Source organism: Gossypium arboreum, chromosome 1, assembly GCF_025698485.1.
Source record: "Gossypium arboreum isolate Shixiya-1 chromosome 1, ASM2569848v2, whole genome shotgun sequence".
Lineage (NCBI taxonomy): Eukaryota > Viridiplantae > Streptophyta > Magnoliopsida > Malvales > Malvaceae > Gossypium > Gossypium arboreum.
In genome coordinates this window covers 77,880,042-78,024,220 of record NC_069070.1, presented here as the reverse complement: position 1 = coordinate 78,024,220, position 144,179 = coordinate 77,880,042, and the positions used below count along the sequence as shown (strand labels likewise).

General features: G+C 34.7%; 4 protein-coding genes and 1 non-coding gene across 6 annotated transcripts; 2 read left to right on the top strand and 3 right to left on the bottom strand.

Moving 5' to 3' along the window:
* Nucleotides 1–41,765: 41,765 nt before the first annotated feature.
* Nucleotides 41,766–41,872, bottom strand: LOC128282073 (small nucleolar RNA R71). Its single transcript, XR_008272358.1, has one exon. It is a non-coding gene; the product is annotated as a small nucleolar RNA R71 (small nucleolar RNA).
* A 49,367-nt stretch (nt 41,873–91,239) lies between these two features.
* LOC108479893 (protein ASPARTIC PROTEASE IN GUARD CELL 1-like) lies at nt 91,240–98,809 on the top strand. Of its 2 annotated transcripts, XR_008283617.1 has the most exons (13): nt 91,240–91,660; nt 91,746–91,866; nt 92,208–92,635; nt 92,734–92,890; nt 93,802–93,884; nt 93,975–94,071; nt 94,264–94,333; nt 94,552–94,758; nt 96,393–96,517; nt 97,146–97,247; nt 97,356–97,453; nt 98,128–98,413; nt 98,619–98,809. XR_008283617.1 is itself a non-coding variant. In XM_053029185.1 (12 exons), exons 1-12 carry the CDS (start codon nt 91,413–91,415, stop codon nt 98,297–98,299), a joined length of 1,908 nt encoding a protein of 635 aa, XP_052885145.1. In that variant the 5' UTR covers nt 91,241–91,412; the 3' UTR covers nt 98,300–98,809. The 2 variants fall into 2 exon arrangements, 1 of the variants encoding a protein (XP_052885145.1); XM_053029185.1 differs by having other exon boundaries at nt 91,241–91,660; nt 98,128–98,809.
* A 10,498-nt stretch (nt 98,810–109,307) lies between these two features.
* LOC108479788 (uncharacterized) lies at nt 109,308–111,478 on the top strand. The gene is made up of 3 exons (XM_017782576.2): nt 109,308–109,958; nt 110,277–110,624; nt 110,712–111,478. The coding sequence occupies exons 1-3, from the start codon at nt 109,563–109,565 to the stop codon at nt 111,294–111,296; spliced, it is 1,329 nt and encodes a 442-aa protein (XP_017638065.1). The 5' UTR covers nt 109,308–109,562; the 3' UTR covers nt 111,297–111,478.
* A 489-nt stretch (nt 111,479–111,967) lies between these two features.
* Nucleotides 111,968–116,817, bottom strand: LOC108479787 (transcription initiation factor TFIID subunit 4b-like). The gene is made up of 13 exons (XM_053029184.1): nt 116,525–116,817; nt 116,291–116,396; nt 115,488–116,011; nt 115,273–115,368; nt 114,229–115,170; nt 113,646–113,770; nt 113,451–113,538; nt 113,204–113,339; nt 113,019–113,074; nt 112,889–112,945; nt 112,675–112,797; nt 112,451–112,516; nt 111,968–112,375 (listed from the first exon to the last, which is right to left on the bottom strand). Exons 1-13 carry the CDS (start codon nt 116,561–116,563, stop codon nt 112,073–112,075), a joined length of 2,661 nt encoding a protein of 886 aa, XP_052885144.1. The 5' UTR covers nt 116,564–116,817; the 3' UTR covers nt 111,968–112,072.
* Nucleotides 116,818–118,399: 1,582 nt separating this feature from the next.
* Nucleotides 118,400–119,680, bottom strand: LOC108478681 (zinc finger protein ZAT10-like). Its single transcript, XM_017781155.2, has one exon. The coding sequence runs from the start codon at nt 119,585–119,587 to the stop codon at nt 118,907–118,909; it is 681 nt and encodes a 226-aa protein (XP_017636644.1). The 5' UTR covers nt 119,588–119,680; the 3' UTR covers nt 118,400–118,906.
* Nucleotides 119,681–144,179: the final 24,499 nt, after the last annotated feature.

The window sequence follows — 144,179 nt, the reverse complement described above, 5'->3', positions numbered from 1 at the left end:
GAAGTCATTACACTCTTATTTAGGCTGTGTCACAACATCGAAGGAAGTCTTGAAATTCCTCTATTCTACTCTCTATGTTGCGACATCAAATCCTCCGTATTGCAACATGCAACCAGTATCTGTTTAACACGACTTCTAATGGTCTCCTTTACACTCATAAAATCCATTAGCTTACCATTTGGCCTCATTCAACCCCTAAGGTCAATAAAAGACTCAAATTACACATGTTATTGAATTTACTAAACTTTACTAAAACATAATAAAACTTCACTAAAATGCTTATTTTCAAGCCCTTAGAGTGTGAAAACTAGTTTAATCTATTACATCGAATTACAGCAAATTAAACTCCCCCACACTTAAGTTATTGCTTGTCCTCAAGCAACATAACCAAAAACAAGAAATGGAAAAGGTGACCCTTGAGAAAATATGATGCAAACATTGACTTTGGAGCACATGACTAGGCATTTCATCTTTATGAATAATATTGATATGATGCATAATTGGTTTACCACTTTTGACCTCAGACATCTAAGTTTAGTACATTAAAAAGTATACAAATATTAAGGGTCTCACATATAGGAATACATCAACAAATTATACAAGTAGTTTGATTATCCTAGCAGGACACAAAGAGTTGCTTATGCACTTATTTACTAAAATGTCCATTTATGCATAAGGATACCTAGGTCATATAGGACTTTTCAGCTTGTAATGTTTTGAGGCTTAAGACAGGTGTGGAATTGAAACACATTAAGCCTCAAAATGGTTGCAAACACGAAAATAGTTTGGCACATTGTATCGATCCCTATTCTCTCCCCTTAATGACCCTAACCCGCTCATCGCTATATTTCTCCTCTCACCTTCCTTATTTCTCCACATAGGACATCACAGCATAATATAGTAACTATAGCTAGCCTACAAGTTTCTGTGCACTAATGAATGAGTTTTTTTTTTATAACTTTGTCATTTTTTTTCTTTTTCAATACATCTCGCTCACAAATGCTTTTTCTTTTCAAGCACTTTTTATACTTGCTTTGATCTTCTTTTTGAATTTCTCGTTTGTTCTGCACTTTAGGCTTACCTATAATTCCCATATCAAACTGATCTTTCCTATTTCACTTTGTTTTTACAAAGTATGATGTGATGTATCTACTTAGCCCTCAATAAGTATGGTCAATCATTTATAGTCTTGCAATTCCAGACCAAAGAAAGAGGGAAAATACAAATTAATGTTTCTGGCTTGGTTTTTGTAATAAGGTTCATCAAGAAGTGTTTATAGACTCAAAATAGGTACTAAGGGTGGTACAAGTCAACTTTTTGGCTCTGGATATTCCAAACAATGCCTTAGGTCATCCCTAAATATCTTAATATGCACATATTTAATCAACCAAACAAACTCTAATTCAACCATTTATCATTCATACTAGCATGCTCGTTTCCTTGTATTTTCTATATCATTTGGTACAATTGATTGCTTAATGCCTATTTATAGTGTAATGTATAGAAATTAGTAGTCTAATAATAAAAAATTTAAAATCACCAATCATCATGTCAAATTTATTTATAAACAAAAACAACCTATGTACATGCTCTTAACCAATCACTTCTATTTCTACAAGCTCAAGCACCTAATTAACAAGAAAAAATCAAAAGAAAAGCATAATGATTGAAACAAATTAAAAATCAAAACAAATTTCCTATGTTACCTCTCACACACTTTAAAAAACACATTGTCCTCAACGTGTAGCCCTAAAAAGAAAATAAGGAAAGTAGTTACCAGATTGATCGTGATTGTTCCATAGGTTATTGGTGGGTGTTTCATCCTTGTTTATTCCTAGTATGTTTTTGATATACAAGGGAATATATAAAAATAAATATGGACTTTTAATTCAGCAAATTAAGAAAATATAATAAACTAATAATAGAAACTATTTTAATTTTCCTAAATCCATTTATTCCTAAAAAAATTAAATTCCTACTAAATTAACTCGAATATTATTCATTATCTTCTTGGAATCCTCTTTTCCAGCTTTCCTCCCTTTTTTTTTCTGTAGCTTAAATACATCATCCCCTAGCAGTTTCTTTGGAGGATTCATAGTTCTATCTATTTGCTTGATAGGTACTCATGCTCTTTTACACAATTATGTTAAAATGAGGGAAAATTATTCCCTTTCCTAGATTTCTTGTGTACTCAACCATATTCTTATACATCAATGTACCAATACATATTTGCTTCTTTTGGAGTATCCCGTATGATATGATAGTATCGATTGAACTAATCTCGGACATATCTGTTGTAGGCCAAATTCTTGAACAAAAAAATTTCATCCACTTCTTGGCTTTTGGTGTCATTAACTCCTAATTGAATGTTTCAGGTATTGTTGTTCTTGTTCAATTGTCCACATCTCTTTCCCTTCCGTCAAGATTTTTAGTATTTCCTCTGTGTCTACATTTTTTAATTCCTTCAGATCTATTTTATATAGATAGTCACGAAAATAATATGGTACATCATAAAATTGACAAATACTCATCTCAGTTACTAGGACATTGATCCTTCTAACCTTTACAAAAGATCACATCCCATAAAATGGTCTGGTTACTTCCCTTTGTTTTAATGCTAGAGAAAATTCCTGCACTGTAGGAAATATTGTAGGCTCTTCAGACAGTAAGCAAAAATTGGTCCATTCTTTTTCTGTAGCATTCTCCCATACGCCTTTACAATTCCACATTAAAGGATCAAATCCTTTCTCTTGAATAAAAGTATACAATTATAGTTGTTGTAAGTATTTATCCATGTCGCTTTCCTAGAATTCAATATATGGACTTGAAACACTTATACTAAAACTGGCCATTCAGTAATCTAATTTTGCTGGAGTCCCTTGTATAATCTTCTTTGTCCAAAAATTGATATTTCTTTCCAGTAGTGGTAAAGATAAGAGGATGGATACAACCTATTTATGGTTTAGAAGAAAATAATAATATATTCAAGAGTTATAATTTATTTCTACTTACCAAGAAGTGAAAGAATTGGAAACCTAGTATAATTAAACTACAAAAATGTCAGAAGTTAATGTTAGTTCGAAAAGTAGAGTTACGCAGGGGTATCGCGACATCCCTTAATGGTGTTGCAACGTCGAGAGCAGTTTTTCTGTTCTAGATGTTGTCTATTGTCCAGACATTCAATATGGGTGTCATGGCATGCAGGCCAGATTCCATTATGTTCTGATTGTGTTGTGAAATCAACAATTTGGTCACTTTCTTCATTACCACCCTTTTTGTTTGTCCATATCCTCTTGTTTCCTCCTGAATCCCATAGTGTGTTACATTACAAAAATTTTTTATCGACTACCATGTTTGTCATTCCACCAAAATAATATTCTATTCTTTGGCCATTTACAAGAAAAAGCTACCCTCCTTTTCCGCTCAACTCTATTGCCCCATGATGTGTCACTTAGTGTATAGTGTGTGGGCCTGTCCATCACGATTAAGCTTTCTAGGAAATAATTTTAATCTCGAGTTGAATAGAAAAACTTTCTATCAAGGAAAAAATTCACGTTTTCAAATCTTTGCGTCATGTCAAAGTCTACCCCTTTCCTTATACATTTTAGCGTTTTTGACGGCCATAAAATGAAATTCTTCCAATTCTTGTAGTTGGAATAATCATTCTTTATTAGCTAATACTAGATCCAAATTTAATTATTTGATTGCCCAATATGCCTTCTTCTCCAATTCAATTGGTAAGTGATAATTCTTCCCGTAAACTAGCTTGTATAGGGGCATACCTAAAGGAGTCTTATATGTTGTTATGTATGCCCATAATGCATCGTCTAATCTTGCAGCACAATCCTTCTAACTTGGGTTCACTGTTTTCTCTAAGATCTATTTAATTTCATGGTTAAACACTTTTACTGGCCCATTAGCTTGCAAGTGATAGGATGTTGTCAATCGGTGTCTTATGTTGTATTTAGCCATGAGATCCTTATCACTAACCAATGCACAGGGTGTACCAAAACGAGTGAATTTGTTTGTTGTCAAAAATCTCACTACTGATTTTGTATCATTAGTAGGCAAAGCAACAGCCTCAACCCATTTTGAAACATAATCAACAGCTAGAAGAATGTATTAATTTCTGAAAGAACTTGGAAATGGTCCCATGAAATCAATCTTCTAGACGTCAAATACTTCTACCTCGATTATCCCTATTTGTAACATTTCATCCCTTTTTGGTATACTCTCAGTTCGCTAGTACCTATCACATCTTTGTACAACTTCGTAGGCATCTCTATTCATAGTTGGCTAATAAAATCCTGATTGTAGCACTTTATGAGTTATCCTTTTACCACTGAACTGCCCCCCCGAATGGAGATGTGTGGCATCATTGTAAAAAGTTGCGTATCTCTTCCTTCGCTACACACTTTCAGACCAATTGGTCTGCACATTGCCGAAACACATACGGTGTAACACTCCATACCTGTAACCTACACCGAAGCGGAATACGTGCATTACTTAACTCGATCTCATACGCACAAACGTTCCCTAAGTCTCCAAGACTTGGGCCCATCTTAGAACTCTTTCAATTTCTATTTTAAACTTCTTGTTACGAGCCTATGAGCCCCAAATCAACCATTGAAAACTATTCAGGATCAACCCGAATTCTTAAACCATCTCTATAAAATCTTACTTTGAAATAGGGCACACGCCCATGTGGAAGGGCAACACGCCCGTGGGCTATTTCAACATGGTCGTGTTGATGGTCCATGTGGCTCAAACAGCTTAAGCAACACAAGGACGTGCCCGTGTCCTCCACCCGTATGGAATTAATTCTAAATACACACATACAGGGGTTTCCACACGGCCTGGCACACGCCTGTGTCCCTGGCCCGTGTCCTTCATACAGCCATGACACACCCGGATCCTAGTCCGTGTGCAAAAAAATGGACATTCTGTTTCTGCCATCAGCATCCATAAAATGTCACACGGCCAAGGCACATGCCCGTGGGCTAGGCCGTGTTCATCACACGATTGAGATACACAACCGTGTCTCTGCCCATGTGTTTACTATCATGCATACTGACTTGAAAATTTTACGTGCAGGGGACACACGGCCGGACCACACGCCCATGGGGCAGACCGTGTGTCACACACGACCGGACCACACGCCCATGGGGCAGACCGTGTGTCACACACGGCCTAGACGCATGCCCGTGTGTCTACCCGTGTGGACAATATAAGGCTATTTACCAAGCCTATTTGCCATCATTACTTGCACAACCTACATAATAGCAACCACAATCAAGATAAGACTATCCCATGCAACCAAATCAGCCACAATAAACAACATTTCGTTTGTGCATTTTACTCATCCATGAAAATAACATCTTTGCATATAAATCAAAATGAATATTAGCCGTCATTCAAGGCTTAATACAAAATGAAGTGTTCTCAACCCAAGCCAACACATTTGGCCAATTCTCAATGACATAAGCATAGTAAAGTCTAAGCCCTATACATGCCATATTCAAAAATATACATCAAACTATACTGAAAGCTTCGATTGATAGTGTGATCGATATCTCTGACTTCTGTTGATCCTTGAGCTTGATAGGTAGCACTATAAGAAAATGGAAAAGGAGAGGAAGTAAGCATAAAGCTTAGTAAGTTGCACATAAAGAAATATACAACATAACTTTCCCATTCATCAACAAGTATCATAATACACAAGTGGCATATGCAAAACTTACTTATCAATATACAATACATCTCATATAGCATATATTGAGCTCACAGTTCATACATACCATTAGGTACCTATACCACTCACAACATGGTTATACTTTCTTTGTTAACTTTAAATCATACATTCACCATTGAACCATTCGGAACATTATCGGATATTCGTTTAGCCTCAAACATGGTGCAGGTATCGATACCATGTCCCAGACATGGTCTTACACAAGTTCTAGCATATCTATGTCGATGCCATCTCCTATACATGGTCTTACACTAACACATCTCGTAGTCGATGCACGTCCTAAACATGTCTTACATTAGCTTACGTCTCGAGGCCGAAGCATGTCCCAGACATGTCTGACACTAGCACTCGTCTCAATGTCGATGCCATGTCCCAGACATGGTCTTACACTGGCTCTCATAATGTGGCTGATGCATGTCCTAGACATGTCTTACACTAACTCACACAAGTGACCCAAATGTCATGGCATGAATATCCGATTTATTTCCTAAGGTTCAATCGAGAATTCTACAATCTCTATCATCATCATACTTTCTCAATTCTATAATCAAGCAATTCATGCTATATTAATTCAAATAAAATTCAACACATACATAAGCAATGTAGTTTTATTATTTACATACAACTTACCTCGGATTACAAAATGTGGCGACTAGTCAATTTAGTCGATTTGCTTGGCTTTCCCCCAGTCTAGGTTTGGATTCAGTATTTCTTGATCTATAATAGCAAAATGTACTTATTTAAACACTAAATGAAATTAGGAAATCAAAATTTCACTTCTTCAATGAAATGACCATTTTGCCCCTAAACTTTGGCAAAATGACTATTTTACCCCTAGGTTCGAAAATTGTTTTTTATCGAATTTCTTCGTATCTTAAGCTTAGCCGAACCCTTTTTACTCTTATAGCAACTCCAAATTCTTACTATTTCACATATTTAACATCTATTTTACAACTTATGCAAAATGGTCCTTTTTGGTGTTTTCATGCTAGCACCTTTCACAAAAGTTGTTTGTAAGACACCCAAGACTCATTTTCTTCCATAAAATCTCAACAAACATTGCAAATATTTTCATGGAAAAACTCTAAAATCTTATTCATTTTACCAAATAGTACCCTCACTTGAAAGCTTATGCTTCAAGAGTCTGAAAAATGCAAAAATCATCAACAATGGGTATGGGAATCACTTACTCCTAAAATTCTTAAGCTTTGAAACCCCCTTCAATGGCTAATTTTCGGTGGAGAAAAAGATGAAAAAGGGATGATATCATCTTCCCTTTATTTACCCTTATTTTTAGTCAAAAAGTCAAAAATCACTTACCTAACATTGAAAATTTTCAACTCATTGTCCCCTATGGCCAACCACCCTATTTCTAAGGGTCTAATTGCCCTTTAAAGCCTCCAATTTAGGCTCTCTAGCTATTAAACACTTTTAGCTATCAAATTAGGACTTTTTCGCTTTATGCGATTTAGTCATTTTTCGCAATTTAGCTCACAAACGCTAAAATCAGTTTACCAAAATTTTCATGCACTTTTAAAAACATGCTATAATATCAAAATAATAATAAAATAATTTATTTGAATTCAAATTTTTGGTCTCGAGACCATTATTTTGACTAGGCCCTAAATCAGGCTGTTACATTTTTCCCCCTTAAGGATTTTCATTGCCGAAAATCTTACCGGTGAATAAGTTCGGGTACTGTTCTCTCATAGTCTCCTCAGGTTCCCATGTGGCTTTCTCGACTCCATGTCTATGCCACAAAACTTTCACAAGTGCAATACTCTTATTTCTTAACTGTTTGACTTCCCGAGCTAAAATATTGACCGGTTCTTCGCCATTAGTCATGTCTGGAAGAATCTCAACCTCTGTTGGCTTAATCACATGAAAAGGGTTTGATCTATATTGGCGTAGCATGGATACATGAAACACATCGTGAATCTTTTCCAATTCTGGTGGTAAAGCCAATTGATAGCCAACCGACCCTACTCTATTGGTAACCTCATAGGGTCCTATGAAATGAGGACTCAACTTGCCTCTTCTACTAAATCTAACGGGGATACTTTTAAAAACACTCGATCACTGACTTGAAATTTGATCTCCTTCCCGTTTCAAATCCTCGTAAGATTTCTGCCTATCCGAGGTGGTCTTCAAACAGCTGTGAATCACTTTAACTTTTTCTTCGGTCTCTTTGAATAAATCAACCCCCTGAATCTGATCCTCTCTGAGCTCAGTCCAATATAAGGGCGTTCGACACTTTCGCCTATATAAAAGCCTTATAAGGCGCCATTTTCAAGCTTGTCTGATAACTGTTGTTGTAGGCGAATTCAATCAATGGAAAGTACCTTTCCCAACTACCTTAAAATTCTAGAACATAGTACTGTAACATGTCTTCTAAAATCTGAATCACCCTTTCCGACTGACCGTCAGTCTGCAGGTGAAATGCCATGCTAAAACTCAACTTTGTTCCCAATGCCTCTTGTAACTTTTTCCAAAACTTTGAGGTAAATCTCGGGTCCTTATCTGAAACAATCGACAAGGCACCCCGTGTAGTCTTACAGTCTAGGAAACATAAAATTCAGCCAATCTCTCAAGGGAGTAGTCGATATGCACTGGTACAAAATGTGCCGACTTTGTTAGCCTATCCACAATAACTCAAACAACATCCTTTTTCTTCGGGGTTATCGGTAAACCTGTCACAAAATCCATGGTAATTGATACGTGATATTCGTGATAGGTTTTAAATATTTATAATTAATCATTCTTGAAACTAACTATTATCACGATGAAGGCAAGTGTACCTATCGAACAGTAGTATAGCTTTAGCAAGACCAGATTGTCGAACCCAAAGGAACCAAGAGTACTAGTAATTACCTTCTTTTTATTATCTAGCCTAAAAATTAAGGAATTTGGTTATCTAAACTAATTACTAAACTAAGAGTGCACAAAAAGAAAATTTGGGAAAATACTTTTTAGAAAATTCGATTGATTAAGATAATACCTAAGGAAAAATCCACCTAGACTTCACTTGTTATTTGACTCTGAATCAGACGATTTATTCATTTGACTTGATCCGTAGAAATCCCTAAGTTATATTATTATCTCTCTCGAGACTAATAACGTCTAACCCTAGGTTGATTAATTGAAATCTCTTTCTAATTAACACATAGTGTTGCATTAACTCGATAATGGATCCCCTTATTTGGTTTCACCCTAATCCGACAAAATCTTATCACCCTATCTCTAGGCGTGCAATCAAATCCACTTAATTATGACAAATTTACTCTTAGACAGAGTCTATTCCTCCTCTGAATAAGAGCATTAACTTGAATTAATATCCTGGAATATTAAAACAAGAATTAAGAACACATAATTAAGAACAAGTCAAATATTTATCATACAATTCAGATAATAATAACAAGATCCGTCTTAGGTTTCATTCCCCTTAGGTATTTAGGGGGTTTAGTTCATAATTATAGAAGAAAACATCTCAGAAGAATAATGAGTACAAAACATAAAGAAAACCCAAAACCCCTGAATGGAAATTGAAGGGAGATCTTCAGTCTTGATGATGAATCCAGCTTCTAAAATGGACCAATCGGCTTCCCCTGAGTAATTCCTTGCCTTCTACTCTGCGTCTCCTTCCTAAGTGCCTCCTCAGGTGTTTAAATAGGCTTTAGAATGCCTAAGAGCCCTCAAAATTGACCTTTTTCGAATAGGGTTATACTTAGGCTCAGCAGGGACATGCCCGTGTGACACGCCTATGTGCGATTACTCTAGTCCGTGGTCAAGGCTGTTGAATAGGCACGGGCGTGTAGTCTAACCGTGTAAGTCGTGCTTCGATCTTGCCAAAGGGACACGGCTGTGTGAGGAAGTCCAGGCCGTGTTGATTTCCTATGTGGGTCCATTTTCTCCGTTTTCGGCTCGTTTCTCACTCTTTTTACTCTCCTATGCTCACCTAAGTATAAAACATGAAATTAAAGAATTAGGAGCATCGAATTCACCAAATCTAAGGAGAAACCATCCATAAATGTGCTAAGCATGGGATAAAAACATGTATAAATTACGGTTTATTAGTAATCCGATCCCACTTCCACTCTGGAATAATTATAATGATTATAGGCTGTAGTAGACCCGAAGGTACTTGGTGTTTAGCCTTCACTTGCTGAAACACAAGAAACTTGGAAACGAACTCTGAAATATCTATTTTCATCCCCGACCACTAATACATTTTCTTCAGGTCATTGTACATTTTTACACTGCCCGGGTGGATGAACAAACAACCATTATGGGCCTCTCGCAGAATCTTTTTGAATAAGCTTATTGCCCTTGGGTACACAAACTCTATTTTTGAACATTAAACATCCATCAACACCAATACGAAACTGGGATTCATTTTCCATCTCACACTGAGTCATCTTAGCTTGCAACTCCTTATTATCTTTCTGAGCTTCGAAGATCTATTGTAGAAATGTTGGTCTAGCTCTCAACTCTGCTAGGACTGAACCATCGCTAGACATAGCCAACTGAGTATTCATGGCTCTCAAAGTGAACAATGACTTTCTACAAAAAGCGTCGGCTACCACATTCGTCCTTCCTAGATGGTAGTCGATAATCAACTCATAATTCTTTATTAGCTCTAACCATCGTCATTTAGGGATTTTAATTCCTTTTGAGTCATCAAACACTTAAGACTTTTGTGGTCAGTGAATACTCGGCATTTTTCTCGATACAAATGGTGCCTCCAAATCTTCAATGCAAACACAATGGTGACCAACTCCAGATCGTGCGTCAGGTAATTTTTCTCATGTGGCTTTAGCTGTCTTGAGGCCTAGGCTATAACATTGCCTTCTTGCATAAGCATGCACCCCAAACCATTCAAAGAGGCGTCGCTATATATCACAAATTCCTTACCCGACTCCGATTGTACTAACACTGGGGCTTCGGTCAACAAGGCCTTTAATTTCTCAAAACTTTGTTGGCACTTTTCTGACCATTCAAATTTGACATCCTTCTGTAATAGCCTCGTCATTGGAATAGTGATCATAGAGGACCCTTAAACAAACCTTCTATAATATCCAGCCAAACCCAAAAAGCTTCGGACCTCTGTCACATTCTTCGGCAGTTTTCATTCAACAATAGCTGAGATTTTGCTTGGGTCAACTCTAATCCCGTCACCCAACATAATGTGTCCTAGAAATCTAACCTCCTCAAGCCAGAATTCGCTCTTACTGAACTTGCTGTACAATTGCTTGTCTCTCAGGGTCTGTAATACAGTACTTAAATGTTTCGTGTGCCCACTCTCATCACGTGAGTAAATTAGTATGTCGTCGATAAAGACCACTACGAACTTATCCAAATACGACTGAAAAATGTGGTTCATCAAATCCATAAACACCGTCGGGGCATTAGTTAAACCAAAGGGCATGACAGGGAACTCATAATGCCCATATCTTATCTGAAACGCAGTCTTCAATACGTCTTGCTCCTTCACCCTTAACTGGTAGTATCTTGACCTCAGGTCAACCTTGGAAAATAAAGTGGCTCCCTTTAGCTGATCAAACAGGTCATCAATCCTTGGCAAAGGATATTTGTTCTTCACTGTTACCTTGTTGAGTTGTCTATAGTCGATACATAACCTCATCAACCCATCTTTCTTTTTCACAAAAAGCACCAGAGCACCCCACGGGGAAAAACTCGATCTTGCAAAGCCCTTGTCAGTTAACTCTTGTATTTGAGCTTTCAACTCCTTTAACTCCATAGGAGCCATCCTATACGGAGCAATTGAGATGGGTGTCGTGCCCGGTATCTGTAATACCCTTCAACCCTCAACCATCACCGGAACAGGGTTACGGGGCATTACCAGACAAATCAGACAAATTATGGATAATTCTTAATAAATAAATAATTAAACAATTAATTATTTAACAAACATATTATGGTATAATCATAAATTCATATAAATTATGTTTTTATTTCTAATTGACTTCATTCATTAATTTTATTTTTTTTTTATAAAAATTTCGATAGCATTTCTTCTTATTTTTACATAAAACTCCCTGCAAGTTCAAACCAGAAACCAACTAATCCAAGACCAATGGCACAATCAAAAACAATTTAAACCTAAATACACCTAAATCATAACCAATTCATTAACATAGTAATTTAATAACTAAACATTCATAATATTAATCAAAATTAACTAATAACTTCATTCATTTTTCATTCTAACTTAATCCCAAATTATATAATATAATCTTTACTATTTTATCAAACTAATAACAAAATATGGGCCAGACACTAGACTCCTATTAACTGCAAGACGGAAACAACCGCACATGAGTATTCCATACTTAGTGGTATTACCATAATTCAAATTATAATAGCAATAAAGAATTATAATTACCGAACATGTAACTATCCAATTTCTCAAATATTAATTCATTCTTAAACTTCATTAATTAATAATAATAATACAATTTTAACTATTCTTCAATTTCCATCACATATCACATGTAACAATTTCAATCACTACATGAATATTAAATTCATGCCTTTCATTTTTAATCTTCATTTCAATTCATAATACAACTTTCTCATTTCTTTCAATATTTCAATAATATAATCAATCAGTTTATTTTAAATTTCTCATTTTAGATGTTCACCCTATTAATAAATCCGGACTTTGATGGATACATGGATTTCAACCCAAACACACCAGTATGGCACATTGTGCCTAAAACGGTACATAATACTTGATCAGAATATGACACATAAAGTGCCTAAAACGACACACGAGGTGCCTGATACGACACACGAGGTGCCTGAAATACAACACATAAAGTGCCTGATCAGTAAAGCAGGCAAATCCCGTACACTTCCAGATCCTATGGCATGCCAATTATATCTGACTTAGCCTGACTAGTTAATAGGGAATTTCAATTCTCAATTCACTTTCATTTCCAGCCAAGATCATTTTTCAATTACAATTTTCACATTCAAATCAATTTACAATTCAATTTTACATACACATTCACCATTCAATTCAATTCTCATTCAACTCAAATATCAATACTTACCTTATAACTCACTTATTAAATGTAGAATTTATATAAAACATTTAATAAGAAGTAATTTGAATTATAGTAATACAAATCGTGAATTTCTCGTTTTAATCCTCGATAGCTTTCTCCTTCCCTTTGTGCGCCGATGTCTTGGGTTATTTGTTAACTACGAAAATAATAATAATTTATAATCATCAATACAACACAATTCAATTTAATTCATGAGCCTAAACATGCAAATTTAACCATTTTTTTTGTACATATAATTCCACTATTTACTTATATGTTCATTCAAAGCTGTCTACTTGAGTCATTGTTACTAAATCATTTATTTCTTGAGATAAGAAACTCCAATTTAATATCCGCTAATTTTCCCTGAAACTAGACTCACATCTTCTTACCATAAAATTTTTAGAATTTTTGGTTTCGCCAATAAGTACAGTTTATTCTTTAAATTTGTCCCTGTTCTGCTGTCAAACAGTTCTGACCATTCTTCACTAAAAATTAATTATCTCCTTGTACAAGATTTGTACAATGTTTCTGTTTGATTATATTGAAAATAGATTCATAAAGGATTTTAAACATGTAAATTCCAACCCATAATTATTTTTATACCATTTTTAATGATTTTTCAAAGTCAGAACTGGGGAACCCGAATTCATTCTGACCTTGTCTCACAAAACTTATAATATCTCATGATATACAATTTCGTTACTTACACCGTTTCTTCTACGAGAAACTAGACTCAGTAAGCTTTAATTCTATATTTTTTTTATTCTCTAATTCGAGTTCTACAATTTTTGGTGAATTTTCAATGTTAGAACACTACTACTGCCCAAAACTGTTTTGGTGTAAAATGTTAATAACCAAATTTACAACACCAATTCACACTTTATTTCTATTCAAATTTCATTTAAAGTCAATTTTAACTATTAAATTTTCAACATATTTTCCTAATTTCGAATTTTCTTTAATTTAGTTCCTAAAACACAAAACTTATAGCTTACTTTACATTTCAATCCCTTTATCTATTCTAACTTAAATTTCATTCAATTAAACCCCTATTTCATCATTTTATTCAACATGAACTTTGTTTAAAAACCTAAGAACTTCAAAACTACCAACTTAATTCCATCAAACCTTATTTTAATACTTTTAAAACATCAAAATTAAGAGAAAAGGATTTGATTGAGCTTACTAATTAAATTCCAAGCTTCAAAAATCCAATTTCCCATTTTTCTTTTCTTTCTTTCTTTTTCCTACTACCTTCGAAATGCTCTCTGTTTCTTTTCTGTTTTGTTTCTTTGTTTCTTTGTTTCTTTATTTTTCTTTTATGCTTTATTATTTTTAACATATTATAATATTAATATCATATATTAAAATATCTTTTACTTTAATATTAGGTAAATTGATAATTATATAACAAGTGTACATATTTATATTTTTACAAATGTCATTATTTAATTTGTTTTTCATACCAAAAAATCTTGTTTTAATTATTTATCTAATAAATATCTTTTACTTATTAATAATAAATAATAAATATCTACTTAATAAATAATACTTGTATTACAATTGTATTATAAATATTATTACACATGTATTTAATTATAACCATACAATTGTCTACTATTTACTTCATTTAATAATAATAACAATACTAATAATAATAATAATAATATAAAACCATAATGATGGTTTATAATTATATATAATATTTATATAATAATTATATAATATTTATATATAACCTAAATAAAATCTTAGATTTTAATACATATATGCCGCCTCAACTTTTGTAAATGGTTTAATTACCATTTTAATCCTTTTATTTTCTATTACTTTAGAATTAAACTTTTACCCCTTATTCAATTTAGTTCTTTTTACAAATTACTCTAAATTAAGCTAAATTCACCTAATTAAAACCTAATTAGGCACACTACTAAACTCATAAATATTTCTAATAATTATTTTCGAACTTATTTCACTAAGACAGAGGCCCTATAACTCACTTTTTCGGTGCCCGTGAATTTTGGGTCATTATATTTCTCCCCCCTTAATAAATTTCGTCCTCAAAATTTACCTGAGAAAAGATGAGAATATTGTGCTCTCATCGTTTCTTTCGATTCCCAAGTTGCTTCTTCCACTTTATGATTTCTCCATAACACTTTTACTAAAGGAACCCGTTTCTTTCTCAACTCCTTTACTTTTCTAGCTAATATTTGCACTGGCTCTTCTTCATAAGACAGATCCGGTCGAATTTCAATGTCTTTAGTGGAAATGATATGTGAAGGATCTGACCTATATCTCCGAAGCATAGAAACATGAAAAACATCGTGAATCTTCTGTAACTCTGAAGGTAAAGCTAATCGGTAAGCAATCGGTCTAACTCTTTCTACTATTTCATACGGCCCAATAAAACGTGGACTCAATTTACCCTTTCGGCCAAATCTCAAAACTTTCTTCCAATGTGATACTTTGAGGAATACTTTATCACCAACAAAATATTCAATGTTTCGTCGTTTCAAGTTTGCATATGATTTCTGCCTATCAAAGGCTGTTTTCAATCTGTCTTTAACCTTCTTTATCGTTTCTTCTATTTCTTGAATCAATTCTGGCCCAATCATTTTTCTTTCCTTCAATTCTGTCCAACATACTGGTGATCGACACTTTTGACCACATAATGCTTCATACGGAGCCATCTGAATACTAGATTGGAAACTATTGTTATAGACAAATTCGGCTAATGGCAAATAACGTTCCCAAACTGACTCAAAATCAATGATACAAGCCCGAAGCATATCTTCTAATATCTGTATTACCCGTTCGGACTATCCATCTATTTGCCGATGAAAGGCTGTACTAATGTTAAGTCGAGTACCCAATGATTCATGTAGATGCCTCTAAAATCTCAATGTGAACCGAGGGTCTCAATTCGAGATTATTGACACCGGAATACCGTGTAATCTAACAAATTCTCAAATATACACTTCTGTAAGCTTATGCAATGACCAATCTGTTCTGACAGCTATAGCTGATTTTGTAAGCCGATCAATAATTACCCAAATAGCATTCTTTTTGCTCGCCGACAATGGCAATCCCGTAACAAAATCCATTGTGATACGATTCCATTTCCACTCAGGAATGCTAATAGGCTGAAGTAATCCAGTAGGAACTTAATGTTCTGCCTTTACTCGCTGACATGTCAAACATTTACTAACATATTCAACTATGTCCCTTTTTATTCCAGGCCACCAATATAATTCTTGTAAATCACGATACATCTTCATACCTCCGGGGTGTAAGGAAAATGAACTATCGTGAGCTTCTCGAAGAATTAACTCTTTAAGCTCAGAAGTAGCTGGAATACAAATCCGATTTCAGAATCTCAAACAACCATGATCATCAACATTAAAGTTTTCTGTTGTGCCATTCTGTACCATTTCTCTCTTTTTCAAAAACTTATAGTCTTTCAACTGTGCTGATCTGATCTGCTCAAACATTATCGGCTTCACTCTCAACTCGGCTAAAAGACTTCCATCATCACTGATACTAAGTTGTGCAAACATTGCTCTTAATTCAATTATAGCTTTTCTACTTAGTGTGTCAGCTACAACATTAGCTTTTCCCGTATGGTAATCTATAACACAGTCATAATCTTTTAGGAGCTCTATCCATTGTCTTTGTCTCAAGTTTATTTCTTTTTGGGAAAGGAGATATTTCAAACTTTTATGATCGGTATAGATGTAGCATTTCTCACCGTACAATAATATCTCCAAATCTTCAGGGTGAAAATCACAGCTGCTATTTCCAAATCATGAGTCGGATAATTACGTTCGTGTGGCTTCAATTGACGAGATGTATAGGCTATTACTTTTCTATCCTGCATCAGTACACAACCCAAACCATTCAAAGAAGCATCACTATACACTACAAAATCTTTCCCCGACTCTAGTAATGTTAACATCGGCGCCTCTGTCAACATTTGCTTCAAAGTCTCAAAACTCTTCTAGCACTGATCATCCCAAGTAAAAGAAACATTCTTCTGTAATAGTTTAGTCATTGGTAGTGCTATCTTCGAAAATCCATTTATAAATCTTTTATAATACCCAGCTAAACCAAGAAAACTGCGTACCTCTGATACGTTTCTTGGTGGTTTCCACTGTACAATTGCTTCAATCTTCTTTGGATCAACTCGGATTCCATCTGTAGATACTATATGTCCTAGAAATACAACCTCTGACAACCAAAATTCACATTTGCTGAGCTTTCCATACAACTATTTTTCTCGCAAAAATCTGTAGAACTATTCGAAGATGCTGATCATGTTCTGCCTCTATCTTCAAATATACCAATATATCATCAATAAAAACCACCACGAACTGATCTAAATATGGCTGGAAAATGTGGTTCATCAGATCCATGAAAGCAGCTTGGGCGTTGGTCAACCCAAACGGCATCACCAAAAATTCATAATGGCCATAACGAGTACGGAAGGCAGTCTTAGGCACATCACTTTCCTTCACCTTCAGCTGATAATACACGGATCTCAAATCAATTTTAAAAAATACTGAAGCTCCCTTAAGCTGATCAAACAAATCATCTATACGAGGCAACGGATACTAGTTCTTGATCGTCACTTTATTCAACTGTTCACTTTATTCAACTGTCGATAATCAATACATAACCGCATAGAACCATCTTTCTTTTTAACAAACAGTACTGGAGCTCCCCAAGGTGAAATACTCGGTCGGATGAAGCCTCGATCTAGTAAATCTTGCAATTGTACTTTTAACTCTTTCAATTCAGTAGGCGACATTCGGTACGAAGGTATAGAAATTGGTGATGTGCCCGGATAAACCTCAATAGCGAACTCGACTTCCCTATCTGGCGGTAAACCTGATAGTTCTTCTGGAAATACATCTGGAAATTCGCATACAGTCCTAATTTGACTGCACTGACTCCCACCTGAATCAGAATTAATAACGTATGCCAAATATGCTGAACAACCCTGCTGAAGTAATTTACTAGCCTTTATTGCTGAAACAATTCGTGCTGGCCCACTAGTACGAATGCCATTTACTTCAACCCGACCTTCACTCTCTGTCTGAATGCTGAATCTCTTTTTATAGCAGTCTAAAATTACTCCATGTTCAGATAACCAATCCATCCCCAGTATTATATCAAAATCCCCAAATGGCATAATCAATAAGTCAACTGGAAAAGTTTTATTCTGTATAATCAACAGGAATCTTGGACAGACTTGATTCACTAACACTGTTTGCCCCAACGAACTTGACACCTCAATAGACACTCTAGACATTTTGGATTTTAATTTTCTCGACTCAACTAATTTTGAATTAATATAAGAATATGAAGATCCAGGATCAATCAAAGCATAAACAGGCTCAGAATACAGTAAAAATATACCTGTTACCACATCGTGGGCATCGCCTTCTTTACGAGTTTTTACCACATAAGCTCTACCTGGTACTCTAGCTTCAGACTACTGAGTAATAATATCACTGCTCCTTCTACCAACTCCTCCTTTGGCAACCGAACTACCTCTACCTGGACCTCTGCCTCGAGCAGTAGATACTAATCTCTGTAATGTGACAGGAGTATCATTTTTATTCTTCGGACAGTCTTTAACAAAATGCTCCGTCGACCCACGATAGAAACAACCTCTGGTCACTTTCCAGCATTCACCCAAATGTCTCTTTCCGCAATGTCCACATTCTGGAATGTCCACATCTCGAGGTGGACCTCGTATACTACCAGTAGATACCGTCATCTGTTTTCCCTGGCTTCTTCCACCTCTGTCTGATCTAAAACTAAATCTCCAACCACCCTGGGATTCTTTTGGTCTTTTCGGCTGAGGATTCGAACTGGTAGTTCCCGTACGCTTCCCAACTGGTCGAACACTTTCAGTCTTTTTATTGAAGCCCAACACTTGTTCTACCATTTTAGCTCGCTCAATCAAGTCTACCATTTCAGTAATACGTTGAGATAGCAACTATAATTTGATCTCATCTCGTAGACCCTGTAAAAATCTCTTACAATTGTCAGCTTCAGTTGGAATAAACTCTGAAGCATATCTACTGAGTCTCGAGAATTCTCTCTCATAATCTATTACTGTCATGTCACCCTGTTGTAATGTTAAAAACTCTTGTTTCTTGTCTTTGATAAACATTTCTCCGATATATTTCTTTTGAAACTCTTTCTAAAATAGATCCCAAGTTATCTGATTCTCTGGTAAATGTCGAACCACTGATTCCCACCAAAATTAAGCTTCTCCTTGTAGCAATGATACAGCACAAATCAAACACTCTCGGGGGGTACAATCTAATTGTTTTAAAATTCTTTTAGTCGACTCCATCCAATTTTCAGCTGCAGACGGATCGACTCCTTTTAGACCCATAAATTCAGTGGCACCATACTTTCTTAATTCCTTTATCGAGGCCCGTCTTTGAATTGGAACTGAAGTCGTAGCAGGAACAATTTCTGCTATTCTTTGTAATATATCGGCAATTTTTCTATATATGTCAGAATCATCTCTATCATTTCTTCTCTCTGCTCTAGGAGGTTGGTTTCTCATCGGGTTAATACTAAGTGTTACTAATTCAGTTTCATCTAACCCGTAAGATTCTTCTTCTCCAGTATGCATTTCTTCATCAGTATCATTCATTTTTTCATCTGACATATTTAATCTATAAAACAAAACAAATAAATAGGTCAGCATCCAAAAATCCCGACTCAAAAGTGGCATGTACTTCTAGACTCAATTTCGAGCCCGATTTAGTCCGAGAATCGGCTAAACCTGATAGCTCTGATACCAACAAATGTAATACCCTTCAACCCTAAACTGTTGCCGAAATAGGGTTACGGGGCATTACCAGACAAATCAGACAAATTACGGATAATTCTTAATAAATAAATAATTTAACAATTAATTATTTAACAAACATATTATAGTATAATCATAAATTCATATAAATTATGTTTTTATTTCTAATTGACTTCATTCATTAAATTTTTTTATAAAAATTTTGATAGCATTTCTTCTTATTTTTACATAAAACCCCCTGCAAGTTCAAACCAGAAACCAACTAATCCAAGACCAATGGCACAATCAAAAACAATTTAAACCTAAATACACCTAAATCATAACCAATTCATTAACATAGTAATTTAATAACTAAACATTCATAATATTAATCAAAATTAACTAATAACTTCATTCATTTTTCATTCTAACTTAATACCAAATTATATAATATAATCTTTACCATTTTATCAAACTAATAACAAAATATGGTATACCATTCTTACAACCAACATTACAAGCTTATCAATGTAACCTATACAACACCTAATACATGCCACTTCCAATTAAGGAAAGAAAATCATCACCAAAATCTTTTTGCTGAGTCGAGATCGTTCGGATCTTTGGACCGGTCACTAGACTCCTATTAACTCACAAGACGGAAACAACAGCATCTTTGAGTATTCCATACTCAGTGGTATTACCATAATTCAAATTATAATAGCAATAAAGAATTATAATTACCGAACATGTAACTATCCAATTTCTCAAATATTAATTCATTCTTAAACTTCATTAATTAATAATAACAATACAATTTTAACTATTCTTCAATTTCCACCACATATCACATGTAACAGTTTCAATCACTACATGAATATTAAATTCAGGCCTTTCATTTTTAATATTCATTTCAATTCATAATTCAACTTTCTCATTTCTTTCAATATTTCAATAATATAATCAATCAGTTTATTTTAAAATTCTCATTTTAGATGTTCACCCTATTAACAAATCCGGACTTTGACGGATACACGGATTTCAACCCAAACACACTAGTACGGCACATTGTGCCTAAAACGGTACATAGTACCTGATCAGAATATGACACATAAAGTGCCTAAAACGACACACGAGGTGCCTGATACGACACACGAGGTGCCTGAAATACGACACATAAAGTGCCTGATCAGTAAAGCCGGTAAATCCCGTACACTTTCAGATCCTATGGCATGCCAATTATATCCGACTTAGCCCGACTAGTTAATAGGGTATTTCAATTCTTAATTCACTTTCATTTCCAATCCAAGATCATTTTTAAATTACAATTTTCACATTCAAATCAATTTACAATTCAATTTTACATACACATTCACCATTCAATTCAATTCTCATTCAACTCAAATATCAATACTTACCTTATAACTCACTTATTAAATGTAGAATTTATATAGAACATTTAATAAAAAGTAATTTGAATTATAGTAATACAAACCGTGAATTTCTTGTTTTAATCCTCGATAGCTTTCTCCTTCTCTTTGTGCGCCGATGACTTGGGTTCTTTGTTAACTACGAAAATAATAATAATTTATAATTATCAATACAACACAATTCAATTTAATTCATGAGCCTAAACATGCAAATTTAACCTTTTTTTTTGTACATATAATACCACTATTTACTTATATGTTCATTCAAAGTTGTCTACTTGATTCGTTGTTACAAAATCATTTATTTCTTGAGCTAAGAAACTCCAAATTAAGATCCGCTAATTTTCCATGAAACTAGACTCACATATCTTCTTACCATAAAATTTTTAGAATTTTTTGTTTAGCCAATAAGTATATTTTATTCTTTAAATTTGTCCCTATTCTGCTGTCAACCAGTTCCGACCATTCTTCACTAAAAATTAATTATCTCCTCGTAAAAGATTCGGACAATTTTTCTGTTTGATTATCTTAAAAATAGGTTCATTAAGGATTTTAGACATATAAATTCCAACCCATAATTATTTTTATACCATTTTTAATTATTTTTCAAAGTCAGAACAGGGGAACCCGAATTCATTCTGACCTTGTCTCACAAAACTTATAATATCTCATGATATACAATTTCGTTGCTTACACCATTTCTTTTACGAGAAACTAGACTCAGTAAGATTTAATTTCATGTTTTTTTTATTCTCTAATTCGATTTACACCATTTTTGGTGAATTTTCAAATTTAGAACACTACTACTGCCCAAAACTGTTTTAGTGTAAAATGTTAATAACCAAATTTACAGCACCAATTCACACTTTATTTCTATTCAAATTTCATTTAAAGTCAATTTTAACTATTAAATTTTCAACATATTTTCATAATTTCAAATTTTCTTCAATTTAGTCCCTAAAACACAAAACTTATAGCTTACTTTACATTTCAATCCCTTTATCTATTCTAACATACATTTCATTCAATTAAACCCCTATTTCATCATTTTATTCAACATGAACTTTGTTTAAAAACTTAAGAACTTCAAAACTACCAACTTAATTCCATCAAAACCTTGTTTTAATACTTTTAAAACATCAAAATTAAGAGAAAAGGACTTGATTCAGCCTACCAATTAAACTCCAAGTTTCGAAAACCCAATTTCCCATTTTTCTTTTCTTTCTTTCTTTTTCCTGCTACCTTCGAAATGCTCTCTGTTTCTTTTCTGTTTTGTTTCTTTGTTTCTTTGTTTCTTTATTTTTCTTTTATGCTTTATTATTTTATTAACATATTATAATATTAATATCATATATTAAAATATCTTTTACTTTAATATTAAGTAAATTAATAATTATATAACAAGTGTACATATTTATATTATTACAAATGTCATTATTTAATTTGTTTTTCATACCAAAAAATCTTATTTTAATTATTTATCTAATAAATATCTTTTACTTATTAATAATAAATAATAAATATCTACTTAATAAATAATATTTATATTACAATTGTATTATACATATTATTACACATGTATTTAATTATAACCATACAATTATCTACTATTTACTTCATTTAATAATAATAATAACAATACTAATAATAATAATAATATAAAACCATAATGATGGTTTATAATTATATATAATATTTATATAATAATTATATAATATTTATATATAACCTAAATAAAATCTTAGATTTTAATACATATATGCCGCCTCAATTTTTGTAAATGGTTTAATTATCATTTTAATCCTTTTTATTTTCTATTACTTTAGAATTAAACTTTTACCCTTATTCAATTTAGTTCTTTTTATAAATTACTCTAAATTAAGTTAAATTTACCTAATTAAAATCTAATTAGGCACACTACTAAACTCATAAATATTTCTAATAATTATTTTCGAACTTATTTCACTAAGACGGAGGCCCTATAACTCACTTTTCCGGTACCCGTGAATTTTGGGTCATTATAGTATCAATTCGATTCCAAACTCTACTTCCCTCACTAGAGGTAATCCGGGTAATTCTTCCGGAAACACTTCTGTAAACTCACAAACCACTGGTACTGATTCAATATTCAACTTAGACACTTGAGTATTCAACACCAAAGCTAGGTAAGCTTCATATCCTTTTCTCAAATATTTCTCAACAGTTAAAAACGATACCATTACAGGCAAATTATCCGATTCATCTAGTCCAACCCAAAAAACAATTTTCGTCTTCACATTTCAACTCAATAACTTTTTTCCTACAGTCCACTACAACACTATGAGAAGACAACCAATCCATCCCAATGATTACATCAAATTCATTAAATGGCAATAACATCAGCTTAGGCGGAAAACAATGATCTCTAATTGTCAAAGGGCAATTTCTACATACCTGGTCCACTAGCACATGTCTGTCTAAAGGGCTGGACACTTTTACCAAAAACTCAGTGGACTCTACTATCATATTAATATGAGGTATCAATTCTATAAAAATATAAGAGTGGGTAGATCCTAAGTCAATTAAAGCAACAACAGATATTCCATGGATAGAAAATATACCCGTGATCACGTCGGGAGATTCTGCCTCTTCACGGGCACGAATAGTGTAAGTCCTTACAGGCGCTCTGCCCTTAGACCTCACAGCAGCATCTCTTGGCGTGCCTCTGTTAGTAGCCCCGCTTCCAGAGTTCTTTTGTGGTTTACCATTCAATGTAGCACTACTTACCTTCACTTCTTATTTTTTCTCTCTCTCTTCTATTCCGGGACAGTCTCGGATGAAAGGTTCTAATTATCCACACTTAAAATAGCCCATTTCATTTTCCCAACACTCGCCGAAGTGACGTCTACCACATTGCGAACATTCTGGCCTATTTGGCCAAACACTACCGACGCTCGCGACAAAAGTGGTCTGGGCTGTAGAAGTTGTGTTCTGTCGGTTCTTGTTTCTATTCGAAAACCCCATTGAAGCATTTGATCGAGTAGCAAATTCCTTTGATCTCTTAGATGAGGACTGATGTGACCTCCCCATCTGTCTCTTCTTTGAATCTCACGACTCAACAGTCGTTTTCCTCCTCTCTTTCACCAGCTCATCTACCTTGCATGCTCTCTCAACGAGCACTACAAATTCTCTTAGTTTTAGGATGCCAACAAATACTTGGATATCTTCATTAAGACCATCTTCAAACCTCTTACACATAGTGGCTTCCGTAGACATGCACTCCTGCGCATACTTACTGAGCCTCACAAATTCACGCTCATATTCCGTCACCAACATTCGACCTTGCTTTAGCTCTAAAAATTCCTTCCTCTTTTGGTCTATAAATCTCTTGCTAATATACTTTTTTCGGAATTCTTCCTGGAAGAATTCCCAAGTGATCCTCTCTCTCGGTACAACGGACACGAGAGCATTCCACCACTGATAAGCTGAATCCCTTAGGAATGACACTGTACACTTCACGCACTCTTCAGGTGTGCATGACAATTCATCAAATACCCTGATGGTATTTTCTAGCCAAAACTCTGCTTTTTCCGGGTCGTCATCTAAGTTAGCCCGAAATTCCTTGGCCCATTGCTTCCTAATCTTGTCCACCGGAAGCTTCTCTCTCCTAATCAAGTCCGTGCATTGCGGATCTACCATGGTATAATTAGGAATCGGAGGAGGTGGGGGAGGTGGAGTGTTCGGATTCGTACGAACGAACTCCGTATACCAAGTATTCATTATTCAAAGATAGGCTTCTCTAGCTTCTCTGCCTTGGCCCATAGTCACGGCTCACTATCAACTGGCACAATCCCTTCGGTGGGAGCCAGCGCTTTACTCTCTACGTCATCCGTTGTGGCTCTATCAAGATCCATTTACTATATAAAAGTAAAGTTTATAATCATCAGAAGTCGTCACACTATCAATATACAATTATGGCATGTATAGCTAAACTAGTTCGCTTGCTAGGTTAGTCCTAGAACCAACTAAATCATAGCTCTGATACCACTAAATGTAACGCCCTATACCCGTAACCTACGCCAGAGTGGAATATGAGGCATTACTTAACTCGATCTCATACGCATAAATGTTCCCCAAGTCTCCAAGACTTGGGCCCATCTTAGAACTCTTTCAATTTCTACTTTAAACTTCTTATTACGGGCCTACGAGCCCAAATTGACCATTGAAAATTATTCAGGATCAACACAGATTCTTAAATCATCTATATAAAATTTGACTTTGAAACAAGACACACGCCCGTGTAGAAGGGCAGCACGCCCGTGGGCTATTTCAACATGGTCGTGTTGATAGCCGTATAGCTCACACGGCCTAAGTAATACAAGGACACACCCGTGTCCTCCACCCTATGGAATTAATTCTAAATGCACACCTACAGGGGTTTCCACACGGCCTGGCACACGCCTGTGTCCCTGGCTCGTGTCCTTCACACAGCCATGACACGCCTGTGTCTTAGCCTGTGTGCAAAAACATGGACATTCTATTTCTGACATCAGCATCCCCAAATGTCACAAGGCCAAGGCACACGCCTGTGGGCTAGGCTGTGTTCATCACACAGTTGAGACACACGACCGTATCTCTGCCCATGTGTTTAATATCATGCATGTTGACTTGAAAATCTTACGTGCAGGGGACACACGGCCGGACCACACATCCATGGGGCAGACCATGCATCACATACGGCCTAGACGTACGCCTGTGTGTCTACCTGTGTGAACAATATAAGGCTATTTACCAAGCCTATTTACCACCCTTACTTCCACAACCTGCATAATAGCAACCACAATCAAGATAAGACTATCCTATACAACCAAATCAGCCACAATAAACAACATTTTTTTTGTGCATTTTACTCCTCCATGAAAATAACATCTTTGTATATAAATCAAAATGAATATTAGCCATCATTCAAGGCTTAATACAAAATGAAGGGTTCTCAACCCAAGCCAACACATTTGGCCAATTCTCAATGACACAAACATATTAAAGTCTAAGCCCTATACATGTCATATTCAAAAATATACATCAAACTATACCGAAAGCTTCGATTGATAATGTGATCAATATCTCTAACTTCCGTTGATCCTTAAGCTTGATAGGCGGCACTATAAGAAAATGGAAAAGGAGAGGGAGTAAGCATAAAACTTAGTAAGTTGCACATAAATAAATATACAATATAACTTGACCATTCATCAACAAGTATCATAATACACAAGTGGCATATGTAAAACTTACTCATCAATATACAATACATCTCATATAGCATATATTGAGCTCACATTTCATACATACCATATAGGTACCTGTACCACTCATAACACGACTATACTTTCTTTGTTAACTTTAAATCATACATTCACTATTGAACCATTTGGAACATTATCGGATATTCGTTTAGCTTTAAACATGGGGTCAAGTACCGATGCCATGTCCCAGAAATGGTCTTACACAAGTTCTAACATATATGTGTCAATGCCATGTCCCAGACATGGTCTTACACTAACACATCTCGTAGCCGATGCACGTCCCAGACATGTCTTACACTGGCTTACGTCTCGAGGCCGAAGCATGTCCCAGACATGTCTTACACTAGCACTCATCTCTGTGTTGATGCCATGTCCCAGACATGGTTTTACACTGGCTCTCAAAATGTGGCCGATACTTATCCTAAACATGTCTTACACTAGCTCACACAAGTGACCCAAACATCATGGCATGAATATCTAATTTCTTTCCTAAGGTTCAATCAAGAATTCTGTTATCTCTATCGTCATCATACTTTTTCAATTCTACAATCAAGCAATTCATGCTATATTAATTCAAATACAATTCAACACATACATAAGCAATGTAGTTGTATTATTTACATACAACTTACCTCGGATTACAAAATGTGGCGACTAGCCGATTTAGTCGATTTGCTTGGCTTTTCCCCGGTTTAGGTTCAGATTCAGTATTTCTTGATCTATAATAGCAAAATGTACTTATTTAGACACTAAATGAAATTAGGAAATCAAAATTTCACTTCTTCGATGAAATGACCATTTTTCCCCTAGACTTTGGCAAAATGACCATATTACCCCTAGGCTCGAAAATTGATTTTTATCAGATTTCTTCGTATCTTAAGCTTAGTCGAACCCTTTTTACTCTTATAGCAACTCCAAATTCTTACTATTTCACATATTTAACATCTATTTTACAGCTTATGCAAAATGGTCATTTTTTGTGTTTTCATGCTAGCACATTTCACAAAACTTATTTATAAGATACCCAAGACTCATTTTCTTCCATAAAAACTCAACAAACATTGCATATCTTTTTATGGAAAAACCCTAAACTCTTATTCATTTTACAAAATAGTACCCTCACTTGAAAACTTATGCTTCAAGGGAATCATCAACAAAGGGTATGTGAATCACTTACTTTTAGAGATGATAAGTTGCTGAAACTCTTAAGCTTTCAAATGCCCTTCAATGGCTAATTTTTGGTGGAGAAAGAAGATGAAAAAGGGATGATATCATCTTTCCTTTATTTACTCTTATTTTTAGTCAAAAAGTCAAAAATCACTTACCTAACATGGAAAATTTTCAACTCATTGTCCCCTATGGCCGGACACCCTATTTCTAAGGGTATAATTTCTCTTTAAAGGCCCCCAATTTAGGCTCTCTAGCTATTAAACACTTTTAGCTATCAAATTAGGACTTTTGCACTTTATGCGATTTAGTTCTTTTTTGCAATTTAGCTCACAAACGCTAAAATCACTTTACCAAAATTTTCATGCACTCTTAAAAACATGCTATAATATCAAAATAATAATAAAATAATTTCTCTGACTTCGGATTTGTTGTCTCGAGACCACTATTACGATTAGGCCTTAAATCGGGTCGTTACATACGGCTCCTCCCAAATGTAATTTTTAGATTTGTGAACTATCCTCTTCTTCTGTTGCTAGGATACCTGTGGCGAAAAGACACATCTTGCAATATAGTTGACATAATCTGCATACAGGGTGTTATGTGTTTCTTGTCTACCCTGAATAATTGCTTATCTGTGAAAGTCCCTTAATTTCTTTAGTAGTTTCTTCTTTTAAGTTCTTCTCGATTCTGGATAAATAATCTGCAATTTGATTCTCAACCCTTTTCCTATCCATTATCCATAGATCAAATTCTTGACGCAGTAACATCTATCTCATCAGCTTGATTTTTGAATCTTTTTTCTTCATGACATATTTTAATGCAAAGTGATTAGCATAAAATGTAACACCCCGAACCCGAGCCCGTTGCCGGTGTCGGACACGAGGGGTTAACAAGCCAAACCCACTTATAGCACCGACCAATTTGACATTTCCAGGCAAGCTGGAAAACTGCGTCACTGTCGTCTTAAAAGGCATATCTCGAGTTACAAAACTCGGAAACTGATTCCGTAAATTTTCCATGAATTTAGACTCATATATACATCCCTGAATTTATTTCTATACTTTTTGGTCGGGCCAATTGGTACAGTTTATTAGTTAAAGTCACCCATGTTACAGGGGTCGACTACACTGACCTTCGCGCGTTACAACTGGAATATCTCCCTGTACAAGGCTTCAATGCTGATTCCGTTTGTTTCTAATGAAACTAGACTCAAAAAGGAATCTGTACATATAAGGCATGACTTCTAATTCCTTCCGGATAATTTGTGGTAAATTTTCAAAGTCAAGACAGGAGATCCAGAAACCGTTCTGGCCCTGTCTCACGAGAACTTTAATATCTCTTAGTAAACTGATCATATGATCGTTTCGTTACTTTCATATGAAAATAGATCCATCAAGGTTCGTTTACATAATTTATTCACTATTTAATATCATTCCTACTATTTTTAGTGATTTTTCACATTCACGTCACTGCAGCTGGCAGCATCTGTTTTAAGGTAGGCCTTACCTAAATTGTAGTCTCTATGGACCAACTATAGTCTTGTCATACATAGGTCCACTTATGATCATATTTAGCCATTCCAATGGCTGATCATGTGACTAACACCCCATTCCAATCCATAATCACATCATGAAACCATATATAATTACAAACCACAAATTGAATGGTCTAATGCCATACTCCACCTTCTGAGCCATTTTCGCATGGCCGTACACATATACATCACAAAGATACTTGAAAACAACCAAGGGTAGTCCTATACATGCCATATCCAAAATTCAACTAAAGGAGTACCAAAAGGGCTTTGATAGTGTGGTTGACTTCAACCGATGATCCCGAATCCGATCGCTAACAAGCAAAATCTATAAAGCAGAGAGCCAAAGCAGCGGGTAAGCATTTTTATGCTTAGTAAGTCTCAAGTAATGAAATCGGCTTTGACTAAAGCATTACATTCACATAGCCAAATGAATCACTTTATTAATACACATTCACATAATCGTACCTACTTCACACTTCATCAATATATACATTCACAAGATATCAACCCATTTCAAGAGCTGAAAATTCGTTAGTCGATTGAGCGAATATTATTTCAAACGTATCGACTTTTCCATTGCACATGTAAACATACCTTATCCTTTGGGCTTTTCGAGCGTACTAATTGGATTTATTACAGCAACCAACGCTCACCTTCAACCCAAGCTTCTTGAATACAACCGGATATAACCACACGCATACGAATGCCCTCGGGTCTTAGCAGGATATAACGACTTGCACAAATGCCTTGGGTATTAGCCCGGATATAACAACTTGCACAAATGCCTTGGTATTAGCCGGATATAACAACTTGCACAAATGCCTTGGGTATTAGCCGGATATAGTCACTAGCACAATTGCCTTGGTCTTAACCGGATATAATTACTAGCATAAATGTCTTGGGACTTAGCCGGGTATCATTCAATTGCTCATGCACACATAAATCAATAATCATTACACATCCATATTTCATTTTCGTTACTAAGGCTCGAACACAAACATATCACTAGCATAATTGCCTTCGGGACTTAGCCCGTACCATTCAAATACTCATACACACATATATCAATAATCATTACACATCCATATTTCATTTTCAGTTACTAAGGCTCAAACACAAACATATCACTAGCATAATTGCCTTGGGACTTAGCCCGGTACCATTCAAATACTCATACACACATATGTCAATAATCATTACACATCCATATTTCATTTCACATAATTCAAGTAGGGTCATTACTCAAGACTTACCTCGGATGTTGTCGAACGGCTTCAACGGCTATTCGATCACTTTTTCCTTTCCTTTATCCAATTGTGGCCCTCTAAGCTCTTGAGCTAATTCAAACAATTTCAACTTATTAAAGTCTCACTTGCTAGCCTTGGCGAATACACATATCATTGACCCAACATCACATAACTAAGCACTTTAGTCAATTTTCTTTAATTTCGCACACATTCGGCCTTAGCTCACATCAAGGTAGCCGATTACCTAATTCAAGAATAGGCATCATTATGCTTGCCTCTAACCGAATGCATGCACAACAATTCCCCTATTGTGGCGAATATGCATGTCCATGTTAGCCAATTTTATACTTCAAAACCGAAACATCATCACATATAAACATATATCAAAACACAAATTTTTACCTATCATGCAACAAGCAAAAATCGCACTTATGAGCATACCATGGCGAATACATCACACACCATCCCCTTTCAATTTTTGGTCATGGTTAAACATAGAACTCCATGTCTTACTCAAGAATGCTAAGAGAAAATTCAAGAGTAGTCAATCCATCATTACATGCATCATCAACAAGCTTCATATTTAGCATGCAATGGCTTTAACACAATATCAACCTTGGCCAAATACCATTTCCATGGCATAACAAGGATTTGAACCATGGCTAACATGAACATCAAGTTAGCAACTAAAACATGCATGAATCTCATGACACAACCTCATACATACCTTAATCTTGATGCAAGTATAGCCAAATCTCCTTCTAGATCTCTTCTAAACCAAAAATGGAGCAAAAATCCTCCTTTTTCCCTTAGTATTTTCAGCCAAAGAATTGAGAATGGATGAACAAATTTTTCTCCTTTCTTTTCCTCTACTCACGGCAACAAGGGGCATCCATCCATTTTTTTGTCAACCTTTTCTTTAATGCTAACACATTATTTAATTGCTCCCAACATGCCTCACTAACCCAACATGTTGGAAACATGTTTTCCTTTGCCCATCACATCCATCTTGGCGGTCACTATAGAATAATTTGGGCAATTTTGACATGCAAGTCCACCTTTGTGTCAACATGCACAAATAAGCCATTACAAATTAGCCTATCATTTTTTACCATGTTTCACCTTGATCCCTATTTAATAATTTCTCATACATTTGGTAAAATTAGAGAATGAAACTTCCACATATTCATGCACACACATAGTAAGCATAAAATATAACAATTAATTATTTTTATGCCTCGGTTTTGTGGTCCCGAAACCACATTCCGACTAGGGTCGTTTTAGGGTTGTCACAACTCTCCCCCACTTAAGAAATTTTCGTCCCCGAAAATCTTACCGGTAAATAGGGTTGGGTATCGCTCTTTCATAGAGTTCTCGATTTCCCAAGTAGCTTCTTCTATCCCGTGTTTGAGCCATAACACTTTCACTAGCGGAACCCGCTTGTTTCGCAACTCTTTCACTTCACGTGCTAGGATACGAATCGGTTCTTCCTCATAACTCATATTGGCTTAAATTTCAACCTCTGATGGACTAATCACGTGTAACGGATCAGATCTATATCGTCGAAGCATCGAAACATGAAAGACGTCGTGAATCTTTTCGAGTTCAGGGGGCAAAATCAATCGATACGCAATTGGGCCAACTAGTTCGAGATTTCAGTCGCCTAATGAACCTCGGACTCAATTTGCCTTTACGGCCAAATCGAGTATCTTTTCCAAGGCAAAACCTTAAGAAACACTTTATCTCCCACCGATACTCGATGTCTTTTCGTTTCAGATCCGCGTCGACTTCGACGATCGGAGGCTATCTTGACTTTCACTTTCATTCAAAGATCTTTAATCAAATCCACCCGAAAATTTTGCTTTCACCGAGCTCGGTCCAAAACAATGGTGTACGGCATTTACGCCCGTACAAGGCCTCGTAAGGTGCCATCTTAATACTTGATTGAAAACTATTGCTGTAAGCAAATTCAATCAAAGGCAAATACCGTTCCCATGAACCACTGAACTCGAGGATGTAACATCTCAACATATCCTCAAGTATTTGAATTATCCGCTCGGATTGACCATCGGTTTGGGGTGAAAGGCGGTCTGAAATGCAACTTGGTACCCAAAGCTTCTTGCAACTTCTTCCAAAATCGCGAGGTAAATCTCGGATCTCTATCCGACACGATGGAAATAGGTACCCCGTGTAATCTCACAATCTGAGAAACGTACAATTCGGCTTGTTTGTCCATTGAAAAATCCGTACGTACGGGGACAAAGTGAGCCGACTTAGTCAATCTATCTACCGCAACCCAAATCGTATCCTTCTTACTCGCTGACAACGGCAGTCCGGATACAAAGTCCATTGTGACTCGATCCCATTTCCACTCGGGTATCATGATCGGTGAAGTAATCTCAAGGCACTTGATGTTCCGCTTTCACTTGTTGACATATTAAACATCTCGAAACAAAGTCAGAGATGTCTCGTTTCATACCATGCCACCAAAACCGACGTTTCAAGTCGTTGTACATCTTCGTACTCCCCGGGTGGATTGCCATTCGGCTACAATGGGATTCGTTCAGAATTATCGAAATAAGTTCAATTCTTTGGAACACACAGAAGACTTCTGAACCTCAAGCAATCGTCATCATCGATTTGGAACTCCGATTCCTTGTTCAGAACACACTCAGCCAACGCCTTTGTCGTAGATTTAAGTCTCTTTGAGTCATCAAATATTTGAGACTTTTGTGATCCGAATACACATGGCACTTCTCACCAAATAAGTAATGTCGCCATATCTTTAAGGCGAATACGATGGCAGCCAATTCGAGATCATGGGTCGGATAATTTTTCTCATGTGGCTTTAATTGTCTCGACGCATAAGCCACAACTCGCCCCTCTTACATCAATACGCAACCCAACCCAAGTAGGGATGCGTCACTATAAATGACAAACTCTTTGCCTGATTCATGTTGCACTAGAATTGGAGCTTCAGTCAAATAAGTTTTCAGTTGATCGAAGCTTTTCTGACATTTCTCCGTCCATTCGAACTTAACATCCTTTTGGAGTAGCTTCGTAATTGGTGTGGCTATCGTCGAGAAACCTTTTACATATCGTCGGTAATAACCGGCAAGTCCCAAAAAGCCCCGAACCTCAGTAATATTTCTCGGAGGCTTCCTTCAGTTGATCGAACAATTCATCGATACGCGGTAACGGATATTTGTTCTTTATTGTCACTTTATTAAACTGACGATAGTCGATGCACAACCTCATGGTTCCGTCCTTCTTTTCACAAACAACACCGACGCACTTTTAAGGTGAAAAACTTCGGACGAGCAAAACCTCTATCCACCAATTCTTGCAACTGAGCTTTCAACTCCTTTAATTCCGTTGGTGCCATACGATGCGGAGCTATCGAAGTTGGAGTGGTACCAGGTACCAATTCGATGCCAACTCTATTTCCCGTACAGGTGGTAAACCCGGCAATTCTTGAGGAAAACATCCGGTATTCACAAACCAGCGCAGATTCGGGTTTCTTTTCGACTCCTTGTCATCGAGCACATACGCAAGGTATGCTTCGCACCCTTTCTTACATATTTCGGGCCAACATTATCGATATTACGGTGGCAACCCTTTAAGTCCGTAGACTCAACCCGAATTATCTCGTTATTCGCGCACCTCGGATCAATAGTCTTGCTTTTTGCAATTTACAACCGCATCGTGCATGGTCAACCAATCCAAACCAAGAATAACGTCGAATTAATCGAACGGCAAAAGCATCAAGTCCGCGGAAAACAAGAACCTCGTAATACTAGGGGACTTTTCTTACACACTTTGTTGACAAGCACGTAATGACCCAAGGGTTTGACACCGAATTACGAACTCGATGAGACTCAATAGGCAAAGTCTTCTTGGATGTTAAGGTTTCGCATATATAAGAGTGAGTAGAACCGGGGTCAATCAAAGCAATCACATTAGTATCAAAGAGAGTGAAAGTACTTGGTAATAACATCGGTGAGGCAAAGATCCTCACGTCGCGATATGGCATAAGTCCTAGCGAGAGCACGAGCCTCGAGATTTGATGGTGGCATCTCTAGATCCTCTCGACCGCCACTAGCATTGCCCGTGTTTCTAAACGGCCTACCTCGAATTGTGGTAGCGCCGGGTTCCCACTTTGATTTACGTTTTGTTCGGATAAGCTCGGGCAATCTTTAATGAAATGATCGATGATCCGCACTTGTAACAGGCGGTCACAGAATCTACAACTTCCGAATGCCATTTGCCACAATATTGGCACTCCGTTACGTCTCGACGATCATTGCCAACACGGCAATCAAGTGACTCAGCGTGCCCATAGGGGTCGATCGCGGTCTCGTCTAGAAAAGCCGAAGTGTCTCTAGACCGCCATAGCCATCTCTAAATTTCTTTGATGATCGTGGGAAGGGCTTCCCAAAGACCTCTTCTGAAACTCCCTTGCTCCCACTTCACTTTTCTTTTCTCCATCTTGAGCTCCTCGGCTTTGCCGCGCTCGACAAGAGCCACAAACTCTCGGATTTCCAAAATGCCAACATACAACTTTATATCATCATTCAGTCCATCTTCGAAGCGTTTACACATCACAGCTTCTGAAGAAATGCATTCGCGCGCGTACCGGCTAAGCCTCACAAATTTTCGTTTGTAGTCGGTAACCGACATGGAACCTTGTTTAAGTTCAAGAAATTCCTTCCATTTTTGATCCATAAATCTCTGGCTGATATGCTTCTTTCGGAACTCGGTTAGAAAGAACTCCCAAGTTACTTGCTCTCTAGGCACAACAAGTCGAGTACTCCACCAAGAGGGCGTAAATCGAGTAGCAAGGAGATAGTACACTTTAAGCATTCATCGGTGTACAAGATAGCTCATCGAGCACCGGATAGTGTTGTCCAACCAAAATTCAGCTTGCTCGGCATCATCGCCATCCGTAACTTTAAATTCAGTAGCCCCATGATTTGAATTCATCGATGGGGCTTACTTGGCCTTACTTGGTCGGTTCTGGGAGGTATTATAGGTGCGAGGTTGCATTAGTCGGGAATGGAGGTTGTGGAACAGTAGTGTTAGTTCGAATGTATTGGTTGAACCAATCATTCATCACGCTATAAAAGGCTTGCTTAGCCTCATCATTCGGATTGCTAGCAATAGGTTGAGAGTCCGGCGCTGTCCCTTGTCGGGGAGCAGCGCCACACTCTCCACATCATCAGCTATTGCTCGGTTGGGATCGGGATCCATTACAAATAATTAAACACAAATTCAAAATATCAGAAATCACCACACTATCAATTTATCACTATATGGCATGTATAGCTAGACCCAAACGTATCACGGTAGTCCTAGTATCGACTAAACCGTGCTCTGATACCAATAAAATTGTAACACCCCGAAACCGAGCCCGTTGCCGGTGTCGGACACGAGGGGTTAACAAGCCAAACCCACTTATAGCACCGACCAATTTGACATTTCCAGGCAAGCTGGAAAACTGCGTCACTGTCGCCTTAAAAGGCATATCTCGAGTTACAAAACTCGGAAACTGATTCCGTAAATTTTCCCTGAATTTAGACTCATATATACATCCCTGGATTTATTTCTAGAATTTTTGGTCAGGCCAATTGGTACAGTTTATTAGTTAAAGTCACCCATGTTACAGGGGTCGACTACACTGCCTTTGCGTGTTACAACTGGAATATCTCCCTGTACAAGGCTTCAATGCTGATTCCGTTTTTTCTAATGAAACTAGACTCAAAAAGGAATCTGTACATATAAGGCATGACTTCTAATTCCTTCTGGATAATTTTTGGTAAATTTTCAAAGTCAAGACAGGAGATCCAGAAACCGTTCTGGCCCTGTCTCACGAGAACTTTAATATCTCTTAGTAAACTGATCATATGATCATTTAGTTACTTTCATATGAAAATAGATCCATCAAGGTTCATTTACATAATTTATTCACTATTTAATACCATTCCTACTATTTTTAGTGATTTTTCACATTCACGTCACTGCAGCTGGCAGCATCTGTTTTTAAGGTAGGCCTTACCTAAATTGTAGTCTCTATGGACCAACTATAGTCTTGTCATACATAGGTCCACTTATGATCATATTTAGCCATTCCAATGGCTGATCATGTGACTAACACCCCCATTCCAATCCATAATAACATCATGAAACCATATATAATTACAAACCACAAATTCGAATGGTCTAATGCCATACTCCACCTTTACGAGCCATTTTAGCATGGCCGTACACATATACATCACAAAGATACTTGAAAACAACCAAGGGTAGTCCTATACATGCCATATCCAAAATTCAACTAAAGGAGTACCAAAAGGGCTTTGATAGTGTGGTTGACTTCAACTTCGATGATCCCGAATCCGATCGCTAACGAGCAAAATCTATAAAACAGAGAGCCAAAGCAACGGGTAAGCATTTTTATGCTTAGTAAGTCTCAAGTAATGAAATCGGCTTTGACTAAAGCATTACATTCACATAGCCAAATGAATCACTTTATTAATACACATTCACATAATCGTACCTACTTCACACTTCATCAATATATACATTCACAAGATATCAACCCATTTCAAGAGCTGAAAATTCGTTAGTCGATTGAACGAATATTATTTCAAACGTATCGACTTTTCCATTGCACATGTAAACATACCTTATCCTTTGGGCTTTTCGAGCGTACTAATTGGATTTATTACAGCAACCAACGCTCACCTTCAACCCAAGCTTCTTCGGAATACAACCGGATATAACCACACGCACGAATGCCCTCGGGTCTTAGCCCGGATATAACGACTTGCACAAATGCCTTCGGGTATTAGCCCGGATATAACAACTTGCACAAATGCCTTGGTATTAGCCGGATATAACAACTTGCACAAATGCCTTGGTATTAGCCCGATATAGTCACTAGCACAATTGCCTTGGTCTTAACCGGATATAATTACTAGCATAAATGTCTTCGGGACTTAGCCCGGGTATCATTCAATTGCTCATGCACACATAAATCAATAATCATTACACATCCATATTTCATTTTCGTTACTAAGGCTCGAACACAAACATATCACTAGCATAATTGCCTTCGGGACTTAGCCCGGGTACCATTCAAATACTCATACACACATATATCAATAATCATTACACATCCATATTTCATTTTCGTTACTAAGGCTCAAACACAAACATATCACTAGCATAATTGCCTTCGGGACTTAGCCCGGGTACCATTCAAATACTCATACACACATATGTCAATAATCATTACACATCCATATTTCATTTCACATAATTCAAGTAGGGTCATTACTCGAAGACTTACCTCGGATGTTGTCGAACGGCTTCAACGGCTATTCGATCACTTTTTCCTTTCCTTTATCCAATTGTGGCCCTCTAAGCTCTTGAGCTAATTCAAACAATTTCAACTTATTAAAGTCTCACTTGCTAGCCTTGGCCGAATACACATATCATTGACCCAACATCACATAACTAAGCACTTTAGTCAATTTTCTTTAATTTCGCACACATTCATTCCTTAGCTCACATCAAGGTAGCCGATTACCTAATTCAAGAATAGGCATCATTATGCTTGCCTCTAACCGAATGCATGCACAACAATTCCCCTATTGTGGCCGAATATGCATGTCCATGTTGGGGCCAATTTTATACTTCAAAACCGAAACATCATCACATATAAACATATATCAAAACACAAATTTTTACCTATCATGCAACAAGCAAAAATCGCACTTATGAGCATACCATGGCCGAATACATCACACACCATCCCCTTTCAATTTTTGGTCATGGTTAAACATAGAACTCCATGTCTTACTCAAGAATGCTAAGAGAAAATTCAAGAGTAGTCAATCCATCATTACATGCATCATCAACAAGCTTCATATTTAGCATGCAATGGCTTTAACACAATATCAACCTTGGCCAAATACCATTTCCATGGCATAACAAGGATTTGAACCATGGCTAACATGAACATCAAGTTAGCAACTAAAACATGCATGAATCTCATGACACAACCTCATACATACCTTAATCTTGATGCAAGTATAGCCAAATCTCCTTCTAGAAATCTTCTAAACCAAAAATAGAGCAAAAATCCTCCCTTTTTCCCTTAGTATTTTCAGCCAAAGAATTGAGAATGGATGAACAAATTTTTCTCCTTTCTTTTCCTCTACTCACGGCAACAAGGGGCATCCATCCATTTTTTTGTCAACCTTTTCTTTAATGCTAACACATTATTTAATTGCTCCCAACATGCCTCACTAACCCAACATGTTGGAAACATGTTTTCCTTTGCCCATCACATCCATCTTGGCCGGCCACTATAGAATAATTTGGGCAATTTTGACATGCAAGTCCACCTTTGTGTCAACATGCACAAATAAGCCATTACAAATTAGCCTATCATTTTTTTACCATGTTTCACCTTGATTCCTATTTAATAATTTCTCATACATTTGGTAAAATTAGAGAATGAAACTTCCACATATTCATGCACACACATAGTAAGCATAAAATATAACAATTAATTATTTTTATGCCTCGGTTTTGTGGTCCCGAAACCACATTCCGACTAGGGTCGTTTTAGGGCTGTCACAAAACATATATTCTGTTTGCCATTAAATAAGGTCGAAAATTTTCACAAGCAAACACTATCGCCATCATTTGTTTTTTGGTTTTAGTGTAATTGCATTGTGCTAGATTGAGTTTTTTTCTTGCACAATGAATAGCCTCAGATATATTATTCCTCTTTTGTCCCAAAACCGTGCCTACTGCATAGCTGCTAGCATCACACATAATAATAAAAGGTTCTGAACAATTTGGAGTAATGATTATTGGTGTAGATTGGAAACACAAAAAATTACGCATTTATATATACGATTTTTAACTTTAAATCATACAGTTTCGATAAAATTCTTGCCGAAAAATAATTAATTTTTATAAAATAATTAAAGTGCACTTAAAATATGAACATGTCGAATTTTAGTTAATTTTATAATTATTTTTGATGAATTTTGGTTATTTTCGACAAATTTGCACAAAGGGCGAAAAATGTCTCGGCAGACACTGCTAGAAGCACAAAACAGAGAAGCAATTTGAAGTACCGAGGTGAACTAAATTTTAGCCTAACACGGTCCAAAATTATATGTATTAATTCATAATATAATTAAATTTAATTTATATCCAATTTAATTTGGGTTAATAAATTATTATTAATTAATTATGAAAAAGTGGTACAGTTGAACCAAACAAAGTGAACCAAACCGTCCAAGAAATGGACAGCCCAAAACCGTCCCAAGAGCTGATCTAAATCAGCTTATTAGCTTATTATTTAAGCTCGCAAAAAGGCCCTTTAAGACTTGTTCAAGTTGCATTCAAACCCCTCCACAATTGGTGGCTTTGTAGATTTTCCCCCAAGCCAAATTTAGCAAGGTTGAAACCATCAACCTTGCCACATGTGTGGCCGGCCAAGGGATGGCTCTTTAGCTACTACTTTTATCTAATTTAGCAGCCCTCTTAAGCTATAAAAACCCCCTGGCTAATCATTCAACACACCTTAATTCATTCACATCTTTTCTCTCTTCTCTCAACTTTCTCTCTTCTTTGCCATTCTAAATTCTCTTGCTCTCTTGCTGATTTCTCCCCTTAGAAAAGGGGTGTTCATCAGCCATTTTGGAGCAAAATTGAAGTGTTCATAGCAGCTTTGATTGACGAGGACAATAGAGAATGAAGAATGGAGCCAGGTAGTCAAGCCACGAAAAACACCGAATTTTATTCTTGTTCCCTATCTCTTTAATTTTTGTTGTTGTTATGATGAACATATCTATGAATATTTATGTTGTTGGGATGGTTAATTTAATCAATTTAGCTTGAATTTAATTCATGTTAGGTTGATTGCGTTTCGTCTTCTTAAATTGTTAAAATTGTGTTTATGTTGTTATAGACCTAGGTAAGATGCTTGATTAAGTAAAATAATGACTAAGTTATTCTTGCATTACAATTGTTAGGTAACTAATGAATTAATTATTTAAATGGATCGAAATTGTAATTAATGGACACAGTACTTAATCAATGCATGTTTAATCATCTACGGTAGCTGAGGGTTAAATTAGCAACGGTATTTGACGATACAATTGCCTTGCATAACTTGTAAGATTATTGTGATTAAACTGTTTCAAGGTAAGGATACTTTGTTACCTCACAAAGTCTTTTATGTACTTTTTAAATCGAATTAATTGTTTGAATTGACATAGGGATATGTTTAAGAGATTATTTCAATTTAATAAGTATGTATGTGCTATAACATATTTGCCTATTAAGATTTGTTTAATCGATTGAATTGACATAGAGATATGTCCAAGAGATGAATGGATTTTGGTATGTGAATGTGTTCATAAGTTAGCAAATTACTGAGTTGCTGTGAATTTATTCGTAACAATATAAACATGAGTTTAATAATTCTAAGTTAACAAATGTAATTAATCTAACACAATTATGTCATCTTGATTAAAATCATATTTTGAAATCGTGCATTTGAGACTTATTTATTTAGTTTACTTAGTTTAAAATCTTAGTTTTTAATCACCCTCTTCAAACAAAATATTTTTCTTCACCAAAGTGTTCTAAATAGCATTTATAAATAATTCTTTTCACAGTCCCTGTGGGTACAATAACTCGACATTTACTTGTCACTTTATTACGTGTTGCGATTGTGTACACTTGCACATTTTCGTTATTCCAAGTTTTTGGCGTCGTTACCGGGGACTGTTTTAAAAAGTCATTATTTGTGAATTTGTTAGTTTTGCATTTTGGTTTAATTTTCTATTTAAATTTGAACTTAATTAATTTTTTTGTGATTATTTCAAGTGTTTATGAGTATTGACCGAATCATTGCTTTACACCTTGTAGACCCTAAGATTGAACGAACTTTCCAATAGCCAAGATTACAAGCAAATCAGAGAAGGACCAAAGAGATGAACTTCAAAAATCTAAATCAAAGAAATGGAGCAAACCCTGCTCAAAATCCTATCCTTATTGCTGATGATAGGGATAGAGCTTTAAGACAGTATGCTATGCCAGTGTTTAATGATCTTAATCCGGGTATTAAGAGCCACGAAATCGAGGCAGAACAGTTCGAGCTGAAGCCAGTCATGTTCCAGATGCTTCAGATAGTGGGCCAAAATGACTACTAAAGATCCTCACCTACACTTAAGACTACTTATGGAGGTAAGCGATTCTTTCAAGTTATCCAGAGTACCTGAAGATGCATTACAATTGAAGTTGTTCCCATATTCACAAAGGGACAGAGCTCGAGCATGGTTGAACTCCTTGCCACCAAATTCAATTTCCACATGGCAAGAGTTAGCAGAAATATTCCTTATGAAGTATTTCCCGCCTAGCAAGAATGCTAAGTTGAGGAACGAGATCACTGCTTTCCAACAAATGGATGATGAGTCCTTGTATGAGGCATGGGAAAGGTACAAAGAATTATTACGAAAGTGCCCTCATCATGGAATCCTACATTGCAAGTCTTATAATGAGGCTTATGAAATCATTGAGAGGATTGCCAGCAACAAATACCAATGGCCAACTAATCGAGCAGTGTCAGGAAGACGAGTTGCTGGAATACATGAAGTAGATGCTCTTACTTCACTAGCATCTCAGGTACCATCAATATCCTCAATGTTAAAAAATCTTACTACTAATAGGCCTAATAGTTTTGCAGCACAGCCACTAAATCAATTTGAAAGTATAGCCTGTGTTTATTGTGGGGAAGGACATTGTTTCGAAGAATATCCATCGAACCCAGAATCCGTATATTACATAGGTAACCAGAACCAAAATCGAGGAAGGTAAGGACTGCAATCCAGTTTCTATAAACCATCATGGCGAAACCACTCAAATTTTTCCTAGAGTAACCAAGGGGCTGGAACTAGTAACACTTACGCCCAACCTAGATCGACCCAACAACCTAGTTTTCCCCAACAAGTTCAGAAACCATCCCAAGCTAAACTGTCCAATGGCTTAGAAAATTTGTTAAAGGCATACATGGTGAAGAATGATGTCTTAATTCAAAGCCAAGCAGCTACATTAAAAAATTTAGAAAACTAAATGGGCTAGCTTGCAACTGAACTTAGGAACCGACCACAAGGTGCTTTACTTAGTGATACGAAGAATCTAAGGAATCTAGGGAAGGAGCATTTTAAAGCATTGACATTGAGGAGTAGAAAGACATTAGAGCCCAACATCGTCAAATTTCAAAAGGATCCACCTGATGCTTAAGACTCAGAGGAAGATCAACCGAGTGTTGAAATTCCAGATTCACCAGAACCCGAGTCCGCAAAATCTGATCAACTAACAACTTCGTTAAATGCAGAATTACCGCAGAAGATGAATAACAGTTCCAATAAAGAAACCTTCACCACCTTACCCTCAAAGACTTCAGAAGCAGAAGCAGAAAATTCAATTCAAGAAGTTCCTAAATGTACTCAAGCAACTTCATATCAACAACCCGTTGGTTGAAGCACTTGAACAAATGCCAAATTACGTCAAATTCATGAAGGATATCTTGTCTAAAAAATGAAGGCTTGGAGAATTTGAGACATAGCCCTAACAAAGGAATGCAGCACATATCTTTAAGATAAATTACCCCCAAAGTTGAAGGATCCTGGATGTTTTACAATACCTTGTAACATTGGAGCAACATATTGTGGTAAGGCACTATGTGACTTAGGTGAGAGTATCAATTTGATGCCCATGTCAATATTTAGGAATTTAGGGATAGGTGAAGTTAGACCTACTACGGTTACACTTCAATTAGCATATCAATCCTTAGCACATCCAAAAGGAAAAATCGAGAATGTATTGGTACGTGTAGACAAATTTATCTTTCCTGCTGACTTTATGATTCTAGACCTTGAAGCAGACAAAGAGGTGCCAATCATCCTAAGAAGACCATTCTTAGCAACCGGAAGGACCCCTATTGATGTGCAGAAGGGTGAGTGATAAACCGTAATTTATACATATTTTTACCCCATGTTTAACGCATTTTATGGATGATTTTCCATTAGAATTTGTGAATTCGATGCTCTTAATGCTTTAATTTCATGTTTTACACTTAGGAGAGAATAGGAGAGCGAAAGGAACGAGAAACGGGATAAAAATGGAGAAAATGGGCCAAAGTACGAAATCAACATGGGCTAGCCCTCCTCACACGGGCAGCCCACACGGCCGTGTCAATTTGGCAGGCTCGAGCACGGTATGAAGTAATTGCACACGGGCGTGTCACATAGGCGTGTCCCTGCAGAGCCCAAGTTGAGTCCAATTCGGAAAAAGCTAATTTTGAGAGCTTGTAGGCATTCCAAAGCCTATAAATACACCCTAGAGAAGGAAGAAAAGGGGGACGGAGAGGAGGAGAGTAAGGAATTACTCCAAGGAAGCCGATTGATCCATTTCAGAAGCCGGATTCATCATCAAGACTGAAGATCTCTCCTCAATTTCCCTTCAGGAGTTTTGGGTTTTCTTTATGTTTTGTATTCTTTATCATTCTGAGATGTTTTCTTATTTAGTTATGAACTAAATCCCTTAAATACCTAAGGGGAATGAAACCTAAGATGAATCTTGTTATTATTTTCTGAATTGTATGATAAATATTTGACTTGTTCTTAATTATGTGTTCTTAATTCTTGTTTTGATATCACAGGATACCGATTCAAGAGAAGCTCCTATTCAGAGGAGGAATAGACCCTGTTTAAGAGTACATTTGTCATAATTAAGCGGAGTTGATTGCGCGCCTAGACATAAGGTGACAAGATTTTTCCAGATTAGGGTGAAACCTAATAGGGGGATCCATAGATCGAGTTAATGCAACCCTAGAGTGTTAATTAGAGAAAATTCTCGGTTATTCAATCTAGGGATTAGACGTTATTAGTCTTGAATAGGGACTGTAACACCCCGTACCCGAGTCCGTTACCGGAATCGAACACAAGGTGCACACAGACTTAACTATTTTCACAGTCCATTTAGAAATTTCCAGACAAGCTGGTTACTGCATCACTGTCGCCTTAAAAATCATATCTTGAGTTTCTGAGCTCGAAAATTTGTTTTGTAATTTTTCCCTGAAACTAAACTTATATGTCCATCTACAAATTTTTTTCTAGAATTTTTGGTCGAGCCAATTGGTACAGTTTATTAGTTAAAGTCTCCCCTATCCCAGGGTTCGACTACACTGACCTTTGTGTGTTACGAATTGAATATCTCCTTGTACAGGGCTTTAATACTGATTCCGTTTGTTTCTATAGAAACTATACTCAGAGAGGAATCTATACATATATGGTATGACTCCTAATTATCTCTGGTTAATTTACAATGAATTTCCAAAGTCGGAACAGGGGATCCAGAAACCGTTCTGGCCCTGTTTCACAAGAACTTTAATATCTCTTAACATGTAACTCCTATGACCGTTTCGTTTCTTCCACATGAAAGTAGACTCAGAAAGGTTCATTTACATAATTTATTCACTATTTAATACCATTCCTACTATTTTTAGTGATTTTTCACATCCACATCACTGCTGCAGTCAGCATCTGTCTTTAAGGTAGGCTTTACCTATTTCATGATTTCCATGATTCAATTGCCCCTTTTTGCATACATAGCACAAAGTGTGATCATGATTAACCATTCCAATGGCTAATCGTTTGAAAACAATTCCATATCTCATAATGATCGACATACAAACGATTATAGTACTATACTAAAAACGATATAAGCCATTTTCGCATGGCTATCCAAGTTTACACAAACCGAAAGGTACATGACCTTCAACAAAAGGGTAGTCCTATACATGCCATTTCAAAGTTCAACCAAAATTATACCAAAATGGAGGCTTTGATAGTGTGGATGACTTGACTTCAATGATCCCGAATCCGATAGCTAACGAGCAAAATCTATAAAACAGAAACAGAGAAAACGGAGTAAGCAATTTATGCTTAGTAAGTTTGAGCAAGAAATTCCAGCACAACAAAAGCATAGCATTCATAAAGCTAACGGATAATTTCATATGCACAAATTCTCAATATCATACTCATTTCACATTCCAACCGCTATGTTCATACATAAGGGATCACCTTAGTCAAATACCGGAAACTCATTACTCGACTGAGCGAATATTATTCGAAGGGAATCAACTAATTCAAGCTCATATGAACATACCTCATTGTTGGAATTTTTCAAGCGTATTAACTGAAATTTTACAGCAAGATCACTTATTCTCGAATCACGTACCTTCGGAATTTAACCGGATATAATGACTCGCTCAAATGCCTTCGGACGAAGCTTGGTTATAGCGACTTCATACGAATGCCTTCGGACTTAACCCGGTTTAGTAACTTGCACAATGCCTTCGGCTTAGCCCGATTTATTAACTCGCATACGAATGCCTTCGGATCCTAGTCCGGATATAGTCACTTAGCACAAAGCCTTCGGGACTTAGCCCGACATCATTCAATAACCGAGCACAATTATCAATAAATTATGACACATTCAGATTTCATTTTCAATAGCAAAACTCAAACACAAGGCACTTTTTACACTTGCAATTTCGGCTCAATAGCCACACACAAAGAGCATGACTTTAATTTGCTTTAAACATGATCTAATCAATTCAGAATTTAAGCTCTATTACTCAAGAACTTACCTCGGACGTGGTCGAACGATTTCGACGGCTATTCGACGACTTTTTCCTTCCCCTTATCGGATTTAGCTCCCCTTTGCTCTTGAGCTTAATTTAACAAATAAATTGGTTTTATCATTTGAGCATTGAAAGAGGAATTCAAGATACTTAGCCAATATATATACTCATTAGGCATCAAAGTCGCATATGTACGAAATCATGAATCGAACTCAACACATTAGTTAATATTCCTCTTAGCCGAATTTTCTAAGCCAAGAATAGGCATCAATATGCTTGCCTCTAACCGAATGCATGCACACCAATTTCCCTTCATGTGGCGAATATGCATGTCCATGTTGAGGCCAATTATACACTTAATACCACACAAAACAGCATACATTTTACTAACTAACGATTACATATCGTAGCTCAATACACATCTCTCATTTACTTCATAACCAAACATCATCACAAGCAAATATACACTTGAAATAGTATATATGTCATACCAATACATCGTGTGCAAACATATATACATATATATATGCTAGAGCCGAATCTCAAGTTGATTGTAACTAAACATGAACAAAATTTCAATACACAAATCTTACTTTCCATGCAATGAGCATAAATCACACTTATGGATGTACCATGGCGAATACATCACAACACCATAATTTTGGTCATGATTAAACAAAGAACTTAGTATCTCATTCAAAATGCTAAAAGAAAATCTAAGAGTCCTCAATCCCCATCACATGTATCATTATCAAGCTTGATATTTAGCATGCAATGGCATTAACACCACATTTACTTTGGCCGAATTTCATTCCCATGACATAGCAAAGATTTGAACCATGGGCTACCAAGAACATCAAGCTAGCAACTAAAAACATGCATAAATCTCATGGCACAACCTCAAACATACCTTAATCTTGATGCAAGTATAGCCAACCTCTTCCTAATCCTCTTCCAAAACAAACATGAAGCAAAATTCCTTCCTTCCTCTAGTATTTTCGGTCAAGAGAGAATGAAAAGATGGATGAACAATTTTTTTTCTTTTCTCTTCCACAATGCACGGCAATGGGGGGGGTTTCACTCACACACACATTTTTTTTCTTTCTTTATTACCCATACTTATTTGTTTATTGTTTCTCCCTAATGCACCAACAAAACATGTTTCATGACATGTTTAGCCCATGATTCCTTGTCATGGCCGGCCACTACAACTTGGGGGGGGAATTTGACATGCAAGTCCTCCCCTTTGACTACATGCACTATTAGGTCCTTATAGATTAGCCTTTCACTTTTCAAAAGTGTCACACAAGTCCTACTAACTGAATTCACATGCAATCGGCTAAATCGGAACTTGAAATTTTCACACATTCATAATTACATATCCTAGACAAGAAATATTACATTCAAACATTTCGGTGACTCGGTTTAGCGGTCCCGAAATCACTTCCCGACTAGGGTCAATTTTGGGCTATCACAGGGATAATAACATAATTTAGGGATCTCTATGGAACAAGTTAAATGAATAAATCGTCCGATTCGAAGCCAGAATAACAAGTACAGTCTATGTGACAGCCCTAAATTGGCCCTAGTCGGAAAGTGGTTCCGGGACCACAAGACTGAGTCATAAAAATAATTAACCATTATATTTTATGCTTATTATATGTATATAGGCATGTGTGAAAATTTCATGTTTGAATTTTGTTAATTGTAAGTGAATTTTGCTAAATAGGACTTGTGTGAGAAAATTTAGAAATGTGCTAGGCAAATGTTAAAGTGGCCTATTGATGCATGCTAGAAAATGTTGTCCTTGCATGTCAAAATACCCAAAACTTGGGATGGTGGCGGCCATGCTATGGGTAAAAGGTATTATAAACATGTTATGTTAGTGTTTCATGGGAGGAATGATAAAATAAAGAGCATGGTAATAAAATAATGAAAAGGAAAATGATGAAGAAAAAAAAAGAAAAAGTTCTCATGTTGTTCAACTTGGTAGAATAGAAGAAAGAAAAGAAGGGAAAGAGTTTGGAGAAAATCGGCTATGGTGGTTCACTAGACTAAGGTATGTTGATGTTGTTCCATGAGATTCATGCATATTTTTAGTTGTTAGCTTGAGTTCTACCTAGCCCATGGTTTAAATCTTTGCTATGAGATGGAGATGATATTCGGCCATGGGTGTTGTCTTCTTGATTGGTGTTTGATGTTGTGGTGATGAGGCATGAAGATGAGTTAAGTTTCGGCTAAGGTGGACTTGTGTTGATGTTATTTGCATGTTAAGTGTGAAGCTTTGTAATGATACATGTGATGGTGATTAATGACTCTTGGATTTTCTTTTTAGCATTTTTGAGTTAGACATTAAGTTCTTTGTTTAACCCATGACCAAAATTGAAATGGTATGGTGTCTTGATGCATTCGGCCATGGTAGAAAGTAGATGAGAATTGGTAGTAAGGTGAAGAGCAAATGTTAGTATTTGATTACTAGTATATATATGTGTATTAGCCGAGTTTTGAACTTGAAACAAAATGGTATGTAGTCAATACAAGTAACCATATTTGTAGGAAGTATTAAGCATATAATCGGCCTCAACATAGACATGCATATTCGGCCACATGAGGTAGATTGGTGTTGCATGTATTCGGTTAGAGGCAAGCATATTGATGCTTTTATCTTGGCTTAGATAATCGGCTAAAAGAGAGTGTGGGCTAACATTGATTCATGATTTCATATATATGTGACTCTAATGTCTAATGTATATATGGGTTAAGTACCTTGAGTTTCTCTTTTTGATGTTCAAATGATTAAATCAATTTATTTGTTAAATTAAGCTCAAGAGCAAAGGGGAACTAAATCCGATAAAGGGAAGGAAAAAGTGATCGAATAGCTGTCGAAATCGTTCGACAACATCCGAGGTAAGTTTTCGAGTAATGAAACTTAGTTTACAATTTGATTAAGTCATGACGTATAATCATAACAAATATACGGTGATATAATGATTCTACTTGAATTATGTGACACCCCTAATGTGACCCTAGTCGGAAAGTGGTTTCGGGACCACAAAACCGAGTCACAAAAATAATTAGATGTTATATTCTGTGCTTATTGTATGTGGAATTTGTATGTGTGAATATTTCATGTTTGAATTTTGTTAATTGTGAGTGAATTTTATTAAATAGGACTTATGTGAAAGAATTTAGAAATGTGCTAGGCAAATGTAAGTGGCCTATTTATGCATGTTGCAAAATAATTGTACTTGCATGTCAAATTCCCCACTCTAGAGGAAGTGGCTGCCATGATGGTATGGGATACAAAAAACATGCATTTTGTGTTAATATTATAATGACTACATGGTTTTATAATAGGAAATAAGTATTAGAAAAAAAAAAAAAGCCATACATTCCCACCTTGTTCTTGCCGAATGTTGGAGAAAGAAAGAAGAAATATGCTTTGAGAATTTCAGCAAGATAGCAAGCTAAAAATCCAAGGTATGTGCATTGGGTCATAGAGAAAATTGAATCAAAAATTGGTTGATCTTTGTCCTCCATTGTCGTAGCCTAAAGGGAGGGAGAGGAAAGTTTGGTTGCTTTGATTTTTGGCTTAGAAGATGGCTAGAATAAGGTATGTATTTAATGATTCTTGAAAATCTATGCATGTTTGAGATGATTAGTTCAAACTCTACTCATCCCATAGATGTGTTTTGGTTTTGGTTTGATAATGATGTTAGTGATGGTGAGTTTCGGTCATGCATTAACTGAAATTGTAAGTATGATTTATGGTATAATTTGTGTGATGGAATGGTCTTGAGAGTTGGCTTGATTAAATGGGTAAAATGCTAAGTGTTTTAAAGATGATGTAATGGTTATTTGGTTTATGTGAAGTAAATATAGATGATGGTTATAAGCTGTTTTATGATTTGATAATGGTGATTAAATCTTGTAGTTAAGTGTTTAGATATATATATATATATTAATAATGAATTTAGTTGTACTTGCTATGTGAGAAATGTGCAATGCTATAGGTATTTGATTATTAGATATGGTTATTTTAAGTTGATTTGTGATGGTATGATTGCATTGATGAAGTGGTGGGAAGAATTAGCTATTATGCTTGATACTAATGCCGAAAATGAGAATGTTGTACTTGAAAATGTAGGTGAACATGACAAGTGTATTCGCTTAGGGCCTAGAGGATATGAAAAATTGGTATTTATTTTTGATTGTGTGTGTATGACCATGGATAATTGGCTGCACAAATATTATGAATACACAATGTATGATAAGTTTATTAAGTTACAAAACATTATACATGATCGGCTAATGTAAATTATTTGAGTAAAGTATATCTTGATGGTACATTTCGGCTAGTATAAAATGTATATGGATGTCGTATGACTATGTTTAATTTGGGAAGTAAATTGTTTGATCTAGCTCAAGAGCCTAGAGGATCAAAGTTGGATAAGGGAAAGAAAGAGGTGATCGAATAGCCGTCGTAATTGTTCTAAGAACGTCCGAGGTAAGTTTTAAGTGATCAAACGTTGAGTAAATTCAATCAAAATAGGACATAATGAGTTGATTTAATAAAATATGATGTGGTCATGATATGTTTAAAACTCAAATGGTAAGTTCATAAGTGTTTGGACTTGGAAATTTAAGAGCAAATTGTAATAATTTGCTTAGGACAGCAGCAGTAACATGATTTTAGAAAATCACCATAAATTGTTGGTGTGGAATTATAGGCTGAATAAAGTATGTAATCAAAGCTTAATTAGTCTAGTTCCTTATAAAAGAGGCCGTGTGAGCAAAGAAATTTCCTATAAAGAGATATTTAAAGTTGTGCGGGACAGTGTCGGAATGACTCCGAAATTCCCTATTCTGTTTTTGGAAAATCATTATAATTTGTACAAAAATGGTTATGAGATAAGATTTATATGCTTAGACTCCTTAATGAGTCTAGTTTCAAATGGAACCAAATAGAACACATTATGAATTCCGTACAATGAAAAATTTGATTCGTAGTGAAGGGTGGTCAGATTAGTCAAATAGTGAAACAGGGAAAACTTTAAGAAAAATCTGGTATTGATTGGCCAAACCTAAAATTCTGAAAATTTTATGGGTGGAAGATACATGAGTCTACATTCGGGGAAAATTAACGGAAATTGATTTTGAGTTTTGTAGCTCCAGTTATAAACAACTTAGTGACTGTTGTTCAGGAAAACTGCTTGTAGTGAATATGTGATGTTGTTGTAAACTTGATGAAACTATTTGAGTTGCTTATAGGCTATTGCTGAAATTGATGTACAAGAAAAATATGAAATTTGTATGGGATATATATATGTGATAAGGCCTAATGGCTGATGTGATGAATGTGAAAGTGTGTATATATGTGATAAGGCCTAATGGCCGATGTGATGAATGTGAAAGTGTGTATATATGTGATAAGGCCTAATGGCCGATGTGATGAATGTGAAAGTGTATAAATGTGATAAGTCCCGAAGGGCATTTGTGTCAGTACTATATCCGGGTTAAAACCCCGCAGGCTTTATGCGAGAATCTTATCCTGATTAATGTCCGTAGGCTTCGTGCTCGTACTATATCCGAGCTTTAAAGACCCGACGGCTAAATGCTAGGATTCAAGTAAGACTTTGATATTGAGTATCTGCATTAACTTATCATCAAATAAGTATTATGTATTTAAGATGTTCAGGTACGTATCACTTACTCATCGGTGGAGTGATTTCGAGGTGAATTATCAGTATCAAAGAGGTAAGGATTATGATTTGTAAGCTTAAGTATGGATGTGATTATGAACAAGTGGAGAGGATTATTGAAAGATGATAATCGATGAAGCATGTGCTTTGGAAATATTTGACCATCTAGGTCATTATTATTCGAAAGTATATATGTGGCAGCCAAGTGTTGCGTTTAATGACATTATAGATCGAGATGAAGCTTTAGATTAACCGTCGAACAGTTGAAATGAATGACCAATGATAGTGATTGAGAACACTTTGTTTTGCTTAAAACTTACTAAGCATAAATTGCTTACTCCGCTTTCTTTGTTCTCTGCTTTATAGATTTTGCTCGTTAGCTATCGGATTCGGGATCATCGAAGTCAAGTCATCCACACTATCAAAGCCCCCATTTTGGTACAATTTTGGTTGAACTTTGAAATGGCATGTATAGGACTACCCTTTTGTTGTAGGTCATGTACCTTTCGGTTTTGTGTAAACTTGGATAGCCATGCGAAAATGGCTTATATACGTTTTTAGCATAGTACTATAATCGTTTGTATGTTGATCACTATGAGATATGGAATTGTTTTGAAACGATTAGCCATTGGAATGGTTAATCATGATCACACTTTGTGCTATGTATGCAAAAAAAGGGCCAATTGAACCATGGAAATCATGAAATAGGTAAAGCCTACCTTAAAGGCAGATGCTGACGGCAGCAGTGATGTGGATGTGAAAAATCACTAAAAATATTAGGAATGGTATTAAATAGTGAATAAATTATTTAAATGAACCTTGATGAATCTACTTTCATATGGAAGAAACGAAACGGTCATATGAGTTATATGTTAAGAGATATTAAAGTTCTCGTGAAGTAGGGCCAGAACGGTTTCTGGATCCCCTGTCTCGACTTTGGAAATTCATTGTAAATTAACCAGAGATGATTAGGAGTCATGCCATATATTTATAGATTTCTCTCTGAGTCTAGTTTCTATAGAAATAAACGGTATCAGTATTGAAGCCCTGTACAGGGAGATATCCAATTCGTAACGCACGAAGGTCAGTGTAGTCGATCCCTGCAACAGGGGAGACTTTAACTAATAAACTGTACTAATTGGCTAGACCAAAAATTCTAGAAAAGAATATGTTGATGGACTTATGAGTCTAGTTTCAGGGAAAAATTACGAAACTGATTTTCGAGTTTTAAAACTCAAGATATGATTTTTAAGGCGACAGTGATGCAGTAACCAGCTAGTCTGGAAAAATTTTTTTATGGACTGTGAAAACAATTAAGTTAAGTCTGTGTGCACCTTGTGTTCGACTCCGGTAACGGACTCGGGTACGGGGTGTTACAAATTATATGTTGAGTTAATTAGTCTATACGTATGATGGGTAGCCGTATGTGCATAGAGATCATGTCATAAAGCAAACCAAATCATGCTGTTTGTATGTGGCTATTGAGCCGAAAATGGGAATGCTTAATAATTGACTTGTGTTTGAATTCTAGTTATGAAAATGAAATAAAGATGTGTCATGATTTACTGATATGTGCATGAATATTCGGATGATAACCGGCTAAGTCCCAAGGCATTTGTGCTAGTGACTAATTCGTGCTAAGTCCCAAGGCATTTGTGCGAGTTACTAATTCCTGCTAAGTCCCAAGGCATTTGTGCGAGTTACTAATTCGGGCTAAGTCCCAAGGCATTTGTGCGAGTTACTATATCCGGCTAAGTCCCAAGGCATTTGTGCGAACTACTATATCCGGCTAAGTCCCAAGGCATTTGAGCGAGTGGCTATATCCGGTTAAAGCCGAAGGTACTTGGTTTGGGAATGAGCGATCTTGCTGTAATAATTTCAATTAATATGCTCGTAAAATCCCAATGATGAGGTATGTTTCAGATATGCATTGGATTAGTTGATTCCTTTTAAATAGTATTCGCCAATCGATTAATGAGCTTCCGCTTTTGGTTAAGTTGATCTCTTATGTATGAGTATAAGGGTTGGTAATGTGAAGTAGGTATGATTTTGAGAATGTGTGTATATGAAATTATCCGTTTAGTCATATGAATGCTATACTTCAATTGTGCGAATTTCATTGCTCAAAACTTACTAAGCATTAAATGCTTATTCCGTTTCTTTGATTCTTTGTTTTATAGATTTTGGTTCGTCACCATCGGACTCGAGATTGTCAAAGTCAAGTCGTCCACACTATCAAAGCCCTTTTGGTACTCTTTTAGTTGAACTCGCTAATGGCATGTATAGGACGCCCTTGTGTTATTAGTCAAGTACTTTGGCGTTGTATATATTTGGATAGCCATGCGAAAATGGCTTATATATTTTGAGCATAGTGTTATAATCATTTTGTATGTATATGGTTATTGAGAGGTGTGGATATGCTTGGCAATGATTGGCCATTGGAATGGTTAATCATGATCATATTTTGTACTATATATGCTAAAGGGCTAGTTGAATCATGGAAACTATGAAATAGGTAAAGTCTACCTTAAAGGCAGATGCTGACACCAGCAGTGATGTAAATTTGAAAAATCACTAAAAATAGTAGGAATGGAATTAAATAGTGAATAAATTATGTAATCGAACCTTGATGAATCTACTTTCATATGGAAGAAACGAAATGATCATATGAGTCGAATTTTAAGAGATATTTAAGTTTTCGTGGAACAGGGCCAGAGCAATTTCTGGATCCCCTGATCTGACTTTGGAAATTCACTATAAATTAACCAGAGATAATTAGAAGTCATGCCATATATGTATAGATTCCTTCTTGAGTATATTTTCGTTAGAAACAAACGGCATAAGTATTGAAGCCCTGTACAGGAAGATATCTAAGTCGTAATGCATGAAGGTCAGAGTAGTCGAACTCTGTAACAGGGGAGACTTTAACTAATAAACTGTACTAATTGGCTCGACCAAAAATTCTAGAAAAAAATTGTAGATGGACATATGAGTCTAGTTTCAGGAAAAATTTACGGAACTGGTTTTCGAGTTTTGGAACTCGAGATATGATTTTAAGGTGACAAGGACGCAAAGAGCCACTTTGTCGGAAATTTTAAATGAACTGTGTTTTACAATGAAATAAGTCCGTAAATACCTCGTGTTCGACTCGCAAAGATCTCTCCCTGCACGGGTGTTACAGTTTAGGTGGATTTTTCCTTAGGTATTGTCTTCATTCAATCGATTTTTCCAAAAGTAATTCCTCAATTCCATTTTCTGTGTGTTCTTAGTTTAGATAATTAGTTAGTTAAAACAAAAAAAAAACTCTTTATTCTTAGGCTAGATAATAAAAAGACAGTCATTACTAGTACTTTTAGTTCCTTTGGATCCGACAATCTGGTCTTGCTAAAACTATACTATTGTTCGATAGGTACACTTGCCTACATTGCGATAATAGTTAGTTCAAGAACGAGTAATTATAAATATTTAAAACCTATCACGAAACCTCGTGAACAGTAAGCTTACTATGCGTGTTCAGGATGATCAGGTAACATTTAGCATTTTTAAGTCTATGCGATTTCCTAACACAATTGATGATTTTTTGCAGTATCCGATTTAGAGGAGTTAATCATGGAAAAGAAACTCAACTATGTTGAGGACCCATTGAAATGAATTTTGACATCAGATCCTTCAAATGATGAAGAGAAGAATGAATACTTAACTTTTTTAGAAGCTAATCAAAGGGGATTTAATCCACAATCCCGCTTTGAATCTTTAGAGTTAGAGAAAAAGGATTATGCCCAACCAAAAGTGTCAATCGAGGAGCCACCAAAATTAGAACTAAAGGTACTTCCATCACATTTAAAATATGTTTATTTAGGTAACTCTTCTACTCTGTCTGTGATTATTTTAGCATAATTAACTACCGAGCAAGAAGAGAAACTCATCTTAGTGTTCAAACAATTCAAGAAGGCTATCGGATAGACCATAGCTGATATTCGTGGTATTAGTCCATCTGTATGCATGCACAAGATTATTCTGAAAGATGGTGAAAAAGGGATGAGTGATGGACAATGAAGACTAAACCCCATCATGCAGGACGTAGTCAAGAAAGAAATCATCAAGTGGTTAGATGCGGGTATTATTTACCCCATCTTAGATAGTTCATGGGTAAGTCCGGTCCAGTGCATCCCAAAGAAATGAGGTATCATGATCATTGAAAATGAAAATAACAAGTTGATACCGACTAGAACAATTACGGGATGGAAAATTTTCATCGATTACCGAAAACTGAACAAGGCGACTAGGAAAGATCACTTTCCTTTGCCCTTTTTTGACCAGATGCTGGATAGGCTCGCAGGGCGAGACTATTACTATTTTCTTGATGGATACTCAGGGTATAATCAGATTACAATAGCACTGGAAGATCAGCACAATACAACATTCACCGTACAGTACATTCGCATTTAGGCGCATGCCATTTTGTTTATGTAATGCACCTACTACATTTCAAAGATATATGATGTCTATTTTTACTGACATGGTTGAGAAATATTTGGAAGTCTTTATGGATGATTTTTCAGTATTTGGAGATACATATGATGATTGCCTAGCCAATCTAGCCAAGGTACTAAGGCAATACGAAGAAACAAACCTCGTACTCAACTGGGAAAAGTGTCATTTCATGGTACGAAAAGGTATTGTTTTAGGGCATTGGATAACAAGACATGGAATAGAGGTTGATAAAGCAAAGGTAGATGTTATTGAGAAACTTCCACCTCCAACATCTGTAAAGGGTGTTAGGAGCTTTTTGGGCCACACCGGTTTCTATCGAAGATTCATTAAGGACTTCTCCAAAATTGCTAACCCTTTATGTAAATTATTGAAGAAGGACATGACATTCAAATTTGATGAAGAGTGCTTAAGAGCTTTCAACCATTTGAAGAGTCGATTAGTTACGGTACCTATAATAGTCACACAAGACTACGATTTTCCATTTGAATTGATGTGTGACGCAAGTGACTTCGCGATCGGAGCTGTCATGGTCCAACAAAGGAACAAAGTTTTTCACCCTATCTATTACGCAAGTCTGACTCTAACAGGAGCTCCACTGAATTATATGGTAACAAAGAAAGAGTTACTTGCTATTGTGTTTGCTTTTGACAAGTTTCGATCTTATCTTGTAGGTATCAAGGTGACTGTCTATACGAACTATTTGGCGATTAAGTATTTGATTACCAAGAAAGACGCTAAGCCGAGACTGATTCGATGGGTACTTCCACTTCAAGAGTTTGATTTAGAAATTCAAGAACGAAAGGAAGTGGAAAATCAAGTAGTAGATCACTTGTTTAGATTGGAGCCACAAGAAAGGAATTCTCCACTTATATCCATTCAGGAAACATTTCCAGATGAACACATACTGAAGGTAAATCATACCCCTTGGTTTGCTGATATTGCTAACTTTTTAGCTTGTGGTTTGATGCCGATTGATAAGACGTATCATCAAAAAAAAAGTTTTTTCACGATGTAAAGTACTATTTTTGGGAAGAACCGTATTTGTTTAAAAAGTGTGCAGATCAAATGATCAGGAGATGCGTGGCAGAAGATGAAGTACATAAGATTCTATATCATTGTCACTCCGCTCTGAGTGGGGGACACTTCGGAGGTACACGTATTGTAGCCAAGGTATTGCAAGCCAGATTCTTTTGGCCAACACTATTCAAAGACTCATATGCTTACGTAAAGAGTTGTGATCGATGTCAAAGGGTCGAAAATATCACCAACAGAAATGAGATGCCTCGAACAAATATCATTAAGGTAGAATTGTTCGATGTTTGGGGTATTGACTTTCTCAGTCCTTTCCCTCCGTCTTTTGGTCACAAGTACATATTAATAGCAGTAGACTATGTGTCAAGTGGTTTGAGGCAGAGGCATATCTGACAAGCGATGCTAAGGTTGTGATGAAGTTTTTGCAAAAGCATGTGTTCACAAGGTTTAGAACCCCAAGAGCCATCATCAGTGATGAAGGGTCCCATTTTATGAACGAGTGGTTGAAATGGTTATTAGATAAATATGGACTGAAACACAAGGTTGCCATAGCTTACCATCTGCAGACGAATGGGCAAGCTGAACTGGCAAATAAGGAGATCAAAGGCATACTTGAGAAGGTAGTTTGCCTGAACTGATGAGATTGGTCCAAAAGACTGGATGGTGCTTTATAGGCTTACAGGACAGCATACAAGACACCTTTAGGGATGTCACCCTATAGGTTAGTCTTTGGGAAAGCTTGCCATCTACCCTTGGAGTTAGAACACAAAGCTTACTGGGCTCTCCGACAACTCAACATGGATCTTAAGCTTGCTAAAGAGAAACGGATGCTGCAGCTCAACGAGTTAGAAGAATTCTAAATGTTCTCATAAGAAAATGCCAAATTGCTCAATGAGAAACTTAAAAAATGGCATGACAAGCACATTCGAGCTCGTGAATTTGAAGCAGTTCAGCAAGTTTTGTTATTTAATTCCAGATTAAAGTTCTTTCCAGGTAAGTTAAAATCACGTTGGTCCGGTCCATTTACGATTCATCGAGTCTATCCGTATGGAGTTGTTGAACTTCAAGGTAAGGGAGGTGATTTTCGAGTTAATGCTCAACGCTTGAAACATTACTAGGGAGATAAAATTGAACAGAATCAAATCTCGTTCATTTTATCATATATTTAATTTTTCTTGTTCTTCTTTTTGAATAAATGATTTAAGGTATATTTTCGGGATTAGTATGTTTAAATAAATTCTGTCTAGGAGATTGGAACTTAAGCGAGACCACTTGTGACCCCTTCAATCTTTCCTGGAATTGATTTTGACATAATTTTCCGAGAAATTATCCCCTAAATGGCAAATTAAATTTTTAAATTTTCAAATAAAAGGGTCGATTTTGATCCAATTTTTAAAATGACAACTCAATTTCACATTTTTATTAAGTTTAGGGACTTAATTGAACTATTTTTAAAATTTGGTTGCTCTTTTTGTAAATATTAAAAACTAGATGCCTCATTTTGTAAATATTTCATAAAGACTTCTAGAATAAATGTTTTTAGTTTAAAGAAGATGATAATTATTAATATATAATTATATCCATTATAATATATATTAATTATTATCAACTTTATATAGATTTAGGATTAGTTTTAATTTAATCATATTTTATTTGATAAGTTTTTATCTTAATAAATTAATAGAAAATAATAATTTTTATAAATTTTATCTACTTTAAGTAGAATTAGAATTTAGAATTTTAATTATTAAATTATATTAAGAATTCTACTCTAGTTCCTACTTCTTTCACTATAAATTCCACCCATCTATTGTAATTTTTTTTTAATTCATACACCATTCCCTCCAAAAACACCAAAACTCTTAAGTGCCGAAACCTCTTAGCAATTCCCTATCCACAACATCACCCAGCTGATCGGTCAAAAGATGTCAGATGCCCACCTCACAGACGCTTTGTTCCATTGCGCGCTACATTGCCCGCCTAGTCCTGCTCAGCACTGAGCTGCTCCTTGGCGCGTCTGCTGCTCCGGTCCTACCTGTCCAGGCCGTGTCACGCACTAGTGCCCAGCTTCTGCACGTGCCCATACCAAGCCTGCTCAACGATCCGCATGCTGCTCACGTTCCCTGCTGCGTGTTGTTGCTTTGCACACCTAAACGGCACACCACCCTTTCACCCATCCTTAGCCAAAATCCCCTATCCTCTTTTAATTTGCCATCTTTTGATTCAAGATTGTTTTTCTTAAGAGCTCTTAATTTTTACAAAAAAAAGGTGGTAAGACCAATTTTTCTCATAAATTTGAATTTTATTTAATTGTTTAATTTTCAATTTATTAAATTATTAATAATTTTTTTATTAATTAAAATTTTAAGAAAATAATTTTTCCCATCTTATGGTCAGGTTAATCATGTCTCGTAAGAGAACTCGTGCATCCGCCCAAATTAACGAATCACAAAACAAGTTCCACTGTGAAGAAGCCAAAGCAAGATACGAGAGTATCTTCAAGAATCAACAGATGCATCCAAAGAAAGGCTTCACCTTGAAAGAAAGCAACTATATTGATTTTATGGTGCGTATTCGTCAGGTCGCTGAAACTCTCAATTGGGAGTTGTTTTTTGTGAAAAGAGACCTAGTGTCGATGACGAGTTACTGCGCGAGTTCTATGCGAATTTAACCTCAAGCAAGTTGACGAATGTTCCAGTTCGCAGAATCAAGGTACCAATAACTTCCAACGCTATTAATGAGTTCTTTCAATTGCCTAATTTCGAAAATGACAAATATTCTTCCTTGATGAGCAATATAGAGCTTGAAAATTTGCAAGAAATTCTTCAGGAACTTACAGTTCTGGGTTCTAAATGGACTGTGTCAAAGCAAGGAATCCACACTTGTTGAAGAGAATATTTGACACCAATCGTAAAGGTATGGTTCTATTTCATCCGTTTCAGCCTTTTTCCTAGCTCACATGGGACTACAATTTCATTAGAGCGAATGATCTTATTATACTCGATTTTAACTGGGATGAACATTGATGTAGGAAAAATCATTCTGAGGGAGATGCGGATTTGTGTCGTTATACGTTCTTGCCTAGCTTACTTTCCTTTTATGATAACAATTTTGTGCTTGAAAGCTAAAATTCTTGCAAACGTAAAGAAGAAAGGCTATAGCCAGGGTACAATCATATATTAGGACCTCTACCGAATAGTTGGAGCATCTGTTCTACAGCAACAAGTTCAAGAAAGTGAGGACCCCGAAGAAAAAGAAGAAGATCTCATAATGCAATCAGCTAAAGTCCCAGATAAGGCGGAACCAATGGAACCAGAAGCTAAACTTGATGTTGAAACTTCAATGTTCAGAGCTCAATCACCTCACCCAGATCTTCGAGATGAGCTGTCAAAGTTAATGGACATAATGCAACATATGCAATGGCAGCAACAAGCTTATTGGAGATATTAAAAAATAAGGGATGATTCCATGAGAAGCACTTTTACAAAAATATACAATGACCCATTTATTTTTATGCCTGTGTTTCCAGATTTAATATTTGAACCATAGAGTCTACTATCGAAGAAGGAGTGAAGCAATTCATGTGAAGGAAATAATGATGGAGCAAAAGATGAGTCAAATTCGGAAGGATCTGCAAATAAATAAAAGGGGGGATCTTGACTTTATTTTATTTCTGTTCTTAAGTCATTTTAGGATTAAGCTTAATTAGAAATTTTTATTTTTGCATAATAAAGCAAGAGATGGAAATCATGAATAAAAATGAACAAGTCACAAAGTATAAAGTGTGGCAATAGGTATATACATGTCTAGGATTGGATCTTGAGAGAGCTTGGTACTTAAGCAGTCAATTTGACTCACCTCCTCTTTTCTAGAATCCTACCTGGTGTGTAGTATCTATTCACTTTTAACAATGAGGATCTTGTTCATATTAAGTAGGGGGAACAAAAAATTGAAATTATTTCCACTCGGATAAATTTTTCTTTTAATTATGATTAGGATATACTTTGTTCAATAAATTTGAAATTTTGTTAAGTATGCTAAACTTCAATATAAATAAAGTTCGAATATTTCAATAATTATTATGTTAGCTTAATAATGAAATAAATTTATTTTTAATAAAGCATGCAAATCGTACCATAAAACTTTTAGTTCTTTAGGAAAGTTAGACGTGCATGAAAGTTTAAGTCTTTAGAATTAACTTAGTAGTTTCTTGAGGCGAAATCCTAGGAAGCATAAAATGTTGAAGATGATTTAGGCAACTTTTGTTTGGACCGTTTGAGCCTTTCAAGCCAACCATGATGAAATTTTTATCCTTTGAAACCCAACTTTGAGACTATATGGCCTAATTTTATTTGAACCCTTGCAAATGTAGCCATCACTTCTCTCTTAACTATCTTAAAATTGTCCCAAACACTAGACTCAGTACTATTCAAAGTATTCTTTGAAATTAAGTTTGGGGGAGTTGAAAAAAAGTATCAAATGCTCTAAAATTGTAGTACATTCAGTAAAATGCTCGTGTGAAAAAAAGGAGAGCATGAGTTCTTAAAATAAGATGTACAAAAGAGCATGTGAAAGCAAAGAAAGTTGATGTATTGAAGGTAATTATTTCGAAGGTCCAATACAAGCTAAGTCTAGGGTTTTTAGCCTAAAATTATCTATCTTCTACCTAACCCTAAGCCTAGCCACGTTACAACCTTGTTAAATACCTATTGATTTAAGTTCGATGTTACCTACATTAGTGGAGAGAAATTGCTACATTCAACATATGAAGGCATAAGTTAAACTTAATGATTGCAGCTTAATCTTGAATAGGGGAATAAAATTAAATTGGAAAGGTTTAACATGACTTTATTAGGAAGCATTTAGTCTAATTTTTGGCTATCATAAGAATGATTGAGATTAATTTGAACGATATGTATACTTAAGTAAGCATAACTATCAAATTTCTTATTTTTTAGCATAAGCATATTAAATTCAAATTTTGGGAAAATGTTGTCCTGAAGGAATTTTTCAAAGATGTTTTCAAGAAATTATTTTTAAATTAATGCATTACTCGAGACGAGCAATGAATTAAGTTTGGGGTGTGGAAACACGAAAATTTATGCATTTATATATACCCTTTTTAACTTAAAATCATATCGTTTTGATAAAATTCTTGTCGAAAAATAATTAATTTTTATAAAATAATTAAAGGGTACTTAAACTATGAACATGTTAAATTTTAGTTAATTTTATAAAAAAATTTTGAATTTTGATTATTTTCGACAGATTTGCACAAAGGGCAAAAAATGGCTTGGCAGACATTGCTAGAAGCACAAAACCGAAAAGCAATTTGAAGCACTGAGGTGAACTAAATTTCAGCCTAATTCAGTCCAAAATTATATGTATTAATTCATAATATAATTAAATTAAATTTATATCCAATTTAATTTGGGCTAATAAATTATTATTAATTAATTTTGAAAAAGTGGTCCAGCTGAACCAAACCACCCAAGAAATGGACAGCCCAAAACCGTCCCAAGAGCTGACCCAAATAAGCTTATTAGTTATTATTTAAGCTTGCAAAGAGGCCCTTGAAGACTTGTTCAAGTTGCATTCAAACCCCTCCACAATTGGTGGCTTTGTAGATTTGGCCCCAAGCCAAATTTAGCAAGGTTGAAACCATCAACCTTGCCACATGTGTGGCCGTCCAAGGGATGGCTCTTTGGCTGCTATTTTTATCTAATTTTAGCAGCCCTCTTCAGCTATAAAACCCCCCCTTGGCTGATCATTCAACACGCCTCAATTCATTCACATCTTTTCTCTCTTCTCTCCACTTTCTCTCTTCTTTGCCATTCTAAATTCTCTTGCTCTCTTACTGATTTACTCCCTTGGAAAAGGGGTGTTCATCAGCCATTTTTGAGAAACATTGAAATGCTTGTAGAAGCTTTGATCAATGAGGACAACAGAGAACGAAGAATGGAGCCAGCTAGTTAAGCCACGGAAAAACATCAGATTTTATTCTTGTTCCTTATCTCTTTAATTTTTGTTGTTGTTATGATGAACATATCTATGAATATTTATGTTGTTGGGATGGTTAATTTAATCAATTTAGCTTGAATTTAATTCGTGCTAGGTTGATTCCATTTCGTGTTCTTAAATTGTTAAAATTGTGTTTATGTTGTTATAGGCCTCGGTAAGATGCTTGATTAAGTAAAATCATGACTAAGTTATTCTTGATTTCAATTGTTAGGTAACTAATGAATTAATTATTTAAACAGATTGAAATTGTAATTAATGGACATAGTACTTAATCAGTGCATGTTTAATCTTCTAAGGTAGCTGAGGGTTAAATTAGCAATGGTATCTGACTATACAATTGTCTTGCATAACTTGCAAGATTATTGTGATTAAACTGTTTCAAGGTAAGGATACTTTGTTACCTCACATAGTCTTTTATGTGCTTATTAAATCAAGTTAATTATTTGAATTGACATAGGGATATGTTTAAGAGTTTATTTCAATTTAATAAGTATGTATGTGCTATAACATATTTCCCTATTAAGATTTGTTTAATCGATTGAATTGACATAGAGATATGTCCAACAGATGAATGGATTTTTGTAGGTAAGTATGTTCATAAGTTAGCAAATTACCGAGTAGCCGTGAATTTATTCGTAACAATATAAACATGAGTTTAATAATTCTAAGTTAAGAAATGTAATTAATTTAACACAATTATGTCATCTTGATTAAAATCATATTTTGAAATAATGCATTTGAGATTTATTTATTTAGTTTACTTAGTTTAAAATCTTATTTTTTAATCACCCTCTTCAAACAAAATATTTTTCTTCACCAAAGTGCTCTAAATAGCATTCATAAATAATTCTTTTCACAGTCCCTATGGGTACGATAACTCGATATTTACTTGTCACTTTATTAATTGTTGCAATTGTGTACACTTCCACATTTCTGTTGTTTCATAGATACAACTTTTTCTTTTATTAGCTCAAAGGCTTTGACGCAGTTTCGGTCAAATATGAAAGGTGACTCCTTTTGAAGAAGTTGATTCAATGGTTTAGAGATGTGAGCAAAATATTTTATAAACCTCCTGTAGAATCCAGTGTGGCCCAAGAAATTTCGAACACCCCAGACATTCATTAGAATGGGGAGGTTTTTCATCATCTCAATCTTGGCTTTGTTAGATTCCATACCTTTCTTGAGATTTGATGTCCCAATACCAATCCCATGAAGTGACATTTTTCCCAGTTAAGTACTAGATTTTTCTCTTCGCACCTTTTTAAGACTTTTTTAAGGTTACCCAAGCATTCTTGAAAAGAGTCCCTGTAAACTGAGAAGTCATCCATAAACACGTCTAACCCCTCCTTTAATATATCAACGAAGATAGTTGTCATACACCTTATAAAGGTTGTTGGAGCATTGCATAAGCCAAATGGAATTCTTTTAAAAGCATAAGTGTCGAAAGGACATGTGAAAGTAGTTTTCTCTTACTCATCCAAATGTATTGGGATTTGATGGTACCCTGAGTACCTATCAAGAAAACAATAGTAATCTTTTCTTGCTAACCGATCAAGCATTTGGTCAATAAAGGATAGTGGAAAATGGTCTTTTTTTGTTGCATCATTCAATTTCCAATAATCAATACATACTCTCTAACCAGTAACTGTTCTTGTTGGAATTAACTCATTTTTAGCATTCTCGACTAATGCTAAACCCCCTTATTTGGGACACATAGTGTAGGGCTAACCTATTCACTATCAGAAATGGCATAAATAATACGTACACCTAGCCATTTAAGCAATTCCTTCTTTACCACCTCTCTCATAGCTGGATTAAGTTTATGTTGTGTAGCAGCCCGATTTTGGGGCTTGTCAGAATAGTGGTCTCGGGACCACATATCCGAATTTAGAGAAATTATTTTATTATTTATATAGAGTCATAGTATGTCTATATTAGTGCATGAAAAAAATTGGTGAGCTAATTTTAACGTTTCTGTGCCCAATTGCGAAAAAGGACTAAATCGCATAAAGTGCAAAAGTCCTAATTTGATAGCTAAAGGTGTTATTTTATTAGAGAATCAAAATTGGGGGATTTTAAATGGCAATTAGACCCTTTTAAAGGAGCATAGCTGGCCATAGAGTCAAAGAGGAGACAAAATTTTAAAATTTAGTGGGTTAGGTGGCTTATTTTAAATAAAAAAGAAATAGATAAAAGAAGGATGATAACATCCCTTTTCATCTTCTTCCTCCACCGAAATTTTCAGTAAAGAATGGGGTTTAAGAGCTTGAAATTTCAACAACTTTATGCCTTCACAAGTAAGTGATCCTAATGGCTTTTCTTAAATATTTTTGTACTTTTGAAATCCTTGAAGCATAAGCTTTCAAATGAGAGTACTATTTTGCAAAATTATTGAGAGTCTAGGGCTTTGCCATGAAAGGATTTGTGATGTTTTTTTAAGTTCTTATGTTTTTTTAAGTTCTTATGGAAGAAAATGGGTCTTGGGTGTCTTATAAACAACTTTTGTGAAAGGTGTTAGCATGAAAACACCTAATAGAATTAATGTGCATAAGTTGTAAAATAGATGATAAATGTGTGAAATAGTTGGAATTTGGAGTTGCTATAAGAGTCAAAGAGGTTCGGCTAGTCTTGAGAAATAAATAAATTCGATAAAAATCGATTTTTGGGCCGAGGGGTAAAATGGTCATTTTGCAAAAGTCTAGGGGCAGAATGGTCATTTAGCCCAATTGTGAATTTTTGAGTGCTTAGGTTGATAAAGTGACTTAATAAGTGCATTTTGTTATTATAGATCAAGAAATACCGAGTTCAAACCTAAACCGGGGGAAACCCAAGCAAACCGACTAAATCGGCTAGTCACCACATTTTGTAATCCGAGGTAAGTTGTATGTAAATAATACAAATACATTGTTAATTATATGTGCTTGAATTATTATAGCATAAATTTCTCAATTGTGAAATTGAGGATGTATAATGATAAATGAGATATTAGAATTTCCGTTGGAACCTTAGGAAGTAAATCGGATATTCATGCCATAACAATTGGGTTATTCGTGTGTGAGCTAGTGTAAGACATGTCTGGGACATGCATCGGCCACATTATGAGAGCCAATGTAAGACCATGTCTGGGACATGGCATCGGTATTGAGACGAGGGCTAGTGTAAGACATGTCTAGGGCATGCATCGGCCTCGAGACGTAAGCCAGTGTAAGACATGTTTGGGACATGCATCGGCTACGAGATGATAGTCAGTGTAAGACCATGTTTGGACATGGCATCGACTTGAGATATAAGCCAGTGTAAGACCGTGTCTAGGACATGGCATCGGCACCTTACCCCATGCTTGAGGCTTATGTAATATCCAGTAGTATTTCCGAATGGTTCAACGGTGAAAGTTATGTTCTTAAGCTAATGAGGAAAGTATAACCATGTTATGAGTGGTACAAGTACCTAATTGGTACGTATGAGATATGAGCTCAATATATACTATGTGACTTGTATGGATGGTAATGAGTAAGTTATGCTTATGCCTACCATGGTGTTATGAGCATGCTGATTATTGATAAATTGTTGTTGTATACTTACTTATATGCAACTTACTAAGCTGTTATGCTTACTCCCTTCCCTTTTCATTTCCTTACAGTGCCGCCTAACTAACTTAAGGATCACCGAAAGTCAGAGGTATCGATCACACTATCAATCAAAGCATTCGGTATAGTTGGATTTATATTTTTCAATATGGCAGGTATAGGACTTAGACTTTATTATTTTGTGTCACTGAGGTTTGGCCATATGTATTGGCTTGGGTTGGAAACCCTTCAATTTGTATTAATCCTTGAATGATGGCTAACATTCATTTTGAATTTATAAAAGATGCATTATCATGGTTAAATGAATATCTATTGTGGCTGATGGTTGTGGGAATTATGCTTGTTTTGGTATTGGTTAGTATTTGTATAGAACTACATATGTAAGGGTGGCAATGGGGCTTGGTAAACAGCCCTATATTGTCCACACGGGTAGGCACACGAGCGTGTGTCTAGCCCGTTTGTGACACACTGTCTACCCCATTGGCATGTGATCCGGCCGTGTGTCCCCTACACGTAAAAGATTTCAAGTCAGTATGCATGGTAGTAAACACATGAGCAGAGACACGGCCGTGTGTCTCAGCCGTGTGAAGGGCACAGCCTAGTACACGGGCGTGTGACTTGGCCGTGAGACCCTTAAGAATTGCTGACGTCAGAAATAGAATGTCCAGGTTTTTGCACACGGGCTAGGACACGGGCGTGTCATGGCCGTGTGAAAACCCTTGTAGGTGTGCATTTAGAATTAATTCCACATGGGTGAAGAACATAAGTGTGTCCCTATCTTGCTTAGGCCTGTGAGACGGCCATGTTAGAATGCTCACACGGGAGTGTAGCCCCTCTCACACGGACGTGTGCCCCTATGTGAAGTGACTTTTCTCTATAGTGGGAAAAAGGACCTCGATTGGTCCCGAATGATTTCTGAAGTGTGTTTTGGGCCTTGTAAGTCCATATTAAGAATATATTGATAAGTTTAAAAAAATTTAAAATTTTCCAAGTCATGAAGACTCAAAATTGGTTGTAAGTATGAGTTCAAGTTAGGTAACGCCTCGTATTTTGTCCCAGCGTAGGATACGAGTATAGGGTGTTACATGCTGAGCATCAACTACAGGTCTTTTTCCTTCTTCTAATCTAATCTTATGCTAATAGAATGGAGGATTAATTCCTTTGATGTCAGCAATCATCCTTCCTATAGATTTTTTATGCATTTTCAAGACTCTAAAAAAAGCCTCCTCTTGGTTTGTATTTATGCCTGCAACAATAATCACTGATACAGATATCCATATTTAAAATACTCGGGTAGCGACTTCAATTCTAACTTAGGAGGTTTGATAACAGATGGTACCATCGGGACAATTTGTTCTGATTGCCCTTTGCTCTGCCTCCACTAATCAAGTTGGGATACTATGTGATCATTCTCTTGTTTAACACTATCCCACTCTTTTTTTGCTTCGTAATTCTTTAATTCTTCTGCAATTAACTCCAACCAGTTGCATTCTTGTTTTTTGTTTCCAACTTTTTCCAATTTCTCGGTTTCCACTTCACGACATTCCTTCTAGTTAGCTTCATTAGTGCTGAATTTCTTCAATATTTCCATTACCTCATTTTGTGTTTTTGTCCAAATACTTCCCCCAACCATAATATCGAATTTTCATCTATTTGACTATTAAACCCATAGTAAAAATGTTGAATCTAAATTGTGAAATGTATACCCCTGCCTAATATAGATTTGAGGATTCTCTTAAAACTCTCCCATGTCGCCCTAATATTTTAGTGGTATTTTACGTAAAATAAAATAATTGTGTGCAAATCTTCAGTACCTTGGTTATAGGCAATACTCGGCGAAGAAAGAGCTGCACAAACTCAGCCCAAGTATTAATGGTGTCTGACGGAAGTGAATCTAACCATATTTTTGCCTTCCCATCCAATGCAAATGGAATTAATAATAACTTGATAGTATCTAGTGGAACGCCTACCTAAGTGACAGTACTGCATATATGATCAAATCACCGCAGGAATGCTATGAAGTCCTCAATTTTATGATCTGTGAATCTGACGTTATTAAAAATCCATGTTAGTAAAGAAGGGTTCAATTCAAAATGTGAACTATGAAAGACATGACGAGTAATGCTAGACCGTAGCCAGCCCACATCAAACAATGTCCTTAAGACTTGCATAATTTTGTTAGTGGCTATTTATTTCTAAATAAATGCTACGCCTTATAGTTTTTTAATCATCAACTTCTATATCTACGTAAGTATCCTTGAAGTGTAAAGAGTAAAATTGAATTAATGACGTTGCTTCCCCGTCAACAACGCCAATAACTTGACTACCTCTGGACATACTAATATCCAGAATATGAATACTGCTACAAAAGATATATATAAATGATGCGGTATCCACAAGTATACAGGTCAAGTTGTAATATAGTTACAACGAAGTAGGTGAGTACTCTGAAGATCGTACCCAAAAGAGACTAGTACGAGATCAATTTCAACCTAAACATCAAAGGATCTAATTAGTACTTAAAATTGGATATATTACAAAAATATAAATAATAAGGATTTTTGGGGTTTTTATAATAATAATAATAATAATAATAATAATAAAAGCTAATAGTATTGGGAATTTGAAAAGTAAAATTGATCAAATATGATTATGGATGATTAGTTCGCTTCGATAATCTTGATCAACTATCACTTCGTGCTCCTCGTCAATCAACTATTTGATACCCTAGCAAGATCTTTCGATACGTCTTGACTACTTATCTTCCGACCTCACAGTCCAAGCCGACTCAAGGTTAAGGTGTTCATGGATAGGTCATACCAATAACCTTGATAACTTCCTAGGGTCGTCAAGCCTAAGGTTTGGGTTCTCCCTTTCCCGAATAGTTAATCCGTTGAGTAAACCTGCAAAACAATCAATCCATCATAACTCCACTCGCTAATCCCCCATAAAGGGATTAGCGAGTAATGGTTTTCATAAATAATATAAAACCAATATAAACTGTAAACATAATAAGTGAATCAAGAGTTTAAAGTTTAGGAAAAAGCCTAATTTGTATTAAGAACAAGAGTGAATCCACAAAGTCTGATTGCATCCACAAATCAAATTTCCCGAGATAAAACAAAGAACACACTGAAATAAATCTAAAACCTAAGAAAAGAGAAAAAACTAAACTAGAATTAAAAAGAGAGATTCTAAGCTAAGTAATTGGTGTACATAACATGTGCCAAATGAACCTATTTATAGACTTGAGGTAGTCGTCGTCCTTAACCCTAGGTTAGCTGATGTTCTCAAGCTTTAAATTGGATTTTGTAAACTAAAACTCCCCCTGGCTCGTATTAATTCCCGTCTAGAATCAGTGTCATGACACATTAGGACCAATTTAGTACACTCTTCTTTAGGATGTCTTCAGGAGTATGTCACGACACCCTTAGGCTGTGTCACGACATCGAAGGCAATCTCAGAATTCCTCTATTTTGCTCCCTATGTTGCTACGTCAAATCCTCTGTGTTGCAACATAGCGACCAGTATCAGTTTAGCATGCCTTCTAATGGTCTTTTGTACACTTACAAAGTCCATTAGTTCGCATTTTGCCCTCATTCGGCCCCTAAGGTCAATAAAAGACTCAAATTACACATTTTACTTAATTTACTAAACTTTACTAAAACATAATTAAAACTTCACTAAAACGTTTATTTCAAGCTCCTAAAGTGTGAAAACTAGTTTAATCTACTACACTAAATTACAGCAGATCAGTCGTCAACTTATGGCTTCTTTTAGTTTAACCCCTCAATTATTCTAATTTCTGGACTTAAAGGAAACCAGGTGCGATAGGGGTTGTCAACAAATACGCAAGTATACTATGAGATAAGATAATTGGTAAAACGAATGCCACGTAATGGGAGTGTATTTAGGAAAGTGCAATATGTAGGAAATCGATGTTCCATAAGTATGACGGATGGTCCAGGAATAGCCATAATGTAATGGTCGGTTATAGTTGATCGAGTAATAGTTGTTAAGCGATTGATCTACCAAGAAGGTAGAGCATTTGTTCCTTTCAATTAAAACTTTAGAAAGATAGGGTTTATATATATGCCTTTATATATATTCATACTAGTAAAGAAACTCACTAAGTTCTTTGAACTTAAAGGATTTTGGTCTATAGTTGCAGGACTAATTGGGAAATTGAAGAGCTCAAGGAGGGGCCAAGTCAAATAGGGTTGGATCAAGGGTCAATGTTAATAAGGTGTCATGAACATAGGAAGGGGGTACCTTAGAGTCTTTGCCTCGGGGTAGAATATATTATAGATAAATCATTTCCTTAGAGTTCAAAATTTGAAATAGTATCTTTTCTTCTAATTTAGGGTTTCTATTGTAAAAAAGGGATATTAATAATTTAATAAAGTATGTCTTCAAAGTTATAAAGTTTAAAATTTGCGTTTAGTCTATACCAATCCATTTGTGGCCCTCCATACCCAGATTCGGGTGAGGGTGCTACAAAAATAGTGCAAATAAGATGAGATAAGCACACAACATTTGTTAACATAGTTAAAAAATAATCTTACTCTATGAAATCTTGCATAGTAAGTGGTTTATTCAACAATTTATTCAACCACCTATCAATTAAAGTCCAATCTACCCTTATAAAAGAAGCAATTGTAGCCTCAACTTATTACAACCACTCCCTAAACACCTCATTTACAAACAATTTTAACTCTCATAAATAATGCCTATGAAATGAGTGCAATAATACAAGGAAAAATTGATAAAAAGTAAACCAACAAAAGCAACACAAGCACTCTCCAAAAGATACATCTTCAACATGTAAACAATTATCTATTTATAGGCTTAATAATCAGCCTTCTAGATCAATTTTTGTATAGATAAAATCATCTGTAATAGCATAATAATCTTGAATAAATAAACTCCAAAATTTATCTTAAGATAAAACCAAAATCAGCTCATAAATTATCAAGGATAAAAGCTAAAAGGATAAAGATAAGCCTTAATCAATAAGGCATGTTGATCTTAATCTTCCTTAAATAGCCAAACACAATCACCATGGTTTGAGATTAAATGAAACATGTCTTGGGATTTATTTGCTTATGGAGAAAACAATTATGGAGGTCTAAGTAAAAAAATGCCAACATCCATTACCACTTAAACTATCCTAAAAGTTTGACATGGTAGTTGTTTAAACAGGGTATTTAAACAAGTTGTTTAAACATTAGCACTAGATAGCTTTAATCCCAACAATATCCCACTTTGGCTTTTCAACAAAACATAAGCAAATGAAAAATGCTCCTCTTATCACTATGCCACAAACACACATGAAATACTAAAGAACTAATTGAATAAAACCTCATGATAGTTGTTTAATACATCAACAATATCTTCCTCAAAAAATTTTAAAATAAGCTGAATAAAACCAAAAACCATCAAAAGAAAAGTAGCAACAAAATAAAGCAAGCATAAAAGATAGTATAGCAATAGAAGCTGTATAGCAGCAACAGTAAAACATTTTCACCACAAACCAAGACTGATTTCCCCTTTTTGTCCAAAAACCCCTCTTTCAAATGTGTCTTTTCGATGCCACAAATTAGTTCTATTAGCCTTGCTTTCTTGGCAGCTAGTCGTTGAACATCCATAGCAAGGACATCCACTTCTTCTCTTAAGATCCCAAGTAGTCACCTTTTTTGTGCAACTTTGACCAAAAGGTTAGGTGCTTCATCTGTTTGATCTTTAGTTTGAATAGAGACAATCTAGTGAAGGTCATTAAGATGATTGGTTGTAAATAGATTCTTTTGAATCTTAAAGGGGTATGGAACAACAAAAACCTCATCTTTGGTAAAAAAATATATACTGTGTTGGCTCATAAGGATATAATAGATGATGTAATAACCTATTTTTTATTGGTGTCAAAAATAGTGGTTTTGGGACCACCATTTCGACAAGAGAGCCTATAGATATACTTAATTAATACTAATGAGTTAAATATAGTTGTGGTTTAATAGATTTTATTAATCAGATAGTTAGTCAAGGTATAAGTGATGCATACAGAAACCCAAGTGGTTTTGGAAAATAAGGAATCGGGACCTCGATTCTATAAATCGAGCCCGTGAATATTTTATTAAATATTTATGGAGTTTTTATATTGGAGAATTGAAGTTTGGTCCAAAAATTTTAGTGCTTGAACAGTTAATTAAGGAAAAAAGACTAAATCGTAAAAGACGTAAAATTTAATCGCTATTGATTTTTATTAATTAAATGGTTTAAAAAGTAAAAGTGGGAAGTTTTATGTTGCAAATAGACCATAATAAATTTAATGGACGGTTGAACATTAGTTTGTATTATATTTTATATGTTATATGTTTTAATTTGATTATTAAAGTAATAATATTAATAAAAACAAAAGTAAACATGTTTCATCTTCTTCATTCTTTCATTTTCACAACTAAACCACCATTTTTATACCTTGGAAGCTTCGGTCAAGATAAGTCTCTTGCATGTAAGCTAATTTTCTACTTGTTTCTTGTAAATTTTATATTTTTGAGATCATTTAGCTTAATGTAGCTAGCCCAGTGACTAATTTGTGATAATGTCAAAGTTTTTAAAATTTTTCATTGATGTTCTTGAAGCTTTTAGTTGATAATGGTTTAGTTTGAAGCTTGATGTTGAAATAACACTATTTTGTAAAGTGATTTTGTATAGTTTTTAAGTTTGAGGACTAAATTGAAAATATGTTAAATTTGGCATGGTTCTTGTAAATTTTCAGTATTAAAGGAGCTGATTTTAGATGTTTAAGAATTTGGCAATATGGGTTTATGGGTTAATTTTGAAAATAAGTTAGTTTTGGTTTTAGGGACTAAATTGAATAAAATATAAAATTTTAGGGTAATTGTGAAAATTTCCATTAAAATATTCATAAGCATTAAATATTTGGGACTGATAATTGAAATAAAATGACTTTATAGATCAAGAACTGATAGATAATCGATGAAAAAGGGAAAATTGTTGATTAGTCTCTGATATTATTATCCCCGTAGTTTAGCCTGTAAGTTCACATAGTATAGTTACATTTAAATTATTTTATATTTGATTTGTAAATTTGTAATTGTTTGATAATAGTTTGAATTGTACACAAATTGGTACAACGGGTGAGTTATGAATTAAAACATATGAAAATGATAAGTTGATGGTTAAATCTTAAAATGATGAATTGACATCTAAAATAAAAATGAATTGGTAATTGATTATAATTGATCAAATTGTGATGATATGAGATTATTGTATATTGATTTAAGTGCAAAATTTTTGTAATGAGAAAAATTATGTAGGTGTATTGATATGTATTGATGAATTACTATTGCACATATATAGTTGAATTGAGAAATTGGCTTATAATGGAAGTTGAAAATGGATTTCTATTAACTATTCAGCAGAGTGTAAACTCTAATTTATATATGTTTTTTAGCATCTATAACACCTTTTATCTTAAAAATAATATTAATTTTGAATATTTGTTAATTAATTAGGTGAATTTTGTTTATATTTCGATGATAGGCGTGAATTTATAAAAATGCAAATATGTGCTTTATTGTATTCATTTTGTGCATAAATTAAATTATTTCATGTAATTTTTTAATGTGTTATATTTTATTATGTAGGGGGCTATGAAGTTAATATAATATGAAGCTTATTATAATTCTTGCATGGACAAGAGCAATTCTACCCTACTTAGACAACAAAACCATGTAAATTAGGTCATGGAGATGTTACTTTGACCTAATTAAAAATGCTATTACATAGTGGACAAGTCTAATTATTTAATGGGTTACAAAACCATCCAAACAAGGAGAAGACAAGCCCAATTCGACACAATCATGTTGGCTACCCAAAAATCAATTTTGGGATATTTATTGAAGGTCTCTACAATTGAAATTAAATCAGAAAAGAGCCCATAAAGTTTTCCTTTGAAACCGTCCAACCCTTACTCAATCCACTCTCCTACCAACCGCCCATAAACTTTTCAACAATGTGTGGTTGGCCAAGTAAAGGAGTAAATGGCGGGATATTTTTCACTATTTTTAGTAAACTCTCCTACCAACCTTAAGTATAAATACCCACTCTTATCTCACATATCTCTTATCCTTTACTCAATCCATCATCTCTCATTTCATATCATTCTTCCATTCTCTCATTTCCTCTCTTTATTCCCACGCATAGCATCCCCTTTTTTTTATTTTCTTAACAAGCAAAACCTTGATAAGATCATCTCTTGGCCGGCCACCTTGAGGACCCATTAGCAAAGGAGCAGCACGAGGATTGGAGGAAAACATCTTCAATCAGAGTTTGCAAGATTGTTGCTTCGATAGAGTTTATTCTTTCTTACTTTGTTATTTTGATTTTAATCATGTTTGCAATGTGCTTTGTTATCTTGTCATAAAAAATGGTAGCTTAAATTTGTTTATCTAAGATAATTGCATTACTTCAATGAAGTTCGTTTAAATCATGTTTATACTGTTTGTGCCTCAATCGATCATGTTTTCAAATTGAACTCATGTATATTTCATTCATATGTAATTGGATGCATTAGATTTAGCTAAGCAATTCTAACCAGACGACGTATAATGGACACAATAGTTGAAAAGTGCATGCTTAATTTAGATCCTAAACCGACTAAATTGAAGGTTCATAATAACTTTAACGAGCTTTATTATCTTACATAGTTTTTAGGTTTATGTGATTAAATTGTTTCAAACCTAACTCGTCCTTGTTACTTCACATGAATTCTAAGAAACCCTTAGTTTAATATGATTAGTAAAATGCATGTTTTACTAAGTAAAAGATTCTGAAATGACTTAATTTGGTTTCAAAACTCATGAAAGATCGAGTTGCCATCGAATATTTTTCAAACACTGTTAAGCATGAGAAAAATGAATTAAGTTGAATGATGCAATTATCTTAGCCTATTCATGTTATTGATTGTTGAATTTTGTGTTTTTTCTACTAAACTCATTTCATACATTTCACTTCATACATTGCATTTAGATTAAAATTGCATTAGGGATCATCTTATATTTAGTAATTATTTTTACATCACACCACTCAAAAATATTTTCTTTTCATCACCAGATTATTAACTCTAATTTTACAATTAATTGATTAACATATATAGTCCTTGTGGAGACAATAACTCTTTTACTTACTTATTACTTAATAACGACGTGTACACTTGCACAAACCTACGCGTTACACAGAGTTAGATATAGTTAGCATGCCATCGGATAAGAAGAGTACAAGGATTACTTCAACTATGAGTCGATGAGGCACTGGGTACCATTTTGCTTTAGTTTAACTGAGAGACACTGGGTGTTAAACTTATTGATAGCGTTAGGTGCAACTATTTACTTCGGATTTATCCGATGAGGCACTAGGTGCCAAATTTGTATGTTGGTTGGATCCGTGAATCCATCCGAGTCGAGTTAATAAGGGGGAATAAATGGTAAAAACAAGATATGTATAATTGAATGATGATGATAAAGTTATAGAAATCATGAGATTGACAATCAAAAATGAAAAGTTATTTGATAATTGAAATTGCAAATAGATATGAAATGGAAAGTAATGTGATATTTAACTTGTGAGATATAAACGGGATTGATAATTGTGATATGGTATTACAAAGTTGATTAATAATATATATATATGAATATCAAAAGTATTAAATGCTCACACATATCGAATGTATGAGCCAAAGGACCAATATAGAAATGTTATAAATCTATGAATTTGACACAGAATTTGAACAAAAAAATGGAATAATGGCTGCTACTATATTGAGATTAGGTGTTTTGTTGACAACAAAATAAAATGATACGATATAATCTTTAGATTGATTAATTGGAGCATGTATCCATTGGTTCATGTGATATCAATAAGGTTTTAGTTGCATTTGTAAATTGAAATATTGATTGAATTTTATCAATGATATTGATCATTTATTTCATTAGATTGGTTGAAATTGAATTGAAGTACTAAATGTTCGAATTATATATGAATTGATTATGAGATGAACTCATCTTGTTGATTTAGGGTTGCCATGTTTAGCCAAAATCGTCAAGTTGAATAACTTATATATAAATTCCTAAATTGAGGTAAGTCATTGTTTTAGTTCCTTTGAACTTACTAAGCTTACTCCCTTGTTTTTCTATTCCCTATAGATTGTCAACTTGCGGCACAATTCAAGTGAATTGTTTGAAGCTCATGTTATCCTGGTAATGACTCGGTAGACTTTTGACCGTATTAAGGCTTGGTTATGTGTGGCATGTATTTAGTGAGTCTTATGTTTGGGCAAATATTATATTTTGAGTGAGTTTGGTATTTGAATACAATTAGTATATGTATAAATATGTGTGTGATGGTAATGTTCATGAAAATGGTATTTAGTTAAGTAGTTTGGCCAGTATGATTGTTTGCTTAAATGATGATTAGGTAATGTGCCAAGGAATATGTGTGTAAAGGTAATATATGTGCTTAAGTTATGCTTTAAATGATGTTGATAATAATGATGCATATTTAAGAAGTTAAGTTTAATGTTGTTTGAATGACTATTTGATATTTAGTTAGATGATAGTGAAAGTGTCATTTAAGGTTTATTCAATTAATATATATATATATATATATGCATGTGTGCTCTTTTTGTTGTTATTAAAAAGGTTTAACTTGTTGTGGGGCCTTAAAGGCATATTGGTATTAATAATGTGATAATTGGTTGATTTTGATATATGAATTGAGGTGCCAGTTATGGCATATTAGTTAAGCACTTAGGATGATTATTATAAATTATGATTTGGTTTGAATTGAATATTTTTAATTGGTTGCTAGTTTGTACTAGATTGAATGAGTTCTTTGCAGGATATTTGTGTGCCTATATGTACCCATGAGCTAAGATTTAGATTTGGGCATGCAATGAACTTCAATAATTTGTGATTTTGACCACCTGGGTAAAAGTATCGATAACAGGGACCAAGGTATCGATACTTGACCAAATAAATAGTGTTTTGAAAATGGCAGAATGCCAAAATGGTACCAATACTTGTTTTTGGTATTGATACCTTTTATAAAAATATTGGGACTTGTTTCTTTCGTATCGATACCTAGTTCCAAGTTTTGGAAAATTTTTCAGATTGGCCCATAATCTTGCTTGAATTTATTAAACTGTGTTTGTATGCTCAATTTAGTCTCTGCTTTACTAATAACTTCTATTATGCATGAATATTGATTAATTTGATTAATTATAATTGAATTGATTGTTATAATTTGTGTGTGGATATTCTGATGTTTGTTGTAGCATTCCGTAACTCGAGTCCAGCAACTGGGCTAGATAAGGGGTGTTACAGAAGAGGGAAGGGAGTAGGTAAGAATTCCCTTGTAGCAGACGATTCAGTATTTGCAATCACTTGTTTGCCCAGATTGAAAAAGACCCTGTGATAGCCCTAAAACGACCCTAGTCGGAATATGGTTTCGGGACCACAAAACCGAGGCATAAAAATAATTAATTGTTATATTTTATGCTTACTATGTGTGTGCATGAATATGTGGAAGTTTCATTCTCTAATTTTACCAAATGTATGAGAAATTATTAAATAGGGATCAAGGTGAAACATGGTAAAAAAATGATAGGCTAATTTGTAATGGCTTATTTGTGCATGTTGACACAAAGGGGGACTTGCATGTCAAAATTGCCCAAATTATTCTATAGTGGCCAGCCAAGATGGATGTGATGGGAAAAGGAAAACATGTTTCCAACATGTTGGGTTAGTGAGGCATGTTGGGAGCAATTAAATAATGTGTTAGCATTAAAGAAAAGGTTGACAAAAAAATGGATGGATGCCCCTTGTTGCCGTGAGTAGAGGAAAAGAAAGGAGAAAAATTTGTTCATCCATTCTCAATTCTTTGGCTGAAAATACTAAGGGAAAAATGGAGGATTTTTGCTCCATTTTTGGTTTAGAAGAGATCTAGAAGGAGATTTGGTTATACTTGCATCAAGATTAAGGTATGTATGAGGTTGTGTCATGAGATTCATGCATGTTTTAGTTGCTAACTTGATGTTCATGTTAGCCATGGTTCAAATCCTTGTTATGCCATGGAAATGGTATTTGGCCAAGGTTGATATTGTGTTAAAGCCATTGCATGCTAAATATGAAGCTTGTTGATGATGCATGTAATGATGGATTGACTACTCTTGAATTTTCTCTTAGCATTCTTGAGTAAGACATGGAGTTCTATGTTTAACCATGACCGAAAATTAAAAGGGGATGGTGTGTGATGTATTCGCCATGGTATGCTCATAAGTGCAATTTTTGCTTGTTGCATGATAGGTAAAATTTGTGTTTTGATATATGTTTATATGTGATGATGTTTCGGTTTTGAAGTATAAAATTGGCTAACATGGACATGCATATTCGCCACAATAGGGGAATTGTTGTGCATGCATTCGGTTAGAGGCAAGCATAATGATGCCTATTCTTGAATTAGGTAATCGGCTACCTTGATGTGAGCTAAGGCCGAATGTGTGCGAAATTAAAGAAAATTGACTAAAGTGCTTAGTTATGTGATGTTGGGTCAATGATATGTGTATTCGGCCAAGGCTAGCAAGTGAGACTTTAATAAGTTGAAATTGTTTGAATTAGCTCAAGAGCTTAGAAGGCCACAATTGGATAAAGGAAAGGAAAAAGTGATCGAATAGCCGTTGAAGCCGTTCGACAACATCCGAGGTAAGTCTTCGAGTAATGACCCTACTTGAATTATGTGAAATGAAATATGGATGTGTAATGATTATTGACATATGTGTGTATGAGTATTTGAATGGTACCCGGGCTAAGTCCCAAAGGCAATTATGCTAGTGATATGTTTGTGTTTGAGCCTTAGTAACTGAAAATGAAATATGGATGTGTAATGATTATTGACATATGTGTGTATGAGTATTTGAATGGTACCCGGGCTAAGTCCCGAAGGCAATTATGCTAGTGATATGTTTGTGTTATGGATGTGTAATGATTATTGATTTATGTGTGCATGAGCAATTGAATGATACCCGGGCTAAGTCCTGAAGACATTTATGCTAGTAATTATATCCGGGTTAAGACCCGAAGGCAATTGTGCTAGTGACTATATCCGGGCTAATACCCGAAGGCATTTGTGCAAGTTGTTATATCCGGGCTAAGACCCGAGGGCATTCGTGCGTGTGGTTATATCCGGTTGTATTCCGAAGAAGCTTGGGTTGAAGGTGAGCGTTGGTTGCTGTAATAAATCCAATTAGTACGCTCGAAAAGCCCAAACGATAAGGTATGTTTACATGTGCAATGGAAAAGTCGATACGTTTGAAATAATATTCGTTCAATCGACTAACGAATTTTCAGCTCTTGAAATGGGTTGATATCTTGTGAATGTATATATTGATGAAGTGTGAAGTAGGTACGATTATGTGAATGTGTATTAATAAAGTGATTCATTTGGCTATGTGAATGTAATGCTTTAGTCAAAGCCGATTTCATTACTTGAGACTTACTAAGCATAAAAATGCTTACCCGCTGCTTTGGCTCTCTGTTTTATAGATTTTGCTCGTTAGCGATCGGATTCGGGATCATCGAAGTTGAAGTCAACCACACTATCAAAGCCCTTTTGGTACTCCTTTAGTTGAATTTTGGATATGGCATGTATAGGACTACCCTTGGTTGTTTTCAAGTATCTTTGTGATGTATATGTGTACGGCCATGCGAAAATGGCTCGTAAAGGTGGAGTATGGCATTAGACCATTCAATTTGTGGTTTGTAATTATATATGGTTTCATGATGTGATTATGGATTGGAATGGGGTGTTAGTCACATGATCAGCCATTGGAATGGCTAAATATGATCATAAGTGGACCTATGTATGACAAGACTATAGTTGGTCCATAGAGACTACAATTTAGGTAAGGCCTACCTTAAAACAGATGCTGCCAGCTGCAGTGACGTGAATGTGAAAATCACTAAAATAGTAGGAATGGTATTAAATAGTGAATAAATTATGTAAACGAACCTTGATGGATCTATTTTCATATGAAAGTAACGAAACGATCATATGATCAGTTTACTAAGAGATATTAAAGTTCTCGTGAGACAGGGCCAGAACGGTTTCTGGATCTCTTGTCTTGACTTTGAAAATTTACCACAAATTATCCAGAAGGAATTATAAGTCATGCCTTATATGTACAGATTCCTTTTTGAGTCTAGTTTCATTATAAACAAACGGAATCAGCATTGAAGCCTTGTACAGGGAGATATTCTAGTTGTAACGCGCGAAGGTCAGTGTAGTTGACCCCTGTAACATGGGTGACTTTAACTAATAAACTGTACCAAGTGGCCTGACCAAAAATTCTAGAAATAAATCCAGGGATGTATATATGAGTCTGAATTCAGGGAAAATTTACGGAATCAGTTTCCGAGTTTTGTAACTCGAGATATGCCTTTTAAGGCGATTAAAGGACGCAGCTTTTCCAGCTTGCCTGGAAATGTCAAATTGGTCGGTGCTATAAGTGGGTTTGGCTTGTTAACCCTCGTGTCCGACAACGCGCAACGGGCTCGGGTTCGGGTGTTACAATTTTATTGGTATCGAGCACAATTTAGTCAATTCTAGGACTACCGTGATACGTTTGGGTCTAGCTATACATGCCATATAGTGATAAATTGATAGTGTGGTGATTTCGATATTTTGAATTTGTGTTTAATTATTTGTAATGGATCCCAATCCCAACCGAGCAATAGTGATGATGTGGAGAGTGTGGCGCTGCTCCCTTTACAAGGGACAATGCGCCGCGGACTCTCAACCTATTGCTAGCAATCCGAATGATGAGGCTAAGCAAGCCTTTTATAACGTGATGAATGATTGGTTTAACCAATACATTCGAACTAACACTACTGTTCCACAACCTCCATTCCCGACTAATGCAACCCCAAGACCTACAATACCTCCAGAATCGACCAAGTAAGTCAAGTAAGCCCCGACCACTGAGGATTCAAAACATGGGGCCACCGAATTTAAAGCTACGGATGATGACGATGCCGAGCAAGCTGAATTTTGATGGACAACACTATCCGGTGCTCGATGAGCTATCTTGCACACCGATGAATGCTTAAAGTGTACTATCTCCTTGCTACGCGATTCCGCCTACTATTGGTGGAGTATTCTGACTTCTGTTGTGCCTAGAGATGCTACCATCAGATCCGAGGCTCGTGCTCCTGCTAAGATGTTATTACCGGTATCCTCACTCTTTTCGATACTAATGTGATTGCTTTGATTGACCCTGGTTCTACTCATTCTTATATATGCGAAATCTTAGCATCCAGTAAGACTATGCCCATTGAGTCTACTAAGTTTGTAATTCGGGTGTCAAACCCCTTGGGTCATTATGTGCTCGTCAACAAAGTGTGTAAGAAAAGTCCCCTAGTATTTTGAGGTTCTTGTTTTCCGGCGGACTTGATGCTTTTGCCATTCGACGAATTCGACGTCATTCTTGGTTTGGATTGGTTGACCATGCACGATGCGGTTGTAAATTGCAAAAGCAAGACTATTGATCTGAGGTGCACGAATAACGAGTTAATTCGGGTTGAGTCTACGGACTTAAAGGGATTGCCAGCTGTAATATCAGCAATGTTGGCTCAGAAATACGTAAGAAAGGGGTGTGAAGCATACCTTGCGTATGTTCTAGATGACAAGGAGTTAGAAAAGAAACCCGAATCTGTGCCAGTGGTTTGTGAATACCCGGATGTTTTCCCTGAAAAATTACCGGGTTTACCACCTGTTCGGGAAATAAAGTTTGGCATCGAATTGGTACCTAGTACCATTCCAATTTCGATAGCTCCGTATCGTATGGCACCAACGGAATTAAAGGAGTTGAAAGCTCAGTTGCAAGAATTGGTGGATAGAGGTTTTGCTCACCCGAGTTTTTCACCTTGGGGTGCGCCAGTGTTGTTTGTGAAAAAGAAGGATAGAACCATGAGGTCGTGATCGACTATCGTCGACTTAATAAAGCGACGATAAAGAACAAATACCCGTTATCACAGATCGATGACTTGTTCGATCAACTGAAGGAGCCTCGGTGTTCTCGAAAATAGATTTGAGATCGGGCTATTATCAATTGCGAATTCGAGATTCGGATGTACCCAAGACTGCCTTCAGAACAAGATATGGTCACTACGAGTTCCTAGTGATGCCATTCGGGCTTACTAATGCCCTGCGGTATTTACTGGATTTAATGAATCGGATCTTCGACCATACTTGGATCGGTTTGTAGTCGTGTTCATTGATGACATCTTGGTCTATTCAAGAAATGAGACCGAACATGCTGAACACCGAGGTTAGTGCTGCAAATTTTACGGGATAAGCAATTATATGCTAAGTTCAAGAAGTGTGAGTTCGGTTAAGAGAGGTTAGCTTCTTGGGGCATGTGATATCTCGCATCGGGTATTCGAGTCGACCGAACAAAATTTCAGCCATACTTAATTGGAAGCCTCAGAAATATTACCGAGGTTCGAGCTTTTTGGGGCTTGCTTAGGTTATTACCGACGATTTGTAAAGGTTTCTCAACGATAGCCACGCCAATGACGGCTTACTCCAAAAGGATGTTAAGTTCGAATGGACGGAGAAATGTCAGAAAAGTTTCGATCAACTGAAAACTTATTTGACTGAAGCCCCAATTCTAGTGCAACCCGAATCTGGCAAAGAGTTTGTCATCTATAGTGACACCTCCCTACTTGGGTTAGGTTGTGTATTGATGCAAGAAGGTTGAGTTGTGGCCTATGCGTCGAGGCAATTAAAGCCACATGAGAAAAATTATCCGACCCATGATCTCGAATTGGCTGCCATCGTATTCGCCTTAAAGATTTGGCGACATTACTTATTTGGTGGGAGGTGCCATGTGTACTCGGATCACAAAAGTCTCAAATATTTGATGACCCAAAGAGACTTAAATCTGCGACAAAGACGTTGGCTCGAGCTGTTAAAGGATTATGAGCTGGTCATTGACTATCACCCGGAAAGGCGAATGTGGTTGCGGATGCCTTGAGTCGTAAATCATTATTCGCTTCTGAGCGATGAATGTGCACTTGTCCGCTCGATCCGACAACGTGTTAGTAGCTGAATTGAAAGCCAAACCATTATTGATACATCAAATTTGTGAAGCTCGAAGGTCGACGATGAGTTGGTTGCAAAACGGGCGAGTGTGTTCGAACAAGGAATCGGAGTTTCGGATCGATGATGACGATTGTTTGAGGTTCGAAGTCGTCTGTGTGTTCCAAGGAATTGAACTTATTTCGATAATTCAATGAAGCCCATTGTAGCCGAATGGCAATCCACCCGGAGTACGAAGATGTACAACGATTTGAAACGTCAGTTTTGGTGGCATGGTATGAAACGAGACATCTCCGACTTTGTTTCGAGATGTTTAATATGTCAACAAGTGAAAGCGGAACATCAAGTGCCTTCAGGATTACTTCAGCCGATCACGATACCCGAGTGGAAATGGGATCGAGTCACAATGGACTTTGTATCCGGACTGCCATTGTCAGCAAGTAAGAAGGATGCGATTTGGGTCGTGGTAGATAGACTGACTAAGTCGGCTCACTTTGTCCCAGTACATACGGATTTTTCAATGGATAAATTAGCCGAATTGTACGTTTCTCAGATTGTGAGATTACACGGGGTGCCTAATTCTATCGTGTCGGATAGAGATCCGAGATTTACCTCGCGATTTTGGAAGAAGTTGCAAGAAGCTTTGGGTACCAAGTTGCATTTCAGCACCGCCTTTCACCCCCAAACCGATGGTCAATCCGAGCGGATAATTCAGATACTTGAGGATATGTTAAGATGTTGCATCCTCGAGTTCAGTGGTTCATGGGAACAATGTTTGCCTTTGATTGAATTCGCTTACAACAATAGTTTTCAATCAAGTATTAAGATGGCACCCTACGAGGCTTTGTACGGTCGTAAATACCGTACACCATTGTTTTGACCGAGCTCGGTGAAAGTAAAATTTTCGGTGGATTTGATTAGAGATGCTTGAGCAGAAAGTGAAAGTAATCCGTGAAAGTCTCAAGATAGCCTCCGATCGTCGAGAAGTCGACGCGGTCTGCAGGCGTAAAGACATCGAGCATCGGGGAGATAAAGTGTTTCTCAAGGTTTCGCCTTGGAAAAAGATACTCGATTCGGTAGTAAGGGCAAGTTGAGCCCGAGGTTTATTGGGCCATATGAGATATCCGAAGCGAGTCGGTTCGATTGCGTCTCGTTTGATATTGCCCCTGAACTCGAAAAGATTTACGATGTCTTTCATGTTTCGATGCTTGACGCTATAGATCTGATCCATCACACGTGATTAGTCCATCAGAGGTTGAAATTCAAGCCAATATGAGTTATGAGGAAGAACCGATTCGTATCCTAGCACGTGAAGTGAAAGAGTTGCGAAACAAGCGGGTTCCGCTAGTGAAAGTGTTATGGCTCAAACACGGATAGAAGAAGCTACTTGGGAAACCGAGAACTCTATGAAAGAGTGATACCCAACCCTATTTACCGGTAAGATTTTCGGGGACGAAAATTTCTTAAGTGGGAGAGAGTTGTGACAGCCCTAAAACGACCCTAGTCGGAATATGGTTTCGGGACCACAAAACCGAGGCATAAAAATAATTAATTGTTATATTTTATGCTTACTATGTGTGTGCATGAATATGTGGAAGTTTCATTCTCTAATTTTACCAAATGTATGAGAAATTATTAAATAGGGATCAAGGTGAAACATGGTAAAAAATGATAGGCTAATTTGTAATGGCTTATTTGTGCATGTTGACACAAAGGGGACTTGCATGTCAAAATTGCCCAAATTATTCTATAGTGGCCAGCCAAGATGGATGTGATGGGCAAAGGAAAACATGTTTCCAACATGTTGGGTTAGTGAGGCATGTTGGGAGCAATTAAATAATGTGTTAGCATTAAAGAAAAGGTTGACAAAAAAATGGATGGATGCCCCTTGTTGCCGTGAGTAGAGGAAAAGAAAGGAGAAAATTTGTTCATCCATTCTCAATTCTTTGGCTGAAAATACTAAGGGAAAAATGGAGGATTTTTGCTCCATTTTGGTTTAGAAGAGATCTAGAAGGGATTTGGTTATACTTGCATCAAGATTAAGGTATGTATGAGGTTGTGCCATGAGATTCATGCATGTTTTAGTTGCTAACTTGATGTTCATGTTAGCCATGGTTCAAATCCTTGTTATGCCATGGAAATGGTATTTGGCCAAGGTTGATATTGTGTTAAAGCCATTGCATGCTAAATATGAAGCTTGTTGATGATGCATGTAATGATGGATTGACTACTCTTGAATTTTCTCTTAGCATTCTTGAGTAAGACATGGAGTTCTATGTTTAACCATGACCGAAAATTGAAAGGGGATGGTGTGTGATGTATTCGCCATGGTATGCTCATAAGTGCAATTTTGCTTGTTGCATGATAGGTAAAATTTGTGTTTTGATATATGTTTATATGTGATGATGTTTCGGTTTTGAAGTATAAAATTGGCCCCAACATGGACATGCATATTCGCCACAATAGGGGAATTGTTGTGCATGCATTCGGTTAGAGGCAAGCATAATGATGCCTATTCTTGAATTAGGTAATCGGCTACCTTGATGTGAGCTAAGGCCGAATGTAATGCGAAATTAAAGAAAATTGACTAAAGTGCTTAGTTATGTGATGTTGGGTCAATGATATGTGTATTCGCCAAGGCTAGCAAGTGAGACTTTAATAAGTTGAAATTGTTTGAATTAGCTCAAGAGCTTAGAGGGCCACAATTGGATAAAGGAAAGGAAAAAGTGATCGAATAGCCGTTGAAGCCGTTCGACAACATCCGAGGTAAGTCTTCGAGTAATGACCCTACTTGAATTATGTGAAATGAAATATGGATGTGTAATGATTATTGACATATGTGTGTATGAGTATTTGAATGGTACCCGGGCTAAGTCCCAAAGGCAATTATGCTAGTGATATGTTTGTGTTTGAGCCTTAGTAACGAAAATGAAATATGGATGTGTAATGATTATTGACATATGTGTGTATGAGTATTTGAATGGTACCCGGGCTAAGTCCCGAAGGCAATTATGCTAGTGATATGTTTGTGTTATGGATGTGTAATGATTATTGATTTATGTGTGCATGAGCAATTGAATGATACCCGGGCTAAGTCCCGAAGACATTTATGCTAGTAATTATATCCGGGTTAAGACCCGAAGGCAATTGTGCTAGTGACTATATCCGGGCTAATACCCGAAGGCATTTGTGCAAGTTGTTATATCCGAGCTAATACCCGAAGGCATTTGTGCAAGTCGTTATATCCGGGCTAAGACCCGAGGGCATTCGTGCGTGTGGTTATATCCGGTTGTATTCTGAAGAAGCTTGGGTTGAAGGTGAGCGTTGGTTGCTGTAATAAATCCAATTAGTACGCTCGAAAAGCCCAAAGGATAAGGTATGTTTACATGTGCAATGGAAAAGTCGATACGTTTGAAATAATATTCGTTCAATCGACTAACGAATTTTCAGCTCTTGAAATGGGTTGATATCTTGTGAATGTATATATTGATGAAGTGTGAAGTAGAATGCGATTATGTGAATGTGTATTAATAAAGTGATTCATTTGGCTATGTGAATGTAATGCTTTAGTCAAAGCCGATTTCATTACTTGAGACTTACTAAGCATAAAAATGCTTACCCGTTGCTTTGGCTCTCTGTTTTATAGATTTTGCTCGTTAGCGATCGGATTCGGGATCATCGAAGTTGAAGTCAACCACACTATCAAAGCCCTTTTGGTACTCCTTTAGTTGAATTTTGGATATGGCATGTATAGGACTACCCTTGGTTGTTTTCAAGTATCTTTGTGATGTATATGTGTACGGCCATGCGAAAATGGCTCGTAAAGGTGGAGTATGGCATTAGACCATTCAATTTGTGGTTTGTAATTATATATGGTTTCATGATGTGATTATGGATTGGAATGGGGTGTTAGTCACATGATCAGCCATTGGAATGGCTAAATATGATCATAAGTGGACCTATGTATGACAAGACTATAGTTGGTCCATAGAGACTACAATTTAGGTAAGGCCTACCTTAAAACAGATGCTGCCAGCTGCAGTGACGTGAATGTGAAAAATCACTAAAAATAGTAGGAATGGTATTAAATAGTGAATAAATTATGTAAACGAACCTTGATGGATCTATTTTCATATGAAAGTAACGAAACGATCATATGATCAGTTTACTAAGAGATATTAAAGTTCTCGTGAGACAGGGCCAGAACGGTTTCTGGATCTCTTGTCTTGACTTTGAAAATTTACCACAAATTATCCAGAAGTAATTAGAAGTCATGCCTTATATGTACAGATTCCTTTTTGAGTGTAGTTTCATTAGAAACAAACGGCATCAGCATTGAAGCCTTGTACAGGGAGATATTCCAGTTGTAACGCGCGAAGGTCAGTGTAGTCGACCCCTGTAACATGGGTGACTTTAACTAATAAACTGTACCAATTGGCCTGACCAAAAATTCTAGAAATAAATCCAGGGATGTATATATGAGTCTAAATTCAGGGAAAATTTACGGAATCAGTTTCCGAGTTTTGTAACTCGAGATATGCCTTTTAAGGCGACAGTGACCCAGTTTTCCAGCTTGCCTGGAAATGTCAAATTGGTCGGTGCTATAAGTGGGTTTGGCTTGTTAACCCCTCGTGTCTGACACCGGCAACGGGCTCGGGTTCGGGGTGTTACAGACCCTTTTTCCCAATCTTATAAAGTAGCCTTCCTAACTCCATTTAACAGGAGATTTGTGCTTTAAGGAGATCCAATTTATTACAACAACCTTTTGTAACACAATGTACTTCATAGTCACTTTAGTCGATGAAATAATGTCATTTTCAAGCCAACAAGTAGCCACACCACTAGTTATTTCATTGGCTATCTTGTCAAGCTTCTTGGTGCATTTTCCTCTTATATCAGGATGCTGAAGAAAGTTATTATAGACATCAGGATCGAAGTTAAATTCATGGCCTCGAACATAAACTTACATGTGGTACTTGGAGTATTTGTCCACAATGGATTTTTTCTTTTTCTTTTTTTTTTACTATTCATGCATCTTCTTTTATAATTACAATTGTTGAGGTTTGTTAAATACTTGGTCAATATTAATAGCTTAGAAGGGTTTCCTTATCAGTTAAAATAATTAAATTTGTAATTATTTAATTCATTCTAATACTAGTGGCGAATTGCATAAATTGTTTGTCATAGTTTATGATTATATGGTGTGAATGTGTGATCTAACTTAAATAAATTTCGTTGAGGTGAGTTTGTTGGTTAAAATTAGACCACTCTCGTTCTTAATGCTGCTAGTAAGTTAAATCTTGGACGCTGAGCTACAAAATTATTTATTGGTTAAGGAAGTAATTTCAAACGAGTTGTCTCTTGGTTATTCAACAAGTAAGGAGAGATTAGTTATTTGGCGCTGAGTCAGCAACTAGAACTAAAGGCACTGTAGACATCCTTGCGTTGATGGTTGAATCTATAAATCAAATGGAGATTTTACATTTGGCTATAGCCTTTTATCATTGATTTTCCTAAAACTTTTAATTATTGTATTCTTTCTTTTAGTTTTTAATTTGAATTTATTTTTATTTTATAAAACCTCTCTTTTATTCACTTTATTTGTTTTTGTTTAAGAAATAAAATTATTACCGATCTCTAGATACAACCTTACTTGTCACTTTCTCTTGATCTCATATTTTCAAGTAGGTTCTATTTTTATAGATCTCGATGGCCTAACAATATCAATTAAAATATATTAATTTTTAAAAAATTGTACAAAATTTGTAACATTTTAGAAATGGTTAAAATATGCTATTAGTCCTCATATTTTGACAAAATTTGATATTTAGTCCTTAACTTAAAACGTTAAAATTAACTCATATTTTCTTGATTTAAAATCTCAATCCAATCATTAAAATTGTAAGTATTATAAGTATTTTCAATAAAAATTGTCAATTTGACATATTTGTTAAGTTGCTCGCATAAGACGCGACATATGATTGACAAAAGTTAACATGTTACATTGACAAATTTTAATTGAAACTACAAACGACAATCATGATTAGATTAGGATTATTAAATTAAAAAAAATAGTATGATTGAATTCTCTTACTTTTAAAGTATAAGGACTAAATCTCAAATTTTATCAAAATATAGGGCTAACAACATATGTTAACCTTTAGAAATACTATGTTTAAGAAAGTAAAAACAAAATAATATAAATATTTAATTTTTATAATTTCTATTATGATCCATATAAGTTAAGAATAAAAATTTCAATATTTAAAATAATCTTGAATTAATTATTATTTGTGACAATATGTTCAAAAATCAAATAACAGTGATGATATGTTCCTTAAAATTTTTAAAGAAAAAAATTATTATTTAAAACAGCAAAAATTTTATTATTTAAAATAGGTACAATGACAAGTTTAGTCATTAATGTTTACATATTTTATCAATTTGGCTCTTTTTTTCTAAGTTAAATTTGACTATCAACATTTTTAAATAAGTTAAATTTGTGCATCAACTTTTCAAAAATAATAACTAAAACGTTATCTTTTTTAAATATAGCTCTCTACATGACAATTTATATATATTATACTAATTTTTTGAGCGTTTTATAATTTTGAATTTATTTTTATTTTTGAATATTTTTTATAATTTTAAATTGCTTATTAATATGACATAGAAGATAAAATAGTGTCGTGTCATTACATATAAATTGTTATGTGGGTTGTCATGCCAATGTCATTAAAAATTAATGTTTTACTTAGCATTTTGTTACAAAAAGTAATTTAATTGTTTTGAAATATTAATAACTAAATTTAACTCAAAAATAAGGATTAAATTGACAAAAAATGTAACTTTTAATGCTAAATTTATCATTATTCTATTAAAATATTATATATAATGTTAATTTAAAAATAATAAACTCTTATAGTAAAATTTTTAAATGATGGTTGTTGATTTATGAATTGTAAAATGTTTTATAATAATACTTAATTTATTTTTTGTGATTATAAATGTATTAAATATTTATTATTTATTCTAATTAGGTTTATTAAATATTTTGTATTAGAAGAGTATTTAATTTATTTATTTAAATTTAAAAATATAGTTTTTAATATGTATTAGTTAAAAAAATTGAAGTTAAATTTTAATTATACTTACATGTGATTGGGTTTATGTTGCAAATAGAGGGATAAGACGGAAGAATATCGGGGCGGGTAAAAAAGTAACCGGTCCGCCCCGCCCATTGCTAACTCTAATAAAAGAACCAATTTTCATTCCTAAAGGGACTGTAATCTATCGGGTGCTTTGTCTGCAGTGGTCTGTCGTCGTTGACCGCAATCTGTAGCCAAAGTAACGCGCCATGGCTCGAACTTTGCTTCACCTAACTTCGTCCATTATTGTTTGTGCCCTGATCTGCTTCAATTTCTTCACCGTCGACGCAAAAGATCATCATCCGCGGCCGATGCTCCTTCCTCTGCAACTGACCTCACGTAATCATTCCCAGCAGCGCCACTTGGACAATATCCGCCGTCATCTGCAGCAATCGGGATTCTCTTCTTCCACTCCAAACGCTCGCATGAGACTTTATGATGATCTCCTATCCAACGGGTCTCTCTCCTATAAAAAATGTTTAGTTTTTTTTTTCCTCTTTTTGATTTTTCGAATATTGAGTTTTTTTTTTCTGAATTTCCAGTTATTATACTACTCGGTTGTGGATTGGAACGCCACCTCAGGAATTTGCTCTTATCGTCGACACCGGAAGTACTGTAACTTACGTTCCTTGCTCCAGTTGTGCGCATTGCGGCAAGCATCAGGTTCGGTTCTGTCTTATCAAGTTCGTGCACTTCAACTTTCCTAGTTCTTAATTATAATTAATCAAGTTTGAAATTTGATGCCTTTGTTTGAATTGAGATTGAGATTATTAACTTGATCAATTTGAAACTAGCGAATTATTAGTTTAGTAGAATTTTAATTAAGTTAAATTGAGAATTTTGAGTCTTCAATTTTTATCGTTCGAATGAGAAAGTGAAGTGAGTTACGCTTTGCTGCTTTTTTTAGAATCTTTGTGTAATTGCTTGATTTACAGATCTGTTAGAGAGATTAATTTGGGGAACTGGTGATTTTATGGTAATATTGATCTCTTGTTGCAATCCAGGATCCAAGGTTCCAACCAGATTTGTCTAGCACTTATCAACCTGTAAAATGCAATCCGAGTTGTAATTGTGATGATGAGCAAAAGCAATGCACTTATGATAGACGGTATGCTGAGATGAGTTCCAGCAGTGGTGTGCTTGGGGAGGATATTGTTTCTTTTGGGAATGAAAGTGAACTTGTGCCACAGCGTGCTGTTTTTGGGTGTGAAAATAGGGAAACAGGTGACCTTTACAGCCAACGGGCTGATGGTATAATGGGTTTGGGTCGGGGCCAGCTTAGTATTGTGGATCAGCTTGTTGATAAGAGTGTTATTGGTGATTCATTTTCTTTGTGTTATGGTGGGATGGATGTTGGCGGAGGTGCAATGGTTCTTGGAAAAATCACTCCTCCCCCTGAAATGGTGTTCTCCCATTCAGACCCTTTCCGCAGGTATCCTTCTTTTACAGTATTGTATTTGTTAATGCATTTTTCCTAGGAATTTATCTGGTTCTTGTTACGCATTCACTGTAGTTTTTGAATGTCTACAGCCCTTACTATAACATTGAGCTTAAGGAAATGCATGTTGCTGGTAAGCGATTGAAGCTACCTACTGGGGTCTTTGATGGAAGGCATGGAACAGTTTTGGACAGTGGCACCACATATGCTTACTTCCAAAAAGATGCTTTTGTTGCATTTAGGGATGCTGTAAGATCTAATAGCTTTGAGCTTCGTGATAAATTGAGTTTGTTTGCTAGTCAAGTTCTCATTTCTATTCTATGATTAGTATTTCTTTGTGGTAGCCAGAATTAGTGTCTGAGGCTTAGAAGAAGTTTTTGGTTTTGCTTGGAGGTTTAAAAGCATGGGGTTTTGTTGCATTTACATGTTCCCTAATAGATGGATGATTACTCATTTTATCATTTATGAATATATGACAAGCAATCTGTGGAGAAGTGAGTGCAGATTCATATTAATATATCTCGGTTACAATGTCATATAAACTAGATGTCTGGGTTACAGTGATATAAACTAGCCATTCCTTATGACAACTGCTTTTTACTTTCCTAGCACTTGGGGATGCTACTTACAAGTTGGTACGATCTGCATGATTGTCCAACTTCTGGAACTTGTCATTTTCAGGTCCTGTTCACTTCAGAATTTTGAAGCATGTCTATTCTGCATATTACTATCCTTAAACACATATGATCCATTTTTATAATTATTATTGGAAAAATGGTCATGGCACTTTTTCAAGGAGAAATAAAGTACTAGTAAATTGTTAATTGACTCACAGTTATTTGCATTTGTTAAGTTATTGTGGAAGCCTTGAATAAAATTAACGTGTTCTATGATTGTTGCGGATTGATTGTGGTCTAGCCATTTGGGATTTAGCATTCCATGAACCGTGCTTGGTCAGTTGCCTCCATCTTGAAAATTATGGCAGCAACGATGATTAATCTGTTTTGTACTTGCTACAACTCAAAATCTTATCTGAGCTTACTTGTAGCTGTTTTAAGTTCCTTAGGTTTAACCTTCATTAACATAGAAATCAGCATTTGCACACCTGCATGGTAATGTTCAGACCTGTTCTTCATGATTATTTGGCTATGTTAATGCAGATCCTAAGGGAAGTTCATTCTCTCAAAAGGGTCCGTGGTCCTGACCCTAATTATGATGATATATGTTTTTCTGGTGCTGGAAGGTGTTGCCAATAACTTTTTCATTTTATATGAAATGCTGGAATTTCTAGTCTTCCATCCATCATAACTATTTTTCTTGAAATGTAATACAGGGATGTTTCCCAACTATCAAAAAGTTTCCCAGAGGTTGAGATGGTATTTAACAATGGAAATAAGTTATTACTGTCCCCTGAAAACTACCTGTTCCGGGTAATTATTATGAATTTTATTGTTATTATTATTATTTTAACTTGGAGACCAAAATGGGTCCCGTGTTGGTGGAAAAGCTAATTTAAATGGTTATAAGACATTCTTGCATCATCTATTTTCTGTACTAGCTTCTCAAACTACTATCTTACACACATCTTTTCTGTTTCTGTCTCTTAATGGCATGCTTTGTAGCACACAAAGCTCATTGGTGCATATTGCTTGGGAATTTTTGCTAATACAGAGTCAACTACTCTTTTAGGAGGTATGTTACTTAATTCACGAAACACAAAGCCCTCTTTCCCTCTACATATGTGCAACTCTGTATTCATGTCCATCGCATAGGATATCATATAGTTTTGAAAAGCCTCAAGTTCTTGTGGTATACATGGGCCTGTCTGGACCTTACGCTTGTTCAACTCAATATATCCTGTTTGTTTGCATGACTGTGGTAATAAACCCCAACTTTTTATTGTTTGGCAGGAATTGTTGTTCGGAACACCTTAGTTACATATGATCGGGATAATGACAGGATAGGCTTTTTGAAAACTAATTGTTCTGAACTATGGAGGAGGGTGAAGATATCTGGTGCACCTGCACCAGCTCCTTCAGTCTCCCAAAGCAATGATACTAACCTAGAAATTCCTCCTGCATCTGCCCGAAGTGGATCGCCAGCAAATGTTCTTCCAGGTGCATGGCATATTACTTGCATTCCTGCAATGTTTCCTGTGTTCCTTGGTTTCTTCCCTTGCACAGTTCTGTGAATTGATATATCGTGATCACAATTTAAGGACTTTCTTATATATAGATTTGTAGTTTTTTTCTCATTAATAAAAAAATTAAGGCAGATAAAAGTTACAAATATAAACAGAGATGCTGTACTTGGCTTGAAGCTTCTGGTGGTGCTGAACATTGATGGAAATTAGAAACATAAAAGAAGGATATGGTTGGTATAACTACACCATAGTTACAATAGACTTCCAAGAAGTTTGTCAACTTGAAATGCTAATCAGACCCACCTGCTTTTTCTAGTCACCTTGGTGATAGTTGAATCTGGAGTTCTCTTTCTTTTAATTTTAGTAACTTTTTCTTTTCATGATATTTAAGTTTTTGAAAATTAAGTTTCCATTTCTAAGGAGGCTGATAACTCATCTACTTTGTAGTTTTGATAAAATTTGTTATTCGTAGAAAGATGGTATCACCCATGAAGTTAGATTGTTGTCCTAATAAGCATCTAAGTGTCTTGTAGATTAAAATGGCTTATAATTCCTGATAAATAACATACATGCAACCCCAAGGATATTATTGTATATGAGATTACTTAATAAACTTCCAAGTTCAAATGGAGTATTTAGTAGGGATGGTAATGGGAAGGGGCAGGGCGGTTTTTTGCTTGCCCCAACCCCAACCTGATTTTTGTACATCCCTCCTCCCCAATCCTGCCCCGAATCCAATTTTATTTAAAACTTTAAATACCCGAACCAAACCCTAAAAAAAGAAAAAAAAATCCCAAATCCCACCAAACCTGCCATGAAATATTAAATAATTTTTATATTATATTAATAATTACAATACTAACTAAAAATTCATACAAAATTAAAAATATCTAACTAAAATATAAAAATAAAATTAGTTACAAAATTAAAAGAGGGGTATTTTGGTCTTTTTTTTTTTTTGAAGCGGGGCAGTGTGGGTTTGTTTGAAACCTACCTCCAAATGAACCCCAAAAATTTGATTGGAATACCTCTCTGCCCTCAAATCCGATTAAAAAAAAAACCTGCCCTTATAGGGTAGGATCAAGTTGGATCTCCCTAGAATCAGGTTATTCTGCCATCCCTAGTTTTAAGACTCCAAAATAAGGTTAGAAGGATGATATAACCCCTTAAGCTTAAGATATAGCCAAAATAAAATTAAAAAGGAGAATGTGGCAGCCTTTTAACCCCACTTTTAGTGTGTTAAAAATCTCTATTGTGAGTGTATCAAAGGGGAAACCTTATATCCAAAATATATATTTGTTGTATATAATCTGAGTCTAATCAGATACAACTAATGTGCAGGCATTTAAAGCTTATTATAATTGAGATGGCCTAATTTCAAATCACATATTTTCTGTTATATTTTTTTTAGACTATGATCATCATTTTGTTCTAGCAGAATGGCTTGTTGATTGCTTTAGAATTATAGTGTTTGCATCATGTAATGCTTGTTTGTTATTTGACATAAGCTTAGTAGTTTTAGAATTAGTGATGCAAGCACTTGTACAAATTGATCTTGTAAACTGTATATTTCCTCTGATGATATTGTCTCCCAAACATGATAACCAGGTTCATTTCATATCGGATTTATAACATTTGATATGTCAATTAGCACAAACGACTCCAAATTGAAGCTCAACTTCAAGGAGCTTGGACAATTAATTTCCAAGGAACTGGAAGTCGACAATTCACAGGTGCAGCTGCAGTGCCTTGACTTTAACCAAGTCTTTTTAGGCCTTGTCGGAATTAGATTTGAGGAGAAATATCAAGTTATCAGTGCAATGCATTCTAAATCATATTCCAAGACATGGTGTCATATATATTGAATCATTTGAAATTTTATTGTTTTGTCAAAACATGTAACATGCAGATTTAAGTAGATGTATTCACCTATCAGGTAGCCTTCTAGCCCACCCAAAATTTGGTTGGGCTGGGTTTAGACAAAGAAGTTAGGCCTGTTATAAAGACCATCTGAGCCTAGACAAAGATTTCTTTCTGGCCAGAGCTCTAGATTTTATGTATAAAACTCACCTTGAGCCTAACAGTCTGGCCATGGACATCTCTAGTATTTAACTTAAAATTTGGAATTAATCTTGCTTGCCCTATGATTATGTTTGGTTTTCTTGTGGATGCTGGTGAGTGGGCATATGGTGACCCACCCTATGCAATTAGCCTTAGCCCAAAAATAACCTCCCATAATGTGTTTTAGAAATTTTGGTCTATACATCAATGTTAGTAGTGCCTCTGTATATTGCTGTGTTTGACAATTGTCAATTAGCTTTTATCTTGTTCTCCTATTTATGTGATTGATTTGATTTTCAGGTTCGCCTGCTGAATGTCACTTCCAAGGGGAATGATTACCTTGTTAGATGGGGCATTTTTCCCACTTCATCAGCTAGTTATATTTCTAATTCCACTGCATTGGTATTACCACTCCTGAGATACGAATATTTGCCAAGTTCAACCTCATTTTTTCCTATCTATTTACCATAGCATTAATCTGAAGCCTTTGTTTTCCTTTAATATTTGCAGGGCATCATTCTGCGCTTAAGGGATCACCGTTTGCAGTTTCCTGAGAGATTTGGAAATTATAAGTTGGTTGAATGGAATGCTGAACCTCAAAGGAAGTCGTATGTTTTCTTTCTCTGTTCCACTTTTATCATTTCTTTTATGCTTACCAGTGAGGACTGGATTCGCTACTATTTTATTGTGATGAACGAATCTTTGGAGCATTTGTGACCATGAAGTTAGGTCACAGTTGAAGGGTAGGACTAGGATACCAAAATGGGTTTGGCATTACAGTTGTATTGGGATGGTTCTACTGGGGAGAGGCTATCATTTAGCACTCTTTTTGCATCCCAGGATGCAATAATTAGGAGGGTTGTGAGGGGTGCACGATGCAGCTATGGACCCCTTGGTTTAAACCATTGTAGTAGACCATGATCTTTGCAGTAGTATCTATTACCTGTGTACAAGTTAGGGTTCCTTTTGCTCTTGGTTAAGGTTCCAGTTTGAGTCTTCTTTACCTAAACTCAGATGGGTGTGTAGCACATGGGTCATAGAATAGGGTCTGAAGAATTGTGTTCATTTGGGTTAAGAAGTTACACAACCTGGGTCAAAATGTAATTACATAAGAACTAGGAATCTGTAATTCCGTATGGTTTTAAAGAAGTACACAGCCTGAACTTTCCCTTTTCTTTGTTGTTGTACATTGTTTCTTTGACTATATATATTATTTCGTTTCCATCTTCTTGAACTGGTATAGCTTCAGAAATAACATTCGGTTCTTACTGGAGCTTCACAGGTCTTGGTGGCTACATCACCTTCTGGCTGTGGTACTTGGATGTATAATAACTCTTAGTTTGTCAGCTATCGGGATATGGTTGGTTATTCGACACAGACGACAGTCAGTCACTGCTTATGAGCCTGTTGCATCTCCTACTCCGGAGCAAGAGCTTCAGCCACTTCAAACTTAAAGCAGAAACATTTGCTGCATAGTTGTCTTGTATACTACTACATCTTGCATAGAGTACATGATTTTGGAATTGAGAGGAGGATGGTTGTGCATTCCACCCACAGATGGATACGAGGTGATGAAATATTTAACCTCTGTTGTAAAATATTTGTTATCTTCCGGTATTCTTAAAAAAAAAAAAAAAAAGCAACCAAATATAGCGAATAGATGATTTGACAAGATGACCATACATACATACATGCATACATGTATTCTTTTCACCGTGATGTATGTCAATATCTCACATCAAGTAATACAAGATCCATTACTATTCCCTTCAGAATGCTGGAAACTTTGCAGTTTTTATCATCGCTCATGCTTCCTCAGCTGCTGCTTGAGTGCAAGGTGAGGATCTTATGTTATCTTGACTTCGGATATGGATATGTTTATTTGTATACATGTATACATATTTGAAGGACAATACGCACATATATATAGCTTAATAGAAACCTTTTAAGGCTTTAGTGTCAAATAGCAGACGAACTCCATTTACATGACTCTTCTTGTCCGTATAATTAATAAGGGCAGGGCAGGGTACTAACGCTTGAGTGCTTCTCGTTTCTTCATGAACTTTATAATGTAGGGAAAATGGTCAAAAGATAAATCTAGTGATTTGTCTAAACTGACAGTGAGAACACCTTAAATATTTCCCCCAATTTATTTTCTTCCTTTCACAATCTACCTTTTAGGGGTTGTCGGAAGAGAGAGAAGAATTAAAAAAGAATGAGTGGTATCACTTTCCATGAATTCGGTGCCCATCATAGTTATAATGGCCACCCTTCTGTACTTCGCCATCATATGAACTATGCCAGGTTAAGTGATCCACCTAGTGGGATTCCATCGCTACGAGACATTACCCAATGAGTGTTGGATTTGTTAAGTTTTTGTCTCATATCTTTTATATATAATTTCGTTTAAAATATATTATATTTAGAAATATTTTAACAGGTTCCTATATTTGTATTACATTATTGTTTTTTGTATTTTAATTATATAATATTCAAAAGGGTCAATTCTATGTAAAATTTATTAATAACTTGTTTATACATTTCTTAATCCCTCAAATTCTCTAATTAACTATAGTCATTCGAGGGAACATTACATACAAAAGCTACTTGAACGTGTAATCTAAAAACATCTGCAACAAGAACAATACTAATTAAACTAGTATTCATTCTGCATTTCTTTAAAAAATTTATGCGCATTGAATATGTGACCTGAACTTTAATTTGGATCAGAAACATTGAATCGGTGAAATAGGGATGTGGTTGGATTGCTCTGAGAAATGGGCGGCAATCGTCAAACAGCTGCCATAGCAGAGTTAATGAGTGGAATAAAAGGTTCAATGTATGCATATGTTGAGATTGTATGATCATATTAGTCCTAATCCACCTGCATCATTTTTCATTTTTGAAATTCCTACGTAATTCCAATGATCTTAGAACGTAATTCCGGCATCAAATATAAACCTTGAACCCCACCAAAACATGCACGATAAAGCTAGACGGATGACCTTCCACACAGTTATATAAAATGGGTGAGTTTGAAAAGGCCAACATTGTGAAAAGCTTTGGTTCCAAGCTGCTCAGCTTAGCATTAGAACTGAAGGAAATTACCAAATTTTGGGAATCGTGGAAATAGAAAGGACACCTAAAATTAGGTTTCGATTAGTCTTTAAAGTTATCCAAAGTGAGATCCCATTTCTTACTTTGTAGTTGGCAGTGGCAGTCGTAGTTTGGTGACATTATTCACATATATGCCCCCAAGATAAGACTGTTCTATGACCACACCAGATTTGTAAAGAAAAGTAAGAGTTTAAAGAATCTTGGGATTGGGAGCAATCTACTTCAACTCAACACAAACTAACCCACCAATCTAATCTTTCTACTATTAGAAAGTTGAAAACCTCAATTATTTCCATTAATAAACTCTTATGTTTATACTATTAAAAAAAATAAACAAATACATCTTGATGAGGTGAAAAAACAAAAGATATATACAAACTATTTAGGTTTGTAAAGACTTAGTTAAAAAATAAAATATACAAGATTTCACCAAAAGAATAAAAGGTAGTAGATTTTATCACTTGGTGAAAGATAATATTTTATATTAATTATATATTTAAATTTAATCAATATTAAATATAAGAGGAATGATAATAGACCCATATTTAATATTATTGAATATATGTTTGATGTTTATATTCGTAAATTTTAATTTTTTATTTAAAATGATAAAAAATGAAAACTTTTATTTAAAAATGATAAAAAATATGAAATAATTAAAAGAAATATTTTATTATAAATTTATGATTGAGTTGGTGACATTTTTATTTTTAATTTTTTATAATGTTTTTAACAATTTTTTTTATTTTTAATTTGTAAGTTTGAAACTAACTATACTATTATTTATCTAACTAGGTTGGTGTTACCTCAACCAGGTCACCAACTCAATTAAGAAAATTACGAAAATATCATTTCATGATTAAAATAAATTGTATTATTTGAGGGTACTTTAGTTTTTATTAAAAATAAAAATATCCATGTGATGGAATTTGAATCCAAACAAATTGCACTAGTAAAACATTTAATTTACTACCCAACTAAAGTTTTATTTTAATAATTTTATACATTTTGTTTTTGTTATGCATGCTATATTAACGTTCATTAATTATATATATTAATAATATATTTCATTGAGTTGGTATCATAAGTTAACTCGACATCAACTTAAGATTGATGACAACACAAAGATAAACAATTTAATCCTTTTTTCTCTAAATTTAATATTTTACATATTTCATGTGTTATTATTAATCAATTTCAAGTTATACGTTTTATTATTTATTGTATGTTATTTTTAACACATTTATATACTATATTTTTGGTTTTCACATGCATACGTATGTGAAAGGATTTCTAGTATTAATAATATTGTTGATTGAGTTAGTATCACAAACTAACTCAGCAAGATTGATTCTAACACCATGATAAATAATTATATTCATTTAATATTCTTAATCGATGTATTTATGCATTTAAGTTTTTTTACTCACAATTTAATCTTATTTTTCATTTTAATATCGTATATATTTCATTTGTTATTATTAATTGGTTTCAAACAATGCATTTCATTATTTATTGTATATTATTTTCAAAACACATCCCTATGTTTTAAATACGTGGTCTCCACACGCATACATATATAATAGAATTTCTAGTTAGTTAGTGTAATTGGTTGTGTTAGTGTCACAAATCAACTCGATATTTAATTTTTAAAAATAGAATTTTAATATTGAATTTTTTTCTCTAACTTGATAAGTTTTTGACATGCTATAGAAAATGAAAATACTATGACAAGCAATTGGGATGCATTTAATATCCCTAATATGACATATTTATCTATTTCAATTTTCTTTTACTCACAAGTTAAACTATTTTTATTTTAGTTTCATACATATTGCAAATGTGTTGTTATAATTATTAGTTTAAAACATTATGTTTCATTATTTATTGTATATCATTTTAAACACAAATGTATTCTGAATACATAATTCCCACACTCTTACGCGTATGATAGAGTTTCTAGTAATATTTTATTTTTTAGAGTTTTAATAAATTTGTAGAATACATTATAATTTTGTAAATATTATATAAATATTTATTTTTCTTAATTTTAAATATTTACACATAGTCTTATTTTATTTTCATGGTAGCATTTTTTATCAATAACGTTAAATAATATAAAATTTAAATTACCTAATTTATTTTGATACAATTAAGCTTTTGGGTTGGTTGTTGGTTGCAGTTTTACTCAAAGCCTTTTTTTTTTCATATTTTTTATTTTATTTTTAATTTCAGACCATATTATTACGATTTTGTTCACATTTTTCATGGTTTTTATTTTGTCCAGTCTGTTTTCTTTGAAAGCTGATATTAGTTTATTTTATTTTATTTTAAATTTTTAGTCATGTTCTGGCGTATATGTGAGATTTGCCAATATAAGAGTATTGCCAATCTATTAAGAATTGTTCATGAAGAATTTTATCATGATAGATTATAGTTATGGTGATAGATTCGAGATAATGAGTAGGATTAAAGGCTATCTAAGACTTAACCTTTTGTGTATCACTAATGTGGTGGGTGTCTTGAGGCTTTTGATATTTTTTTATTGATCGATATTCATCGTCAAGCTGATTTAATGATGACGAGGCCAGAATGTAAATGTAGGCAATTTGATAAGTTGATGTATTTTTGAATTATTCAAATGTTGCAATTATTGTCAATTAATCCTTGTCATTTTTTAAAATCATTCTACAAACATGACATTTAAACATTAATTTATAATAATTTATTTATTATTTATTCATGATTTCTATTAATATTAATTTTGTTCATCATTCCTATTAATTAATGAAATTAAGAACCGTTAAAAAAATTAAATTAATCCTTAGCCTATAAATTATTGTTGAAAACAATTAAAATGATAGTAGCATGTTACGTAAACTAGTGATATTTTTCTTTTGCTTACCAATGATTTCATTAGCTGTTTTCCATTTTACTTTGCTTTTCTTCTAGATTGTTCTTCTAGGCTCTAAAACGTCATCGCTTGATTATGATATTAACTGCAGTTTATTTCCAAAAAAAAATCTTCAAAAACAATATATTTATCTTATGTATGGTAGATTGCTTATCAATATCTACTGTATTATGATTTTAAATTATGTTGGTAAATAAACTTTATTAATTTTAAAAGTGAGTATTTAAGAATAATTAATCATATTGTTAATGTATTTCATCAATTGTATATAATTTTAATTAGTATAATAATAATTTTATCCCTTTAAATTTACATATTCAAGACTTAATAAATTTAGCCTGCAATATTTGTGTAAATATGTAAACGAGATTTATTAACTTTTTTAGAATCAAAACTAAATTTGAAAAAAGATATATATAAAACATCAAGGACTGCATTTGTCAGTATACCGGCCAAAACTAAGTACAATTGATGGAAGATATTAATACGGTAATAATTTATCCTAGTTGCTTATTTTCAAAATTGTCGGGGATTAAATTGATTTAATTTTTTAAAGGGATCAATTTGCTCAAACTAGAGAGGTTTTTACCAATTATTTTTAAATATAAATGAATTAATTTATTTTATTTTTTTTAAAAAAATAATTGAACTTATTTATTTTACTATAATATCTATTTCTACTTATAACTGGAAATTTTAAATCGGAGTAAAAATGTGCATGTACTTAATACCAACTAAATTGAAGTTTAGTATATCATTGTACTGGAAAGATTTTCATTTTCCTGAACATAAACTTTAAGTTTATATTGAGTTACAGGTATAAATGGGGTGGCACTAAAACTGTATATATATATATGCACTCCATATAAAATAAATAACAAAAATGAGCATCATTGCATGTGTATCAAGTATGCTTATTAAGTGGTGCTTAGGCAAATCATATTCAACAATTGGCTACCAAAGCTCTAAATTAAACACCTCCATTATCATTATTCATTAATTAATGTTCCCCCTATTTTCTTCTCTTTAACAATAGTTGGATACGGTTTGATTCCTTTTCTTTTTAAAAATGTTTATTAGTTTTAAATAATTTCAAAACCTAATCAAAAAAAAAAATACAATTGGGTTTATTTACTTATTTCATTTCCCCTTTATGATTCTATTAAAACATTTAATCTTTACTCAAGTATGTCATTAGGTATTTGATTTAGTGTTAAAGGTTGAGTTTTTCGGAACTATGAGATCATAAGTTTCATCTCCTGCAAAATCACGTCTAAGTTCTTACTATTAAATTTATCTTAATTTAGGTTCGTATATATTCTAATTATGAGTTAAATCTTACTTTATAATGTTGATTCTGACTTTAATTATTTAAATTTTATTAATTATATTTATAATTCTACTTGTAACTTTTTAAATAAATAATAATTCTAATTTAGGCTCTACAAAATCGGTTAATTTCTAGCCTTTGTTGTTACACAAGATTATCTAGACGAGAGATAGTTTGGTCTTGTCTTTTTAGGCTAATTGCTTGACGTATCTGGAAGAATTTTATCTTCCAAGGTTTTACCTAGAATGCTCTTGAGATTGTTAAAGTTTCCTAGAGCTGGGCATAGTAGTATGACTTAAGTCACAATGGATCCAAGCAAAATAAACATTCTTCTAATATTCGAGCAACCTTGACAAATAATTGAATACGCTTATTCACTGATGGTACAATGGGTAGAGGTTCTAGAAGTGTTTTTGTTGGTAGAGTGTTGCGTGATCAGAATGAGAATTGGATCTTGGGGTACAATCACTATTCGGGAAAATACACAGTTTTTGAGGTTGAACTATGGGGTATTTTGGATAGTATACTTATTTTGCTTAGCAAAGGTTTTAATAAAGTAACAATTCAGACCGATCACCTGGAGGCGGTTAGAGCCTTACAAGGTAGTGTGATGGTGAGTTCATGAATCACATTACTCAAGAGAGTCCAACGGATTATGAGAATTAAAGGACAATGGTTGATTTGATATGTTCCTAGAGAAGACAATTTAGTTGATGACAGTTTGACTAAACTGAGTTTAGAATGAAAGATAACCTTACAGATTTATGATGACGCCACTAAAGAAGTCTTAGAAGTTCTACAACAAAATAAAGCTAGTGATGCTATTAAACAGCTTAATTTAATGTTCAACAAAAAAAAAATCAAATTTAAATCAAATCCCCCAGTATATACTTATAGCATTTTAAAAATATTAATTCAAATCTAAATCAAATCCCACAAATTAACTCAACGTTAATGTTTTTTAAGTTGTAATTTAAAAAAAAAAAAACAAATTTGTTTGAAATTTATATAGAATTCATTAATAATATATAAACTTAGAAGGTGGCTTGCTTGTATAATTTATAGATAAGGATTTAATTCTGAAAAAAGGGGGTTACAAAAGCTCAGCATTTGAAATTTATTTGAAAATTGATAAAAGATGCATAATAAATAAAAAGGAATAAATACCAAAAATAAAATTGTGAAATAAAAGAAAAGTGAAGTAATTACAACCTATTCCAACATTATGAACACTCCAACCTCACACGCTTAGCATGCTCACATTTCATTATTATTAATCCCACTATCCCTTTTTCCATTTCATCATTGTTTGACCGTTGCAAACAAAACACCCTCATTAGAAAACCATTTTCACACACCCACGCCTAATTTTTAAATCACAAAATAGCCCCCCTAACATTTATATTTTTGTCGTTTTAATCATATTTCTTTTTACCCCCTCAACCTTTCATTTTGTCTCCAAATCATCTTCTTTTAATTCAACTCTTCAATTTTAATGGTGATGACATGGTGGATGAAACAACCTAAATTTGGACCCAAAAAAAAACATTCAAATATCTTACATGGAATTTTAGAAAATAAAACAATTTAAGAACATATAATTGTAAGATATTTTAATGCTTTTTTCTTTTTTCCAAAATTACGCCATTTCATCCACCTAATTTGTAATTTTTCAATGTTACCATGCCACATCCTCATCGTTGAATTTTGAAGGGTCCAATTAGCATTTTCAATTAAAAAATTAGCATTTTGACTCAAATTGACTCTAAAAAATTTATGATTCAAATGGCAAAAGATATAAATGTTAGGGGTCTATTTTATTATTATGCCTTCATTTAAAACCCTTAAAAACTCCTTTTTTTTTTCAAGTAATTTGTTTCTTCTCTTTTGTTTTGCCCAGAGACGATGTCATTCTCCAAGTTAGTTATCACCCGTCTTTTTATCTCTCCCACCAATCTTATCTTTCTTTTTTCTTCTCATTCACTCCATGCGTCTTCTCTCTTGTTAATTTCTAGATATGTTTTGTGGGTACATTTGTTGTATTCACAAGTTGTGTTGAACAAATAACGATATTTGTCACAATTGGAACTCCACCGACCACCAATAGTCTCTTGGAAAGTGGGTGACTCTTCGCCGATTTCTTAATTTTTTTTTTATATTTTAGAGTATTTTAGGATAATAAATTATTTCACAAGTCAGTGTGGACATATGTTATCTTAAATTTTATATTTTTTTTTTGTTTGTTTTTTATTGTTTAATAAGTTTTTTACTTTTAAAAATTTTTGTTTGCTCTTTTAGCACATTTTTTTAGTCTTGCTTTTGTAAATGATTTTGAGATAGTTTTGTCATCGTCCTCTCCAACTTAATGGATGCTTAGTTCTTTTGTTGATTTTTGTCCACCACTTTATACCATTTGGGGTTAATTTACTTATCATGTTAAGTGCTTGCAATCACTCCATATATGTTGTGCTTGAGTTATGACAAAGCTAATTGTTAACGTGCTATAATATTCATTTGATGTTGAGGCTAAAGCCTTTATTGTGTTGATGAAACTTATCCTTCACTACCTACGATGGACGTTTGTTATTTTTTCCCAAATTGTATGGTTCTATTCATAAAATTAATTAATAAATTTCCTTTTTTTTTAAATATCTATAACTATTCTAACCGAATTGGAAACGATTAAAAAATCATTCACACGTATTAACTATTAAGTCTTTCTTTCAAAAAGAAAAATAACTTTTGAGACTAAAATTTAAAACTTATTAATTTTGATAATCTCTCCAACCTATAAATAGGATGATTAAATACACTTTAATGTGCTTAAACCCACGCCCTCCTACACTAGCAATAATGCTAATACACTGACAGTAATACTAATGCCAACTAAGTTAAAACTCAATCAATAAAGTAATTATATTCATTCCTAATCCTAAATTGTAGAATATGGATATAAAAATTCATTAAATTATACTAAATTTAAAATTCAAATTATGGTTTAACCGACATCACCGGTAGGTATGGGCAAATACATTCTGCTTTGATAATAAATATAAACATTAAGGTAGTGTTTGGAAAGTCATCTAGTAATTGGATTTGGGTGTAATTTATTATAAAAATAATTTTTGCATTTTATAAAATCATAAAAATTATATTAGTTAAATCTTAAAAATTTCAAAAGTTAAAACATCAAAAGTTTACTATAAAAATAATTTACATTTTATAAAAGGATTATAATGTATTTATTTACAAAATTTATGGTCAATAGGTATGCATATAACTTATTTATGTGTCCATACTATATATTATAAAAATTCATAAAAGAATGTTATAGCTTACATTATCCTAGCCTATTTATAAAGAATAACTTTCTAAAGAGTTGACAAAAAATTATATTAATTATAAGAAGTGTTATGAAAGTTATTGAACAATTTATAAAACCTTATTTATAAAGGTTATTTGTTATAAATTTTATATTATTTTTTACTTAGTTTAGGTATTATAAAAGAGACATAACCTAATATAATTTTTTCTCCAAATTAAGTTTGAATAAGTTTTTATAATTAAAACTACAAATTATTTAGATTGTGAACCCAAATATTATAAGATCGATGTTATTTATACAAATACAAAAAAATTTTTACACCATATTACGAGGTATGATACTATTTTAGAAAATGGTGTCAGACACCTGCATCATAAGCAACTTCTGCACTTTTTAATTTGAGACATTTAAGGTTTTAAGATGGTTGAGAAGATATCTGTTCTTCTAATTTTTTTCCCCATATTAACATCACCTTAATATAACATAAAAATATAATGTTGGATTGTACTAACATGTTTCATATTTCATAACTTTAACTATTGGTGAATTGAGATTATTCATACTTCAAAGAATATATGAAAGGAGATTTTAATAATCCTAATGATGCAAATCCAAATTCAGATGATGATGAACTTAGTCAAGAACTAACAAATGAGGATAATGAGCATATGTTAAATATTAAAGATGGCATAACCTAACAAATCTACACTAAAACAGTTAGATAAATGTGCATATAATGTTTACTTTTTATTAGTTTTATTAATAATCGTATTATCAACTATTTTTTATACTAACATAATAAATATGAAGATTTAATTTTACTTTTTGTTACTTGATTAAATATAATATTTATCATACTAATAATTTTTGTATAGTAATTAATATTTTTAAAATATAAATTATGTAACTATGTAATTATAATTTATAATATAAAACATGATGTAGAGAATTATAATGTAATTACATCTTGTCACCAAACATGTCTAAGGACTTACAATTCTTTATAATTATAAAAGAATGTAATTACACTTCTATTCAATTATTCATGTTGTCCAAACAAACCCTAAATTAAACTTTTTATTTTGATGCAAATTTTCGTTTATATTTGTTATTCGCATGTTCCGTATTAATCAATAAAAATAAATAAATTTAAGTAAAGTTAAAAATATATTATTTTAATTAAATTTAGGCTGATTCAATTCCATCAACTTAAATTGTTAATTAAATTTAATTGTAATATATGCTATTAGAAAAACTAATAATTTATTGCGTTTTAATAAGTGAAAAGGAATTAATAAAAGTATCATCTTTACATTAAGAATCATATTATATTTTGTCTTTTTATTTAAAAATAAGTAAAATGATCATTGTACGTTAGATTAAAGAGCAAATTAATCTTATGAAAAAATTATCCATTTTTTGTTAAAAAGTGGTTCTTGTAGGTTAGCACGAAATATATGTGACACATCATATGTTATTATTTGTTATTTCAAACACCACATCAATTTTAATAGTACAAATTATTAAAATTTAATTAAAAGGACTAATTTACTCTAACATAAAAGAATTAATTTGTCTATTTTTTGAAGTATAAGGAATAAAATGTAATCTAATTTTAATATAAAAACAATGTAAGAATTAGATTTGTGATGTATATTAATGAACATATTTATATTTAAATTTTATTTATAATAATAAAAGTTACGTGTATGAAATAATAATCTGAGCTACGTATAAAATTGAAACAAGATACCAAATTATACCTATATTGGTACCAACCTTACCTAAGCGGGATACAGTATCTTAATCAGCGAAACTATATTTGTCCTAATCAAATTAATTAATTTCCCTTCTTATTCCCTCATTTTCTGTTTTTCTAGAAACTATTTGTTTTTCTTCTTCTTCCTCTCCTTCTTCTTCAGTATCAGCTACTTTTCTCAGTGTACCATTGTGTCTGTTTCTTCTCTTTTACACTTTCTGAGTGTCTCTTAAGAGCAGAAAAGGGAGAAGGCTTGTGGGTTTTCTGTTGAAATGGAAAGAAAGCAGGAGAGTCGTTCGCGGGCTAAAAGTCCCGCCAGGACTGCATCACCAATGTCCAACTTACTGCGCCGTCGGAGGAAGAATTACAGCCACCATCCCGAGCCCTTTTTCTTTAGGTCTGGGGGCCTCAGGCCGGCCGAAGCTTTGTCGCCGTTGAAAGAAGGTCCTGATCCTGATGGAACGGACGCTGAAAATTCCAGGATGGAAGGTAGGTGGGCTCAGTGGATAAAAGGTCAGCTGGCACGAGGAGGCCCTTCCGTTTCTACCTCAACCTGTGAACGCTCCGATCTGAGGTTGTTGCTTGGAGTCTTGGGTGCACCGCTCGCGCCAGTGCACGTTAGCGCTTTGGACTCTTTCTCTCACATCACCATTAAAGACACCCCAATTGTGAGCCCCCAACCACACCCTTTCTTCTCTCTTTCTTTCTTCCCTGATGCTGCATTTTTTATTTTTGTTCAGAGAATAAGTCTTGTGCTGAGATTTTTGATGTTGGGTTTGGCTTTTCCTTTCACTTGATGACTATGGGATTTTGATGGATTATAGTAGGGTTGCTTAATAGACAGATAAGAGTTGTTTTTTTCAATCTGGATCTACTTGTTTTGGGAGAAATAAACCTAAATGGAAGAAGAATTTGATTAGCACTACTGGTTTGGGGGCTCATGGAAGGAACAATCTCTGACTCTAATGTGTTGTAAATATTTTCAGGAATCATCATCTGCTCAATACATATTACAGCAGTATACTGCTGCTTCAGGTGGGCAAAAGCTTCAGAACTCCATCCACAATGCTTATGCAATGGGTAGGGTTAGAATGATAGCTTCCGAGTTCCAGACGGCTAACAAGGTCACCAAGAATCGGAATTCTACCAAAGTTGCCGAATCTGGTGGGTTTGTGTTGTGGCAAATGAATCCCGACATGTGGTACGTGGAGCTCGCACTTGGTGCTAGCAAGGTTCATGCTGGCTGCAATGGGAAGCTTGTGTGGAGGCATACTCCTTGGCTTGGTGCACATGCTACTAGAGGCCCTGTTCGCCCCCTTCGCCGTGCACTCCAGGTTAACCTCCACCTCTTCGCTTCTTTACTGTTTGTTCCTTGTAAATTTATTTCTGGCTATGGTACCAAAACTGGTATTCTTGTGCAGGGTCTTGATCCGAGAACAACAGCAAGCATGTTTACAAATGCGAGATGTAGTGGTGAGAAGCAGATCAATGGGGAGGATTGTTTTATACTCAAGCTTTGTGCCGATCCCGCAACATTGAAGGCCAGGAGCGAAGGACCTGCTGAGATCGTTAGACATGTTTTATTCGGCTACTTCAGCCAGAAAACAGGCCTTCTTGTGCACTTGGAAGACTCACATTTAACCCGAATTCAAAACAACGGGGGAGATGCTGTGTACTGGGAGACTACAATCGATTCATCTCTCGAGGATTACAGACTTGTTGAAGGAATAATGGTTGCTCACTCGGGACGCTCCGTGGTGACCCTTTTCCGGTTTGGAGATACTGCAATGAGCCACACTCGGACCAGGATGGAAGAAGCGTGGGCAATCAAAGAAGTGGCATTCAATGTTCCAGGTCTGTCAGCGGACTGCTTCATACCTCCTGATGAAATAAGATTGGCTTCAATGGATGAAGCCTGTGAATTCTCTCAGGGTCCAACCCTAAAAACTAGTTTGGCTACTGCTCCATACCGATCCAAAGTTGGTAAACTAGATAAAAGCTCATGAAACCATTTTATCTGGGAGGATGAAATTTTTTTAAAAGAAGAGGGCTTTTTGGCAAATTTCCATACAACTTTGACTACATGTAACACTTTTACTTGACTAACTAACTACAAGCTAAAGTCGAAATTGTACTTGTCTGTAAGATTTTTTTGTTATTGGATAATGTCGCTTTCAATTTGTAAATACACATTGATTTTCATATTTCCTAGGATGAAAATATCTTTAATTTTCTAATCCTATTTCACCTAGAAATTACAGTTGTCCGGGTTTCTCCTGAGATTTTATAAAATTAAGCTGAAGATCAAGCCATGGACGTCTCAACTTCCACACTCCGTAATCAGATTGCTTGTGCAAAACATTGAAAAATCATACCATAGTATAAAGGTGTATCATAATCACTCAGCTGCTGCCTCGGAACGGGTTTTTTCATACAGGCGATAGATAAGTGTAGACTTAGACATTTGGGGTTCTCTTTCCAGAACTGCAATCACGTCCTTAACAGAAATACTACGAGCCACTCTAGTATGGGTTGAGACACCTTGGTTGCGCCCAGATTTCCTACTTGACCCTATTGAAAGAAACAAAGCAAATAGAGAGGACACAACAGAAACCATCCTCCCCTGGTTGCAAGGAGAGGAGTCCTGAGCACATAACCTGCTAACTACCAATCGATATGATCAAACATAATGGGACTTGTTTCCAAATTGCTCGGTTGTACACAAGCATCCATGACAGTGTCATCTAATGCAATGGCATGCATGATAAATATTACAACCATATTAACCATGAATCAAGAGATCTAGCCATGAACCAAGCTTACCAGATGCAGGAGGACTGAGTGGGCACCTGTTCTCCGATTCTTGATAGTCCCTTGAATTTTTTCCAGATGCAGATAGAGGCCTGCAGTTCACATCTTTACCTGCTTGACAACCAGATAGCGAATCTGTTCCACCCTCGCGTTTCTGGCGAGCTTGTTCGGCCATAAGTTGCCATTTTGACAGCATGTCATCCCCTCCAACAGCAGCCCGTGCAGCAACATTTGCAGCAGTGGCCCTCATCTTGTCATCCTCCTCCTTGTTTGCCTGGACGTTACCTACTCTCATTATCTGGATGGCTGAGGAACATATAATGCTTGGGAAATTACTCATTGATAATACCTTTACTACTTTTACTCGACCGTCATCTTTCTCCTTGTCACCATCAACTGTAGTCTCAGCCTCAGGCTGCATCCACATAAATATATTTGACAAATACAATGTTTAAGCATAAGTGATATAGCATGCCCCAATCTTACGTCTGCTGGTGCATTCTTTCCTATTATTAGTCTATCAGTACTGTTTTTTTAACACGTTACAGATAATCAAAGAGAAACAGCACCCACATCATTAAGTTTCCGCAGCTTCTCTGCCTCAGCTTGTTTTTTCTCCCATTCTTCCCTAGCATTCCGATTCATCATCATAATATGCTGTTGAACATCTGAGGTGACGTGTGTCCGGTGCCTAGGCTTCTCAACATCAACCCGCCACAAGAGACTAATTCCAAATTAGAAAGATATAAAAGAAAATTCAAGTTAATTGAGAGGAATGAAGGCTGACCTGTTTTGATAGTCTGATTAAATTGCATAGGAGCCCATGCATTCTTTCCTCCACACACTAGAGATTCAGATACAAGAGGACTCATATAAATGCATTATAAAGAAAAAGGGGTAAGAAGCTAGCTTCTCACCAGGGACACGCATCGTTCAACATCATTGCTTATATTCTTCAAACCACTTTTAGCCACTGCATGAAGACACGGAAAAACAGACATGAAATAGTGAAATACTGAGAAAGATATGGCTCATAATGAAAAATCGAGTGTAAATTTATGAAGTTGAAAAAAAGAAGAAAAAGACAAGGGAGAATATTAACTAATTTCAGCCAGTTTCTTCTGCAAAGGGATTTTCTGCAAAATAACTCTTTCTTCTTCCTCTTGAACAATCCTTCTCGATGCTTCTGAAACTCGACTCTCATCCTTGGGGCCGGAAAATAGTTGCTCCTCCTCTTCCTATTTGATAGCAGAATGTCAAAAGGATGTGACTTATACTTCAGGGCTTATGTTTCCTGACATAACTACTTAATAATTAAACTTAGGAAGAGATACCAAAAAGTATCGTACCCTGAGATTCACTCCACTGACAGCAGTTACATCATTCAGTTGTTCAATGCTCTGATCTGAAAAGCCTCCAGATACCTTTTGCTTCTTACTGTAGGAAATCCCATTGAATACGAGTAAAAAATTATGCATAAAAGGAATCAACTGATTGTTAATCGACCTTGATAATCATTCCAGGTTATAAAGCAACATACTAACCTTGACAATGGTGGTGAAGAACCAAGAGCTTCAAGCGGCTTTTTCTGGCCAGCACAGGGCTTTTTTTGAGGTGCTTTTCCATTGACCCCAGCCGTGGCAGGCACAGATGGACTCTGAGAACCCAGCTGATAAATAATGAAAGAACGTGGAAATTTGATAAAAGAAAGCAAGGAGACATAAACATGCACTTCACTAGGAAAACATTAAATTATACAAATTTCATTTTGATGAATAAAATTTCAAATATGTGAACTGGAGAAATAAATTCAAGAATAATATCGCATAATATAGAACTGCATGTCACAAACAGCCTGTGATGCAGGACAGATTTTGGGAAGTTTGAATACTGTAGAGTTGGAACAAGTACCAGGCACACAACTCAAATATAGGATATGCCTAGCAACTCAAGCACGTACAACTGCATCACTAAAGAAAGTATCATTCCAAGATAGAAAATATTTAATGCATAAATTTTCATGCAGACTTTTAAACGAAGTGGTTGCTCTAATAGGCATCAGCAAAAGCATCCACAATCATTCATCAAGATATCACAACAAGAAAACATAGACTAAGATGAGATTACCGGGAGATTGGAATCCATTTGTGTTGTGATGGAAGGAGAAAGCAAGTTAGGAGGTGCCATACTAGTAGGTGTTGAGAAGCCAACTCTAGAAGATTGCTTCTCTAAAAACTCATCCTTGGGAGTAGCGTTAACTGCATTACCCTCTTCAACTATAGCAGTAGATGCTCCATGGGTTGCAGACAAATAAAGTCCATGCTGCTGCTCTGGAACTTGATCAACAGATTCCTGTTTCACATATGTCATAGATGACAAAGGGCCAGGATTCAGCTCCTTACTTGATGAGGCTTGCCAGGAAACAGAATTGCTTGAAAAGTGTGATATAGATCCACCCTGCAATCTATTTGGGTCATTGGTTGAGTTTTGCCTCTCAAGCTTAGGCCCACCCATCATGTTCATTGTCTGGGTTGGTCCTCCTACAGGGTTCGATCCCATGCTTTGATGATGTGGAATTTGTCTAATTTGTGAGTCATGAGGTTGCGGCTTTAGACAAGAACCTGAATTACTAACATTTGATCCAGAGTATGTGTGATAATTACTACTCCCGTACATACCAAAAGAAGTTTGTGCGAAATTCAGATGTTGCTGCTGCATGTTAATTCCTTGTACGGGAATTGAAGCACGATCTCTTTCTTGATTCACAGTGGTTGAACTGGACGAAGGATTTTGACTTTTTAGCACTCCAAAGTGAGAATCCGGTTGACGATCCATCTCTTGAGACTTCTGAACCTTGTTTTCAATGGATAAATAACTTGAATTAGTCTGCATGAGGACCGCTGGAGGAGAGGGATGAGATGAATTGGCAGGAGAATTAGGGCCCTTTTGGTGCAGCTGAGCCAATGTATGTGGACCACCAAACTGTGTGGCACCACCAACTGATGGCATTCGTGGAGTATTAGGCCTTGCTGCAACCTGGGACTGTAGTGGGACTTGGTTGGAACTCATCTGAAAGTATGAGTATGAATTTTAGCTTGTTATCAAAATTAACATACAATCAAATAAAGTATTAGTTTTTTTACTTTAATCACATAAAACATTTGTGCTCACCTGAACTTGTAACTTATTAACGGCCAACCTCAACATCTGGTCTCCTACAATATCTCTCATGTGCCTGACAAATCCATCTTTTGCAATTTCGTTTTTCTAACAGTTGAAGACAACAGAAAAATCAGAAGAGACGAGGCACAATCCATCCTGCCTATTACATCGATTACTCAAGAAACAGTATAATTCTAGCAAATGGATTGAGGTTAAAGATCAACCTTTAGTTTACCGTAAAGGGTGTGAAGCTGCATCGCTCTGTCTTTATCGAGTTGGGGCAGTAAGGACGGCAACAGCACAGCAAATGGAACTTGTTTTCCTCGATTTACTTGATTATTTGGCTGCTCTGTGCCACCAGCCTGTTGATTACTCATCTTCTGTAATTTTGCATATTGTGATTCACTGTCTTGAATATTGGTTCTCTCCGGTTCACGTGGGATTGGACTTCGTTCAGTAGTCTGAATCCCAGCCATTAGAGGAACCTGAGCAGAAACCTGTTCAGCTACTCCTTGTTGATGATCGTCCTGGGGTTGCTTTTGTTGTGGTGGTAGACAATTAACTCCTTGCGGAACATCATTTGGCTGTTGTAGACTCCCCATAACAAGAAGTCCCTGTTGCTTTTGCTCCATTTCGGATGATCGCTGCTGTGCACTTTGAACAGGTTGTTGGTGTTGAAAGTTAGCGTTTCCGTCTTGCCCCACGGTTGGCCATTGTGCAAGTGACTGACTAGAAACTCGATTGCTTCCTTGAGACAAAACTGTTCTACTTTAAAAATCATCCGTGAATTTCCCAGTTGAAAAATTTTCATTACAATCGGAGCTAACATAAAAGGAAAGACAACGACAACCTCAATTAGACGGCAGAATATTGGTTTTCTAACAATCTACGTGATTACTGAATTTAATTCTAATGTCACTATTTTTTTAAACCAAATCCAGATTCTTTGCCCTCCAAATTTGGAGACCAAGTTTCAGCAAAAAAGAAAAGAAAAGAAAAGAAAACCAAGCAATTTAAATTGTGATACCGGTATCTGAATCAGGTGGCTGAGAAGTGGATGCATCGCCTTCAATATCTCGATTCAAGGCAGCCTGGAACGCCTCAACGTCAGCCCCCGAATGCATGGACTCGTCCTATTATCAGTTTTTTTTTTAATTTTAAATACAGAAAATATAACGAATAGTCTTAAACTTATTACGAATTCCATAAATAATGCAAGCAAGAAATATCCAAAACAAAGGGAAAAAAGATAGAGAGAAACCTCATCTTCTTCAAAGAACTTAACTATGGAAGGGTCCATTACTAATGAATTTTTTCCTGTAAACGGCAGGTGAGTAGGAATCCTTGAGCTTACAGGGCCAAACAATATATGTACACTAATTGAAAATATTATTACATAAAAAAAGAAAAGAAAAAAGAAAAATGAGAATAAAAGGATGGAACTTTAAAATGGAAAAATTCAAAAAAGAGAGAGGGAGTAGTTGTTTTGCAGTGGATCGAGAAAACAGGAAATGTGCTTCATAGAGAGAAAGGAAGAAGCAAACTTCCGGATCAACTGTTGACCAAAGCCCATTAATAAATATGGGAAAGGACCAATTCTACCTTTGATTCAAATACCGGATGTAAGCAGTTTCCTCAGTTGAAGCTTAAGGAAATGCTAACTGGGCCTCCAGCCTGCTCTCCATGTTCTTATATCTTTGATTTACAAATGCTTTATTCATTATTCCCCTTAAATTATACGATTACAGTTTTTTTTTTTCTAAAAAATTAACGGTGTTAAAAGAAATTGGATGAGACTTCATTAATCCAAACGCATCATATCATTGATGAGTTTATTTGGTTTAGAGTGACTTAAATTATTTAATTCAAAATTTATAATTACTCTTCCCAACAATATCATCTTAAATTATTAGATCTCTTTTTTAAAAAAAAATATTACCGTTGCATCTAAAGTTGAATTCCCATATTAAAACACAGGCAGTTGGGCTCGTATGTCAGCAAACACAATGCCCCCAGTCCCGCTAATTCCACTCACAACACCAACGACAAGCAATTCCCATATACAATAAAATCAAGCCTCTACTTGTTATCTTCTAATGTAATCCTATAAAAATAAAGCAGAAAGGAAAAGAAAAAGAGTTATTTCATTTGGATTAAATTTCTTATACATGTTAATAAAGTGGACTTTTTTTTTTTACCCAAGTGCAGTTATGTTAATTCTGAGATGAAATTAGTTTATAAAAATTTCAAACTGAATAGTGCATCAAATCGAGTCAAACTCAACAGTACACGTTACTTTTTTATATATTTCCTTTTATGTTTACTTTTAATAGGTTTCCGCCACCAAACAAGAACGCCGACGTTTTCTCCAAGTCATGTCACTAAAATGTTTAGAAGTTGGAGATGAAGCTTTGTCAAAATGTTCGTTAAAAGATTTTTAATCCACTTTGAATTTTCAATTACATACATAAAAGCAATACCTAACTATTTAGTAATTAGTAACAAGTGGAGCATAACAAAACAAGCTTCTTAAGAGTTTTTTTTTTTTAATTCATGAGTTTTAAAGTTGGTAATAAAATTTTTAAGAAAAGTACGAATCTAACAAATTAATTGAATAAAAAATGAAATTAAGTTATTAGATCTTGTACTCTATGCAATTTTAGTATTTGTATTTTAATTTTTTTTAGTTTTTGTATTTTTAAATTTTGAAAATTTTAATCATGATGAAATGATAGCTAATAAATTTATTAAGTGAAGTTTTATTATTTTCAAAATTTTATGCATCAAATATATTACATTCAGTTTGTTATTTTCACATATTTTCTAAAAAAATCAATTAATAAATTTAATGGCTATCGCTTGCATTAAGATTGATATTTTGAAATTAAAAAATATAGCGACTAAGAATAATCTTGTTGAAGAACATGGATTAAATTTATCACTTTAGAAATAATACAAGACTAATAGTATAATTTAACCAAATATATTTAACTCTTACAATTTAGTTTAGACTAAAATTTCAAAATTCAAAAAAACATATAAAATATATTTAATCAAATTAATATACAAGCAGTATATCTACAAGTTATGCAAAGTAGACGGCGAGAATTTGACCAATAAAAAACTGGGGACTCGGTGAATCCAAATATGCATTGTATTAGCATTGATTGAATCAATACGGAAGTGATGATGATGAAGAAGAAAGTATCAGATCAAAAGCCACCACTAACTCAATCACTTTCCCACACGAAAACAGCATGTATATGCGGAAAGAAATGAATCACAAATCAACTTATTAGCCGCCCCATCACGTACACCCCCACTTCATGCCTATCTTCCTAACCACAACCATTCGACCCAAAATGACTTTGTAAACTAAATATTATTAATTACGACAACCAAACAATAACACATGCAACATACACCTCATCTCTATGGGCTGTTATTAGCCTTTAGCTACTTTTTTCTTTTGCTGCCCACGTTTTGCAAACCGTATGAGAATAAATCGTAAGAGGAATTAAAGTAATTGAATTGAGTAATTAATTTAAAAAAAAAAAAAAACTTGCTGCCATTGAGACCAATGAATGGTCCATGTGCTATGTACAAAAATAAAACAAAAAAAAAATGGAATCTGGCCTAAAATTTAGTTGACTTCAATTTTGGGTGGCCTCTGCATCAAGAGACATGGTTTCTTACTAGGGTGTGGGCTTTCAACTTCATCATCACCGCCGGAAACAAATAAATTAGCCGGTGAGAATGCAGGAAGACCCGGTATATTCAGATCAAAGTCCCGGTGGGTGGTATTGGTTGAGGTTGAACTCACTCCTTCAGATGTAATGCTACCGGTATTCGCTGCCCCACCTTCATAGTGGCATCGCTTATGGCCTCCCAAGGCCTGGCCAGAAGGGAAGCTTTTGTGACAGATTGAACACTCGTGGGACCTACCGCTTGGGTTTGATCCAACGGCTGATAAGGTCGTTGGCGTTGAGTGGTCATCGTTGCCTCCTGAAAGTTTACGGTGGCTGGCTTTGTGGCCATCCAAAGCCTGGTAAGAATTAAAGGCCTTGTTGCAAACGCTGCACTTGTAGGTGCCAAGTTTTTGGTGAGTCAAAGTAGTGGAGGTCGTTCGAGGAGCACCGCCGCGTGCTAACATAATAAGGCAGAGAGCGAGGTATTCTTCCTCGGTGGGAACATGGTCATCGTCCAAGCGTGGTCGCTTGGAACGCTTACGCTTGGTGAAGGAATCGAGGCAGTGTAAATTGGTATCTTGGAAGTGAAAAGGAGCAGCAGCGTTTGTTGGGGAGTTAAGAGCTTCTAAAGCCATCTGATTGAAGCACTGAAAATGAGCCAAGGTTTTCAAAAAGCAAAGAAGAAATTGAGAGTTGGAAGAGTGAGTGAGAGTGAAGGGGATTTTATAAGGGAAGGGAAGGGAAGGGAAGTTGCGTGGCTAGTGTGAATTGATGAGAAATGTGAAAGTAAAGCTTTTAGTTGATTTATTAAAATAAAATTACACAAGTAGTTGGGTTAGCTATATTCCGCACGAGGGTGGAAAAAGCAAATAGAAAAGCGAGTGAGTTTGGTCTACTTGGTGGCGTCGGTCAAATAAAAGCCTTCCGAGTTTGAAGTAGTATAGGGTGGGCCCTTCTTCCATTTAAGCGAGTGATACAAGAAGCAAGACGGCTACCAAGTCAAATATCATCCCTTTAAGAGTTGAAAACCAAACGCCGCCTTTTTTTTTTTTTGTCTCTAGGGTTAGTTTATTGCTTTTGAAACCTGTTTTTAAAAATGGTTGTGACAAAATAATTTTGAGAATATATTTTAAAAGTTTAGTTAATATTTAAGTGTTTAATTTTGTTGTCTGAAAATATTTTTGAGAAATAAAATATCTATTTTAGATATAGTGTTATAAGCTAATAAATATGTATTTAAATAATATTTAAATAATTTATAATGGAAAAGTAATTACATATCCAATATAAATATTATATAAAATTTATTATAAAGTTTAAAATTATATTTTATTCTTAAAAGTGCTTTTGTCAAAAGTATAAGTTCAAGGACGATGCCAAAATAATTTTTTAGGATGAGCCGAATGAAATTTTAATTTTTATAGTATATATCTTTATAATTTTAAATAATTAAATTAAATTTTTATAATTTTAAAGGGTTTAAGTATAATTTTAACTTTATTAATTTAAAATTTTTAAAAAATTTAGAGGGCCTAAATAATAATTTTTATTTTAGGAGGTCAGGGCCCATACCACCCCCTTAAAATCTAAATTTTTTTTTGCTTTTGAGTTCAAAAGTACTTGTCAAAAATAATTCGACTTAAAAGTTATTTGTTTAATACTACTTATGGCTCTAATACTTTTGAGAAGCAATACTAAACTAAGCTTAACAGTGTTTAAATTTTTTATTAAATTTATTAATAATCCTTAATTTTAATTTTAAAATAAATTGCAACTAAGGTAATTAAATTGTTAGTATATTTACCTAATGTATCTCAACATTTTAAAAACTTAAAAAGAGAAACCTTCATATTAGTTAACTAGCTATTAAAAAAATTATAAATGTTTATTTAAAATTTATTTTTTAGCCTTTAGAGAGCAAAATTATCTATTAATCTATCATAATAAATCTCAGATAAGATTTCTTTTTCAATTAATAAAATATGTAAACCATTTAATTTTTGTGAGACATTGTTAATCTTAAGTAAGATTTTATCAATTTTAGTTTTAAGAAAATTTTCTCGGTTGATTCAACATAAACATAAATAGTTAACATTATACACATTTGGAAAGGAATAAACTCTTTACATATAATTATGTCAATTGAGTGTCATTTTCCAATTTGATAGTTTCTTTCAAAATATTCAATTTTAGAAACAAATCTAATCCAACAATATTTATATGACTTCCATGTTTCAAAGAATTTTCAAGATTAAGACAATATACTTTCAAATTTTCATAATCTAATGACTTTATTTTTCTATATTCAATAAAAAACCAAAAATATATTTATATATTTTAAATTGTTCAAATCTATTTTGGAGAGAAAAATGCTTAATCTACTATGTATAAAAATAATCAATTCTAAAACATTCTTGAGGAGCTTTTATGGTTTCATTATCAACATTTTTCACGTAATTTAGATTCTATTTCTCAATAGTTATTTTTTTAGCACACATCATAGCATTGTGGAATCTGTTGAAAAATATGAAAATGAGGAATAAGCGCCGAAGGGAGTTCCCACTCCCTAGCTAATTGGGACAGTCAAGACTTTTTCTATATTAGTGTTGTTTTATTGAATTAAAATAATTTTTGTGTTACTTATGTGGAATGTATCTAGCCCATCAATGAATATCATATCACTTGAGGAAACATATTTGGAAGATTGAATCGGATCGGATCAACCTTATGTAATCCATTAGATCATGAATATAAGATTGGATTGGATTGGACTGGAATTATGCATTTTTAGCTGCCAAGAGTCCATGTTGACCTTGTTCATTATTATTATATGGTATTCAACTTATAATGTGGTTGTTTTTACAGGGATTGTAATAAATTTTATTTATTTGTGGAGCTTGAAATATTATAGTTACGACTTCCCTAACATGTTTGTGACAATGATTTTTTTAAGAGTCAGACTCAGTATATGATTTTGTAGAATTTTTCATCTTTTCACTAAAGAAGAAAATAATTTGTTAGAGTTGAGTAACTCGAACCCTTGTTAAAATAAAATCCAGTGGTAAAATAGAATAAAATAAAAATCTATATAGAACTATACTTCTTTTATTTTACATTGATTAGAATAATGTTTTTCAACCTTACTACACTTCATCTATTTGACATTGATTAGAATAAGGTTTTTCAACTTATAAATAGATATAGTCTAAAATCTTCATATATCAATCGAATTTGACATTAGTGAATTTTTTTCCTTTCCTTGTGGTTTTTCCCAAAAAGGGTTTTCCATGTAAAATCTATGTGCTTTATTTTTCTTTTTATTATTGTTTTGCTATCATTCTATATTGTCATTATCGACGTTAGTTCTACAAATTGGTATCAGAACTTTTTGGGTTACTTGTCTTGATCACGGTAATGAAAACATTGAAGTATGATATTTCACTGTTAGATTGCAACACCAAATTCACATTGTGGCAGATCAAGATGCAGGCAGTTCTTGCGCAAATGGGTTTGGAGGATGCCTACTAGGGATAGATAAGATGCCTTTGGCATTGACGGAGGAAGAGAAAAAGCGTAAAGATAGAAAGACTTTAACACAATTATATTTGCATTTGTTGAATGAAATTCTATAGGACGTGATGAAGGAGAAGACCGCCGCTACATTATGGGAAAAACTGTAGCAACTATGCATGTCAAAAACCCTAACTAGCAAGTTGCATATAAAGCAGCGTCTTTATGCTCATCGTTTGGAGGAAGGTGTGTCTGTGCACGAACACTTAATTGTGTTTAAAGAAATTCTCTCAGACCTAGAGGCCATTGAGGTTCAGTATGATAAAAAATATTTAGGTTTAATTCTACTTTGTTCGTTGTCTCTTCTTATTCAACCTTTAGAGATACGATTTTGTATAGCCGCGAATCTTTCACAGTTGGTGAAGTCCATGCTTTTTTAACCTCGTATGACAAGATGAAACATCTTGTGGTTGGATCCGACTCTCATGTAGAGGATTTCATTATTTGTGGGAGACAAGAACAAAATACTGATGATAATTGCAGGAGGACAAATACAAATGAATGAAATCCTTGCAGTAAATCTAAGGGTAGATCAAGATCTTCAAATAGAGGTAAAACCTATAAATTCTGTAAGAAGAAAGGGAACATTAAATTTGAGTGCTATAAGTTACAGAATAAGATCAAAAGAGAGGCTGTGAATCAAAAGGGACAACAACCAAAACAATCTGGTGAAGCTGATGTTGTAAAAAAATACAATGATGTGAACTCCTAGTTGCTTCTACCGACAACTCTAAAGTGAGCGAGGAGTGAATCCTCGATTCTGGTCTGCAACATATGAAATAGTGTCTGAAAGTGTTGTTTTGATGGAAAATACTGCTTCATGTAAAATTGTAGGTATTGGCATGATTAAAATTAAGATGTTCGATGGAGTCGTTAGAACACTTAGTGGCGTACAACATGTACCAAAATTGAAGAGGAATTTGATTTCGTTGAGTACTCTTGATTCAAAAAAGCACAAGTACACAACTGGAAGTGGGGTTCTAAAGATTAGCAAAGGTTCCTTCGTTGTGATGAAAGAGTAGAGAAAGACTGCCAAGTTATATGTTTTGCAATGTTTTCCTGTTACTGGTAATGCAGCCGTCGCTTCCTCTTCTTTGTCAGATGATGGTGTTACTAGACTTTGGCATATACATATAGGGCATGTGAGTGAGAACGACATGACAAAATTAAGCAAAAGAGGACTTTTTGATGGACAAGGCATTAGAAAACTGAAGTTCTGTGAGCACTGCGTTTTTGGGAAGTAAAAGAGAGTTTGATTCACCAGAGGAATCCATAACACGAAAAGAACATTGGATTATATTCATTCTGATCTTTGGGGACCATCTAGAGTGCCTTCGAAGGGTGAAGCTAATTATATTCTAACGATCATTGATGATTTTTCTAAAAAAGTTTGGGCATTCTTCTTAAAGTAGAAAAGTGATGTGTTTTCCTCTTTTAAGGCTTGGAAAACTATGATTGAGAAGCAGACAGGAAAACAGATAAAACACCTCCGCACAGATAATGGCTTAGAATTATGTTATGATGAGTTTAATGAATTGTTCAAATTGGAAGGAATCGTGAGACACTTGACAATTTGTCACACTCCATAGCAAAACGATGTTGCAGAATGGATGGATAGAACAATCATGGAAAAAGTTCGATGTATGTTGTCAAATGCTTATTAACCAAAGTCGTTTTGGTCGAATGCTTGTTTACCAAAGTCATTTTGGGATGAAGTGACCTCTACTACAATTTTTTTATTAACCGATCTCCGTCCGTTGCCATTAAGAAAAAGACTCCACAAGAGGTATGGTCTGGTAATCCTGCTGATTATTATGATTTGAAGATTTTTGGATGTCCTTCGTATGCTCATGTTGATAATGGAAAATTGGAACCTAGATCCATTAAATGTGTCTTTCTTGGTTGTAAGGTTGGTGTTAAAGGGTATAAGTTATGGTGTCCTGAAAATAGAAAAGTTGTGATTAGCAGAGATGTTATTTTTTATGAAACTGTTATGCTACCTAACTTATCTCTTAAAGACTCTTCCAATAAAGACCAGCAAAAACAGGTAGAGCTTTCAGATTGATCTAGGATCTACAATAGAGTCTACTCCTCAAGTTAGTACGGAAACTCAAAGTAGAGTTGCTTCTTCACCACAATATTTTATTGCTAAGAATAGACATAGAAGAGAAATTAAACCTCCAAAGAAGTATGCTAAGACTGATCTAGTTGATTATGCTTAAAATGTGGCTAAAGATGTAGATGCAAATTAAGAGCCATCTACTTATTCTGAGATAGTTAGCTGTGAAGATTCAGGAAAGTGGATATTTACCATGCAAGAAGAGATGGAATTGCTCCATAAGAACAAAACACATGATCTAGTGAAGCTTCCTAAGGGTAAAAAGGCTGTTCGTTGTAAATGAGTGTTCAAGAAGAAAGAAATGACCCCAGGATTTGAAAAACCCAGATATAAAGCAAGGCTGGTTGCAAAAGGTTATAGTCAAATTCTAAGTGTAGACTTCATAGATGTATTTTCTCTAGTTGTGAAGTATAGTTTGATTAAAGCCTTGCGTATTCCATATGTAGACTTCACAGATTTATTTTCTCCAGTTGTAAATTTCATTATGTTTGCTTGTTGAAAAAGTCCCTTTATTCCATGAAACAGTCACCAAGGCAGTGGTACAAGAGGTTTGATTCTTTTATGACTACTCATGATTTTAAAAGAAGCAGCTTTAATAGTTGTGTTTATTAAAAAAAAAAGTGATGGTTTTTTGTGTATCTATTCCTATATGTTGATTACATGTTGACAGCAACCAAAGATAAATGAGAGATAAGAAAGGACAAAGCCCAGCTTAGTAAATAATTTGATATGAAGGATTTGGGAGCAGCAAAGAAGATACTTGGGATGAAGATTCTCAAAGATAGAAAAGCATGTAAATTGTACTTAAGTTAAATAAGGTATATTGAGAAAGTTCTTTGTCGGTTCAATATGCAGAATGCCAAGCCTGTTAGTACTTCACTAGCAACCCACTTCAAACTTTAATCGACTTTGTCTCCATAATTAAATGAAGAGATTGATTACATGTCATGTGTTCTATATTCTAGTGCAGTGGGATCTCTTATGTATGATATGGTTTGCTCACATCTAGATTTATCATATATAATTAGTGCAATTAGTAGATAATGGCGAATCCTGGTAAAGAGCACTGGAAAGCAGTTCAGTAAATTTTCAGATACTTATGAAGTACTACTGATGTTTGCTTACAGTTTGGAAGAACTAGAGATAAAGTTATTGGGTATGTTGATTCTGATTTTGTTAGAGACCTTGATAAAAGAAGATCTCTCATAGGATATGTCTTTACTATTGGGGGTTGTGCAATCAGTTGGAAAGCCACTTTGCAAACTACATTTGCTTTGCCTACTGCTGAAGCTGAGTAATTGGCGATTACTAAGGGTTGTAAATAAGCTATTTGGTTAAAGAGACTCTTTGGTGAACTCAATAAAGACCTTTAGATAAGTACAATGTTTTGTGATAGTCAGAGTGTAATCTTTCTTATGGAAGATCAAATGCTTCATGAGAGAACAAAGCAAATTGATATTCGATATCATTTTGTACATGATATTATTGCTTGTGGAGATATTTTTGTGAGAAAAGTTAGTACTCATGAAAATTCTGCAGATATGATGAGTAAGTCACTTCCTATAACCAAGTTTGAGTATTGCTTGGACTTGGTTGGTGTTCATTGTTGAAGAACACCCCTTAAGGGGATTTTGTGGAAGATGTGGATAACTTGTTCGTTGAGAGTTCGTGGTGACGAATTTGTTTGTTTAGAATTCGTGTCAAGGTGGAGATTGTTAGAGTTAAATGACTCGAATCATTGTTAAAATAAAATACAGTGGTAAAATAAAATAAAAGTAACATCCATATAGAACTATATTTTTTTTATTTTACATTGATTAGAGTAAGATTTTTAAACCTTACTACACTTCATTTATTTGACGTTGATTAGTATAAGGTTTTTCAACCTATAAATAGATATAGTCTAAAACCCTCTTGTATTATTCTAATTCAACATTAGTGAATTTTTTTCTCCTTTGCCCATGGTTTTTCCCGAAAGGGTTTTACACATAAAATCTGTATGCTTTATTTTTCTTTTTCTTATTGCTCTTCGATCAGTCTATATTTCCATTATCGACGTTAGTTCTACATAATGAGTATATTCATTGTAGTACTCCAAAAATGGATATAGCTTAGAACAAGAACAAATCATATCACAAAGTACTAAATTCAGACCATGACAACCAGATGGAGTGAAAAATAATCTAGGATTAATATCTAAAAATATTTTTTTTGCACTTGTTGATGTTTTCCTTTCATATTAGATCCATTATCATTTCCTTGTCATATTATGTTATCTATATTAAGTTCAACATTCTTTAATTCATCCATAATAGCATCAAAATACCTTTTTCAGTTGTATCATTTATTTTAAAAATTCTAAAAATATTATAAGACATTTATTTAACTTGATGAAAAATGTATGCATCGTTATATAATAGACATTTGCTCTTGATGGCTTATCTAGAGTACAATCACATATTATTGAAAACTATTTTGCTTCAAAAATTTTAGCTTACTTTCATTTCTGGATAAACTTATCAATTCATTTTGTATATTATGATAAGGTAATGATTAAGAATCTCATCATCTTTTATACGTTGGACATGTTCTTACATTACTAGATCAAATTCAACAACCATTTCTATTAGACTTAAAAAAGTTTCATTACCTTCTTCATAGATCTTTACTTTTCTTTTTCCATGAAATGCCAAATTATTTTTACCAAGATTTTTTACTATAATTGTAAAAAATAAGGTCTATAATGGCAATAAAAAGATTACAAAATAAAGAAAAATAAGAACACACAAATTTTACGTGGAAACCATTTCGAGAAATAACCAAGGTAGAGAAGAAGAAATTCGCTAATGTTGAAAAAAAAAATGATACAAGAGGAGTTTCAACTAAAATATATTTAAAGGTTGAAATACCTTATTCTAATCGAATTCAAATAGAAGGAGTGTAGTTCTATATGAATTCCATTTGTGCGACATGGTTTACACCAATACATTTACCACCGTATTTTCTTTAACAAGGATTTGAGTCACATAATTCTAACAACAACAATTATTAATACTAATACATTTCACCAATGTTCCTTTTATTTCTTTATTTTATCTTGAATATGTTTACCAATTGTTTTACTTTTTAATGATCTTATTTCTAAATCGATTCATAATATTAGTAATATGCTCATTAGTAATTTCATGTTTTTTAAAAATATTTTTACTAAGATTTATTTAATCATTAGTACCTTCACTAGCTAGTTTGCTTGTACTAGGCATAACATTAAACAATTTACAACAAAAATAAATTACTTTGCCCAAATCTTTACAATCAACTAACCATTTTCTTTCATGTTTCTCTCCATTTGCCAACTTTTGAATATAATGTGTAGTTGAAAAGCTTTAGTGGGACCTTTTTCTACTAAAATGTCTCTCAAACTTGTATCAATATTTTCCCACTGACTTGGATCATAGATATTTTTAGCCTTAAAAGTTGAATCATCTAATTCTTCAACTGAGCTATCTTCGTAATGAGCTTCGAGATCCACATGAGTGTTTTTGTCTTGTTCTTGTTATTATTCTAAAATCTCATTATTATATATATACATTATTAACTTGTTCATTCATGGAACAATCACATATAATTTTTTATCTACTTTTTTAGAGGTTGTTACAAATATATCAAGAGCTACCTTTTGTGATTTTATTAATGCTTCAACTTTTATTTTCTTTTTTAAGTTTTGAATAACTTGATTCTTATTTTTTGTTGATATCTTTTAATTTTTTGTACAAGGCACCTTCTCTCAGTATCTATTAAAGGGCTAATATAAACAATAATATTGATTATATATAAAAGTTAAGTTCAAACAAACCATAATCCGAGTTAAGTAAAATATAAACCAATAATATAACTTTTAAAGTTAGAATAATATAACCTAGTTAGAAGTTCATTGCCGATGATCACCAAATAAATTTAAAGAGATATTATTCAATCTTGATTCTTGACAAATGTATGAGAAGGTTTCAATTTTGAGGCCAATAAGCATTAAAAACTTTTACAAAGCTAAGAATTTTTATGAGAATGAGAGAATTAAAATACTGGGTGCAAGAGGAAAATGTGTTATTTGATTGGTTTAATTATGGTAGATAACTCTTAATTAGAAATCCATAAAAAATCACTTTCCAAAGCCTCATCATCGATCAACAAGCTTCATTCTTTTAATGTTGGCTTTTTGGCTTCTACTACTTTGTTACTACTAGGCCTAGATATGTTAAGTTTTTTACAAGAGTTATTAAATTCTAATAGTTAAATATGAAAATTGTAAAGTAGTAACAAATGCTTTTTCCCCTTTTGATAATATAGAAGGTATAAACAAATGTACATAAGTTTGGTTCAACTTTCAAGAAAAAAATGTTTAAAATTCTATTTAATAGGTAGCTATGACTTATACAAGCACACACACACATATGGGGCTTATATTTTTCAAGGGCTTAAAGTAAGGGCTTTACTTGTTTTACCTTGAGATGCCCTTGGAAACAACTATATTATTAAAAATTAACAAAGGAAAACAAAAATTTGTATCGTATGCAAAATATTTTAAAAAAATAAAGAATATAAATGATTATTCTGATGAAAAGAATAAAAATTGTTAATACAAAGTGCAACAAAAGAGGAGAGTAATGAGAAGATAACGAGGAGTAAATGGTGGTGGTGTAAATGCCAATTCACCTAAAGAGGTGGAGAATGAAAAGGAACAAGAGGACAAGTTGACTGTTAGAAGATGATATATTTACTCAAAGTAATTTTAAGGTTGAAAATGTCGAATCACTTCTTCATTGTTGGGTAGGTATTTATAGAAGAGATCCTCTTGTCCACTAGTATAACCCTGGCAAGATAGGTGTCTAGCGCCACCAAGTGCATAAAGGATATTTATGAACATGAAGGATATTTATGGTGGGCCCCATTCTGTTATTCATTCGATTAGTACAAGGTCGTTATGCCTATGCCTCGAGGATGTGTTCACACTTGAGAAGTATTCTCATCTAAAAGCAGGTGTTTGCTTTTATGGGGAGAACGAGTGGTTGGTGCTCTCTTGATTATGGCAGGTGGTCTTGGCAAGACATTTTCTCAAGCAGGGTCAACAAGATGCCAATGTTGCCTATGATGTTGGCGTGTGTCTTAGTGGTAGAGGGATATAACTATAGCCTTACTAAGTTGAACGACAGGTTAAAAAAAAGCCTTCCATGAGATTATCTTCTTATTCAAATATCTTAGAATAAAGAAATGCTTCCCTTTATTGGGAAAATGAAAAGTTTTTGTACCAATTCTAGAAAATTCATTTTAAATGCGATGCTTAGAGATGAAGGGTGTTTGACATAATGTATATAACGACCTGGTTTCAAGTGGTGTCGAAAAATATGGTTTTAGAACCTTGTTTCCATAAAACGAGTCTGTAAATATTAAATAGGGATATTTACAGAGTTAGTGTATAGATGAATTGAAATTTGGATAAGTAACTTAGCCAAAATTATAGTTAACTTAGACCTAGGGACTAAATTGTAAAAGTTTAATCCCAATAGATTTTTAATTAAGAAAATGCTAAGGGACTTAAATAACAATTATCCAAAGGACCAAAATGGCTAATAAGCCACTTTTGAGTAGTTGATAATGGAAGATGATGTAGGATGTCATTAACTTAACTTAAACATGTTTAAATTTAATTGAACTAGATTAATTATACTAATTAAAATTAATTAATGAAATAATCATAATATAAAAGCCAAAGCTTAGTGAAAGATGTTATCATCTTCTTCCTCAAGTCGTGAAAGCCAAAGAAAAAAAAAGGTTCCAAACATTCGACCATCCAATTTCAAGTAAGTCCCTAGCCATTTTTCTTTCATTTTTATAGAAATTGAATTATGGGAGCTTGATTTAGCTAGCCCATGTACCAATTTGTAAAATTGTTAATTTTTTTTAAAATGTCATTATTGGGAAATTAATGAATTTGGTGTGAATCTGATAGAAATTAAGCTTAATTTATGAAAAGGACTCAATTGTAAAGCTTAATTGTTAGTTTCGTACATTAGGTATCAAATTGAATAAAATGAAAAATTGTTATAAATTTTTGGTAGAAATAGAAAGTAAGAGGTCCCTAATGAATATATGTGAAATCAAATTTTAATTCGAAGCTCTAGATAAAAAATTAAGATAGTTCCAAGTTAACAGACTAAATTGAATAAATTGAAAAATATATTTGGCTCTGTAATTGAATGTGATTTTTTATGGAATTTGATATTGTGTCATTGTTGAATTATTATTCATAGGTAAAGATGACGCAGGGACATCGAAAGGGAAATGAAAGGTAAGATCCGGCGACAAGTGGCGTGAGCATTCAGTTTGTATTTCAATGATTCAAGAATGATTTAATTGTTGCATATTTGTGATATTTCACATAATATGACATTGAGGTGAGTTGACAATGATTATGGAATAGAATTGCTTTGAATGAGATTGATTATCAAAATAGCAAACTAAACTGAATAGAATAGAATATGGGTAACTTGAAGAATATGTGAATTTAACATTGAATTGGATTGAATTATGTTATGTTATGTAATGAAATGATGAATTGGTTGATGAATTGAAGATAATGAAATGTAAATTGTGCTATATGATGATTTGGATACTGGTTACCCTATTAACTATTTGGGCAGAGTAGGATATAGTTGGCATGCCATAGGATAGATTGAGTACTGGTTAATTCAACTATATGTCGATGAGCGCTGGGCGTATTTTGCTTCGGACATTCTGATGAGTGCTAGGCACAACCTTTACTTTGGTTAAACCGATGAGCATTGGGCACAATCTATTTAATTTGGATGTTACGTTTAGGCACTAGGTGCCAAATTTGGTGTATTGGTTGGGATCCGTGTATTCGTTCAACTTCGAGTCGGTTAATAAGGGTATAATATGTAAAACTTGATTAATGGTATGTGAATTGAACTGATAATTTGATTTTTTATTCGAAGATAAGTTACAACATATGAATACCGATAACATGTGAAAGATCATGCAAATCGAATAATGAGCCTTGAGGGCTGATGTGAAAACGTGACGAATCAATTGATTCGACTTGGAAATGATATGTTAAGCTGGTCATATGTTATGAATTGAATAGAAATGTGAATATCAATATGCTAATATGTTAATATGGCACATTTAATTGATTGGTTAATTGAAACATGCATATATTGATTTATATAGTATTATTGGCACTTTAGTTGCATATGATAATTGGTATATGGATAGAAAATTGTTGGAATAAATCTGGTTCGAAAATAATTTTTTGCACAGCAGAAAAATAAATATTTGAAAACGAGCCAATTTGTCATAATAAATGTTTTCCAAAAATATTATCTGTGTTTTGGGCTAGACGGATCCTAGGCGTTTCTTGCTTTCAACCGAACAACCTTCTTCGCTATTCGCGTACCACGAACTGTTTCGAGTGTGGACTTGGACAATTTCAAATCAAACACAACCAAAAATATTTCCTTTACTTTTAGTGAAAAAGTAAATCTCTCTCTTGTAGAAACCGATAGAATTGTTATTCCTGGAAAATAGAATTTATACTTAGAAGTAAATTCTCACTATTTTCTGGTAGAATAACAATATTTTAAAGTTGTGTATAACTTATTGTGATTTTAGCCTATGGGTGGCATCTATTTATTGGGAAAGGAAGTGAAAAGCTAGTTGAATTAGTAGAATGAATTTAATGCCTATTTAATAGAAAAAAAAATCTCCTAGTTGAATTAGGAGAGAGAGGGGCTAATAGGGTGTGTTTCCCCTCATATGTATTATGATGGGGATTCAGGTCTCTCTTGTATTAAGTCCAATTATACGTTCTTCCTAGACTTTTAACCAATCATTTTATAAATTAATCCAAGCCAATAGATGTTTTTCTATTTCTTATAATAGACATTATTTATTAAATTAATTTTTCCAATTAAATAAAATTTCAACCCAATTCTAATTCATTAAAGTTATGACAACTTTACCAAAAAAGAATTTATGAGAAAATATATTTAATTTTTACATTCAACGGATTTCATAATGATCAATTCTCAAGTCATTTCCATACTAAGTGAGAAACCATTTTCATTTTCGAATGCAACCTATTTCTCTAACTTTATCATTTTTATCAATTTCTATTCATTTGATTCATAATGCAATTCATTTTTTGTTTCAACAAGCTAGCGAAATGACCAATTGGAAATATGTGATTAGGGCTCAAATGATTTATAATTAAGTTCCAACTTTTCACCTAGTAATTATAAACTCATTTAGTCACAAAGTAATTCCACTATAGTATTGTGTCTGAGTTCTCCCCAATTACATACCGTTATGAAAGCTACTCGATCAGTGCTCGTCTAGCCTCGACTCTCGCGGCCTGTCTATCCTGACCACGGCCACCAATAACATGTCAATCAGATATATTGAAACGACCTCTCTTCCCCTTACGATCAGAGCCACTAGTAGCATCGATCGTCCTCTTAATAGCTCTAGAAGAAACAACTTTGGGCTCCTCCCCTAAAGTCTCCTCAAGCGCATGAGTCGTTTCAACCAACTCGTTGAAGACCTCGGTACTCTGAGCAACCAAATAGAGCTTAATCTCGTGGTTCAATCTGAACCTAAGCCTTTTACAATGGCTCACCTCATGAGCCACCAACTCGGGAGCATATTGGCTCAACCGAACAAACTTAGCCTCTTACTTGTCTACTAATAAAGTACCTTGGGCAAGATCCATAAAATCTCGTTTCCTAGCCTCAAGATACTACTCGCCCATGAACTTCCTTCAGAATGAAAATAAGAAGAAGTCCCAAGTCAAATGTTCTGGCGCAGTACCCCTCTTAATAGTCAACCACCATCTGTGAGCCTCGTCCATCAGCAGCAACACAGCACAACCTAACTTATCCTCGTCAAAACAAATCATCTGACCAAGAATACGAACGATGCCCTCTAACCAGTACTCGGTACGTGTCGGATCACCTCCTCTAACACCACGAAACTCTTTACCACTGAGAGCTCGCAAGCACTCCAATGGCAAACCCTGATGAGTCAGAGCAACGTTGGCACCAGCGATACATTGTAGTGCCTTGACCATATCCGACAAGAAGTGCTCTACGCGGCCCACCTGAGCATCATCTCGTGGCAGTCCATCATCCTCCATACTACCTCGATCGCGATGCGAAGGCATAACGACTATCGTATACTAAAGATAAGAGTAAAGAAAATGTACCGGGAGTGAGTAGCAGTAAGAGGTCCAAGATTAACTAAGTACAGTTCCTATAGGGTATTATGTTCCCTAATCCTACCCAGTAACAATTTATATCGGAAAAAACATGCATAGGCAAAATATGTGGTTTCAAACAACATAAGCAAGCAAACATCATGAAACCAAGATCACAATTTTAATATTCAACAACCCTAGGCTAACCTTATGTTTTAATACTAACTTGACTCTGATACCACTAAATGTGACACCCCAAACCTGACCTAGATAGAACGACCCAAATTCGAAACATTACATTAGCCACTTAAGTAACTTTCCGGCTAATAACCTCCCAAGACACATCCCGGCCTTATAAAAACTCAATCTTATCTATTTATTAGTTATTTACTAATGCGAAAGCAATTTATGAACCAATTTTAAACTTTTTTATAACTAATTTAACCTAAAGGTATTTTTGTCATTTTACCACCTACGACTAAACTAACCTAAATTTAGATCTCTACACTTACCAACCCTCTTTTAGTCAATTTATGTAAACCTTAAAAATTTCAGCTTAATTCGAGTTTATTTTCTATGTCTAATTCAAGTTTTATCATTAATGACTAAATCGTAAAAATTTCAAACTATCAGTACTATACTCGAATATTAAATTAAGTGCGTTTCTAACAAATTTTATCAATTACAAATCTAATCTTAAAATTTTATCAAGTTTCTTTATCATTTAAGGCTCTAATTAGACTTATCAACTTATAAAACTAATTTGTAATTTAAACAGACTAGAGAACCAATTTAAAAGACTAGAATTCAAACCCCCAACAGTCCACTGCAGCTTTTTTTATGCGAAAAATTTGATTTTAAACCCAATTATGAGTATTTTATTGGCCAATTAAACCCGATTTAACTACAATTAAATATCATACATATTCATACGCCTTTAATTGAATATATTAACACCAATTAAGTCTCAATTAAATAGAATTAAACATTCAATTTCATGCATATCACTCACCGGTTAATTCAAACAAGTGGCGTACTTTAGGTGCTAGTAAACCACTCCAAGGAAGCTTCATTTAAACAATGGTAGTGTAAACATCATGCGTCGCACACCATGTTATCAATCACCATGTTATCAAGCAACAATACATTGTAAATTATTCAATAATCAAACTCAAACATGCATATATGATATTATAAAACCATCCAAAATTAAAAATATCTAATGTCTAAGTCCAATTACAACCAAAATTAAACTAAGTCTTGGAAGTTCCACAATGCCCGATTAACATCTCTAAAACATGTAATTAATCTCTACAGAGCCTTAATCTCTTGGAACTCTCTTGCCCGGCTCCTTAACTTCTCAATCTCATGGGTTAACTGCACGAACGCGAGGGTGTGAGCTTAAAAAGCTCAATAAAGGTTAATAAAACGACGAGTAAACTAGTACCCAAATCAGGCTTAAATTGAAACCAATCAAATACGAAATTATGGCATATAATCATTAGTTTAGCATATAACATTTCATACATTTATATTGGCATATACAGTCATGGCTTACAGGGTGATCGTACATCGGATAAACGGATCTCTTTACTCCCAATCAGGATCAGAATCAATCCCGTATTGAGTGGGCCAAAGCCACACGTTCCCTTATATCACCTCAAATCAGTCTCGTTTAGTGAAGACACAAGCTCAACACTCCGTTATCTACTCCAAATCAGTCTACCTAGAGCTACATTGCTCACAAATAACATATCAATATGGTAAGTACTCACAAATCCTATGGTATGCCAACTATATCCAATGAATCCACCATGATATAATGCCAATATAACCAATCAATCATACCATAATTCTAGTCAATAATATGCTCAATTTAAAGTGCCAAAATTCATATGTGAATCATGTAACATAGCCATTCTAAAATCAAATTAAATCTAGCATACCAATTACCTATTATCAATGTTCATTTATCAATTGAAATATCAACATACCATGAACCAAAAAATCTAGCATGCTTGCTTAGTTCACTATTATAATCAATCAAATCAAGCACATAAAATCACTAGATGCTCATTTACCAACATTTATAAAAAATTCCATCACTTCAACATATATCAATAATCTTGCAAAATTAACTAGCTAAAACTCAATTAAATATTTACAATCAGTAATTAATCATCTAATTAAAAATAAGTGAGGGACAATTTACCAAATTGCCCTTTAATAACACCCACCACACAACTAACTCAACCACAACCAAATGATCAACCAAGCAAATCCAAGCTTCAATTTTGATTAGCTCGATCCTCTTCAAGATTTGGAGCTTTAATAGAGATAAATTATATATTATCACCTTTCAAAAGATATAATAAACACAAATTTTTCATCAACTAGGTTACATGAATTTCTCACTCAAAGTTACCTTATTGAATTTGTATCATCAAGTCGAAAACTAAATTCCTCAGAAAATTAATCACTCAATTCTTCAATTCCTCGTTGAGTTTGTGATAAAAGTATCCAACCCTTTAGGCAGACATGTGCTAGTTGACCAAGTATGTAGGAATTTTCATTTGACAATTAGAGGTCATTTTTTCCAGCTAATTTAATGTTATTGTCATTCAATGAGTTTGATGTAATCCTTGTGATGGATTGGTTGACTTCTCATAGTGTTGTAGTGGACTGTGGGAAGAAAATTATTGAGTTAAAGTGTGAAGATGGGAATATTTTTCGGGTTGGACCAGGTGACTTGGATAAATCGCCTGTGGTAATATCGTCTTTGACCGCTGAAAAATATTTGAGAAAAGGGTATGAGGCTTATCTAGCTTTTGTGCTGAATACTCAAATGTCTGAGTCAAAGACTGAATCAGTACCAGTGGTTTGTAAGTTTATAGACGTTTTTCTGGAAGATTTGCCCGGATTACCTCCAAAGAGAGAAGTTGAGTTTGGTATCGAGTTAGTTCCTGGTACGATGCCAATCTCGATTACACCGTATAGAATGGCCCCCACCGAGTTGAAAGAGTTGAAAGTACAGTTGCAAGAATTAACAGATAAAGGTTTTGCTAAACCTAGTTATTAACCATTGGGTGCTCCAGTACTTTTTGTGAAAAAGAAAGACGGGTCGATGAGGTTATGTATCAACTATAGGTAGCTTAACAAAGTAACAGTGAATAGCAAGTATCCTTTGTTGAGGATCGATGATCTCTTTGATCAATTGAGAGGAGCCACTATATTTTCTAAAATAGATTTGAGGTCAGGTTACTACCAATTAAGAGTCAAGGAACAAGATGTACCGAAGACTGCTTTTCGAACGAGATATGGGCATTATGAGTTCCTTGTTATGCCTTTTGGATTAACAAATGCCCCGGCGGTATTTATGGATTTGATGAACCGCATCTTTCGATCGTACTTGGACAGGTTCATCGTCTTTTTTATTGATGACATATTGATTTATTCACGCAATGAGAGTGAGCACGCGGAGTATTTGAGAACTGTGTTACAAACATTGAGGGATAAGCAACTTTATGCTAAGTTTAATAAGAGCGAGTTTTGGCTCAAAGAGGTCGAGTTTCTAGGACATATCGTGTCTGGTGATAGAATCCGAGTTGATCCAAATAAGATCTCTGCTATTGTGGAATGGAAACCGTCGAGGAATGTAACATATGTTCAAAGCTTTTTGGGTTTAGCCGGATACTATAGACAGTTTGTAAATGGATTTTCTATGATAGCTAGTCCGATGACTAGACTACTGCAAAAAGATGTCAAGTTTGAATGGACAGAAAAGTGTCAGCAAAGTTTGAGAGATTAAAGGCTTTGTTATCGGAAGCTCTAGTGTTAGTGCAACCAGAATCGGGCAAGGAGTTTGTAATTTATAGCGACGCCTCCTTAAATGGTTTAGGGAGTGTGCTCATGCAAGAAGGCAAGGTTATAGCCTATGCCTCGAGACAGCTAAAACCACACGGGAAAAATTATCTGACACATGATTTGGAGCTAGCAGCTGTAGTGTTCGCGCTGAAGGTTTGGAGACACCATTTGTACAGAGAGAAATGTCGGGTATTCATCGACCATAAGAGCTTAAAGTACTTGATGACTCAAAAGGAGTTAAATTTGAGGCAACACCCATGGTTAGAGCTGTTAAAGGATTATGAATTGATTATCGACTACCATCCGGAAAAGGCGAATATAGTTGTCGATGCCTTGAGCAGGAAGTCGTTGTTTGCCTTGAGAGCCTTGAACACTCAATTGACTATATCTAATGATGGTTCGATCCTAGCAGAGTTGAGGGCCAGACCGACTTTTATTCATGAAATTCATGAAGCTCAGAAAGGTGATGAGAAATTGCAAGCTAAGAGAACTCAGTGTGAGTCAGAGATTGAATCAGATTTTCGTATTAGTACCGATGGTTGTATAATGTTCAAAGACAGAATTTGTGTACCTAAGAAGGATGAGCTAATTTAGAAGATTCTAGGAGAGGCACATGGTGATTTTTTGTTGATAAACCGTAATTTATAAATATTTTTACCCTATGTTTAACGCATTTTATGGATGATTTTCCATTAGAATTGGTGAGTTCGATGCTCCTAATGCTTTAATTTCATGTTTTATAGTTAGGAGAGCATAGGAGAGTGAAAGGAACGAGAAACGGGCCAAAAACGGAGAAAATAGGCCAAGGTACAAAATCAACACGGCCTAAACCTCCTCACACGGGCAGACCACATGGTCGTGTCAATTTGGAAGGCTCGAGCACGGCCTGAAGTAATCAAACACGGGCGTATGCCACGAGCATGTCCCTACCGAGCCCAAGTTAAGTCCAATTCGAAAAAAGGCCACTTTTGAGGGCTTCTAGGCATTCCAAAGCCTATAAATACACCTTAGAAGAGGAAGAAAAATGAGGCAGAGAATAGGGAGTAAGGAATTACTCCAAGGAAGCCGATTGATCCATCTCAGAAGCTGGATTCATCATCAAGACTGAAGATTTCTCCTTAATTTCCCTTCAGGAGTTTTGGGTTTTCTTTATGTTATGTATTCTTTATTCTTCTGAGATGTTTTCTTATTTAGTAATGAACTAAATCCCCTAAATACCTAAGGGGAATGAAACCTAAGACGAATCCTGTTATTATTTTCTGTTGATAAATATTTAACTTATTCTTAATTATGTGTTCTTAATTCTTGTTTTAATATCCCAGGATAATGATTCAAGACATGCTCTTATTCAGAGGAAGAATAGACCCTGTCTAAGAGTACATTTATCATAATTAAGCGGAGTTGATTGCGCGCCTAGAAATAAGGTGACAAGATTTTTCCGGATTAGGGTGAAACCTAATAAGGGGATCCATAGATCGAGTTAATGCAACCCTAGAGTGTTAATTGGAGAAAAGTCTCGGTTATTCAATCTAGGGATTAGACGTTATTAGTCTTGAATAGGGATAATAACATAACTTAGGGATCTCTACGGAACAAGTTGAATGAATAAATATTCCGATTCGGATCTAGAATAACAAGTAAAGTCTAGGTGGATTTTTTCTTAGGTATTGTCTTCATTCAATCGATTTTCCCAAAAGTAATTTCCCAATTCTTTTCTCTGTGCGTTCTTAGTTTAGATAATTAGTTAATTAAAACAAACCCCATTATTCTTTAGTTAATTAAAACAAACCCCATTATTCTTAGGCTAAATAATAAAGAACAGTTATTACTAGTACTTTTAGTTCCTTTGGGTCCGACAATCCGGTCTTGCTAAAACTATACTACTGTTCGATAAGTACACTTGCCTACATCGCGATAATAGTTAGTTTAAGAATGAGTAATTATAAATATTTAAAACCTATCACAAAACCTCGTGATCAAGTTTTTGGCGCCGTCGCCGGGGAACTAAGATATTAGGAACGCTCAATTTTTATTTCTTTAGCCATTTATTTTTCTTACAATTTAATTTAATTTTATTATTATTACTAATTAATTTACTTTTTTTTTCTTGGCAGGTTTTTATAGTTTATGACTAAAAGAAACTCATCGGGACCATTACTTTTTGATGAAGAAATCGATCGTACAGTTCGTAGAAACCAAAGAGAAATAAGACGTAGCTTAAGATACACGGAGAACGAGCAAGAAGAAGATACTCAACCCTCATCCGAAAAGATGGCTGAAAACCAAGGCAATCAGCTACCTCCTGCAATTTCGGCTAATCAAAATCCTGCTCCACGCACTATGTATGACTATGCTAAACCTTCTTTAACAGGAACTGAATCGAGCATAGTTATACCTGCTGTAGCTGCAAATACTTTCGAATTAAAACCTAACACTATTCAAATGATACAGCAATTTGTTTAGTTTGATGGATTGCAGGATGAGGATCCCAACTGTAACACCCCAAACCCGTGACCGTCACCGGACTTGACCACGAGGTGTTACCGGGCTTACTTCCCTTATTTCTCTCTTGGAAATTATGAATTTCTGTTCCAGGCAGGCTAGCTAACTGCGTCACTGTTACCTTAAAAATCATATCTCGAGTTCCCGAACTCAAAAACCAGTTCTGTAAATTTTCCCTGAGACTAGACTCATAATTCCATCTACACATTTTTTTCTAGAATTTTTGGTTGGGCCAATTGGCACAGTTTATTAGTTAAATTCACCCCTGTTTCAGGGTTCGACTACACTGACCTTTGCACATTACGACCTGGATATCATCTCGTACAGAGCTCCAATGCTCATACCGTTTGTTTCTAATGAAACTAGACTCAAAGGGGAATCTATGAATATAAGGAATGACTTCTAATTGTTTCTGGATAATTTATGGTAAATTTTCAAAGTCGGAGTAGGGGATCCAGAAACCGTTCTGGCCCTGTTTCACGAAAACCTGAATATCTCTTAAAATCTGACTCATATGAGCGTTTCGTTTCTTCCATATGCAAGTAGATTCATCAAGGTTCAATTTCATAATTTATTCACTATTTAATTCTACTTCTACTATTTTTAGTGATTTTTCAATCTCACCTCACTGCTACTGGCAGCATCTGTTACTAAAGTAAACAATGACTATTTCATAATTCTTCCATGGCCAACTATAATTCATCATACATGATACAAGCTATGGCCACCTTATCAAAATTAAGGTTTCTAAGACTTGTGACTATAGGTTTTAGAATCACACTCAACCGACCACATAGGCCATTTTCGCATGGCTTAAAGTTTACAACCCAAAATTCAACAAAACAAAATAGCCTATACATGCCAAATGTCCTCCCAGATCGACTAAGGAGACAATACCAAAAGATTGTTCGCCGGTGTGATGACTTCGACGACGGTTCCGAGTACACAAGAGACGAGTCCAAGAGACCTAAAATGGGTGACAAGAAAACACCGAGTGAGTTTATAACTCAAGAAGCCATAAGCATTCCACAACCATCCATTAACAAAATTATTACAACATGAAATAATGAACGAGGCTAAGTACTCCATCCATATCGAACTATATCATAGTTCCTTGGACCTTCGGTTCAATCTCATACCAAGTCATACATCCACATTTCATATTCTATACAATAAGATATTTGAGGCATTTTACACACCAACTCATTTTCACCACAATCATACAATTGCAATCATCACATAGATTTAAAGCTTACCAAGCTCAACCCCGAGCATGAACATATTACCTATTCGTCATGAGCTCAAGGTACTTACCCGATCCGCTGTCCATACTCAACTCGATGGAGACACACCCTCCATATAATTGTTCGATCGGAGATATTTATATATATATATATAGAGTGCACACATAGTGCTTAATACTCGATTTCTCACACTTAGTGCCATGCGATTTAAGCCCGCACACATAGTGCCATACCCTTCAAGCTCGCACACTTAGTGCCATATATTTCCAGCATGCACACTTAGTGCCATATATTTCCAAGACGCACACTTAGTGCCAATCTTGTCACCGTACACACGTATTGCCAAGACACTTAGTGCCGAAAGCAAACTTTCTACACATTTCACTATTTCTTTTACATTCAACAATTGTCATCACTCCATACACATACAATTTCATTTATATATATATAGCATCCCATTAAACACAATTGCATAGATTTTACAATCATTTAAGCAATATCAAACATATGTGCTTAATGACTTACCTTGTGTTGGGCAAATAATTCTAAGTCGGCTACTCGTTGACCTTCGATTTCCCTTGTCGGACGCCTCTCCTTTAGGATCTTGAGCTTAAACAAACAAATTAACTCATTCAATCGCTTTGGTACATATGTTGGTATCCACATTCTAATGATCATATAACATACGAACGACATGGTAAAATTTTTATCTTGCTACCTTATGTTCTTGGCTATTCGCCAATAGCCTTATGCAATTTACTATTCTATCAATAATCCTATCACACATACACATATACATATTCGTATATTAAATAGCCACCTCACTAACCACCCATTTTAGTTGATTTTATACAATCAAAGGCAATATCATGATTGGGTATACCTAAATAGCGAATGTGCTAAAATTGATCTAACATCACCTATACCCTTGATTGAATGGCGAATACTTATACTATCAATTATAGTATCGATTTTATTCTTTCAAACACATAGTCCCCATTCGCCCTAACCATTTACTTAACGATGTGTACAAATTCCATCTCAAAATTAGGAGTTGCAACTACAACTAGGTTACCACAATGCTCATCAATGACCGAATGCCTAAGCACAACTCTACTAAAAATTTATCCAACATCATTAACTTGCCCTTCACTATTTTTTTTTAAACATCATATACAAAGTAACTTACATGTATATATAAAACCAACCTTGCTAGCACAATATCCCTTAACCGAATATCATAAACCCAAGCCACATATATAGTTCATCAAGGCCTTTCATTGGCCACATTCGCACCCTCCCTTATGAACAAACCAATTTCAACTTTCATGAAAAATATATGTACCAAGAGCTTCAACTACTTGGCCAAATACCAAACCTCCAAACAACCAAATTTAATCCATGGAATGAATAGAACTTGAACTAATCACCTCATTTACATCTAAATTTCCAAGGGTTTCAAAGTGCTTACCTCTTCCTAAGCATCAACCAAGCCAAATCATGCACAAAAGAATTCCTTCTTCTTCCTCCTTCAAGCCACGGCAATGGAGAATAGAATGAGCATTTTCCTTCTTTTTTTTTTTTTTTTTCTCTCTAGTTACTGCACAATGGGGGCATCCATGCTCATTTTTTGTTCATTTCTTTAATGCTAGCTATTATTTTATGGCTTCCTACATACACCACTAGCATAACATGTTGGAAACATGTTCCCTTGCCCATAATTTTGTCATGGTAGGCCACTAACCTTGTCAAATGGGTTATTTGACATGCAACTCCATTTATTTTACTTCATTCCTTTATTAACCTCTTAAAATTAGCCACATATAATTAAATCCTTTCACATGAGTCCTTTTTCTTTCAATTCACCTTCAAATTAACTAAATCAAAGAATTAAAAAATTCACACATGCATTTTCACATATTTAGACAAGAACTATCATACTCAAATAATTTAGTGACTTCGGTTTAGCGGTCCCAAACCGCTTCCGACTAGGGTCACTTTAGGATGTCACAACTCTCCCCACTTAAGAAATTTTCGTCCCGAAAATCTTACCGTAAATAGGTTTGGGTATCGCTCTTTCATAGAGTTCTCGGGTTCCCAAGTGGCTTCTTCAATTCCGTGTTTATGCCATATCACCTTCACTAGTGGGATTTTCTTATTTCGCAACTCTTTTACTTCATGCATCAGAATGCGAACTGGCTCCTCTTCATAGCTCAAATTAGGCTGAATCTCAATCTCAGATGAAGCGATTACGTGCGACGGATCGGATCTATATAGTCGAAGCATCGAGACATGGAAAACGTTGTGAATCTTTTCGAGCTCAGGGGGCAGGATTAATCGGTATGCGATTGGTCCGACTCGTTCGGATACTTCATACGGCCCGATGAACCTTGGACCCAATTTGCCCTTACAACCAAATCTAAACACCTTCTTCCAGGGTGAGACTTTGAGAAATACCTTGTCTCCCACCTGATATTCAATGTCTTTTCTTCTCAAATCCGCATACGACTTTTGGCGATCCGAAGTAGCTTTCAAACTTTCACGGATTACTCGAACTTTCTGCTCGGCATCCTTAATCAAATCAACCTCAAGATTTTACTTTCACTAAGTTCACCCAAAATAATGGGTACGGCATTTACGACAAGATAAAGCCTCGT

Excerpts from the sequence above, each read along its gene's own strand:
- LOC108479893 (XM_053029185.1), top strand. The coding sequence starts at position 91,413 with ATGGCTCGAACTTTGCTTCACCTAACTTCGTCCATTATTGTTTGTGCC. Across the intron at positions 94,334-94,551 it reads GTCAACTACTCTTTTAGGAG|GAATTGTTGTTCGGAACACC; the intron begins GTATGTTACTTA and ends ATTGTTTGGCAG. Across the intron at positions 97,454-98,127 it reads GCTGAACCTCAAAGGAAGTC|GTCTTGGTGGCTACATCACC; the intron begins GTATGTTTTCTT and ends GGAGCTTCACAG.
- LOC108479788 (XM_017782576.2), top strand. The coding sequence starts at position 109,563 with ATGGAAAGAAAGCAGGAGAGTCGTTCGCGGGCTAAAAGTCCCGCCAGG. Across the intron at positions 109,959-110,276 it reads CCATTAAAGACACCCCAATT|GAATCATCATCTGCTCAATA; the intron begins GTGAGCCCCCAA and ends AAATATTTTCAG. Across the intron at positions 110,625-110,711 it reads CCCTTCGCCGTGCACTCCAG|GGTCTTGATCCGAGAACAAC; the intron begins GTTAACCTCCAC and ends ATTCTTGTGCAG.
- LOC108478681 (XM_017781155.2), bottom strand. The coding sequence starts at position 119,587 with ATGGCTTTAGAAGCTCTTAACTCCCCAACAAACGCTGCTGCTCCTTTT.
- LOC108479787 (XM_053029184.1), bottom strand. The coding sequence starts at position 116,563 with ATGGACCCTTCCATAGTTAAGTTCTTTGAAGAAGATGAG. Across the intron at positions 115,369-115,487 it reads CCCTTTACGGTAAACTAAAG|AAAAACGAAATTGCAAAAGA; the intron begins GTTGATCTTTAA and ends TTCAACTGTTAG. Across the intron at positions 115,171-115,272 it reads TTAATAAGTTACAAGTTCAG|ATGAGTTCCAACCAAGTCCC; the intron begins GTGAGCACAAAT and ends TCATACTTTCAG.